The sequence below is a fragment of the Anopheles ziemanni genome, unplaced genomic scaffold, assembly GCF_943734765.1.
Source record: "Anopheles ziemanni unplaced genomic scaffold, idAnoZiCoDA_A2_x.2 scaffold_12_ctg1, whole genome shotgun sequence".
Lineage (NCBI taxonomy): Eukaryota > Metazoa > Arthropoda > Insecta > Diptera > Culicidae > Anopheles > Anopheles ziemanni.
Window position 1 is genome coordinate 867,923 of NW_026690043.1, and position 144,179 is coordinate 1,012,101.

General features: G+C 40.8%; 10 protein-coding genes across 12 annotated transcripts in view; 7 read left to right on the top strand and 3 right to left on the bottom strand.

The window, feature by feature from the left end:
- The first annotated feature begins 12,965 nt into the window (after positions 1 to 12,965).
- On the top strand, positions 12,966 to 18,107 carry LOC131292869 (uncharacterized). Its single transcript, XM_058320962.1, has 3 exons — positions 12,966 to 13,307; positions 15,894 to 15,934; positions 17,405 to 18,107. Exons 1-3 carry the CDS (start codon positions 12,966 to 12,968, stop codon positions 18,105 to 18,107), a joined length of 1,086 nt encoding a protein of 361 aa, XP_058176945.1.
- A 5,323-nt stretch (positions 18,108 to 23,430) lies between these two features.
- Positions 23,431 to 24,653, bottom strand: LOC131292882 (ubiquitin-conjugating enzyme E2-18 kDa). Its single transcript, XM_058320975.1, has 4 exons — positions 24,627 to 24,653; positions 24,285 to 24,380; positions 23,880 to 24,066; positions 23,431 to 23,817 (listed from the first exon to the last, which is right to left on the bottom strand). The coding sequence occupies exons 1-4, from the start codon at positions 24,651 to 24,653 to the stop codon at positions 23,666 to 23,668; spliced, it is 462 nt and encodes a 153-aa protein (XP_058176958.1). The 3' UTR covers positions 23,431 to 23,665.
- Positions 24,654 to 27,533: 2,880 nt separating this feature from the next.
- On the top strand, positions 27,534 to 29,902 carry LOC131292832 (probable ATP-dependent RNA helicase DDX10). Its single transcript, XM_058320918.1, has one exon. The coding sequence runs from the start codon at positions 27,550 to 27,552 to the stop codon at positions 29,860 to 29,862; it is 2,313 nt and encodes a 770-aa protein (XP_058176901.1). The 5' UTR covers positions 27,534 to 27,549; the 3' UTR covers positions 29,863 to 29,902.
- A 6,999-nt stretch (positions 29,903 to 36,901) lies between these two features.
- On the top strand, positions 36,902 to 72,807 carry LOC131292904 (rho GTPase-activating protein 26). The gene is made up of 16 exons (XM_058321001.1): positions 36,902 to 36,960; positions 37,919 to 38,093; positions 59,635 to 59,792; positions 66,499 to 66,672; positions 68,141 to 68,258; positions 68,341 to 68,438; positions 68,498 to 68,621; positions 68,690 to 68,787; positions 68,948 to 69,127; positions 69,211 to 69,324; positions 69,420 to 69,654; positions 69,733 to 69,838; positions 69,911 to 70,123; positions 70,821 to 71,951; positions 72,039 to 72,118; positions 72,180 to 72,807. The coding sequence occupies exons 2-16, from the start codon at positions 37,937 to 37,939 to the stop codon at positions 72,269 to 72,271; spliced, it is 3,078 nt and encodes a 1,025-aa protein (XP_058176984.1). The 5' UTR covers positions 36,902 to 36,960; positions 37,919 to 37,936; the 3' UTR covers positions 72,272 to 72,807.
- A 6,900-nt stretch (positions 72,808 to 79,707) lies between these two features.
- On the top strand, positions 79,708 to 82,673 carry LOC131292870 (uncharacterized). The gene is made up of 2 exons (XM_058320963.1): positions 79,708 to 81,340; positions 82,082 to 82,673. The coding sequence occupies exons 1-2, from the start codon at positions 79,708 to 79,710 to the stop codon at positions 82,660 to 82,662; spliced, it is 2,214 nt and encodes a 737-aa protein (XP_058176946.1). The 3' UTR covers positions 82,663 to 82,673.
- Positions 82,674 to 83,278: 605 nt separating this feature from the next.
- On the bottom strand, positions 83,279 to 86,160 carry LOC131292828 (U4/U6 small nuclear ribonucleoprotein Prp3). 2 transcript variants are annotated; one of them, XM_058320913.1, is made up of 3 exons: positions 85,859 to 86,160; positions 85,078 to 85,735; positions 83,279 to 84,059 (listed from the first exon to the last, which is right to left on the bottom strand). In XM_058320913.1, the coding sequence occupies exons 1-3, from the start codon at positions 86,066 to 86,068 to the stop codon at positions 83,308 to 83,310; spliced, it is 1,620 nt and encodes a 539-aa protein (XP_058176896.1). In that variant the 5' UTR covers positions 86,069 to 86,160; the 3' UTR covers positions 83,279 to 83,307. The 2 variants fall into 2 exon arrangements, with proteins under 2 accessions (XP_058176896.1, XP_058176895.1); XM_058320912.1 differs by having other exon boundaries at positions 85,078 to 86,160.
- A 4,782-nt stretch (positions 86,161 to 90,942) lies between these two features.
- LOC131292905 (eukaryotic peptide chain release factor subunit 1) lies at positions 90,943 to 105,002 on the top strand. 2 transcript variants are annotated; one of them, XM_058321003.1, is made up of 8 exons: positions 90,943 to 91,084; positions 91,814 to 92,049; positions 100,593 to 100,992; positions 101,065 to 101,310; positions 101,446 to 101,601; positions 101,668 to 101,865; positions 101,937 to 102,084; positions 104,811 to 105,002. In XM_058321003.1, exons 2-8 carry the CDS (start codon positions 91,964 to 91,966, stop codon positions 104,891 to 104,893), a joined length of 1,317 nt encoding a protein of 438 aa, XP_058176986.1. In that variant the 5' UTR covers positions 90,943 to 91,084; positions 91,814 to 91,963; the 3' UTR covers positions 104,894 to 105,002. The 2 variants fall into 2 exon arrangements, with proteins under 2 accessions (XP_058176986.1, XP_058176987.1); XM_058321004.1 differs by lacking the exon at positions 104,811 to 105,002 and adding an exon at positions 102,239 to 102,481.
- A 777-nt stretch (positions 105,003 to 105,779) lies between these two features.
- LOC131292893 (partner of xrn-2 protein 1-like) lies at positions 105,780 to 106,123 on the bottom strand. Its single transcript, XM_058320987.1, has one exon. The coding sequence runs from the start codon at positions 106,113 to 106,115 to the stop codon at positions 105,813 to 105,815; it is 303 nt and encodes a 100-aa protein (XP_058176970.1). The 5' UTR covers positions 106,116 to 106,123; the 3' UTR covers positions 105,780 to 105,812.
- Positions 106,124 to 142,510: 36,387 nt separating this feature from the next.
- On the top strand, positions 142,511 to 143,629 carry LOC131292871 (uncharacterized). The gene has a single exon (XM_058320964.1). It carries the CDS (start codon positions 142,511 to 142,513, stop codon positions 143,627 to 143,629), a length of 1,119 nt encoding a protein of 372 aa, XP_058176947.1.
- An 82-nt stretch (positions 143,630 to 143,711) lies between these two features.
- The window catches only part of LOC131292872 (uncharacterized), a gene marked incomplete at its 3' end in the record, with an annotated part of 2,261 nt that continues 1,793 nt past the window's right edge, over positions 143,712 to 144,179 (top strand). The window contains exon 1 of the mRNA XM_058320965.1: positions 143,712 to 144,179. This exon is cut by the window's right edge and continues 1,793 nt beyond it. Within this exon, the coding sequence (XP_058176948.1) occupies positions 143,712 to 144,179 (468 nt within the window).

Below are 144,179 nucleotides of genomic sequence, written 5' to 3' on the forward strand. Positions count from 1 at the left end.
GAGCGAGAGAAACGGGGCAGCCCATCAAAACCACTAACAGTAGGTAAAGATGTTACTAGTGTTGGGTAAAGCACCAAAATTTAGTGTGCTGTGCGCACACGCACTTTAACCAAGGTGTGTGTACTTCTCGCACAGTGCGCACTTCTCGCACAGTGCGCACTTCTCGCACAGTGCGCACTTCGCGCACAGTGCGCACTTCGCGCATAGTACGTACTTCAAGCAGAGTGCGCACGGTGCGCACTTTAGGCGCACTTTAAGCACTGAGCTATTACAGTTTTTTTTGGAATAAGTAAAACAGTAGAGATGGACCATCATGATGTTGTACAGGGTTGTTGTGAGTAAAGTTCTGCAGCGGCGAGCCTGGTGACGCAGAGAGTGATAGTGAGCAATAGAGAGAAAGAGAAATATAGCCAGTAAAATAATTACGCAGTATTTCATACATAACACTATGCAGCGAACAACCCTGCACAACATCATGTTGGTCCATCTTCTCTACTGTTTTACTTATTCTCAAAAAAACTGTAATAGCTCAGCCTGAGCCAAGTGCGCCTGAAGTGCGAGAAGTGCGCACTGTGCGAGAAGTGCGCGCACTTCAAGCACTGTGCTGTGCGGTGCGCACAGTAAGGTGTGTGGTGCGCACTGTGCGCACAATCGCACTTTACCCAACACTAGATGTTACCTTCCCGGACGAACAGAAAAAGGAGAAGTGGGTCAAGGGAATAGTCTGCGAGGTATTCCCTGGGAAAGACAGACAGATTAGATCCGCACGCATTAGAGTTGGAGACCTAGAGGTTACGAAGCCTACAGTAAAATTAGCCATCCTAGACGTTCAAAGGGGTGAAGAAGAAAACAAAACAACGCAAGAAAACAATAATACTAAAGATAGGGAAAACAAGACATTTCCACATTGGGGAAGAAAACTTCGTATAGACATACAAGCCATTAAAGATAGAGCTGCCGAACTTGAAGCTATCGCCCCCAAAAAGAAACCCAGAAAATCAATTCGGGCAGTAAAATGGAAAAATTATTGTTACTTGTCTCCTCCGGATAAATAGAGTAGAAATCAGCCCAACGTATAGCATCAAAGGCGAAGTCTTCAAAACGAATTTCAAATCTCAGGCATACCTGTCTCATACAAAAGCCTGTTGAGGAAGCAATCATAGTAGCCTTAGCTTGCGTTGAAGAGTTTGAGTCTTAAGCTAGCAGCGAGTGGAAGCAGTCGTTACCTTCAGCTAATAAAAGAGATTCTAAACCACACATTCACATATTCAACTGGTTATGGGCCCAGAACGTCCGGAAATGGAGGAATCTCGTGTTCGTGTATATCTTTTCGACGGGACAAATTTTTCAAATTGGAGTTTTCGGAATGAAGCCTACCTGGAGGAATTGGGATTGCTTCATTGCATTGAGAAAACTATGGAAGAAGAAGATTTCTACCCGGTAGTAGCCGAAGATTCAGCGGCTGTTAAAAAGGAAAAGGAGGAAAAACGGGCCAAGCGGAAGAAGGAAGACGCTAAGTGTAAGTCCGTCCTTATCCATAAAATAGCGGACTCGCAGCTTGAGTATATTCGCGGGAAAACATCACCCAAGGCAATTTGGACTACACTGCAGAACACTTTTGAAAGGAAAGGAATTTCAGGGATATTTTATCAACTAAAAAAGCTGGCAGGAATGAAGTACGACGGAGGACAATCGATGGAAGAATACATTTTGAAATTTGAAAAGACCATTCGGGAATCGGTAAACATAAAATTCGACAAACCAGTGGTAGTATTCTTTCTGCTCCAGTCAATGTCTACTGCGTGCGAAAATCTCATCACGGTACTTGAGACGTTACCAGCAGAACAGTGTACTTTGGAATTTGTAAAGTCGCGGTTGCTAAGTGAAGAAACTAAGCGAAAATACGGTGAAGCTAGACCGGAATCGAGTACAGCATTTGCTGGAAATACTGGAAAAACTGGAAAGTTTCAGTACAAGTGTCACGGTTGTGGAAAAATTGGACACAAGCGAGTTAATTGTCCAGAATTTTCGAAAAAGGAAAACAACAGTAAAAATTGGAACAAACCGAGGAAAAATAGTAAGATATACACAGCGGATACAGGCAATGAAATTGCATTTTTATCATGTAATGCTACACCAACTGAAGGAAGAATTCGTTGGATCCTAGACAGTGGAGCATCGGAGCACATGGTAAATGATAAAACATATCTTGAAAATTTACGGAAATTGGAAACACCAATCATGGTCCATGTAGCGAAGTCAGGAGTATCACTTTCAAGCAACCTGGTCGGCGTGAAAGTGAAAGTAGTATGCTCTGAAAATGATAAAAATCAAGTGTACAGAATATACAACGTCTTGTATGTTCCTGAACTTACCGCCAACTTACTATCGGTAAGACAATTAACAGAAAAAGGAAATGAAGTAGTTTTTGGAAAAGAAAATGCGCGAATAACACGTCAAACGGAAGTAATTGGTTTTGCAAAGAAGAAGGGTCGGTTATACGAAATAGAAATGATTGTTCCGTATCTGCATTGTCCGTAGACCAAGGAAGCAACATAACATTATGGCATCGACGGTATGGACACATTGGAAATGCTAAGCTGGAAAAGCTTGTACGAGGCGAAATGGTTGAAGGAATCGATATTAGTGGAATTTTGAAACCGGAAAAAGAAGTTTGTTCTTCCTGTATGATGGGAAAACAATCCAAGCTACCGTTTAAAAAATCAACTGAACATCGAACTTCTCGTCCGTTGCAGTTGGTTCACACTGATGTCTGCGGTCCTTTTACACCAGCTTCATGGGATGGAATGAAGTATTTCATCACTTTTATTGATGACTAGCTGATTAACCCGATTTCATCCGGGTAGAAATAAATTCCACACGGAAGAGTGTTTGCATTCAGTATCAGTTTTCAGTTTAACAATCTTAAATTTTGCTATGTGCTGAAAATTTTAGTATTACCTTTAGTCGACGAAACCATGTAAATATACATTTTGCACACATTACCTAACTATGCTTCCAGCTTAGTGCAAGCATTTAAAATTAATCTATTAAAGCAAGCATGAGAAAAACTGTGCCTAAACCACTGTTGGACCAGGACAACAGATAATCGACGATTATTTAAGAGCACTTCTACCATCAACCCGCGATATTAACAGTGTCAAATAGTGTCTTTGTTTTAAACCCGCCGCATCTGTCGTAAGGTGGATGTCATCATAAATTTTTAGATATTTTATATCGTTCAAGTGATAGAAAGTTGTAGGCAGGAAGGAAGCATAAGAATGTTGGACATTTCAAACTTGAAAAATTGGCTTTCTTATAATTATGTTTGATTGAATTGATTAGACAGATTTTGTGTAATTGAGAATATATGCTACGTAGGAGAGATGAGATTGAGCACACAAACTGTGACCATTCGATTTAGTGACCCCAAATTGTACGAAAATGATACCCATATTGCATTGTAACCATTGTTGAGCCAGGGAGTACGATGGTAGTCCCCCTTACCCCTTCCGCCAAATGGATAAAATATTATCACAATATGGCTACATGTTGAAATAGTATGTGTACCAAATGTTGTAAAAATCCATTCCATAATTGTTGAATTATTATTGTTTTTCATCTTTTTAAGGCATAGGTATTGTGAAGGGGGAAAGGGAAGGAGGGTATTAGAAAAAAAATTAGCTACACTCCAGCCAAGTTTGACACAGATACACTAAGTAGATTTTGCGCTGCATACGTGTGATAAGAATTAACGTTTTTAGTTTTGAGCATTGCTATTTTTTACTGAAGAGGAGAAGGGTAAAGGGAGACTGGGCTAAGATTGAACATTATGAGTGACGCCATTCGATTCAGAAACCATAAATACTGCAAAATTGATACCCACATTGCATTTTAACCCTTTTTTTAGGGTAGGGGGTAGTGTGGCGGACACAGACGAGTCCGACACCTGAAACGGATTCCATAAACTGACCAACATAATGTTAATCATAATGCGTTCATGCATTCACGCGGTCATCCGATCATTCATTCCACCTTAGTTTGTAAGTAGTCTAGAATAAAGACGCTCTTTTTACTACGAACCTTCAGGCGAGTAAGACGTACGAGATCAAATCCGAAACATCATCCGAACAAGCTTCCACAGTAGTATGAAGTATATCAACAAACGAAAATCAGATCATTCAATCCTGGAAAACTAGCTACCTTCCTGCCAAGTTTGGTGTAAATCGGGCCGGTAGATTTTGCGTGATGCGATCACATACATACATATATATATATATATATATATATATATATATATATATATATATATATATATATATATATGCAGACAACGGTAACTTTTATATATTAGATTATATACATCTGACAATGGCATTCATACTAAAGTCAAAAGAAGATGTCGTGGATGTTTTTAGAAAATATGTAGCGATGGTCACAGCACACTTTGGTAGTCGAATCAGCAAATTAACAAGTGATAACGGCGGAGAATACATAAATGCTCGATTTATGCAATTCTGTGAGGAAGCTGGAATTTTGATGGAGTCGACAGTGCCATATACGCCACAGCAGAATGGCGTTGCAGAACGAATTAATAGGACTATCATGGAACGTGCCCGGTCAATGTTAGATGATTCAGATTTCAAACGATCAATGTGGAATGAGGCAGTTTTGACTGCAGTATATTTGATCAATCGCAGTCCAACTTCAGCGCTACAAAACAACAAAACGCCGTAAGAAATGGGGATCGTAGAGAAACCAAATGTATCTCGTCTGAAAATTTTCGGAAGTAAGGCATTTTGTCACATACCAAAGCAAAAGCGAACGAAGCTTGATGCCAAAAGCCAAATTGGTTATATGGTCGGGTATGGAAGCAACGCATATCGAGTATGGGATCCTGTGAAAAAGAAGATCTTTATGGCTCGAGATGTGGTTTTTCAAGAATCGAAAAGCAAAGTTCAAGTGTTCACTGAGGATCACCTAGTGAATGATCATGTGGAATCACGAAAATTGGAAATAGTACCGGAACAATCTAGCGTGGAATCACTTGAAAAGGAGATCTCGGTAACACAGAAAGATTCGATTCAGGACAGAAGGGATTTCTTGGAAACGGAAGATCAAGAAGTGGAACTTCGAGAGACGGAAGTAGAATACAATACATTTTTTTAACAACACAAATAGCGTTCGTATGTCAAAACGTTCTGAGAAAGGATAACCTCAAAAACGTCAAACTTTACAACAAAATTGTTAATTAACAGATTGCATCACCAGTTTTTCCAAATCCCGAAACTTAAAAGGCAACCCTCGTAGTATAATGGTGGATATCACATTGGCGATCCTGCCATGATAACGGATTGGAGGATTGATAACCGGTAGTGGTGAAGAAAAGAGGACGGTTATGTGAGTTTTTGGGAAGAAAATTAAGTCGGGTTCGGCTCATGACCAACAAAGAAGCATTTAATAATATTTTCGCAGACACCACTGAGTCGGGTTCGGCCCATGGCCAGTGAGCGAGAGTGCGACAGTTGAGTCGGGTTCGGCCCATGACCAACAGAGAGGCAATATCGGAGACACCACTGAGTCGGGTTCGGCCCATGGCCAGTGAGAGAGAGTACGAAAGTTGAGTCGGGTTCGGCCCATGACCAACAGAGAGGCAATATCGGAGACACCACTGAGTCGGGTTCGGCCCATGGCCAGTGAGAGAGAGTACGAAAGTTGAGTCGGGTTCGGCCCATGACCAACAGAGAGGCAATACATCGGAGACACCACTGAGTCGGGTTCGGCCCATGGCCAGTGAGAGAGAGTACGAAAGTTGCCCTACCAGCCTTAGCTTCGGGTTGAGGCTGGAAATCAATGGGCAAGAGCGAGATGGTGATATTCTTGTCTCTTTTACACCAACGCAAAAATTCCCCCGTCCCACCACTGCCAGAAATCTCTCCTTACCGCGCCCATTTGTTGCCGCGGCAGCCGATCCGAACTGAAAAATCGAGGTTTGTGCATCAAAGTGCGCATCCCTACCAGCCTTAGCTTCGGGTTGAGGCTGGAAATCAATGGGCAAGAGCGAGATGGTGATATTCTTGTCTCTTTTACACCAACGCAAAAATTCCCCCGTCCCGCCACTGCCAGAAATCTCTCCTTACCGCGCCCATCTGTTGCCGCGGCAGCCGATCCGAACTGAAAAATCGAGGTTTGTGCATCAAAGTGCGCATGCGCAACCCTACCAGCCTTAGCTTCGGGTTGAGGCTGGAAATCAATGGGCAAGAGCGAGATGGTGATATTCTTGTCTCTTTTACACCAACGCAAAAATTCCCCCGTCCCGCCACTGCCAGAAATCTCTCCTTACCGCGCCCATTTGTTGCCGCGGCAGCCGATCCGAACTGAAAAATCGAGGTTTGTGCATCAAAGTGCGCATGCGCAATGCAATACGGTACGAAGTTTAAATGCCCTGCGCGATCGGGTCTTCGAAGACCCAGCGCGAGCGATCGAAAAACCAGCGCGAGCAATCGTAGACCAGTCGAATACCCAGCGCGGTCGAATACGGACGTACGGGTACCCGTACGGGTATACCCAGCGCGAGCGGTCATTCATTCATACGTACGCAGCGCAAGCGATCGCTAAATGAAGAGCAAAAATCGAAACGCGGTGGCCATATGAATTCGCTCCGCGAAAGGTTTAAATGGCTAGAGCGGGTTGAGCGTATACCGATGCATTCCCATACAGTCCATACAAACGGCTACGCAGTAGATATATATTGGGCCTTTAGCATACCGTTCTCAACAAAGAGCGACGGTCTTGCGGTAGGTGCGTAGAGACCGGAGTGGAAACAACGCGGTTCAAGTCCGCGTAAACAGCTCGAGACATGAGAATGTGTAGAAGGAAGAGAAGAGAAAAAGAGCAAAGGCCCCGAAAGGGGCCTCCATTTTTCGTTTTTGCTGCGGCAACTTCGGTTTTGCTTCGGCAATTTCCAACCAAATCTTTCTGACTATTCGTGTCCCGATTGAGTCACAATTTGGCTGGCTTTACTTCGTGCAGTGTTTCGGGGGTGAGTCGGGTTCGGCCCATAACCAACAGAGCGGTGCGGAGATCGGGAACGTCCCCAAGCGCCACAAGCTTCGGGTTGAGGCTGGAAATCAATGGGCAAGAGCGAGATGGTGATATCCTTGTCTCTTTTACACCAACGCAGAAATTTCCCCGTCCCGCCACCGCCAGAAATCTCTCCTTACCGCACCCATCTGTTGCCGCGGCAGCCGATCCGAACTGAAAAATCGATTTTTGTGATTGGCTAGTCGAACCCTCATGTGTGAAGTCATCAAGTGCGCATGCGCATTGCAATACGATACGAAGTTTAAATGCCCTGCGCGATCGGGTCTTCGAAGACCCAGCGCGAGCGATCGAAAACCCAGCGCGAGCAATCGTAGACCAGTCGAATACCCAGCGCGGTCGAATACGGACGTGTGGGTACCCGTACGGGTATACCCAGCGCGAGCGGTCATTCATGCATACGTACGCAGCGCAAGCGATCGCTAAATGAAGAGCAAAAACCGAAACGCGGTGGCCATATGAATTCGCTCCGCGAGAGGTTTAAATGGCTAGAGCGGGTTGAGCGTATACCGATGCATTCCCATACAGTCCATACAAACGGCTACGCAGTAGATATATATTGGGCCTTCAGCACACCGTTCTCAACAAAGAGCGACGGTCTTGCGGTAGGTGCGCAGAGACCGGAGTGGAAACAACGCGGTTCAATTCCGCGTAACAGCTCGAGACATGAGAATGTGTAGAAGGATGAGAAGAGAAAAAGAGCGAGGGCCCCGAAAGGGGCCCTCCATTTTTCGTTTTTGCCGCGGCAACTTCGGTTTTGCTTCGGTTTAGGTGTCGTGATAAATCTGAAAACGAAGTAAAAGTCACCATGCGTACGAAGCGCGTTTTACAAAGCGCGGTGGCGCTCGGGTCACTGAGTCGGGTTCGGCCCATGACCTGTGCAGAAAACCGTTGAGTTTTTGTTTTGTTTTGTTTGTTTGTTTTTTTTTTTTTTTGTTTTAGACTGCTGGTAGGACAAAAGGTAGTCCATAAACACGAATAAAGAAACAGGATGAAACATGAAAATGGGGCCGGGTGCACGGGACAGCGCCCAGCCCGAAAAATTGAGAGAATTTGTATGGGGATTCTCCGTCTCAGATCGGCTGCGATCGTCGGTTCCGGATAGCTCGCTTGTAAGCGGGAAGTCAGCAATTCAGCACCCGAAAGCAAAACGAAAGTTTCATTGTGTGCCCGCGATCGGCAATGGCAACCCGATCGGGTCGCGCAACACCGCGCGGTAAGTATGCAAAAAAAGGGGGAATTGTTTTTTTGCTCATTCGCTGACCGCTGACCGCTGAAGCGGTGTGGCCTTTACGCTCGCGTTCTGGATGTGTGTGAATTTCGTTATCGTGCCAGTCTACTCCTACGCATTACACACATTCTTTACTGTTCTGTCCCCTTGTCTAGACGTTGACGGTGCCGTTTTTTTTGCTACACTTTTTTGGTACACTTCAATTCTTTGCCTTCTGCGGCTATTGAAATTCCACTCCAATCAGTTGGTAGTTGTATGTCATCCATCTACCGTGTTTGGCTGCCGTACCCAAGCCCTGTGGCTGTTTACTTCACCTTCAAGAACAGCTGTTTGCCTGTTGATACAGAAAAGGTATAGAATAATTTTTACTCACATTCTTGGTAGTAGACTTGAACTCGATGCTTTCGGAGTCCCTTCAGTGTAGATACCATGAGACCATTGTCGTTGGTCAAAATTGTGGCGGTACAGATCGACAAAAACATTGATAGGTGTCGATCATTATTTCAGGTTCAAAATGTACACCACCACTTCCACTACATCAACCATCACCTTCACCACCCCCAGACCAACCATTTCGACCGTTAGCGCGACACATTGTCCCACATATGTACCGCTGACGGTTAGGTCCAGTTCGTTATTGGCTCCTCCGCTAACGTATTTTACGGCGCTTCCACCCATCAATACTACCAGTGTCCCGATCACGTTGCCCAATATCCCGATGCCATCTCCTGCAACTACATCTATTCCTTCATCTCCCCCTCCAATTGCACCGCCAACTTTTAGCCAACGTTCATCATCTGGCATTTATCCACCGCCGGTAGCTGTTACGGCAATGCAAGATGACGAACGTTGGTTAAAAGTTGATGTTATGCATAAGCTTATGCTTGATATGAGCACAAAAATGGACATCATGTTTGACATGATGTGCAAAATGTCCAATGAAGGCCGAAGCGAAGCCACTTTCCGCTTCGAAAAAATGACCACGTCCAGCGAATTGGACGAGATGGAAAGCAAGTTAGGTAACATAGATGGAGTGTATTTGCAGGAGGTGGCAAGTTCATTGGACATCTTACTAAAGTATGAACCTGATATTGAGAATAGATTGCATTCGGCATTAGATCTAATTTTTAGTAAAACTTTATTTGCTGAATGCAACTGGACAGGCAGTGGGGACAAAATAGGGCTTGAAAAATTTCCCAATATTTTAAAATTATTTAGAATTGTAGGAGCTACCCCAACTGAAAACCCTACCGAACAGGGTATAGAGTTGTTTTTTAAAAAAAAACTTGCACATGCAAAGGACCGAACAAACCTTCTTGGATTGAGAAAGACATCGTGCCATAAGAGGCGAGTAGATAGCTAAGTTTAGGTATTAAGTTGATTTTTAAAAATCAAGATTATTATTATTAGCTTTTAGTTATTATTTTATTTTTTATGAATTTTCTTGCGCACTTCTAAGCTAAGTTTAGGTTCTAAGTTGACAGCTTTTTACTATGATTGTAAATTTAAGTCATTGTTTTTATGAATTTTATTGTGAACTTCATTTTAGAATTTAATATTTTTGCATATTGGTTGTTTAAAATACATTTATTTTATGCATTTTCCTTCCATCCCAAAGTATGAACTAATGGGGCAAAATAGCAGTTTTCTTCTTGTTGGCGAATTGCTACTGACAATTTGCATTTTACTTCTTCTAATTTTATTACTATATTACCTGGCGAAATGTCCGTAAATTTGGCAACATATGTATTTACAATTGCGGAAGAACATGGGTAGCTAAATGCAGCTGATGGCGCTAAAGTTTGGCCCTCAATTAAAAACGTGTTGTTACAACTACGTGCCGTTTTATACCGCATCAATATATTGCTTTCCGTTAAGAACCATCCGTCTTTATCGTTAGCTCGCAGCGAAAAACTTTGGTCTATATTAAAAAGTAGTCCATTCCTGATCTTTTTTAAGTTTGGATACTGCTGTTTCTTTTTGCCATCATTTTTTGCCAGCCTCCGTCGCTCGGCCAACCTACATATAACTTGGTTGAGGGGTTTTGAACCTCCTCTTACTAATCTTTTAATTGTTTGTAATTTATTTTCAAATGGGTAAGTGGAAAAAGAATGCAGAGGCCCAAATCTTAAGACTTCTTCACTTACGTGCAACAGATTGTGCACATTGCTTGTTACGTGATTCCTGCTATAAACTGTGCTAAACTGCTCCACAAACATTTTTAACAATTGACCGGCATATGGCCAATAATCTTTATAATAAACTGTTGAAAGCATCGTGACGCCACAGTAAAAAAGTTTAAAATGTTGGAAAGCATTATTTTCCAATTTGTGTTGCAATATAGCAAGGCTACCGTAGTGAAGAAAGGTACTAAATTCACTACCTTTCCAATAAGAAAGGTGCTTAAGTGACCGTAGCGGACGATGAATTTCGGAAGGAAATTCAAATCCCAGCAGGTCGACACTAACAAGTGTTTGTTCGCTACTAGACCACTTAGGGTATGGGTCCAAACTGCCATTTACCCACCCTTTTAGTAGTTTGCGCATTATTCCTAAATCTATTAAATGGAGTCTGTCTCCTACTACTATATCCTGAACAATATCCAGGTTCTTAAGATCTAATAAAGGTGAACGATTCTTGCAGTGCTCTTTATATTCACCTCTTCTAAATGCTTCATCCGTTCTTTCTAACGCTGAGCAATCTTCAAAAACTACTTTCCTCGCGCTCTTCACGTGTTTTCCTACACCCTTACATTTTAAACAACTGTGGATGGCGTTGTGGTAAGCGACCCCTTTTATAAACGCCCTTGCTGGCGAATCAATCATGCAACTGCACCAAAATTGGCCACAGCTGCATTGCTCCGCTATTATGGAGCGGCAGGCCGTCCACTGATAAGTTAATTTCCAACTTATCAACAGTGGGTTCTTCGTTGCTGTAATAAAATTAAGATTGTTTCAAGAAATTTATACGATTGTATTATTATTACTAGTGATAAGATTTTCTGACTTACCAAAAATAGTATTCAAGTGTGGTTTGTAGTCCTTGATACCACAATTGACCTCCTGCAACATTCACGATTTCTTTTCCAACATTTGTTGGTGTTTGTAGAAATGTCCTTGAATCTTTTGGGACATAATATTTTGTTGTTTCGCGAATGAGTAATAGAAGGTCATTCAAATGGGCATGGGCGATTTTGTTTGAAATCGCCCAGTCGCGCAAACCTCGTGGGAAAGCCAAGTTATCTTCCATGCCGTGACTTTCATCATCAGATGAATCAACAGCGTCGAGGGAGGCATTATCATCATCTTCGTCATCGTCATCGTCCTCAAGACGGTACATCACATTCTGCTCTTCATCGTCCTCTATCTCCATCTCTTCGGGGCGGTTAGCAGTGTCTTCAGCAGTACCGCAAATTGTAGAAGGGCCACTAACGTCACATTGAGCTTTGCCGGAAATATGAATCATCATAATTTCACAGTTGTTGCTACACAATATTATGAATTGCATACATACCAGGTGGCAAACACTCTTCATTAGTGTTACACGCATTGCGGTCGCGCTTGCATTCTTCTTCGCAAGCACGCTTTTTTGCATCGCGCATTCGGGCAAATGCCCGACTTTCCATCAATCCTTTCAAGGAAAATGGCATCTTGTACACAAAAAAAACCTAAAATCACCAAATTCCCTAAATACGCTTTGAACTCTAAATAAGCTAAATTTAATACAACTAGCACTAAACTAAACTAACCCAACTACCTTAACTAACTAGTTTAACTAACACACTAAACCGAAAAACTAACAAACTACAGTAAATACGTAAACTAGTAAACTAAACTGAGTAAACTAACTAGCTGAATCTAAATAACTGAAAACTTGAACTGAATCGCAATGAGACACCAGACAGAACAGAATACGCGTGTGATGCTATCCAAACGAAGTTTGCACATGGAATATTTGGCCGTTGATAAACGTTCGAACGTGTGGTCTGATATCGAACCAAACGAAAGTACGGGTTAGTCGTAGGTGGCCAAGAAACGACAAAAACTCCGTCTACCGACGCTTTGATAATTGCAACAATGAAACGGCGTAGCAAAAGGAATTGGCAACAAAATTTAAATTTGTTTATTTAAATCCATCACCGCGGTGATCGCGATCAACCACGCGTACGCCTGGAGCGGCGGTGTTGGGACGAGGTGTGGAATCGGTAAACTTTAAAACGACGACAATTCTTCCACCTCGCTGGCCCGACTGCGTTGATAGACGCGGTAATGGAAGGAGGTGGAGAGGAGGATCCTCTATCGGGTCTGGCGAAGTAAAAATGGGTGACTCGGAAGAATTGATGGACGAGGGAAATGGAGCACGGCGAAGAGGGGTAAAAACCGAAGTTTCGTAGGCTGCTTTCTAGTGGACAGAAGCGAGATAGCGCCATACAAAGTGCTCGGGGTAACTCAATCTTGCGGGCTGGGCGGTTTTGGTAGTGGTGAGTAAGGTGAAAATCAAGCTGGTGGTGAGTACCGTGGGTAGTGAGGAAGCACATGCGGAGATGTAGCCATTTCGTGATCGTTCTTTGGCAAGCATAGACGAAAACAGTTCTTACGTGAAGATGAAAAAAAAACATATTAGTAAAGGGAAAATGAGCAAAGGCTGGAAAATCAGTGACGTGATGGAGGAAACAAAAATGCCGGAGATGGTGGTGGAGTGTCTGGTGGATAAAGACGATCGGAAAGTGTCGGATGAGTGGCTTTCGGGGTCTTGGCCGTTGAAACCGTTCGACGAAGCAGTACGCACGAACAAGCGTAAGGCGGAATGGATCAGGTTCCGGAACCAATTTGAGAGGATTGTGGAATGCAAAACGCCAGTGGATCCAAAAACCCGCGTAGCTGGGTTGAAGATATTTGCGGGCAGCTACCTATTGAGCATTATCGAAATGCAGCAGAATAGTTTGGCGATGACTACGGACATCTACAGCGATACGGTAAAGGCGTTGGATTGAATGTTGGTGGGGATTGCATGAATCAACTTAATTCAACTTTTGGTGATGAAGCTCCATCAACCCCACCAACATTTCGCTATGGAAAATGACCGCTGCTTATCTGTGATGTATTCGGCTACTTTTCCTATTAAAGCAGCTCCGTTCATTTCAGATGCAGCACCGGAGTTCATGAAGTAATTAAAGCGTATGAAATAATTAACGAAATAATTCAACAAATTTCAGCTTTGTTTTGAACCTTTGAAAAAAAAAATTTTCAAAAAACATTTCACAACTCTTGTTCCGTTTGTTTCTTTCTTTTCTGTTCTGTTCTGCCTTTCTCGTTCGGCTGCCTCGCTCCCCTCTGCGGTCCTCTTGTAACCTCCTGATGTGTTCTGCTCGCCTGGTTGCAGGTGTTCCGCCGTTGCTTCGGTTTTGGGAGTTGGTATGTTGCCTAAGGGTGAAAGATGTATATATTTGTCTTTGTTATTAAAGTTTTTACTTACCATTTGATTCTGCCAGTCCGAAGCGTGTGGGGTGTTAATCTCGAATTGTTCCAGTAGTCCACCGAGATTCTTGTATACCCTCGGGTTTAACTAGGGTTTTCTTTGATCGCTTTGGCGTTTGCGTGGCAGTACACGCACGCGTCGCTTGGTACACACATGTGTATAACGCACGCGCGTTGACCTTGTAAAAAGAACCGCTAACAAGAACCAGCTGATTCTTGTTTTGCCACACTGGTGTGGCGACAACCGATCGCACCGTATGATTATCTTTGTTATATTTTTGCGCAGCATTTAATATACATATGCGCATGGAATTTCTTTGTGTTTTCATTACAGTTGTTCGTCAGATTTTTAACATGTAATAAAAGGTACTAAAATATGACCGCAAAATGTTTGATTTAAATTTCAATACGCTTGGCGCAGTGTACTGCCGGCGTGATTAACAGTGACCAAGCGGTTAAGTTGCATGCTTTTGTGTAACATGTGCGTTTTACGTTAAGAACGTTAAGAACAGAACGAAAGTGGATGCGGAGCAAAGAACAATACGAATGATCAAAGATGTACTTTTTCCTCCACGAACTTTGATTCATACCTAGCTTGCAATATGTTACAGATAAGAAATTACCCAGCCAGCAATATCTGTCAAAAACATAGGCGTGGGCGAGTAGAAGGAAAATCCCCGCCGCAAGCGGACTGTCGATGTTTGAATGTGTGCATGGGACGGCGATGAATTCAGTGCAAGAGGAGCTTTCGATATGGGCATTACACGCCATATTTGCCCATCTTTGCGTTGTGAATTGTGATCGACTAAACATGTTTCTGAGTAATTTCAATGTTAAATATGTGATTTAGTGTTCTTTTCGTGATCAGTAGTGTTATATATGTGAAACAGATGGAATAATGATATAACAGCCGCGTTTGCTGTTTTTTTTTTTAAGGCAGCTGCCGGCTGCTGTTCTTTTTCGCTGTGCTGTCCCGGATGACTCTCAACCGCTGCAGCCGATAGAGAATGCATCGTCCATATCACATATCCCAGCATTCTGGCGCTGTGCTGAGCAAGAGGCCTTTCAACAGATGCAGCCAAGAAGTCATACCCCGAATCATCCCGGCATTCTGACGCTGAGCTGATCCGGACGCAGAGCGGTACAGTCGATGGAAAAGGTATCTCCCAGATTTTACACGGAGACAGGATGGACATCTTAAGTGTAAACGTATTGTTACCGTAACGAATAGTAATATTGTAATTGTAATTGTTGTTATTTGAAATTCAATGTATATTTATTGAAATAAACGAATATGTGCATTGAAATTATGAATTTATTATTGGTATAAATTGAATAATAATAAAATAAAAAAATGGCTGCCTCTACTGCTTATGTGTGCGTGAAGCAGGTGTTTACATGTGTGCGTGCACCCATCGGCTTGGATTGACGGTCTTTCGTGCTTCCGTTAAGCAAGCCGTAAGCAAGCCGTAAACGTTGCGAACTTGTACGCGCGAACAATTTGACAACCATGCATTTCCTTTGTTCTTTTCGAAGTGACAGTCTGTTTGGTTCAGAAACAAGTTGCTATCGTTTGCGATCCCTACTTTGCTTGTGCGTACAACTGACATATTGGAGTTGTCGTTGGTTAGTTCGTTGCGTTTATACTGTTTCTGTTCCTCCTTTATACTGTTATTCCTCTTTAGTTGTTTGTGTATAGATAATTTGTGAAAAAATGGAATTCAAGCAACTTGTTCCAGCTATATCCGCCGAAGTTGGTAAATTAATGCTCCTCCTGATTCAAGAGGAAGAGGATGAAGCGGGAGAGGATAATACTGCGGGGAATACTGCCCAAGACCACGGAAATGCCCGCCGCTGCTGGATTACGGATTTGTTCATGGATCGGGACAACATTTGGGCGCTTCTTTATGAAGCAATTGATGGAGAAGGCCCAAACGACCGGCTGAACAGTTTTTTAAGGCTCAATCGCCAAGAATTCTTGCATCTTCTTGCATTAATTGGGCCTAAAATTCGAAAGCAAGACACATCAATGAGGAAGGCGATTTCTTCTAAGCATAGGCTTTGTATAGCCCTGCGATTTTTAGCTACAGGAGATTCGTACGAATCCCTCGCGTATCTGTTTAGAGTAAGTTTTTCGCATGGCATGGTATATTATTCATACTTATTATTATGCTTTATTTTATATTAGGTTTCTAGCAGATCAGTGTCTAATATTGTACAAGACGTATGCAATCACATTATCAACGAATTGAAGGAATACGTAAAGGTAGTAGTTCCTCTTGGTCGATATAACTGCTTGTTTTTATGTTTTTGGGATCCGGACACAGTTCGTGGAGAGTGGTTTAAAGTTTTCATAACAACGAAGCTAGCCGTCTTATGGCCTGGGTCGTATGTGTTGCTAAAATCAAAAATTAAATTCATATTTAAATGTAATTCATAATCAGTATTTCGTAATATGTTTTTTATGAATTCAATACATACACAACTTAATATCTACTTATCTAATATCTAACTAAACTAAACTAGACTAACTTACTTAATAAACTACATACTACCTATGTTAATAATATTTACACATTTCATTTTTAATCTAAACTACTAACTAACTACTAATCCTTATTGTAGGCATGGTCGTGCCTTTGAGCCATCCGCTGCGACTCGTAATGTTTTGAAATCTCATCATTCATGGCCGTTGTCACGGCCCTAATGATTTTAGCACAGAGCTCCGGGTTAGTATTTTCATAGGTGCCCACTTGGGCCTCTACAAAATTTCCCAGAGCTCTGGCTTTGGTGTTGGCCTGCGGAGTGGTGGCAGCATTTGCAAGGGTTTTTATTGTACCCAAACACTCTGCAATCTGCTGAGAACGCTCCTCAGCCTTCCTTTTTCGAGGGTTACTGACAACCTTTACCCTTCCCTCAAGCATCGGTGAGTCAGTGGTGGCGGAAGAACGGGATGCCTCGGGAGTGACGGGAGTTTTTTCTAGAGTCTGAAATGGAATCAGATGCAATGTATAAATTTGGCGTTACACAACTCGATATATGATGACTTATATGTAATCTTGTTTATGTTACTGTCTTTTTAGTTGCCTGCAAATTAGAGTTGTGTAAATCGGATTCAGATTCATGAATCTGAATGAATCTCTGCCTTATAAGGGATTCATGAATCTTTCGCCGCGAGATTCATGAATCCCAAAGACACACCAAATGATGTAAAGTCACCAACCAAAAGTCGGTTGAGGGACCACCTTTTTTTTTTTTTTTTTTTTGGTCTCATTGTCCACGCCTATGACAGAATCAGGGAGATTCATGACAGAACCATGAAAGATTCATGAAGATTCATTAAGGTTTCGAAAAATTCATTAAGCTTTGAATATTCGAATCCGCAAAGATTCATGAATCCATCTGAATGAATCTTAGGTAAAAGATTCATATGAATGAATCTCGCCAAAAGATTCATTAAGCACAACACTACTGCAAATGCTTCAGAATGGCTTAAGATTTCACAAGGATTCGCTGAGCAGTGGAATTTTCCACATGTTATTGGTGCGATAGATGGAAAACATGTCTCCATAAAAGCACCTACGAATTCTGGTAGCCAGTTTTTTAACTATAAGAAAACGTTTAGCATTGTGCTGCTTGGAATAGTGGACGCTAATTACAATTTCATTTTTGCTGACGTTGGGTGCCAGGGGCGAATTAGTGACGGCGGGGTTTTTACAAACAGTCCTATTTACGCTAGACTAGAACGCCGGGAGCTAAATATTCCAGCCCCCGAAATTCTTCAACCTCCATACAAGATGGAGGTGCCATATTACTTACTGGGAGACCAAGCCTTTGCAATGAAAGAATATTGTCTTCGGCCATATGGAGGGATGCACGCCGCAGACTCCATAGAACGTAATTTCAATTATAGGCATTCGCGAGCGCGTCGTGTAGTCGAAAATGCATTTGGTATTGCCGTGAAGGTTTGGCGTGTTTTATCGAAGCCAATTGAACTTGAACCCCACGTGGCGGAAAAGGTGGTAATGGCAACGATTCATTTGCATAACTTCCGACGACGGCATCTATTGTATAATTATACATCAGCTATCCATCTGCCCTCGACTAGAAGTACAGAATCTAGTTCTGCTGCTCCAAACGAAAATAGCGATGAGGAACTACCTTCTTCGATGTTGTCGCTGCCGGCTATTCCTCTAAGGCCTACAAGAGCTTTGCAAAATATGCGATCGCACTTAGCGCAACATTTTAAGGCCAATGATCCGTTACCATTTTCCCTTCCGCATCCTCAAAGACAATAAGGTACTAATGAAATATTTTCAATCAATATACTAATGAAATATTTTCAAACATCAACAAAATAGAGTTTAAATTGTTGTTCCAAGTCATGTAACCGCTGAGTTATCTAGGCGTTAAGTTAAAATTGTTGATTATGCGGTTATGTTGGTTATGATACTATTATACAGGCGGTATGTTGATTATGATACTTATTTTCCGACTGTTTATCTCAAAACAAAATCCTACTTCGGTCACCCTTATGAAAGATATCCAGTATTTGGAAAACCTTTCCTCCAAAAGGGGTAAGCAATCATTCTACTATCCTAACCAACAACATCCCCTTAAAGAAGAACAAAATAAAAAGAAGAAGATTACTTACAGTACTTATCGAACGACGCGGCTCGATGGTTTCCGAAAGGAACAGCATATGGGTGTAGCCATACCAATGTTCCTGGTCATCGTTGTTAGCTCCTACGTAAAAAGTTTTGTTATTAGTCGCAATTAAACCTTTTAGTTAAACTTTATAACATTTACTCACCAGAACCAGTTACTTGATCCGCTGCGATTGCTTTTCTTGCTCTTCTGTATTGCCCCATGAGGCTTTTCCATTTACTAAAGCAATCGTCCTTCGACTCTCCCATTTCTTCCGCTATCTTCTCCCACGCTTGAAATCTAATTTCAGCGTTTTTATACTGCGAATCAGTATCTTTCCACAGGCATTTGTAAGCTTTTACCAGCTCGATCAGCTGTAAAACCTTTTCGGTGTCTTGAATCGGCTGCAATAATAAAATTGATATAATTTTCTTCTAACTTGCCGTCACCTCGTTAAGCCAAACTAGCCCGGACATGTGCGGCCCCGCCAATAAAGTGTTAATATTAACAACTTCCACTGATAGGTAACATATGAAACTTACATTTTTTTTAATAATTTTGGAGCTACTTGGGGTATCCATGATATTTTATTAATCGATGTGGTCGTAGCACTTCACAAACACTAAATGTCCGGCACTATAATGAACTCGGTTGCTTAAGCCATGCTGCGTTGATTCCAAGAAAACTGACGGAGTGCCGAAAGCTGCTTATTGTTTAACCACAGCCTTAAAAATTGCATAAATGACCAAACATGATAGGAAAAGTTTCCGAGGGTTACGCAAAAGTGATATAGCAAAAAAACACTACTTTGTTATTCTGTTTTATTTCTGCAAAGAATGATAGAAGGGTATGCATTTATTGTGCAAATATCAGAGATGCAATCAACGACATTTTAAGAATTAATTTCCAACACAAAACTGTACTCTTTAATATTCGATTTTTTTTTACTCGGTTTAAATCATTTTTCTTTCGGTAGCGGTTTTCTTTCGGCTCAATAGTTAAAAAAAAACAAATGTTATAGATTCAAATATGAATTTATTACTTGTCATACCAGTGAACTCTACAGCCCTGTAGTGTAAACTAACATGACTTCGATGTGTCAGCGATGTTCGTGCTTGTATCCCGCATGCATCGGGAAACACGGCGAACATGAAAAAGCAAGTTGTCAAATTGTTCGCGCGTACAAGTTCGCAACCCGAAAGTTAGACCCGATTGCGGACCGTCACCAAAAATTGACAGATGTTGCTGGCTGGGTACTTTGACAAAGATAGGCCATGCCAAAATCTGGTTAAAAATAATTGCACAGCTTACCCACATCCACTACATCCAACACACTGCAAGTTGCAAAGATTTTTTTTCAGATTTCGATGTCGTAACGCATGTTTCATTGCTTAACATTTGATTGTTTCACGAGATTACGTCTTTTGGAAACTAGTAAAGAACTACACACAGATTTATACACCGATTGTAGACAGCATTCGGAAGTAACGGATAAAAATCTAGCTCTTATCAAATGCTACTTTTGTGTGCAAAATACGTTCCAACATCTTCTTCTGCTGGAACCATAATCGTTTCCCAGCATAAGGTGAAATCATGTATTGACAGTTTAAAAGAGAGCAAGTTAATGACACTCCATAGTCAAAATGCATTCGTTTTTTTTTAAAGTTGGTAACCGTAACATAAATACATAAACTCGTGTAGCAACTGCTCAGGCGGATAGAAAATTAATCACTGCCGGACAAAGATTACCGTCACTTTGTAATTAACATTTGAACTGAGAAACACGGCCTTAAAATTGTCATTAAAAAATAGACAAATTTTCGTCGACGATTAGAAAAAAGTCAACCAATTATATTGAATCAAGTAAATTTTATTGTAAGATTACATATTTTTGGTACTTTCAAAATAACTACCGACGCCCAGTTGGCCTTGGCCGAAACTTTTGCCATAGCCAACCAAACCAACCCTTTGGGAATGTTTTCAGTTGTTGTAAATGTTTTTTTTTCGATTTGTTGTAGTTGACAGGCATGAGCAAGGTGAGCACTGTGGGATATTTCAATTATATTTGACCCGTTCAACTCCTCCGATCCTCTTTACGCATGATTTACTATGGCTAGGTATGTCCAAACCACTGAATCGTACTCTTTATCGAGTTTTCTGATAAAGTTGATTTATTCAGGAAGACACTGCACATTATACACTTCTCCATACGCCGGAAGTCTTGACAGGAATAACATCGACTTTGGGCAAATCCTTCTCGCTGGTTTTCAGTCCCGATATGCCGTTCTATGGGAGTTTAGGGACCACAAAACACTTTAAATATACTGTAACAAGCTTCAAAAGTAATATAAAGTACTAGGCTTTTTTACCACTTGTCGCCGTCTGGTTTTAAATAATCGTTGGTCACGTGGTCCGCTATTAAGCTGGATGTTTAACACACAATCAAACGTAGATTGTTGTTTTCAAACTTGTTCTAAATTTAAACGAAATGCTACTCTTTAATTTACTTTTAACAGAAAGTTGCTAACGTGTTCCGTTTTTTCATGAAAAGTCGTTAAAATTTGTCTCATATTTTAAATGCCAACGTTATTGTAATATTAACGAAATTCAAACGTTCGTCACTAATAAAGATTTGATCGGTATAAGGACAGTCTATGTCGATTATTTAAAAAATAAAACCCACCACTTTTGGACATCTTTCACGCCCGAAGGTAAAACTCGAAATTTCAAATATCAAATGGCGAACATGAATCCTTAACATCAAACACCTCGCAATAATTGGCAATAATGAATATAATGGACACACTTTGTGAATAGCCGAACATACGTTAGTTTGATTGATTGATTTGATGTTAGTTAAGGGGTCCGCGACAGCCAAGCGGTAGCGCCGGTTAGAAAATCGGCCCATGAGCGCCGGGGCTCACCACCTCGACGGCGTGGGTTCGAATCCCAACCGAGACCGGACCCTCCCCTGTACGAGAGGACTGACTATCCACGTACATCAGGGAAACAAGTCTCGTAAGCCCTTAACGGGTAGGCATGAGGTCGTTACGCCAAGAAGAAGAAGAAGAAGATGTTAGTTTGATATGCATTCGTTTATTCACAGGTGTAAAACGTACAGCGGTAGCAATGGTAGGAACCCTTCTTAGAACATATCTTGAGCCAGCAACTAGCAAACTTTTAATTTGTTTTTCTAGCGCTGAAATTGCTGATATGCATGTGCAAGTGCATGCGCAAACAGATCATTCCGAGCTAACAGATAAATATCATCAATAAATTGAATAATATTTGTCTATTTTCTCGTTGTCATTATAAGTATGTAAGACTTATACGATTTTGTAATAACGTAAATGAAAACTTTCCCACATTTCTTTATTCTATCAAGTGTTGCCTTGAAGAGACCGCACGAGAATGCTTCGAATGCTTTTGAAATCATACATCTTTGATCATATAAAACACAATCATTTCTGAGGCAATTGAGATGATATAAATATTATTGCATAGGTATTTAGTGCGACTATCTTTTGTCTGTATGATGCACTTGGCTAGGAATAACCATTGAGGAGCTATGTTTGTTTTATTTCTTCTCTTTATTGTGCATCGATAATAGATTTGAAAGCGTCAATATTGTTTACAATGGAAAATGTTCTACCGTTGGTGGCAGCACCGGTGCCATCCAAAGTTCAAAAATAAACTTTCCGTTCAAACTGTAACGGTTTATGCTTTCCATCCCTCGCTTTATTTCATTTTTCATGCAAAGTTTCACTCAAGAGCGGGTTGAAAAATTTCGGTGCTGCAGCACGAATGCGACGGAGCATAAGTCAGTCGCTGCGTCTCGCTCCGATCCACGGAGATAGGCCTGAGTTCATTCAAAATTGGTAGTAGGGTAGTAGGGGGATGCGATTCCACCTGTAGTCACGAAACCTCTCACTCCAACTCTATGCTTTGTCCTGCTCACCTTATGTATTCAAACTGAATCCAGCAGTTTACGGTTACAGATAGTATTTCCAGGCAAATAAAAACAATAAGATTCGTTTTACCACATTGTTTCACGACTTAGAAATCATGAGAATATTTTTATCAACGTATTGAATGCTGCATAACTTCTTTCAAAACGTAATAGTTGTTGGATTAAGAACTATGACCAACAGAGCGGGTAGAAAATTTTTAAGCAAATACATCGTATCAATTATTATAAAAGAAAAAAAAAACGATGAAAAGAGAACGAGTATTTTTGTTTGTTAACGCCTGGTTGTAACGACAGTTGCAGCGCATTATTTTCATCCATGGAGTAAAGTTGTCATGTTTCAACAATATTATGGTACGGAAAAATAATAATAACAGTTTTAAACTCCATCATGATTCTAAAATATTCTTACCTTCCGTTCTTACCAATATGAAAAGTCGAGCACTTCATCGAGCTCTTTCGAGCACACCATCGTCAGCCAACCCAGAAGTGCTGGGTTGCATTTGGTATTGTACTCTGGAGCTCGACCGTACCAAGTTTTTGGTATGGTACGCCTAATTTGGTCACGCGGTTACAGCCAAACGCGTTTGACAAATACATTTCTTCCTCAAAAAAGAATAGAAATCGGCACGGAAATAGAAATTCAACTTTGAAAAGCCTCAGCTACACAAAACTCACAAAAAAATCATTTAGTTTCAAAATGTCAACTTAGACGCTCCATCAACTATGACCGATAGCTTTTCTATATAGATTTTCGAACCAACATTTGGATTCTTACTTTATTTGTACAACTGCGATGAAAATAGTCTACCACTTAGTCGAACTCTTCCATTTGTTATGCTATACTATGCATATAATAGATCTGGAGAAAAGTAACCACGTTAGGATTTAACAATTTCATTCGGTTTGGTTTAGAACTAAAACTGGAACGTTTTGGAACCATAGATCGATTGCATGCATTTGTTTGGAACAAATAAGGCCACAAAAAATGAAATTAGTTAAATAAATATTGATCTATTCGATTTTTATTAGCTGTGACATTCGTTTGTCGCTCTTTTCTTTGTTTTGCAGTTTGACTTACTCCGAATAATTCATTTGCGAACGTATAATTGATTTAAAGAACGGTGAAGTAACTTATTGAAATATGTTGATAGTTATATAACGCACATAAGCATTTTCTTTGATCAACATCAACGTCAATGTACAATTGAGTACATCAGCAGTAAAAAAACAAAATGAAAACTACTCCGGCCGCTTCTCACTATGCTTCCGGGTGTGTTCTTCCGCATTCTTTATAAACTTTTTACGGTCCTTCAAGAACTCTTCGGCAAGATCTGCTCTTAATGGATGCTCGGGCTCCGGATCGTTTACGAGTTCTATTAACGCCTGAATAACTAAAAATGAGAAAACAAACAATTGAAAGTCATAAACACGCAATGCCCCGCTTATTACATACCCTGGTCCGTTTTGGTGGCAGGTTTCCAGTTTTCAGCGCTGATGATTGGTAAACAAACCTGACCCTTCTCATCGATATTTGGATGGTATATTTTCGTTTTGAATGAAATTTTTGGCGGCTTAAATGGATATTCAGCAGGAAAGTTGATTTCGATCCTGAACGCCCCTTTATTGTACGGAACGTTATCCTTAAAAAGAATATTACAAGTGATATCATAAAAAAAACCATAAAACCACAGCCGTTCTCTAAGTTCGAATTCGGCAACAGATGGATAAAACTTTACATCAGCAATATTGTAAATCCACTAGGTAGAGTCTCGCAGTGTGTCTTCTAATACCTTTGCTATACACGGAATTGGAAACGCACTGTTTCGACACATAACTACTTTATCAGGATCATACTCACCGGCACAATCAAGCCAGACCATAGCAGGAGGTTCGCTTCATCCACCACTATGTCGCGAAATGCTTTCAATGATGAGCCACGAATGTCTGCCAACTCCTGCAAGAGATATGCTTTTTATGGCATTGCTTAAATTCTTCGTAATACCGCGTCCGACTATTCATTATTTCATATAATGTATCATTCAAGGGACCTGAGCGCAACAGTCGACAAGATGAATAACACCTCCGAAATCTATTACATCAACAAAACCTACGCGGTGATATGTGTTCTGTTTTATACAAAATAGATAAATTTGATGCCGAGTCAGTAGCGGCGGGAGAGTTAAAAATATTAAAACCCTACCTTTTGCAATCGTCGTGTTGCTGCCATTTTGGATAGTACTTTAAATAAAGGTTTGACAGCCAGTCAGTAGTGTTGCGCGGACTATACTGCACCCAGCGGCTACATGCCAACGAGCCTTTGGCAGCTTATTCAGCTAGGTTCGGCTTTGTGTTTACGGATCGTATGCATCCGTCCCAACCTAGAATAGTAAAAAGAGAGGTCGGATTAAAACTATTTTCCGCACCACCATTGTTGTGATAGTTGGTTGGAAAAGTGTGTACAAACATAGATGCCTATCGCGAACGAAGTAGGTTTCACCAATCGATCGATGCATTTTTATCGGTCGATAAAGTTATCTACTAGAATTTTGCATCGCGTACGCTTTTTCTGTATCGGTCGATATAAATCTATCGGTCGATAAGGCAACCAGTTTTCTGGCTGCTAATTAGCTACTTTTCTATGGATGTAAAAATCGCATGAAAGACAATCGTCATCCAGCTGGATCCAAGTATCCTTTTTTTACTGCTCAAGTGATACATTTGGTAAACAGATGAAATCAGATGAAAAGAAATAATCAATAAAATCAGTGATTTTGCTAGAAATAAGGAATTGTGATGCTCACTGGTGTTAGTTATTGTGGATTCGTGTTGATTTTTTAGTGTATCATCATTAAAAATGATATTTTAACTCGCTATCGACTGGTCCATAGCAGTGGATAGTATATCGATCGATAGGGTTCATCTTTTAGCGTTCGCGATAGCAATATCTATCGATATAGCAACTACTCGACAAATTTGTTCGCGTTTGACAGCCGTTTTATCCACTGCTATATCGATAGATAACTTTCAACGTTCACGATTGCTTAGTGAACCAAGTATCCTGAAAATGAACACTTGTTGGTCGATATACCATATCGATCGATAGAGCAAAACGTATCCGATAGCTCCCATACTTCCGGTATGCTGGAGATCTTTTCTAAAATCTCTTAAACAAAATAGGTAAATGGAAATTCTGGATCACAGTTTCCATGGTCTCGCGGTCATGGATAGAAACTGCTTTTCTGAGCAGCCATGATTGGCGAAATTAAGTGTGATGGTCTTCCTCACTCGCAGCTTCCTCCAGAACATATACCGGAAGCCTCAATTGCTTGCTCTGTGGAAATACCAAATTTGCAGTTTTACTCCACTTTTATAGCTGCTCGTAAGAGGTAAACAAAATCTAATCAACTGTCAAAAATATTCCCACGGTTTTTGGGTCGTTACATGGTATGCTGCGACTCTTTTCCTTTGATGTTAGTTCCAACCAAGGTGGGTTCTAAGAGAGATAAGCTCAAAAGCCTGGTCGTTGCAGTCATATTGAAATTGATTTCTGACAATCGTTCCCTGTTTTGGTCTTATACAAGGTTACTCCCAAGGTTGGTTTATGTGGAACGATTTGACAAGTAAACATAGCGCCATCTGGGAATTAATGATACTCAAAACAAACATTCGTAATGAACGTTTGATTTCAATTCTGTAACAAAACACAGCTAAACCAGGATGTAAAACACATTTATACTGATCGACTGCTACCAACCATACGATTCTTGTATCAGAAAATCTATTTTGTTGGAACTTTAAGACAAACACCTATCTGTGTATCTAAAACACCTGGCAATTCTAACCTCAAAATTGGTTCATTTTAGTCATCAGTACCAACAAGGTAAAGAGACATGAAAAGCTGTGACACGCTTTCTAGACTGCACCGTCGCGCTGCAGTCTGGACGTCGTGTGACGACCTCTAGTTCTAGTAATCTTGGAGTAACGTTGAAGATAGTGTCAAATGGCCATTGACAGCAATATTGCTGTCAGAAAATCGGAACCGGGCACGACCAGTTTCGATTTTCTTTCGACTAGAATTTTTATGTCAAAGTGGCGATTTGTTTACTTTTTGCTCTGTTGTTTGCAACCGATTTTGTTCGTTACTCTAGGTTGAACAATACGCTAAATTCAAGCATGAAAATGATCAATTTGCTGCAAAACCCATTTTGTGGAACTTTGCGTTATTACACGAGCAGACAGCATTTTTATGTCAAAAGCCTATTTTGTCAGTAAAATTCTGAGCAAAGATGACAGAAAAAGCCCTCGTCTAATAAGGGTATACAGCCTCGGCCTCGGTACACGGGAGCTTTGTCATTCACGCTTTCCAGACTGCACCGTCGCGTAACGCGACATCTCCTGACAGGCGCTGAACTCCGTGCAAAAAAAATCTAGCGCGATTCACGCGACATCGCGCAAGGTTTTTTTTTTATATGGAGTTCAGCTCCTGTCAGGCGACGTCGCGCTGTAGTGTGGACCCCGAGTTAGCCGTAGAGGTCCGAACTGCTGCCGTCAATGCGGTAATAGCTGTATCTTTTTACCAAACGTAGCTTTAAAAATGTGACCATGCATGCAATGCGGTAATAGCTGTATCTTTTTACCAAACGTAGCTTTAAAAATGTGACCATGCATTTCCTATGTTAAGAAAAGGAAAGGAAAAAATCCTCTTATATCTTCCTTTCCTTTCCTTAACATAAGGAATGCCTGGTTGTCAAATTGTTCAAACTCACCCTGAGTGAGTTTGGCGCTTCCACATTTGAAATTCACTGAGAAAACAAACTTAAACAGACAGACAACAGAACGAATTTATTTTGCCCCACCGTAGAAGGTATATACATATTTCATCATGAACCCCTACCTCTGTCGCGCTTGGCTTGCGCGATTGTTCTGCCGAAACTGGGCTACTTTTGAAACGGGACGTCGCGCTGTAGTGTGGACCTTGAGTTACTGACAAATACTGGTATCGAATCTGCGTCGAATTCAAATATTCGTCAAAAGATGAAATCTTCAAATCATCCGAATCCTGAGGCTGTCATTAATACGCTTGTCATAAACCCGGTTTGGAACACGCTAGAGTCGTCACGAAAATGAATAAAGGACGATACGTTAATTTCGCGAGAAAAACCAAAAATAGAGGCAGAAGTGTAGCTCAAGCTAGTAAAACGGGGAAAAATAGTGAATATTTTGATAAAAATGCTAACAACCACGATGAAGCAGGTCAAACATCGCGTGGGCAAGTTATGCGATCTACATTGAAGTTCTCGGTAAAGGAAGAAGAAGCTGAAATCAAATCATTGCTCCAACTTTATCAAAACAATGTCAACCCCGAAGAAGTGACAACATTCAAAAGCTTTCCTTTATCGAAGAAAACGCTCACCGGGCTGTCTGAGGCAGGATACATCAAGCCTACAACAATTCAGCGTAACTGCATTCTACCCGGACTGCGTGGTGAGGATATTTTAGCGGCCGCCAAAACTGGAAGTGGGAAAACATTGGCATTCCTCATCCCGATCATAGAACGCTTGTATACTCTGAAATGGACTCGCTTGGATGGATTAGGTGCGCTCATCATAACTCCAACAAGAGAACTGGCTCTGCAAATATTTGAAACGATGGCCCAGATTGGAAGCCATCACGATATTACAACAGGTCTCATTATCGGTGGACAAAATTTGAAACACGAACGAAATCTACTTCATAATCTTAACGTGATGATCAGCACACCAGGACGATTGTTGCAACACATGGATCAGAATCCGCTTTTTGACGCTACAAATTTGAAAGTATTGGTCTTGGACGAAGCCGACAGGTGCTTAGATTTGGGCTTCAAGTCTGCAATGGATGCAATCCTGGAAAATCTGCCACAGATAAGACAAACCTTGCTATTTTCGGCGACTCAAACCAAATCCGTTTGCGATTTAGCACGTGTAAATCTCAAAGATCCTCGCTGTATAGCTCCTCACGAGCATGAAGCCATCGCAACACCTGTGAAGCTGCAGCAGAGCTACGTGACAGTTGAACTGCATGAGAAACTTACTGTGCTATGGTCTTTCTTACGAACTCATCCAAAACAAAAAATCATTGTGTTCTTTGCTACCTGCAAGCAGGTGAAATATTTTTATCAAGTCTTAAAGAAGTTACGTCCAGCAAGTTTGCTTTTACCTCTATACGGAGGGATGAACCAGGAAAAAAGGAATAAAATCTATTCTGAATTTTGTGGGAAGAACAGTAACGTATGTTTGTTGGCAACCGACGTAGCTTCACGTGGTCTGGATTTTCCTAGAGTGAACTGGGTGGTACAGATGGATTGTCCAGAAGATGTCACCCAGTATATACATCGTGCCGGGCGGACTGCTCGACTAAATGCGAGCGGAGAGAACCTACTCGTTCTAATACCTCATGAAGTACCAGTCATGTTAGAGTCGCTTGCAATTGAAAAAATACCGATCAAACAGATAAAAATCGATGATCGTCAGCTATTTTCTCCTTTGGTAAAAATTCAATCACTTTTAGCTCAATCGCCCGAACTGAAAGAATGTGCCAAACGTGCCTTTACAGCATACGTTAAATCGGTCGCATTGATGAAGAATAGGGAAATTTTCCAACTGGAGAAACTTAAGCTAGACGAATATGCCAGGTCACTTGGATTAAACGTTACCCCTCGAGTTCGTTTTCTCAACCGTGCTATGATGAAAAACAAGTTAGCACCTTCTGCAAAACAAAACTCTGTTAGCAAAACTACAAATATTCATATCGACTGCGGCGATAGCGTTGAAGAACAAAGTGATGAAGAAGAATTTCTTAAAATTAAACGCATGGACCACGACTCAAATCAGGCAGACGATAGTATTGATCAACAAAATTGTACCGTTTCAATGTCGGTAGAACCAGCGAGCACAGCTAAAAAGCGGATTTCCAAAGCAAAAATGGTCAAGAAATCATTCGTCGTTAGCAAACATACCTTGTTTAATGCCGATGGCATGCCAGTGTCTGAGGGTGAACCAGAATCTGCGACAGAACGGTATGACATAGAAAAAGCTCGATTACTACTTCAAAATCAAGATGCAGCTGATAAGGAACGCTATAAGTCGTTGAAAAAAGCTAAACGAAACGCACAGAAAGAAAAAGAGCGTAAACGTAAAGCCGACCAAGATCGCGAAGAGGACCTCAATGAAGATTTCAGCAGTGATGAAAACGTCAATCTTGATTGGTTACCGGATCCAGAAAAAATTTATGGAGAGATCGATACACAAAAAGATGAATCTGCCATTGGAGCTTGTTCAGAAAAAGAAAAATCAACTGACTCACATCCAACTAAAAAGAAACGTATATTATTGCAAAAGGCTAAGGATTTAACGTTGAATGAAGCCGAAGAATTGGTAATGAAACTGTTAGTCTAAATTTCCTTTATTAATTAAAATAAAAGCTGTTAAATTGATATTCCTTTTGTTATTATCTTTCCTTGGTCTGAATCCGACTTTTCTGTTTCCGCAAGCCTACAGCATTCCCGGAACCGAATGTTGACCTTCAACGTATACATTTCTTTTCATCAACTCTTCCTCTATGTAAGAAAATTGAAAACGGAATCAAAATCTATTGTTTTACTGAGATACGGACCAAAATGTGGGCGAAGACCCGAAAAGCGAACACGCAAGTAAAATCGGACAGTTAGGTTTCTTTGCCGTTTGGTGCACTTTAAGTGCCCGCATGTCGTACTAGCACCTTATTTATGAGTTGGCCACTATTCTTTTTTGTATTTATTTTAAAGGTACCAACATTATCATCAAAAAACCACACAAAAAATAACAATAAGTTGGTGTGTATGCAAATAAAAAATGTAAAGGGCTCTTTCCACGATGCGAGTATGGTAGTGAGTATGATGAGTGACGGGTGCTCCGACACTCATCATACTCACCAGGCACCCATTTTCATACTCACTACCATACTCACCATTCCCGGCATCGCCGGGAGTATGGCCGATACCCAGGACGACTGTCACCATATCCCATACCATACTCACCTGGCTTCGTCCACACGGAAGCATACTCACCCATATACGCTGCGCGTTTTTGACATCTGTCAAAAACTCACTACTAGAAATCCGACCCATACTCGCTGTGTGGAAACGGCCCTTAACTATTTCACTGGTGAGTATTTGCAATGTTTTTGTTAAAATTTAACTGACAGTGATTTTTTATTATAATTTACTGACACAATTTACTTTATGTAATGCACAGTGTATAAATATAGAAGGTGACTTTATGTCGCTTTGGAAGGGGTGCCATATTTGAGAAGAGTTATGTCAAAAGCCTAATCCTTTTCCGATACCCCCCCTCAAAACCCATATGAATACCGCAGAAGTGTTATGTCAAGTCATGAAATGTCATTTTACACTAGACGACTTCTCCTTCTAATTTATACACCTTGATTACACTTGCATCGCTCGATTCTGACAGTAAAATCGGTTTTTGACACTAGGAGCGTACAGGGCTCCTTCCACGATGCGAGTATGGGCCGGATTTCTAGTAGTGAGTTTTTGACAGATGTCAAAAACGCGCACCGTATATGGGTGAGTATGCTTCCGTGTGGACGAAGCCAGGTGAGTATGGGCGAGAATGGTATGGGTTATGTTGACAGATGGCGCACCAGCTGATGGATCCGACAAAGAATGCTACAGTGTGGGTGATTTGTTAAGCGCATGTTACTAATATCCATTGCTGAATGAATTTACCAATTTGTTCTTTAGCTTCTTAAATAAACTTTATTTCACCAATTACCATTTGTGTTTGATTTATAAGAAAGAAAACGATGAAAAAACTTTCGGTTGTGGACGTTAAATACACATGAAAAGCTCTAGTACAGCTTAGAACCTGAAATTTAGCATGTGCTAAAATACTGGTCAATAGTGTAGATATGGTTAGGAATCACAGAAAGCCTTGTCGGCCTTGAATGCGTCGGTCAGTTAAGTTTTGCAATCGTTAGTGTACCAGTGGCAATGGATTCAAACATCAGACAACAACTGGCACTAGCCATGACTAATTTAGCCCGCCTCCAAGTATTGCGGAGAATGCGTCGAGAACGCAATCGGCTTGAAAATCAGCGCCGCCGTCATCGCATGTGGATGAACGACATATTTTTATGCCGGCAGAATGATGACCTATTCCTTACAACTATTTTGGAAAACAGAGTAGAGGAAACGGTGCTTCAATTCGTGCGCATGTCGAAAGTGGACTTCGACTATATCCTGTCGCTAGTTGCCCCACGGATAGTTCGACAAACTACCAACATGCGCGAACCGATCGAGCCACGGGTGCGGCTTGCCATAACATTGAAATATTTGGCTACGAGGGACTCATACACTAGTTTACAATTTTTTTTCAAGGTGCGTAATGGTGTTTCTTAATTATTGTTAAAGCTGATTACAGCTGGAATTTGGAAGAATTGGATTATTTAATCAGTTGCAATCGCTTTTGCAATTTTTCGGTCGTACTAAATATATCTAGTACTTTGTTTTATAGTTTATTCTAGTTTGAGGATACATATTTTAATAACAATACTTGTAAAATTTATCTCGTAAACCACTACTTTCAGTCGCAACACATAAATTGTTTAATATAGAACGACTTAACATCATTTGTTTAGCAGATTTGAAAAAAAAAGGTTTTTAAACTTCGGTGGCTATTTCTCTGACACATTAGGACGTATGACCGAAAAGACAACATGCCACCCTATGTTGAAGTATTCAACCTCGTTTACACCATGCTTCTGTATGTCATTGCCTCTGCTGCCAGGTTTGTGTCATTTGACAGTCGTCAGCCATATCAGCCATACTCCCGGCGATGCCGGGAATGGTGAGTATGGTAGTGAGTATGAAAATGGGTGCCTGGTGAGTATGAAGAGTGTCGAAGCACCCGTCACTCATCATACTCACTACCATACTCACTACCATACTCGCATCGTGGAAGGAGCCCTTACCAGTTTTTTGGTACGGTACCAAAGTCAATCAACAGACAGGTCGCAGCATACCATGTAAAAAGCCGAAAACCGTGGGAAAATTTTTGACAATTGGTTAACCGTCACCCGTTCAACCGCCTACCCGGGTAGTTTTCAGAGTTTTGTTTTGTTCTAACTTTTGATTGCATTGACGTATCGGCATGAAATTTTTAGAATGCCTAGAAAAACTCATTTTCTAACGTCTTGCTAAAGAAAACAAAATTCCAAGGAATTTAAATAATTTTCATTTGCGTTTTTCGGTTGATACCCCTCAAACGTTCAACCGGACTACTCGGGTAGTCCATACATTTTGTATGGGAGATTCCGTTTTCCTGTATTTAAGACTTAATAACTTTTTATCTAGACGTCGGATCGATTTGAAATTTTCAGTGAAGATACTTGAGGGTGTTTCCAAAAATATTGTATAATTTTTATAATTTTAAAAATTCATTAAGTATGTTAATTTGAGGTTCCAAAAAATTTCACCATTCACATTTATAACCATTTATCTGTGTAGTTCATACCGGGCCGCTACACGAACCGAAAACTCCAACCGAGAACTCGAAAACCGTATAAGTTTACGTCAAAATCTTCTCGGTTCGTGTAGCCGCGTTTTGTGGTACCAATTCTGTGAGCCACGCTACACGAGCCGCAAACTCAAAACTTTGCGGCGCAACGAGGTTTTTGTTTTTGATTTTTCAGTTAACTCAAAAATCTTCCTTCAAAGCAAACAAGATCTTATTTCAATTCACACAAAAAGTAAAAGATGGATAATCTGTTGAAGTGTGGCTAACTACCCTATCGCGGGTCATCGAGTTGAGTACCCAAAACATGCAACAACGCAACAGGCGTATTGTGCGGAGGCAAGAAGATGGCAACCGTTTGCTGGACAATACTGTAGCAGAGCAAGCAAATGAAACTATAATTAACTTTCTTCGCATGAAGAAGGAAGATTTTGATGTTCTCAAGTTACATAAAAAGTGGTAGAATAAAATATTTTAATCTTTATCATTAAACTTTTTGAAACTTTTAGATTTTGGAATCAGTTGGTGGGCCGGACTTTGCGAACCCCTGATCTATAGTGAATTTATAATTGATATTCTAGCTATAAAATAACAAAATATTAACTAACCGTAACTACAAAAGAAACACGTAAATTTATCACCATATGTTCGTTTATTTTGTTTTTGAGATTTGTTACAGTGACCGGCAGGAAAAAGTGCCCACTTCGAATTTTGTTGATTTTCGCTCAATATTTTTTTCTCAATCCAACTAAATATACTGCAAGTATTTTTCGTATATTGATCTACATATTTCATATAAGATCCACTAATGAGTAAGCGAAAACAAACATATTTTGATTTTGAGAAAAAAATAATAAAAAAAAGTATCTAAAAAAACAGTGACAAGAAAAAGTGCCCACTTCAGTTATTCATTATTATACATAAAAATAAGAAATAATAAATGCATTTTGATATTTTATGTGTTCTCTTTTAGCTTTTACAACCTGCTGACGGCGCTTTGGCATGCTTTCTACTAGGATTTTTAGTTTTTGGGGACTTTATTCTTCTCAAGCGCGCATTAGAGCTTCAAAATTGTCGTTTTTATTCGATACATCAGTTTTGTCCACCCTGGCATCGAGAACTGCCCACAAATTCTTAATTTCCGGGCTCTGAGGAGACCATTTCAACAGTTTTGTCCGACAAGACGGGAAGAAAGACTTCGTCTTCTTGGCAGTATGTCGAACTTGGCCCCGCCGGGCTGCGTGGAACTTGCCCCAGCCGGGAGAACGAACTTCTCTTCAAGACCCGTCAGGATCAGTGAAATCTCCAGATTTTGTTGCAGGATGTTTATGTTGTAATCTGCAATCTTAACACCGTTAATGTTCCCAAGGCTCCCCACTCCACTGGACGAAAAACAACCCCAGACCATCATATTGCCTCCTTCATGGCATACTGTGCCCTGGATGTGGCGAACCTGCAGCATTGCCTCCTTCGATCTGCACTGTATACGTTCATGCCATCTTCGATTAAAAAGTTCAAATTTTGATTCGTATGACCACAGAACCGTTATCCAGTAGTCTAGAGGCACAGCAGCATGTTCCTCAGCGAGCTTAAGACGCTTGGCCTTATTGGCCTTGCTGATATAAGGGCGCCTCCTATCAAATCTGCTCTTTAACTCGTATGCAACAAGCCGGCGACGGATAATTCTTTCAAAAACTGATGGCTGAAGTATTTCCAAGATCTCCCTGACAGTTACTTTTGAATTTTTCTTGACCTCACGAATGATCTTAGCGTCCATGCGCGCATCTGTTTCGCGCTTGTCTCCTCTACGAGGGCGATCCTCCACCGATCGGTGCGTTTAAAATGTAACTATGAATTTTCCTACCGCTGCGTTGTGGTTTTCGTGCTTTGAATAAGTTACTTTAATGTAGATAAATGCCATAAAACATATTTTATGCTATTTAATTTCTTGTAACACTCAAATTAATGAGATACCTAAACCTAATATAAACAAATTGTATATTTACAACCAAACATGAGTTAAACACGTGATCATACGTGTATAAATGGCAGAAATAGTGCTAACAAACCTGAAAAATATGAAAACGCAATAAATTGGTTAGCCCTCAATGTAAAACTTTATGCAAAACTCGAAATTTCAAAGTGGGCACTTTTCCTTGTCACTGTTTTTTTAGATACTTTTTTTTATTATTTTTTTCTCAAAATCAAAATATGTTTGTTTTCGCTTACTCATAAGTGGATCTTATATGAAATATGTAAATCAATATACGAAAAATACTTGCAGTATATTTTGTTGGATTGAGAAAAAAATATTGAGCGAAAATCAATAAAATTCGAAGTGGGCACTTTTTCCTGCCGGTCACTGTATGTTTACATTTATTTCTTTTTCGTCTTCTTCTTCTGACGCATTTGAGTTTTCGGTTAGCTGCCAAAAACTTCTCGGGTGCAGTTTTCAGCTCACGGAGCTGAAAAGTTTTTGACGCAAACTTCTCGGTTGTTCCCCTCTTCTCGCCGAGAAGTTTTTGAGTTTTCGGGTCGTGTAGCGGGGCTCATATATTTGACATAGAAGTTGGCTTTTTCTGTATTTTAGTACTGATATATTTGCTCGTAAATACTTAACTACTTGAAATTTTTTGGAAAATTGCATAACATATTGTAAAAATTAATTAACTCTCTGTCGCTTCATGCTACCTTCATGCTCAAACTGGGAACAGAGTTTTGTCCGTTATTTAATTCTTTTATCGTCAGAAATGTTGTTGCTAGTAATTCTTCTATAAGTCTGTTCGGTTTTATCTATTCTAAGGATTGATATTTTCCATAACACGCACTTTTACTTAGCTTTTCTTGTACTTTGAATCACACACATAGTCGACTAGAAGCGGATTAATAAACGTGTTTGTGGCGCACATTTTCTGAACAAATTGATGTGTAGCATACTTGTATTTAATATTAGATTAAGATTTTAATACCTATACGTAAGGCATAAATGTTTGAATTATCGAATTCGTGTTTTCGAATGAAACATTCCTACTTGAACATTGAACATTTCTCAAACACTTTTGGGAAAAAAATTGAATAATTTTCTGAAAATTTCAAGCAATTCAGCTTTAATGATCAAAGATATGTATACTGAAATACAGAAAATGCAAGCTCCTATCTAAAATGTTGAAGCTACACAGGTTTGGGTCATAGATGTGAAGGGTGAATTTTTTTGGAACCTCAAATTAACATATTTAGTGAATTTTTAAAATTATTAAAGTTATACAATATTTTGAGAAACACCATCAAGTATCTTCACTGAAAATTTTAAATCGATCCGACGTCTAGATAAAAAGTTATTAAGTCTTAAGTACAGGAAAACGGAGTCTCCCATACAAAATGTATGGACTACCCGGGTAGTCCGGTTGAACGTCTACGTATGTAGGTTTGGTTGAACGGGTGACGGTTAAAATTTTGTTTACTTCTTACGAACAATGAAGTAAAACTGCATATTTGGTATGTTTCATCAACAGAACAAGAAATTGAGGTGTTCGAAATATGTGCTTAAGGAAGGCTGCGTATAAGGCAGACCAACACACTTAATTTCGGCAATCACAGCGAGCAAAAGGGTCCATATCCCATGATTTCACAAAGAAGAGCAGTTTCTATCCGTAAGACCATGGATACTGTGATCTAGAATTACCAACTACCTATTTCGCGAAGATTTTGGCGGAGCATACTACAAGTATGCTGGAAATTTTGGTAAACACTTTTTTAACCAACTGTCACAACAATGGTGGAGCAAAAAACAGCTTTGACCCGACCTGTCTGTTGATTGTCTTTGTACGGTACGCTTGATGTAGTCACGCTATTAGAATCCGTCAAATGGGATTCGAATCCTTAGAATCCGTCTAGGGATCGAATCTTCGAGTCTTCCGAGTCCCGATTCTGCCAACACTAGCTCCTTGTTTTATATTAAATGGAGTGTGATATTGCTGTGCTGTAGGTGTTTTTCTTAAGAATTTCTGCTTTTGATTCTTTGTAAGAGATATAAGAGAGGGAAACTTGCTAATAGTGTAGAAGGGAGTAGTTTAAATCGTTTGTCTTTCCATATTGTCCCATTTTCCCATGGTACACGTTTACCTGGAATGGTTGCTTTGAAAGGCCATACAAAGATGTGTATTGTGAATTTGTTGTCATATGAGAGTTTTACATTTTACGTGATTGAAAGCATTTTGTTATCTTGTGTGAAATTATATTGGTGTAGTGGATCATGCATTAGGAAATAGATAGCAAACTACTTCTGTGTGGTTTGCATTGATAGCTGACGATGTCATCAAGTGCATGAGTGTTTCTAGAAAAAAGAAGAAAAAACCTCAGCTGGATACATTCACAGGCGTAATGAAAACAACAACACAGCTCTGGTTTTAATGCGGATAAGCATAAAAGAGATCATTATAAGGTTGCAACGTATGTACTGTTTGCATTCATACTCAATATTTTTTTTGCAATTTGTTATTAAGTTCTGCCATAGTGAAGGAACACATAAATTCATAGCTAAAGTGTTTTGTCTCCCAAGATAAACATTTTGTTTTGCCTTTATGAATAACCTAACTATTCGCTTACATTTACATTCGCATTGAATGTATCAATTCTTGTTTTTGTAAGGCATGCGATGACAACTTGTATGTAATTAGTGTTTCGTGATTTTATCTTGCTACTTGTATTTGTGTGCAAAACATTGCGATAAAAAATAAGACAGCTCACCACCGCCCAAGAAGGTTTGATTCTCCAAAAATTTCAGTGAATAAATGATTTACTGGGACTATGTGTTCAATCCATCCACTTCAATCACTTAAATAGCAAAAATCCATGGATATGATTGCATTCTGTTACATACTAACGTGCGCCTTAAAATGCTTATCTGCAATTATTATTTTTCATCCCCATACCGTACTAGGCGTGTTGATACAGAAAAATGGTGAAGTTACAACCGTTGGAATTTATCGACTGTTTGATCGACAGTCCCGATTTTCGTGAAAATTTAAACAAACATGAGAAAGAATTGGAAAAAACCAGCCAACAAATTAAACGCATCATCAAAGAAATTAAGGACCTGCTTGCCGCTGCCAAAAGTAAGTAGACATTGAAATGGAAAAAAACTTATTATTGGCTTCTGATGCACTGAATTTTTGCACTGAAAAAAATTTCAAACGAATTATTTTCACGAAATAAAATAAAAATCGATATTTACTGCGCTTTCACATGGGACACCAATGGCAACATGGCGAAGTCACTGGACTGTCAAACTGGAGAATGACGTGCGAGTAAAATAAGGTCCATTGGTGAAATGAGCTTGCACATTCACCATGCTGTTATTGTGTAGAATATTTATTTCGTGTTTAACATGTTAAGCGCTACGTCGGCCCCGCGGGGCCGACAGTGTTCTTCCCCATAAGCCGGCGTCGGTCTGCTTGGACCGACAGAACCCGTTAGGTAGGCCGGCGTTTCTACGAATTGCTGGCAGAACGGAAAGTAGTGCAATTTGGGCATAGCGCTTAACGTGTTAACCGTCACCCGTTCAACCAAAGTTACCTACGTAGACGTTCAACCGGACTACCCGGGTAGTCCATACATTTTGTATGGGAGACTCCGTTTTCCTGTACTGCAATCTAAATAACTTTTTATCTAGACATCCGATCGATTTGAAAATTTCAGTGAAGATACTTAAGAGTGTTTCCCAAAATATTGTATAACTTTAATAATTTAAAAAATTCATTAAGTATGTTAATTACAGGTTTCAAAAAATTTCACCCTTCACATCTATGACCCAAACCTCTGTTGCTGCAACATTTTAGATAAGAGTTTGAATTTTCTGTATTTCAGTATACATATCATTGATCATTGAAACTGAATTGCTTGAAATTTTCAGAAATTTATTCAATCTTTTTTCCAAAAATGTTTTAGAAATAGGATTGTTTCATTCGGAAACACGAATTCTATAATTTAAACATTTAAGCCTTACGTGTAGGTCTTAAAATCTCAGCCTAATATTAAATACAAGTATGCTTCTTCTTCTTCTTCTTCTTCTTGGCGTAACGACCTCTTGGTCATGCATGCCCGTTAAGGGCTTACGAGACTTGTTTCCCTGTTGTAGTACGTGGATAGTCAGTCCTCTCGTACAGGGGAGGGTCCGGTCTCGGTTGGGATTCGAACCCACGCCGTCGAGGTGGTGAACCCCGGCGCTCATGGGCCGATTTTCTAACCGGCGCTACCGCTCGGCTGTCGTGGACCCCCGCGGACAAGTATGCTATAAGGCTGATTCGCACGTCGGCAAGTGGCAAGTGCAAGTGGCAAGTTGCCGCGTACCTACCCCGTGCGAATCAGGACCTAGCAAGTAGCAAGTGGCAAGTAGCTACTTGCCACTGGAATAGAACAGAGTCTATTTTTCAGGCAAGTAGGTGGATGTATTGGTTGACAACTCGTGTAATTACAAGTTGTCAAACAAAGACTGTTTCATTTTCGTCATTTTTAGAGGATAACTTACGACTTATATTACAGAAATATTATTTTATTGCATCAATGATCGATCTTTTTATTTATTGAAGATCAAATCCTGGTAAATTAAATTTCATAACTTTCTGTTTACTTGTGTTAGTGGTTTAGTTACCGGCAAGTACTTGCTACAGTGCGAACGGCTACTTGCCACTTACCTGCTTACTTGCCACTTGCACTTGCCGACGTGCGAATCAGCCTATACAGTAGATATCCGACATACGCGGTACTCAACATACGCGGATTCGGAAATACGCGGTTTTCAAAATTTGACAGTAGATTGGGTTTATAACATCGATGTAAATTCCTGAGGTGTACAACCACACTAACAAATATGTAAATTACACATTTGCATAACTTACGCTTTTTATTTCGTTTATTGCAATTTATTTTATTCGAATATGCCTGTATTGCATTCATATTAACGGACAAAGTATTTTTTTATATTCTATGATACATGTACACAAGAGCTCGATCTCTTAACTCCTAGTATAAACTATGTGTCAAGCATTATTCGAGATACGCGGATTTCTCTGGTCCCCATTATCCGCGTAAGTCGAATACTGACTGTACATCATTTTGTTCAGAAAATGTGCTCCATAAACACGTTTATTGATCCGCTTCTATTCGACTATGTGTGTGATTCGAGATACAACAAAAGCTAAGTAAAAGTGAGAGTTATGGAAAAACTCAATCCTTAGAATAGATAAAACCGAACAGACACATAAAATAATTACTAGGAACAGCATTTCCGACGGAAAAAGAATAAAATAACGGACAAAACTCTGTTCCCAGCTGAAGCATGATTGAAGCATGAAGATAGCATGAAGCGATTGAGAGTTTATTAATTTTTACAATATTTTATGCAACATTCCAAAAAATTTCAAGTAGGTGTATCTTTATTTCATTTTTTCATTTAGGTATATCTAAGAGTAAAGATATCGGTACTAAAATACAGAAAAAGCCAACTTCTATGTAAAATATATGAACTACACATATAAATGGTTGTAGATGTGACGGATGAAATTTTTTGGAACCTCAAACTAACATACTTAACGAATTTTTAAAATTATGAAAGTTAAACAATAATTTGGGAAATACCCTCAAGTATCTTCACTGAAAATTTCAAATCGATCCGTCATCTCAATAAAAAGATATTTAGTCTTAAGTTCAAGAAAACGGAATCTCCCATACAAAATGTATGGGCTACCCGGGTAGTCCGGTTGAACGTTTGAGGGATATCAACCGAGAAACGCGAATAAAAATTATTGAAATTTATTGGAATTAAGTATGTTAATTACAGGTTTCAAAAAATTTCACCCTTCACATCTATGACCCAAACCTCTGTTGCTGCAACATTTTAGATAAGAGTTTGAACTTTCTGTATTTCAGTATACATATCATTGATCATTGAAACTGAATTGCTTGAAATTTTCAGAAATTTATTCAATCTTTTTTCCAAAAATGTTTTAGAAATAGGATTGTTTCATTCGGAAACACGAATTCTATAATTTAAACATTTAAGCCTTACGTGTAGGTCTTAAAATCTCAGCCTAATATTAAATACAAGTATGCTTCTTCTTCTTCTTCTTCTTGGCGTAACGACCTCTTGGTCATGCATGCCCGTTAAGGGCTTACGAGACTTGTTTCCCTGTTGTAGTACGTGGATAGTCAGTCCTCTCGTACAGGGGAGGGTCCGGTCTCGGTTGGGAACCCACGCCGTCGAGGTGGTGAACCCCGGCGCTCATGGGCCGATTTTCTAACCGGCGCTACCGCTCGGCTGTCGTGGACCCCCGCGGACAAGTATGCTATAAGGCTGATTCGCACGTCGGCAAGTGGCAAGTGCAAGTGGCAAGTTGCCGCGTACCTACCCCGTGCGAATCAGGACCTAGCAAGTAGCAAGTGGCAAGTAGCTACTTGCCACTGGAATAGAACAGAGTCTATTTTTCAGGCAAGTAGGTGGATGTATTGGTTGACAACTCGTGTAAATACAAGTTGTCAAACAAAGACTGTTTCATTTTCGTCATTTTTAGAGGATAACTTACGACTTATATTACAGAAATATTATTTTATTGCATCAATGATCGATCTTTTTATTTATTGAAGATCAAATCCTGGTAAATTAAATTTCATAACTTTCTGTTTACTTGTGTTAGTGGTTTAGTTACCGGCAAGTACTTGCTACAGTGCGAACGGCTACTTGCCACTTACCTTCTTACTTGCCACTTGCACTTGCCGACGTGCGAATCAGCCTATACAGTAGATATCCGACATACGCGGTACTCAACATACGCGGATTCGGAAATACGCGGTTTTCAAAATTTGACAGTAGATTGGGTTTATAACATCGATGTAAATTCCTGAGGTGTACAACCACACTAAACCCCTGGTTACAGCTTTGCGCAACCGCATGCGGTTACGTTTTTTCCCATGGGAGAGATAGGAGCTGTCATGGGCTGTCACCGCAGACGCAAGACCTTGCGGTATCTGTACTAAAAAATCAAACGAGTTTGATTCTTGCCGCAGACTCTTGCGTTTTTATATGTCAACAGTAAATATTGTACCTAGTAGACTTTAATGAGATTGTATGCTCATATAAGTGGTGTATTCAAACATTAAAGTATTATTTTTGCCAAAAAATTGTGCTCGTTTGACAGATCAAAAACGCAACCGCATGCGGTTGCGGAAAGCTGTGACCACAGGTTAACAAATATGTAAATTACACATTTGCATAACTTACGCTTTTTATTTCGTTTATTGCAATTTATTTTATTCGAATATGCCTGTATTGCATTCATATTAACGGACAAAGTATTTTTTTATATTCTATGATACATGTACACAAGAGCTCGATCTCTTAACTCCTAGTATAAACTATGTGTCAAGCATTATTCGAGATACGCGGATTTCTCTGGTCCCCATTATCCGCGTAAGTCGAATACTGACTGTACATCATTTTGTTCAGATAATGTGCTCCATAAACACGTTTATTGATCCGCTTCTATTCGACTATGTGTGTGATTCGAGATACAACAAAAGCTAAGTAAAAGTGAGAGTTATGGAAAAACTCAATCCTTAGAATAGATAAAACCGAACAGACACATAAAATAATTACTAGGAACAGCATTTCCGACGGAAAAAGAATAAAATAACGGACAAAACTCTGTTCCCAGCTGAAGCATGATTGAAGCATGAAGATAGCATGAAGCGATTGAGAGTTTATTAATTTTTACAATATTTTATGCAACATTCCAAAAAATTTCAAGTAGGTGTATCTTTATTTCATTTTTTCATTTAGGTATATCTAAGAGTAAAGATATCGGTACTAAAATACAGAAAAAGCCAACTTCTATGTAAAATATATGAACTACACATATAAATGGTTGTAGATGTGACGGATGAAATTTTTTGGAACCTCAAACTAACATACTTAATGAATTTTTAAAATTATAAAAGTTAAACAATAATTTGGGAAATACCCTCAAGTATCTTCACTGAAAATTTCAAATCGATCCGTCATCTCAATAAAAAGATATTTAGTCTTAAGTTCAAGAAAACGGAATCTCCCATACAAAATGTATGGGCTACCCGGGTAGTCCGGTTGAACGTTTGAGGGATATCAACCGAGAAACGCGAATAAAAATTATTGAAATTTATTGGAAATTTTTTTTCTTCTGCAAAACGATAGAAAATGATTTTTTCTAGGCATTCTAAGAGCCACGCTACACGAGCCGCATACTCAAAAAGTTTTTGGCGCAAAGAGGGGAACAGCCGAAAAGTTTACGTCAAAAACTTTTCAGCTCCGTGAGCTGAAAACTGCACCCGCAAAGTTGTTGGCAGCTAACCGCAAACTCAAATGCGCCAGAAGAAGAAGATGAAGAAGAAATAAATGTAGCGGTGGATGGGGTAATACGCACCCCTTACGGAAAACTATAAAATTTTCTATCAACTTGGCTCTTGATTGTTGATTTTATCACTGAATAGGATTCATAAAGGTTCAAACTAGTTACCAGTTCAGGAATGTTTGTTTTTTTTACAAAGAAAAACGTAATTTTTTCAGTTTTGAAAAAGTTCAATTTTTGATCGATCTGTATCTGGTTGAAGCAAAACGCACCTTTGCTAGGGGTAATACGCACCACAACAAAGGGGCAATACGCACAACAACAAAGGGGCAATACGCACCATAACAAAGAGGCAATACGCACCACAACAAAGAGGCAACATCCAACGTCAAATAAAGATAGATTGTTTACAAACTGGTGCATTTTACCCCGACATACTGGGTGCGTATTGCCCCCATTCATAGATTTTTAGCTTTAGCCGACCGGGGTCGGTGCTATTTTATATTTCCAGATCACAGGATTATCGTACAGTTATCGGTGCGGCGCGGATTTCGCGGGATTACAAGATTATCGTACAGTTAGTCGGTGCGGCGCGGTTCAGCGTGTATTTCGACGTCCGATCACTGGGGATGCTGCAGAAGGAAGAAACTGTACGCTCCTTGCGACAATGGGGTCTGACCGGTGTCCTCGGGAGCGCTCGGGTGGACTCGCTCTTACGCGCTAGAGCGAGTCGGCTAGTTGGTTTGTTTTAGTACAGTTAGTAGCTCAGTTGCCCGAAGCTACTAACTTTACTAAGGTGCTCGCGCACCAAGGTCGCCACAGTACTCCCCTCCTAGAGCGGAGTTACCGGTATCGCGCAGGGATGATGACCTTCCGTTGCGATCTGGTAACAACGGTCGGTGTTTTCTGCTCTGTGGCTGGAGTCGCTGCCGCATTGGATGTGGTCTTCTGTTGTAGCATCGGTAAGGGCGAAGAGTTCTGTTGGAAGTTGGTAGGTTGCGGAGTACTACTCAAATCGTTGGCGATGTACGCTGGTTTCAGGCGATCCACGGAGACCCATGAAGGTCGATCGTTGAGTCGAACCTGAAAAGACTTCGATTTACGATTAATTACCGGGTACGGACCATGGTATGGTGTGGTTAGTGCAGGGCGGACGGTGTCGTTACGTATAAATACATGGCTACACTTGCTTAGGTCGGCATGGATGAAGGTAGGGTTGTCAGCGTGCCACGAGGTATTTGGCGGGCGAATGTGGCTCATCCCTTCCCGGAGCGTCCTGGCAAAGTCCGATTGATCAGCTGCAGCTGACCGGGACTCTTCAACTAGGAACTCGGCGGGAATCCTCAGCGTAGTTCCGTACACCAATTCGGCGGGTGATGCTTGGATGTCGCTCTTGAAGGTAGTCCGTAGGCCTAGCAGGATAAGTGGTAAGTGTTCGCTCCACCTGGTTGTGTCTTTGCAAACAATTGCTGCTTTGAGGGTGCGGTGCCAACGCTCAACCATCCCGTTTGCTTGTGGATGGTATGCCGTTGTCCGGATGTGCCGCGTTCCAAGGGTCCGTGTCAACTCACTGAACAGGCCTGACTCGAATTGTCTTCCTTGATCAGTGGTTATGTAGGAAGGGACGCCAAAACGCGAGATCCAGTGGTACAGGAGGGCTGAGACAACAGTTGCTGCTGTTATGTCTGGTATAGGAACTGCTTCTGGCCAACGCGTGAAACGATCGATTATGGTAAGGCAATACCGTTGACCGTTGCTCACCGGAAAAGGTCCAATGATATCGACGTTTATGTGTGAAAATCGGGCTGTCGTCGCTGGGTATGTTTGCAGAGGGCTCTTGGTGTGACGTATGACTTTGGCTTGTTGGCATGCCACGCAGGTTTTTACGAATTGTTGAGCATCCCGCTTGATGCCTCGCCAAACGAATCGCTCCGTTAACAGTTTTGCGGTGGCTCTGGCTCCTGGGTGACTCAAATCGTGGACGGCATGCATAACTTGCGGCTGAAATGGCTTAGGTACGTATGGTCGGATTATTCCAGTAGGGCAATCGGCGTAAAGAGACTTAGTGCTTCCGGGGATCTGTGTTTTCCGTAGGCAAAGGTCGGAAACTATCTTGCCACTGATTATGTCTGCCAGTTCAGTGTCGCGGTCTTGTTCCTCTGCCATCTTTTCAAAATCAATAGTAGGGCTTACTTGTATCACCTCGATGCGTGATAAAAGGTCGGCCGTGGTGTTCTGTTCTCCTGCTACGTGACGAATATCCGTGGTAAATTGCCCGAGGTAATCCAAATGCCGTGCTCTGCGTGGAGAGGTGTCCTGCTGCTTATGCTGGAAGGCATATGTTAGCGGTTTATGATCCGTACGAATGTGGAAAGCACGACCTTCTAACAGGTAATGAAAATGCCGAACGGCAAGATAAGCAGCGGTGAGTTCACGATCGTAAGTAGAATATTTCCTCTGAGCCTTATCGAATTTTTTGGTGAAAAACCCAAGCGGTTGTAATTGGCCGTCGACTACTTGGTGTAGGACGGCTCCGGCAGCGAAGTCGGAGGCATCGGTCCACAGGGAGAGCTCTGCATTCGGTACCGGGTGTGCCAGTAAGGTGGCTTGCTCCAGCTGTTGTATGCAGCGATCGAAAGCTGTGGTTGCTTCTGGCGTCCAGACTAAAGGCGTCTTATCTTTCTTTTTATTTCCGGGAGTCATTTCAAGCAGTAGTGCTTGTGCGTCTAGGGCCCGTGGTATGAAACGGCGATAAAAATTGACCATGGCTAGGAATCTCTTCAGTTCCCAGATCGTGGTCGGTTTTTTTATATCGCGAATCGCCTCTACCCTCTCTGGAAGTGGGAGTATCCCATGTGGGGTCACCAGGTGTCCCAGGAAGGCGATCTCCGTGCGTTCGAATGCACATTTTGCGGGGTTAATGGCCAACTGATGGTCTGCTAATCGTTGGAAAAGAACACGTAGATGTTCGCGATGTTCTTCCGGTGATGTTGATGCTACGATTATATCGTCGATGTAAGGAAATACAAAATCGAGTCCTTGCAGCACGTTGTGTATCAAGCGTTGGAAGGTCTGCGCTGCATTCCTGAGACCGAATGGCATACTGGTGAATTCATACAACCCGAAGGGGGTTGTAATCGCGGTCTTCGGAATGTCTTCCGGGTGAATAGGAATTTGATGATATGCCTTATGCAGGTCGACCTTAGAGAAAATGGTCTTCCCCTGCAAGGTCATTGTAAAGTCTTGCAAATATGGCAAAGGGTAGCGATCAGGAATCGTCCTAGCATTCAACGCGCGATAATCGCCACAGGGGCGCCATGTTCCGTCTGCTTTCCGAACCATATGGAGCGGGCTAGACCAGCTGCTGTTAGACGGTCTACATATTCCGAGTCTCATAAGGGACTCGAACTCTGCGCGGGCTGCGGCGTACTTATCCGGGGCTAGTCGTCTTGGTCGTGCGAAAGTTGGTTGCCCTTGTGTTTCGATCCGGTGCATCACTTGGGAGTTTAAAGCGGTTCCAGGTGTGATTGGAGCGGTTAGCTTTGGAAACTCTTGTAACAATGAAGCAATCGGAGAAGATGCATCGCATAATTTAATTGTAGGTTGGTTTCGGTTGCGGATCCGTGTTCCCGGTGTTTGTAGATTTGTGAGCGCATCTATCAGACACCTATTGCGAAGATCCACTAGCAGGTGGTAATGTTCAAGGAAATCTGCTCCAAGGATCGCAGTTCCTACGTCAGCTATGATAAAGTTCCATAAAAAAGAGCGACGTAGGCCCAGGTCCAGCGTGTGGAGCGCTTGCCCGTATACATTTATTGGTGTACCATTTGCTGCAAATAGCTGCATTGTGGTAGGTTTAATAGCTGCAGTATTATGGCTACGAGGGATTACGGAGACGTCGGCGCCGGTATCGATGAGGAACTGTTGGTTGGTCTTCCGGTCTCTGATGGTAAGACGATGGTTCATCGACGTGATGGCGGATACCGATCGTTGAGCGTCTCCGTGACTATTTCATAAAGTTTGAGGGGAACGTGTATTTTCCTCCTGAGGCATGCTATTGTACGCACAAGGGAATTGGCACTTATTTGCGTTTTGCCCAAAACGCTGATGGTAATAGCATAGACCACTTGCAGGCCGGGAAACTGAGGGATTGGCGGGGCGCGTGCGTGAGTTAGGTCGGTTTCGGGAGCGTCCGCGACTATTAGCATTTAGAATAAAGTCATCGAGACGCTGACTCAACTCGGCAACTTGACGGGAGAGGCGATTTATTTCGTCCGACTTGACTTCTGCTACCCTAGGGTATGCACTGTGGTGGTTGTAAAGCACGAAGGAGTCCATCACGGCATCAGCCACGCTCATCTTTTCCGCCGGCGTTGGAGGGGCAGCAATTACGGCGGACTGAACGTAAGGTGGGAGCCGACCAACCCATAGATCGATTAACATGGAGTCCGTCATTGCTCCATTTGCTGTTCGTCGCATATCGGCAAGTAATTGTGATGGTTTACGATCGCCGAGCGTCATTTCCGAGAGTAGACGATGAAGACGGCTTCGCTGCGATTCCTCGTAATGGTTGGTGATGGCTTTTTTAGCAGCTTCGTAACGTCCAGTGGCGGGTAAATTATCGAGAAGGTGCCGCAACTCGGAAAGCGTTCGGATAGGTATTTGTGTCTTTAAAATATTGACCCTTTTTGTGTCGCTATTCGGGGTTATATTCCATACATTGAACCAATTTTCCAATGCATAAAAAAATGTGTGTATATCCGCGGGGTCCAATTCCGGAGGTATCAAACGCATCGCGCTCAAGGTTTCCACCTGAAGACCGGTTTCTGGCTCACTCTGCTTTTCGAAGGGAGTATCTCCTATTTGGTTCCTTGCTTCCGGTAGCGGAGCGGTCGACGCGGATGGGGCCGAATGTACGTCTGGGCTGCGCAGCATCTTTCCGTTAGTTTAGAAAAGGAAGGTATTCGCTTACCTTACTAGAAGGGTCCCACTTCTATAAATAATTACGCAGCGAGGCACTATGCGTTGGCGTCACCACGTGGGTACAGCGATGGCGTCGGCGATGAGGTTGGCGATGGCGTCGGCGGTGAGATGAGCGATGGCGTCGGCGGTGCGATGGGCGATGGCGTCGGGGCTGGCGTTTGTGATGATGTCGGGATTGGCGTTGGCAACGGGGCTGGCGTTGGCGGTGGTGTCGGAGCTGGGTTGGCACTTTGAAAGTTCTGCGATAACGGCGTTGGCACTTCGAAAGTTCTGCGATAACGGCGTTGGCACTTCGAAAGTTCTGCGATAACGGCGTATCGGCCAGAAACGAGTTGAACTACACAATCCTGAGATCACGTCGGGGTCACCAGTTTTAGCTTTAGCCGACCGGGGTCGGTGCTATTTTATATTTCCAGATCACAGGATTATCGTACAGTTATCGGTGCGGCGCGGATTTCGCGGGATTACAAGATTATCGTACAGTTAGTCGGTGCGGCGCGGTTCAGCGTGTATTTCGACGTCCGATCACTGGGGATGCTGCAGAAGGAAGAAACTGTACGCTCCTTGCGACAATGGGGTCTGACCGGTGTCCTCGGGAGCGCTCGGGTGGACTCGCTCTTACGCGCTAGAGCGAGTCGGCTAGTTGGTTTGTTTTAGTACAGTTAGTAGCTCAGTTGCCCGAAGCTACTAACTTTACTAAGGTGCTCGCGCACCAAGGTCGCCACAGATTCAACACATTTTCAACTAAAATATGAGTAAATCTGCATACTTTCCGAAATTTTCATGAACAGTCTCAAGCACTGATTCTTAATTCACTAAATTTCGTATTCCTCGTGGGTAAATATCGGTTTTTGCACTTAATATTCCTTAGCGGAGTGGTACGTCACATTATAACAAAAACTGTCTGAACTGAGAATGATTTTGTTTTGCGTTTATTTCACGTTTCTGTTGATGTAGAGCTATCAAACTCACAGGGTGACCATATTTTAGTTTGATCTTACAGGGTGACTACTTTTTACGCGTAAAAACTCGTTTTTCAAGGGAAATGGGAAAGGGCGCGTATTGCCTCAGGGGTGCGTATTACCGCAGCCACCCCTAAACATAACAAATCTCAAAAACAAAATAAACGAACATATGATGATAAATCTACGTGCTTATTTTGCAGCTACAGTAATATTTTGTCATTTTATAGTTAGAATATCAATTATAAATTCACTATTGATCAGGGGTCGGCAAAGTCCGGCCCACCAACTGATTTTATCCGGCCTGTAAGTAATTTGTAGTGCTTCATACAATGAACAATTCTACATTTTTATCGAATTTGTTCACCATATTAAGTTTGTTTTTTTCCTAAAACTCAAAATTAATATTATTCAACTAAGTTCAGACCGCGTCCACACGGCATCGTAGCGTAGCGATTTTGACACTCCGTCGTAGTCTCAACTATTTTTTATGGCCTTGGCTATGGCTAAAGCTTCTCGACCAACATTTACACTACGACGGAGTGTCAAAATCGCTACGCTACTATGCCGTGTGGACGCGGGGTTATATGCTGAAAAAAACATCAAAATACAACTAAAATAATAATGAAAATGTTTCAAAAAGTTTAATGATAAAGTTTTCAATATTTTATCTTACCACTTTTTATGTAACTTGAAAACATCAAAATCTTCGATATTTCGAGCTGCCTAGCGGGCAAAGGCGTTTGACTGACACATTCCTTCCTCAAAATCGGAAAAGAGTATGCCCCCGCAAATGCCCTTATTAGTCGAGGATTTTATCTGTCATTTTTGCCCAGACTTTAACTATCAAAGTAGGCTCTGGCAGGGCGTTTAACATAAAAATGATGTCCGCTCGAGTAATAACGCAAAGTTCCAAAAAATGGGTTTTGCAGTTATTTGATCAATTTCATGTTTGAATTTAGCGTATTGTTCATCCTAGAGTAATGAACAAAGTCTGTTGCAAACAACAGAGCAAACAGTAAACAAATCGCCACTTTGACATATAAATTCCATTATCCATGATTTTATCCTTCAGCAAAGATGAATTTTTTAGCTTTCATGTAGGGAAAATAATGAAATTCATTTAATCTTCTTACAATTTGAAAAATTACAGAAACATTGGCGGACTTGATGTCCGACAAAATATCGTACGATAAAGAAATGACACCAGTCTAAAAACGTCCTACGCGCGAAAAACGTCCTACTTTTTTGAATGGGAGTGAAACAAATGTAGGACGTTTTCGAGCAGTCGTCCTGGAAGTCGTCCTGGTCGTGGAAAGTTAAAATGTATTCGAGATGATATCGTATTAATCGGATGCATTATTTTAATGGATGTTGAATTTCTAAATTATTTGAAATATAAAATGTTCCTTTGCAATCAACCTGTTTTGTCCTGACACCACATTTAGTGGGTAAATAAAATCGGGAATATTTGTCGTTACATTAATCAGTTATTGCTGCGTGACGGGTATTGTCCCTGATATTTTTCTTTGACTAGAATTCTCCTTATGATAGTTAGAAAATTATTATATCTAGGCAATATAAAGCATATTCCTCAGGTAAAGCCCTTAGTGGCCAACAGTTCCTCTTTTTGGCCTGAGAAATGTTTCAATTGCACTCAGTCATGAGTATGTGATAAATCAGCCAGTGAGCCAGCATCATATCAGAATAACCAGGATTTCGAATAGCCATCTTATTGTTTGATAAAGCGACTAAATCTTCTAACCGGGCTAAGGCTTTTAATATAAAATAAATTGTGGTGTTATTCTTAACTGAGTGTACTATATCCGTCAAAATCTGTTGCTCAATCAAATCTTACCGTTCGTGTTTAACTGTTCCTGAAAAATAATCTGTGCATTTGTGCAAAAGTTCGCCATCCGTGTTTGTGCTTGTTGCGCCCTCCCGCGTCCACAATGGCGTCCGTCTGTTTCGCTTGCTGCTACTGTGAGGAACTTTTCCACGAAACCTGCACTTCCTTGCCCGAAGACATCGTGGCTGTCATAAAGCAGAGAGCCGATTTCCACTGGAGCTATCCCGGCTGCACCAAGGCCCTATCAAATCCACGGGCTAAAGCGCTGAAAGAGGTGGGGGGCAGGCTTGATTCACCACTGCAGTAAGTTCGATCGTTGCATCACTTAAGGAGGCTATAATTGAACCGCTGGCCGCGGAAGTGCGCGCACTGATGGCTTCGTCATGCCGAGAGTGTCCTGCTCAATTGAGGTTAGACCGTGTTTAGTCCGACCCATCTCATCCTCCGGATGCAACACCGCGGCCTCACAGGCCCGTCGCTGAAGGCGTAGACAATGCAGCCATAGCGCTCACCCAGCAGGCTTGGCCCCCGGGCTCATTCGCAGCAGTCGCTGGAAGATTCCGCAATTTTGTTAGCGAAGTGATTGCCGGGTCAAACATTGCTTCCTCACCAAACCTGGTCGCCACTCAGGACAGAAGGTCTCCGCGTTTCTGGTTGCATATAATGAGCATTGCACCGATTGTCACAGTGTCTCAATTGATTGCATCAGTGCAAGGACGGCTCGAGAACGATGACGTGATCGCTTTATCGCTCCTGGGAAAGGGAATTGATCCGTCGTCTCGCCGGTCTATCTCCTTCAAGGTGCGGATCCCCACGTCCTGTCGGGAGAAAGCTTTCTCTCCCGAAACATGGCCAGTCGGGGCCCCGCTGACAGAAGTCCATATAAAAAAACGGCTTTAACTCGGCTTTTACTTGGCTTTTATACAGTCAAAGTATAAGCCAGAAGAGAATGCACGCTGTGACGTCATCGCTCTCTGTGCTTCCTCGCTCACGCTTCGCTTGCTCTCTGCTGTTTCTTCTCCCACCCCATTTCTTTCTTGTCAAATAAAAGCATGTGTTTTTGGTATCTTATAAAATCGCGAGGATGACAATTTATAAAAACAATCAAATACAATTCAATATTAATACAATATTTTACTGCTGATATTGTTTAAATACTTATCCGTTAGTTTTACCACGATCGCCATTCCATCCCTGATGGTGCAGAAAGGCCTTCATTCTGCTTCGAAGCCATCTTCGAGCATCTTCGCCGTGGTCCAATTCATACATTAGCTGCTGTCTGTACCAGCTGACAATCACTTCTTTCACACTTCACTACTTGAATACACTTTTAACAATACAAAACTCTACTTGTGAAGATGTGGAATAACGTAATTTGTTGAAGAACAACATCGGATAACATTTCCTGTGTTGTTTACAATCCTACGCTGGCTGCTGTGACAGATTCCCTCAAAGTTGACTTGCAACCGAGAGTGCACTTGGTGTACTAGTGCAGAACTGATCGCGTCCAAAAACTAACACCCAGAAAAGGGAGAAAGAAAATTTTTTTTCGAATGTTGGAAAGGGATGACGTGATGAAATCGAGAGAGCGTAAGAGACTCTGTCAACGGGGGGTGCGAGTTAGAGAGTTTGTACAACTCATGCGCCCTGAGAGCCGTAAGGATCGACCATCACTGCTCGACTCACCGCTGGCACTTTCACTTACATCTCACCGCGCGAACGATCACCTCCATCACTCCGCACCTCACTATACAAACCGGACACTTATTCACTTCGATACGCCTACAGCATCAACGCCAGGAGCTACAATGTGCCCCTCCGTTCCTGCGCACCCGCCGCAGAATCCACGTGCAACCGTGGCCCCTCCTCGTAAAACGAGGCGAGGACCGGCTGGTGGGGAATCCAGCCCAAATCAGACGAAAGTAGACGATTTATTTCGACCAAAATAAGGCTCCACGGTCAAATTCCCGAGATGACCATTGCGCTGCACCTAAACTTTCGAAATTATTTGTTACTTACCAAAACCTTCGGGGCCTTAGGGCCAAATTAGTAGATTTTCGTCTCGCTTTATCGGCAGCCGACTTTGACGTGGGAGTCTTCTCCGAAACTTGGTTAGATAATACTATTCCTAATAACATGTTTCTGGATGAAAGCTTCGAATGCTTTCGCTGCGACCGATCGATCAATACTAGCACTCACACTCGAGGCGGGGGTGTGATGATTATATGTTCGTCTAAATATGCGTCTAGTTTAATCTCTACCAGTGCGAATAGCTTAGAAGCTGTGTGGGTAAGGCCGCCTTTCCCGAGTTCTTTTTTGTATATTGGTGCTGTCTACATGCCGCCGGGTCCAGCACCGATATGCGAAATATAAACATTTTACGTGACAGTGTGAGCGAAGTAACAAGCAAACTACGATCGAATAACTCTTTACTTCTGCTTGGTGCCTTTAATCAGCCTAGTATTTCGTGGCACTCACATGTTTCACACTATCCAATATATGAACCGCTTACATCCTCAGCGGCGGGCTCTTGCTTTGTTGACTGCTTGAATAACAACAACCTTGTTCAATTATGCGGGGTTTTAAATTGCTCGAACGTTTTAGATTTAGTCCTGACTAATGCTGACCATGCACTATTGTGCTCATTAATTTCTAAGTGCGACTCTATTGTAACAAACGCCATATCACCCGCCACTTAGTTTTAGTTTTCTTGTTCCGCAATCTTGTAACTTAGCTAGACAGGGCCCTCCTCCCAGCAATTATTGTAACTTTAGTAGGACTGACTACAGCAGATTGTGTGAAATGCTGGAACGGTTGGACTGGACCTTCTTGGCCGATAGTTCCTCAGTGGACCTTATTGCTGAGCGTCTTGTCGGCCAGATCGTGTCAGCCGTCCATTCATGTACCCCCTCCTATGCCCCTCCTCCTAAACCGCTGTGGTCAGATAGACGACTCAAAGTACTTGAAAGGGATAAGAACCGCTATCTTCGCTCCCTTCGTCGTCGACCATCTGAGTATAGTAAAAGTTTATATAAAATAAGTTTATAAATATGCTGCCTGGGCATATGGCATCCCAGCCGCTATATTAATAAAATGTCGCCATATTCTGGCCCCTTTACTTTCTAGAATTTTTAATCTATCAATCTCGCAGGGCATTTTTCCTGCAATTTGGAAAACTTTTTTTCTGCAATTTGGAGCTGGTTGATGCCACGATTTAAAAAAGGGGCGCGTACACTTGTGTCCAACTACACAGGCATCTCGTTGCAAAGTGCTTGTGCTAAAACTTTTGAAGCCGTAATCTTCCCAGCACTTATGCATGACTGCAAAGTGTACATTAGCCATGAGCAACATGGATTCATGCCAGGCCGCTCTACTGTCACTAACCTACTATCGTTTGTTTCAGGTGTATTGGCGAAACTTGATCGAGGTGGTCAAGTGGATGCCGTATATATGGATTTTAAGGCTGCGTTTGATCGTGTTTGTCATTCGCTATTGCTGGCTAAGCTGGCTAAACTGGGATTTACGGCCAGTCTATGCACATGGTTTAGTTCTTACCTGTCCCAGCGTACGGGTGTTGTTAAGATCGACGGTGCATGTTACGCTGCTTTCGGATGCCCTTCAGGCGTCCCTCAGAGTAGTGTTCTGAGCCCTCTTCTCTTCTCTCTCTTCATCAATGACGTCTGTAAAATTCTTCCCTCTAATGGTCATCTTCTTTTTGCGGATGACTTAAAAATCTATCTACCTATTTCTAACCTTACTGACTGTCTTTCTCTGCAAACTTTCCTTGATAACTTCACGGCTTGGTGCACGTCTAATCTTCTTTCTCTATGCACTGATAAATGGTCTATTATCTCTTTCTCTCGCTCCAAACTACCGCACATGGGACAATATACTCTAAACGGACACGGTATCCAAAGGGTGTCCGAAATTCGGGATTTGGGCGTCATATTGGACTCTTGTATAAACAACACGAGCCGGTGATTAGTTCGGCATTAAGAACATTGGGGTTTGTCCGCCGTCTCGCTCAAAAACTGACGGATCCTCAATGATTGAAAAAGTTGTATTGTGGCCTAGTTCGCCCAATACTAGAATATGCAAGCGTAGTATGGAGGATGCCTGGATCGTTAGGATTGAAAGGGTGCAAAAACTTTTTACTCGCATTGCGGCTCGCCGCATTATACCGAACCCTGACACTCCTCTCCCGCCCTACGAGGTAAGGTGTCAAATTCTGGGTCTTCCTTCGTTGGAGACCAGGCGGGTACATAGCCAGGCTTTGCTGATTGCTGGTCTTCTATTGAGTACAACTGATGCGCCCTCCTTACTCCAACAAATTCCTCTCTATGTCCCTTCCCGATCCTTAAGAACTCGTCCCCCTACTTGCTACTCGCTATGGTAGTGACGATCCCCTGCTTGAATGTTTGCGACAGTTCAATGCTTGCTCTGACCATTTCGATTTCCACCACTTCATTTCGGCCTTCCGCTCTTTCCTTGCAGCACATGCACTTCCCTCCTAGAAGTTTTCCTTTCCTTTATCCCTTTACCTCATTCACGCTCTGGCTGACTAAATATATCGATCCTGATCATCTTCCATCTGCCTACGTCAATGTAGTTAATTTTTATTCTACCTGTGTTAATCTTAAGCGGCATTTGCATAGCCCTAGAGGCAAGAAATAAGATAAACAAATAAACAATAAACAGTAAAGGATATTATCCTTTGCATTAAGTTCTCTCCAAAGCATCGACCCGTCTAAACGGGTTAAGATTTTTAAGACCTCTCTGAAACACATTCTTCAACTACAACCCGTTTTTGCCAAAAGTTAAATAAATTATCAGAGAATAATTGAAACTTGTATTGATTCTCAATAACTCAGCCATGCCATCAAGCCATAAGTCATTCATGGGACGAATATCATATCAGAATAAACTGAATAAGAATTAGAAACTTGCAGTATGATACAGCTTAAGTTTTCAAACCGGGTGGGGCTTTGAGTAAAAGTACGAGGGCTTACAATAAAGTAAGGTCTCCAATTTTTTTTTTCATAGAAAATGACATTTATTTACAAAAAGCGATACACCGTTGGAAAGGCCAAGGTCTTGGCTACTTTTCTACATAATCGCCATTTTTTTCCAACACCTTGCGCATCCGCACGATGCCGGAGACGATGTCTATGCCGGCAGAATACTACTCTCCGTCCGCCTCGCGCAGCCAGGTGTTGACCTCTTTCTGACCCATCGGGCAGAAACTTTGTGATACTGCAAGTTGTTCACAAGGATATGACGGATTGTTTCGCTGCTACACACTCCTCCAAGCTTCTCTTCCAAGTCCCTAATTGTCGCACGGTGGTTTTTGAGCATTTCTGCCTCCACTGCTTGAACAATCGCATCCGAGACCGACGGTCGGCCACTTCTCTCCTCGTCGTGAACATTAGTGCGCCCGGAATTGAACACGCGGCTCCACTTACGCACGTTTTTTATGTCCATACACTTTTCCCCGTAAACTTCAACTAGTTGACGATGGATTTCAATAGGTGTCACCTTTTTCGCACTCAAAAAACGTATTACAGAACGCAATTCGCACTTTGACGCTGACGCGAGGGGTACCTCCATCGTTGACGGCTGCTCAGCCAAGACTGAGCGGTCGGGGAAGCCTCACCCAGCAGCAAAGTGGTAGTGGGGGAACCAAGGAACACGGCGGTGTTGCCAGATTTCACCTAGCGCGTGATCCGGCGAAGTTGCAGCGTTGGAGACCTTACTTTATTGTCAGCCCTCGTATTTGCTATAAGTCACTTGACTAACCTTAGATTTAGCGTCATATGCGATCAATTTGTGCATATCCTCAGACAAATCAAACACAAAAAAAAAGTCTACAGTGGCCTGGAACTTCACAAAAAAGGCAAAACAAGATGCAACACAAACAGAAATGAAGCGACTTTCTTGTATATTCCTGAATATCGGGATATACGATTCTTCAAGTATTTCGTATCACGTGCAAAACACAAATTCGTATTAGACCCAGTCATACACAAAACAAAACTATCGCTAAGATGCACAAATAACCAGAGCAACCAGAGCTCAACTTCGTTGAACAACATGCGAAAACCGCAGGAGATATTTGATAAAAAATTTTTTGGCAACAAATAGTTTCAAAGCTTCCTGAAATTGATATGAAGTCTGACAGTATCGATTTGAATGGATCGAAAAGTGACCCAACTGAACTTACAGTAAAATGTAGAATGAATGTTATATTTGACTAAAATTTAATATAGCTCCTTCCTGTCTATGGTGTAGTCGGCCGCCTTGAAGTCGATGAAGAGGTAGTGCGTCGAGATCTGATGCTCTCGGCACTTCTGGAGGATCTGCCGTAGAGTCTGGTCGGTAGTGCTAATTAATTAGCGGAATTCCGCTCCGTTCAGTTACCCGTTGAAGTAGCACTTCTACTTTTCGATCACCTCCAACTCGTCTCGACACATTGCGACGTTTGGCGTGAAGCCGCCTCGTGTCCTCTGCAACATCCTGTAGAACTGGAGAGTTTTCCTCGACTGAGATAGCTGCTCCATCAGTTGTTGGGGTTGCTGTGTCCTCAATCGTTTATAGTTTCATGATGGGTTTCACACAGTATTCGGCGCTCTGCGTTCTTCTGTGAATTTAAATCTCTGTAGCGACTAGCGACTGTTTTACTCACTCATTCACTCTTTTGGAATTCGAATCCCTGTTAAGGGTTCAAATCTCAAATCAAAACTTACAACTCATTTTTCACGTTTTGAATCACAAAGAGTGACTTAAAGATTCGAGCCATCGGGATGATTGTTAGGTCTGACTCAAAAGGGCACGGTAAAAGAAGCGTAATCGCTTGTCTATCGTGTATCGTCGATATTCGGGAAAAGCGTCATCTGTGCTTTGTTTATGTTTTCCAATTTGGTAAAAGTTACAACATTTGCTTGATAGCTATTTATTTTGTTGTGTATTGTTGAAAATACAAAAAATACGCTAAATAATCGGAGAATCTCGATAAATATTGATTCGTTTGTTTACGTTCTGACAAGATTACGCATGCGATTATAGGGTAGGTAAGCCAAAATTCTTTTTGACAGATTGAGCAGCGGAATGACACGATTACGCAAGCGATCAAGCTTCATTTCCGGTACCCTATATATCTAAAAATAGTTGTTATATTTATAACTAGCAAAAACATCTCTTTTACTCTTTCTCTCTAGTTTATTTCTTTTTTTATTACTTTTACAGGATTCCAGTCTTTTTTTTAATCCCTGTTTAAAATTCAAAGAGAAGTCCAGAATTTTTAATCCCTGTTTAAAATTCAAATTCCTGATTGAGATTTGAATTCTAGACAGGGACTCGATTCCTTGTACGCATTCAAATCTCTATAGCGACTAGTAACTGTTTTACCCACTCTCGGGATTCGAATCACTACTTCGGGTTCGAATCCTTCGTTGGGATTCAAATTGCTACTTGCACTTGAATAGAACCGAGACTACTTTTGTAGGCAAGTAGGTATTTTTGCAGGCCTACTAGGCGATTTCGAGCAAATCGTCCTAAAAAACGTCCTACGTGAAACAAACATTGAGCAAATTTGTACACGTATGGTAAGTAGAACGAAGTAGGACGACTGCACGAAAACGTCCAACATTTGTTTCACCCCCATATAAAAAAGAAGGTTGTTTGTTCGCGCGTAGGACGTTTTTAGGACGATATTTCTAGCTGCCTAACGGGGGCGCTGTAACAGGCGCTGAACTCCATGCAAAAAAAAATCCTGGGCGATTTCTGTCACCTTTTTTTGTATGGAGTTCAGCGCATGTCAGGCGACGTCGCAGTCTGCAGTCTAGAAACCGTGTAAACTGTTTCGATTTCGTGATTTATTAACCACGACTTATGTTACAAAAATATTATTTGGTTGCGTCAATGATAGATTTTTTGTTTATTTAAAATCAAATTATGGTAAACTAGCTTAACGCCCCGGCGTTGCTCGGCGACAAAGGGATTGTGAAAAGAATTATGGTTTTATCCAACACTTGAAAGATATGTTTGAATTTAATAGTTACAAGAACGACATATTTAAAATGTTTGATATTACATCAATTTCCCCGTAATGTATAAAGCTTAAAGGCTGATTCGCACGTCGGCAAGTGCAAGTGGCAAGTAAGCAGGCAGGTGTCAAATAGCCGTTCGCACTTGTTAGTGGTTAAGTTACCGGCAAGTACTTGCTACAGTACGAACGGCTATTTGCCACTTGCCTGCTTACTTTCCACTTGTATTTGCCGACGTGCGAATCAGCCTAATGGGACAGCGTCGAGAAAGCTGTCAGGTACCGTCGTTTTCGTCTCAGCAATCATGATGACCTCAATAATTTTCTATTACCCAGAAAGGTACATCTGATGGTTTCTTTAAGAGTTAATGAGAAATAACGCCCTGATATTGTTGTTATACTGCTTTTATTTTAATGTATCATATTCTCTGATTTTCTTGACAGGTCTGTCGCGAGCGCAACGTACACTATCAAAAAGTTTGAAAGAATTCAATTTTGAATGTATAGGGTCTACTCAAACTGATGATGAACAGGTGATAGCAGATAGTTTAAAACAATTCAGTAAACTTATTTCCGCCATTGAAGAAGAGCGAGACAATATGGTAAGTAGTAGCTATAATAAATAACTAATACATTATTTTGCCATGCACATAAGAGTGTAATGGGGTATGATTTGTTCTAACTAATGAGCTCTTTAAACTGCCATAGTATTTTTCATGCGATAAACTTGGGCAATCTCGACCTGAAACTGGTGTATTGAGCAAGCTCATTGCACCAACGGACGGCCCCCTAGTTTGACAGTACAGTGGCTTTTCCAATGCCACCAATGGTGACCAGTGTGATACAGGGTTTGACAGGCCAACAAACATGAACCCATAACTAGACACGGAGAGTAACCGATCAGTGTCAAAAAGGATCTGGTCAATGAAATGAGCGTTCTTGACACGGCAGAAAATCCCGAGCTTCGGACGTTTCAAATAATACGTTAAAACATTTCAAAACCCTGACCCTGATTGTTGTAATTGGTTTTCGAGCGAAATATTACTCTTTTGAATTTACCAGTACGAAGTCCTAACCTCAATTGCATAAAGAACCTTTACATATTGGGTGTACAACTTAATAACCGGAATTTGACGCTCCGTAGTAACAAATATGGTGAAAGCTCGAACTTTATATATATATTTATAGTCATTTTGTAGGTACATTTGACAGCTATCAAAATCAGTCAACAAAACAATTTTTTCTTGTGTGCATCATTATTGTTTTTCACGATGAATAACTTCGAAATTTGGAGAAAAATACAGCATTTGCGGGAGGTTCTGTTGGGTCATTTTTTTGCAAACAAAACTGCTACGGAAAGTTGAAGAAGTTTATGAGGGCGATGCTTTAGCGAAAACACAGTGTTTTGAATGGTTTCATGGTGTTTCGCTTCAAAAGTGGCGATTTTGACATCAAAGACAAAGAACGCCCAGGACAACCAAAAACGTATTTAAAGACGAAGAATTAAAGACGCTTCTCGATGAGGATTCGTGTCAAACACAAGACGAATTTGGTAAATCGCTGGGAGTGATTCAGCAAGCCATTTCGAAACGTTTGAAAGCCACCGGATACATTCAGAAGCAAGGTAATTGGGTCCCCTATGAGTTAAAGCCGAGAGACGTTGAACGGCGCTTCTGTATGTCTGAAATGCTGCTTGAGCGCCATAAGAAGAAATCATTTTTGCATCGGATCGTGACTGGAGATGAGAAATGGATCCATTATGACAATCCCAAGCGCAAAAAGTCATACGTGAAGCCCGTCCAACCAGCCAAATCAACGGCGAAGCCAAATATCCATGGCGCCAAGGTTATGCTATGTATTTGGTGGGATCAGAAGGGACCGTTACATTATGAGTTGTTGAAATCGGGTCAGACGATCACAGGTGACCTGTACCGAACCCAATTAATACGTTTGAAGCTTGCCATCATCGAAAAACGCCCGGAATATGCGACCAGACACGAGACTATAATTTTTCATCAGGACAACGCTCGGCCGCATGTTGCAAGACCCGTGAAAAACTATTTGGAAAATAGTGGATGGGAAGTTTTGACCCACCCGCCTTATAGTCCGGACCTTGCTCCGTCTGACTTTCATTTATTTCGCTCGATGCAAAACGCCCTCACCGGAACACGCTTCACTTCAGAGCAAGGCATACGAAATTGAATAGATTCATTTTTTTGGGATGGAATTCATAAATTGCCTGAAAGATGGGAAAATGTTATAGCTTCTGAGGGGCAATACTTTGAATAAAATATATTGTAAGATTTTTCCACAATAAAGCATAAAATTTCGCTAAAAAATTCCGGTTTTTAAGTTGTACACACAATATTTCACATAATTTCATATTTTATACGTATTCCAGGTTTTGAAATGTTGATAACGTACTATTTGAACGCGGGATATTCTGCCGTGTCAAGAACGCTCATGTCATTGACAACCCAGCGAACGGCAGTACCACGGTTAATGAATACGGTTATCGAATAGGGGATTTCATGTCCACCATATTGATTATACTCAAGTGTCAAATATTGTTTATAAACAAAGGGAAAACGACGAGCACTGACGACAATTTTCCCTTTTCTGGAGGACCCAGCCTTACTCATTCGGTACCTTGATGAGAACGCCTTTCTCGGACAACTGCGTATCGGCAGCAACTTTCTGCACTTTTCGACGGCAATCAGATAGCACAATCCTGCTTCAGATAGACATGTGCTTCATTCACCTGCTTCACTAGCTTGATCAAAAAGCAAGACAGCGTTTTGTCGTCCACATTGCCTACTGTTCCGTCGACCGTTTCGCACTTTGGAAGACCCTGCAACGTGTTCGCAAACACCTGACCAATAGCAATATGCAACGCGGGATCTTTGGTCATCTTCAGTAGCCTAAGAAACCAAGACAGCATCTTCCGGACGTAGTACTCCCGATCGCCGACGGCCAGATAACCGTGGTAGTGAGCAGCATCCTTGCAAATCTGCCTTCGTGTGCGCTCAAATTACGCAAAATTTTACTTAAAACCGACACAATTACCACAACCGCAACAGCACTCCACACAACACACGGCCGTTCAAAAAGTAAACAAATGTAACTGGACTGCCAAAAATTTCTTTTATTTTTCTATTGTCAAAATGCTCTAGACAATCAGACCAGAGTATTACATTAGACCATGGGCAGTACACTGAAAATCGAGCAGTTTTTTGCCTTTTTCTTTCGGACCCCCCGATTTCCGCTTAACGGGGGGTCGGATTACACGCACACCACTTTGAGTCAGAGGTGGCACGCACACCAAGGGCGCCAGGCAAAAAGAAAGCAAAAACATAGTTGCTCTCGTATTCCGCTCTCTACTATGCCCAGTCCCACTCTTTCTCCCACCTTGTCTTTGATTCTCACCAATGCGTCTTTTTCTACTATTTTGTCGTCATGTTGTCTCGATAGGATAAGTCAGTGCAATAATCACTCTGGGCTATTTGTCAGTCGTCGATGCCCGAGGTTTAACATCCAATATTAACCTAGGAGGAATGGACATCGTTTTCCATGACGTTCCATTCTCTCTCCCATCACGGCGCACGACTTTGCTCCACTCAGGTGTAAGCACCGATGGTTTCGCTCACAGCTGTTCGTAGTCAAAGATATGAATGGTGTATGTGTTCGATGCATGCAAGGGGATTGTTTTGATCGCGGAATGAAATTGCGTCTAGCTAATGGAATGAAATTGCATGCATGAAACTAAGTAATTTCCTTATTTGTCGTTTTACTTCTTCTTCTACTTTGTTTTTCGTACGTTTTACTATGGAATTGAATGAATGAAAGAACATTATTAAAATAACGATTGAAAATTAGTGAATCGCAATGGATTGAAATATGATAGCAATGCGTCATCACATTAACGAAACCACCGCAATAATGCCGTTAATCGCTCTATGCACGTGTCAGCATGAGTAAAGGTCCATCGGATTTCGGTTCATGGAAATGTGCCAGAGCCTTTGCGTTAATTTTCGCCATTCACATTATTGAAACAAACAGAACCGTACACCAATTGCTACTGATTACAAACTTGATATTTGAAATCGAATTTAAATCTGGAGACCTCTACATTGCTCAGCAATCAGCTCTGCCAATAACATAGAACAAAATCATAGCACATACAAACAAACACAGGTCCAATAAGAGTGAAAAAGATAGCACATTTGAGGCATGCTCTTTTTGCACACAGCAGAAAGCATTGAAAGAGAATCCGCAACACGCATACAATGCATATGCCTTCCACTTCACGCACACCATCAACCGGTTTTTATTCCGCGTTAACAGCAAATACATGACCCAATGAGCAAGAAAGAGTCAGGGCATAGCATCAATAGCAGCTATCTCGATCTTGTCCACAGTAGAGGGTCGTGGAGATGGGATTCTCCCTACCCCTCGCCTGTAAAATGAACTGATTCGAGCAAATGGGTTATGGGTTCATGTTTACACATAACGCCGTTGACTTTTTTTTTTATGTGGCACGACATCCCCAAGTGGGACAAGGCCTCTCTCCGAAGAGAGTTTGTGTGACCGAAAGACGGTATATTATAGATCGGTGGTCAGCCGTTCGTAATACCGGAGGATGCCAGACTCGAGATTCGATCCCACACCTGTGGTGTGGTGTTTCTTCGCGCTACCGCTGCGCCATGGGCACCCCCAGCTGACGTTACAACTTCAATTTTGCTGCTGACGTGAAAGAAAGTGTTATTTACAAGGAATGTTGCTGGATCATGTAGTTGATATGTCAAACCCTGTAAGGCTATAATATGTCAGTCGAGCACTTTCCAGCCCACAATACCTTAAGTTGTTAATAGACGGATGCAATATTTCAAAGCAACCCGCTAGGCGATTTCGAGTAAATCGTCCTTAAAACGTCCTACGTGATAAACATCAAGCAGTTTTGTATGGTGAGTAGGCCAAAGTAGAATGACTGCTCGAAAAACGTCCTACATTTATTTCATCCCCATACTAAAAAGTAGGATGTTTGTTCGCGCGTAGGACGTTTTTAAGACAATATTTCGAGCTGCCTGGTGGGAATGAAATGAAATATGGCATTTCAGCCGAAAGTGACAGTCATTACGATATTTCTGTGCGTATTTCATTGCATCATTGCAATGATCCAACGGGGTGGTTGAGCATCCAAATATTTGAGGGTATTTTACACCCGTTTCCACTTAGGGTGGAAGCGCGCCCGCCTTCTGTGTAATGGCGCGCTATAACGGTGGAAACGCGAGTATCATCGGTCGTACGCCGCGCCATACTACTGAATCTCGTTTGCCTACTGTTGAAACGCGGACGCGGTCTGTTGGAGGGACGCAAATTTTGACGGCCGCACAAGATCTGTGAAGTGAGAGGTCTGCTCATACCATGATATAGCAAAACCTGTCAAACTACCGCATAATCAACAAACTGACCTGCTTTAAATGATGATACTGTACGGATGCAAAGCAGTATTTGTTACAACATTTAAAAATATCTTATTTTCCACCCGCTAGCTTTATTGAGAGCAATTCCTGACGCAATATTCAAAACATACGCGACCTCTCAGTTTTACAGATCTTGTGCAGAAATATACCGGCCGTCAGAATTGTACAAGGTCTATAAAAGTGAGAGGTCGCGTATGTTTTGAATACTGCGTCGGGAATTGCTCTCAATAAAGCTAGCGGGTGGAAAATTTGATGTTTTTGAATAGTGTAACAAATACTGCTTTGCATCCGTACAGTATCATCATTTAAAGAAGGTCAGTTTGTTGATTATGCGGTAGTTTGACAGGTTTTGCTATACCATGGTATGAGCAGACCTCTCACTTCACAGATCTTGTGCGGCCGTCAAAATTTGCGTCCCTCCAACAGACCGCGTCCGCGTTTCAACAGTAGGCAAGCGAGATTCAGTCATCATGCTCCGCGTACCACCGTTGATACTCGCGTTTCCACCGTTATAGCGCGCCATTGCACAGAAGGCGGGCGCGCTTCCACCCTAAGTGGAAACGGGTGTAATTGGGAGAACGAAAACGACAGAAACTGTCAGAAGCTGCTAGAAGACGAATGCAATATTTCAATGGAATGAAATAAAATTTGACACACACAGCCATTTTTCGCTTTTTTCAAAGTGTTGTTTACCTTTTGTATGGGACCACATCGAGAAATCTGATAGTTTCTGTCGTTTCCGTCCTCCCAAATAAAATACCCTCAATTGCAATGATTGTCATTTTTGGTAGAAGTGTCAAATTTTATTTCATTCCATTGAAATATTGCATCCGTCTTCTAGCAGCTTATTAAATAAAATATTACACTTGGATCACTGCAGATCAAGTTTGGCTTGACACTCGACTGCAGTGTGTTCTGGCTGAAATTTTTCGTTTTTGCCACCCGGAATATGTATTCACTAAGCTAAGTTTATGCAAACATTAATTCTGTCAGCAAAAAAGCCAAATTGGCTACTCGAGGACGAAATTAAAATCACATCGCCGAACAAGGCAATTTCGTGTGCCATTCACTTGTTGACACGGGCAAAGACGAAGCTAATGAAGGTGAAATGACTGTGTAAACGGTGTAAAAATCCACCCTTTTAGGGCATTGTGGATGTTGTGCCTCTTATAAAAAAAATCGTTCCAAAACAGTTATTCATTTCTAGAAATTTAATGCAACTTCATTCATCGAAACAGAACCTCATTTAATCACAAACAATATTTTTTCTTTACATTATTTTAATGCTATGCCACTAAATTTGCATAGTAAACAAACTGCATTTTACTTTCTTAATGCTCAATTCAAATTTAAAAATATTTCGGTATATTTTACCACACAGATGATTGTTTTCAATTGTTCTCCTGCCAATAAATCTCAATAGAGAATCTGCGTAAGGGTATGGTTAAATATTCCAGATCGTTTACCGTAGCGAGAACCCTTGAATATAATCATAGTCGAATTATGAATTAAATTAAGTTTAAAAGTACAAGTTATCTCATCTTTTGATTGTAAGTGAAAATGTATCTTTCCATTGTGCCCTAATCCAAACCGAATCCTAATTAATATAAAGCTTGTCCTAATAGTTCGGAAGTTTTTAAGTACTTTTTTTTGAATATCTCAAGAGTTTTTCTCTAGTTTGAATAAATTACCCGTGTTATAAAATATCAATATTTTCATTAAATAATTTTATGCTGATTATAGATTATGGTCTATGTATTTCATCTCATTGAGTTGAGAAACTGTGTCTCATTCCTACTTTTAAATTAAACCATTTTCGTTACAGCTTGACCGTGCCCATGATCAAATAGTGTTGCCGTTAGAAGAGTTTAGAAAAGTACATATTGGTGGTGTTAAGGAAAACAAAAAAAAATATGATAAGAAAACGGCGAAGTTTTGTCAAGCCCAGGAACGTTTTCTTAATATGTCTTCGAAAAAAGCGTCACCAGCGGTCGTTGAGGTAAGCATCTTGTTCTAGTAGATTCTGTTGATTCTAAATATGTTTGTGGTTCGTTGAAAGAAATTGAAATTTTCATCGTGGTCATATTCTATTGTTTACGTTTCGGTACCGTAAAACGTTAGTAAAAATATCAATTCAAACAGAGTTTTTTAACTGAACTACATTTGTGAAAAGTCAATATAAGTAATAAACAAAAAATCTGAAGTTTGGTAGTGAATAATGCTCGTTTTGTTAGCATTTGTGTTTCGCTTTCTTAACGTTTTGTCCAGCCGTTGGTTTGTTAACGTTTCGAATATGTCATTTGACAAGAGCTAAAGCAACGCCGCGTTTGGCGACAGTTTCACTGTATCTAGTCACGTTATGCGACGGGTCGCTGTGGGAGGGGAGGGGAGGGGAGGGGAGGGGGTGGGGGGGGGGGTCCTCGACAGCTGAGCGATAGCGCTGGTTAGAGAAACGGTCCGTGAGCTCTGGAGCTCACCACCTCGACGGCGTGGGTTCGAAACCCTACCGACACCGAACCATCCCCTGAACGAGAGCACTGACTATCTACGTACAAAAGGGAAAAACTCTAGTAAGACACTACCGCACGTCTACACGGACGTGCTACATTCCTGGACCTGGTTTTCCGCGAAAATTTTTACTCGCCGGAAATGGCACAGTAATGAAAAAGTACCCCAAGTCGGCCATCTTTTATATACAAAATATCACGGAAGCACGAGACACCACCGGTTTTGGACGGTTTGACCAACAGATTTTCCAACGCCGCGAGCCGGTGATGCCTTACGCTTTCGGGACATTTTTGACGTACAAGATGGCCGACTTGGACGATTTTTTCATTACTGTGACGTTTCCAGTGAGCAAACAATGTCGAAGCAATATCGCACGGTCGTGGAGACGTGCTGTTATGCAAATTACTTTTCCATGTTTTTGCTGATAATTGTTGTTTGGGTTGTGTAATAGTATATTTAATTGGTTTTTTTCAAATATTTTTTTCACTACTATCGTTTAAAAAACATTGTGCCACCTACTTTCAAACCTCCTTGATAGCAACCCGAGAAAATGACAATACAAAAGCAACATTTGCCATTTCGCGATGCGCCTGCGCAGCTTATATTTAGCAAAAAATGTGTGCATTTTTGAAACATCTTTCACCCCATGTATTATTGCACGAAAGTGTCAACGTTGTTGACAAAATAATATTCAATAATCAAGTAACATTGCTGAATGAGGTTTTATTCTACGGTAAAATTGATTTTGCTCAACTAAGTGGTACAATTGTTTGCACGTTCAAAAAAAGAAAACAGTAAACATGGTAAAACAATACCATTGGTCCGGTTCAGCAGTGTTCTGTTTATAAGTTGCATTTTATTTCATTTTTTCCAGCCTAACAAAAGAGTGAAAATCAGTTCTTGGATTAGAGTGAATATTTAGGCTAACGTTTAAATTCATATTCTGTACGTCATTTTAGGCTGATGCATCCTTGGGAATGCTCGAAAGAGAGTATCTTAGAGAATCGTTGAGTTACGTTTTGGGCATACAAGAAGTACAGGAACGGATAAAGTTTGAGTTTGTGGAAATCATTTTAAGTAAGTCATCAACATCAAGAATTAACACTGCAAGAACATAGTAGGTCAGTTTTGTATCTTTTTTATATTTCCGTCTTTACAGGATTTTTATCCGATTGGCTAGTATTTTATCATCTTGGCCATGAAGTAGCGGAAGACGCTAAAGAATATTTATCGGACCTTCAGCTGAAAGTTCAAAAAGTAATAATATTTAGATATTTCAAGGGCCAAATTCTATTTTATCCATTCACTTTTTGCAGACTCGAGAAAATTTCGATGAAACTCGACAAAAGGCACAGGAGCTGAAAAATAAATACATGGACAGCAAAATGAAACCGGACAGTGAATATACCAAGCAAGGCTATCTATATTTGATGGAAAAAAGTATGTTTTACGCTAGTTGATATAAAAAGGTAGCACCATTTTTAATAATAAATCACGCATCTTCGCAGAGTTCGCTGTTGTAACATGGTCAAAGTATTACTGCACATATAAAAAACAAAGCAGAGAGTTTTCTATGGTGCAATATAACCAAATGTCCGGACGTTCGGTAAGTAAAAGCTATGATCGTGGTGTACCGCTACAAACCTGTCGTGGAAGTAATGTAAAGTAGTTAAAATGATTTTAGGCACACAACAGTGGCTCTCGCTTCATTGGTCGATGTTGTATAGTTTTTATTTTAAATCGCGTAATTTTTCCTTTTTTTGTAGCAACAAACCACGCCTGAAGTTTTTACACTTGTTTCATGCACGAGAAGACTATCTGAGTTTGAAAAACGGTACTGCTTTGATCTCATGTTTAACGAAAGGACCACAATGATATACACATTCCAAGCCCTCAGTGAGGAAGACATCAAAGCTTGGCTTGATGCAATGGATGGGAAAGAACCGGTATGTTTAAGTTATTTATTACTTCATTTATTCTGCTTATATTCATTCAAGGATGGTGTTGATTTATTGTTATAATCCACCAGGCACATTTAACGCTGTCAACTAAGTACAACGAAGATAGCACATTGGACGAAGTTGGATTTTCGTTTGTAAGAAAATGTATAGAAGTTTTGGAAAAACGTGGTCTGGAAGAAGAGGTACGTATCCTACATTACATCCTACTAACGCAATTTCAGTTGATATAATAATTGATGTAGAAACTAATACCAGTGAAAACCCATTTCCTTTCCAGGGTTTATACCGCATTGGAGGTGTTAGCACGAAAATCGCAAAATTGTTACAGATGGGATTGGATCGTAAAAAGACTGAAAAGGAACGTCTTAGTTTCTTCAATGACGATCAAACGGGTCCCAATACGGAAATTCTCGAAAGTAAAACGATTGCCAGCGCGCTTAAGCAATATCTGCGTCATTTGAACGAACCATTAATGACATTCCGTTTGCATCATGCATTTATAGCGGCTGCTAGTAAGTACAAAAACAAATGATAGCTTGTTCATTAATTTACCCTACTTTTATTGAATATTTGATGTCCATATAATTTAGAACAAGAAACACGAGCAAATAGAATCAACGAAGTTCATCAATTGGTATATAAGCTACCGAGAAACCGTTTTGAGATGCTGGACATTGTCATTTGCCATTTAAAATCGTAAGAAGTTTTTATTGTTATCACCATTGTTGATTGCACACATTCTTAAACGAAACTCTTAATATTTTACAGGGTTTCACTGAAATCTGATCGTAATAAGATGTCTGTCTTCAACCTTGGAGTCGTTTTTGGCCCGACAATTTTACGAGCTGCTGAAGAAACGGTTGCTGCTATATTGGACATAAAGTTTAATAATGTCGTAATCGAAATATTGATTGAAAATTATGATAAAATTTTCAAAAGCATTCCGCCAACAGTACAGCTCGGTGGTACCGTTGATTATGTGTAAGTATGACAACCAAACCGTGTTGCTACCAACGAAATTGGACATACTCTACGGTAATACTTGATGCTTATTCATTCAAATCGTCAGCAAACCTATATTTGAATGGTTATAATTTAAAAAATTCTAAAGTATATTGTTTAGCAGAACAACATATATTCACCGATGTAGAGTAATTATAATGTGTGTTCTGAGTAAACATGTGTCAGTGATTAGAATCTTACTATTGAAATGATTGTTTTAATCCTCATGGATAAATGTATCTCGATGGTTTTTGTAACTTTTTGATTTTATCCTTAACAAGGATTCCTTGAGACTGAATTAGTCATTAAAACCGTTACTCAGCTAGGTCAGGCTTTGTGTTTACGTTCAGCTTGCCATTTGTGCAGTGTTGCGTCTTTTGTTCATATAAGTTTTACTGTTTTAAGTTAGCTCAGTAGTTTTCTTGCGTAGGAAGTCGAGGATAGTCGTCAGTGGCAGCACGGGAGGTATTCTTGTACGAAGTATTGCAACCCGTGTCAAAGCTATCGGGTTGTATAATCCTATTATAATCACATTGACCAGTATAACATAGCTTTTCTACACATTTTCCCAACTGTTGCAACCACCATACGATATACTGATTGTAATATGAGTATAATGAAGCAGCAGTTATTATACAACTCCAATGTAATCTTATTGTTATTGTTTATTTTACAGAACACATTCCATTACCAATGCTTCATTCCAAGGACCGCGTAGCGATGGGAGTGGTGTTCCTGGTTCATTAACCGTAGGACACACCTCCACAATGGCCAGTGGCGGTTATTCCAAAGAAAGTACATCATCTTCGGCACATCCTATTTACGCACAAGCACAACCAGTTGTTCGTGTAGTCGCAAAGTCAAATTATACGGAATCAGTCATGTCATCAAGTTTGCAAAACATATCCAATGGATTAACTCAGCTGTATAGCAAGGGCACGAACCACTATCCCACATATGAAGCCAAACCAACTATAATTTCTTCATCAAATATCAACCCGGGATCATCTGCAGCTATGGTTCGAGATCAAGCAGTACTAAGTCAATTAAAGTCTAATACTAGCTCGCCGCCTAAACATCATCATGGACTACATCATCAACAACCTTTAATGATCAATTCTTCGGCGTATCATAACACAACAAAGGGGAGTAGCCCTAGTAACGTTCTTAACTACAAACATCACCAACAGCCGGCTTCTTCCATATCAGTTGGTTCGTCTGTATCCGGCAGTAACCAAATGTCTCCAAACTACGATCGTGCAATGCATCATCATTACAAGGTGCGTAGTAATGGTGGAAGTGGTACGGCTGGTATTGATGGTATAGGCAGTAGCGTGTACGGAAGAGCATCGGTATTAGCCAGCAGTGATTCTAATTTGACTGGTTCACGTAAGGAACTTTCAATTTATGAACGCATCAACTCGACGAGCAGTTCCAACGAGTCTGTATGTTCTTCGTCTGGAGGAGGTGCTACAGGAATTTCGACAGGAGTCTTTCAACCCAATCATGGAAGCTGGGCAGGAAACGATTTCAATAGTATTATTATAAGCAACAATAATCCATCAACATTCACTCCTATGAATGCTCCTGGGAACAGCGGCAGCTCTGTGGGATTGATTACTTCACTAGGTGGTGCCGTATCCGATGATTCTGCCAGTCCAAGCTGCTATAAGCCGAAGAAGTCTCAACGGATTAAAGAAACTGGTCGTGGTTATCAAACACAGCACGCACAACATCATTTGATGCCTTCGCAACCGTTTGTGCAACAGAAGGTAGATAAGCAAACATTTCCAGCAAGAGAAAACTTGTAAGTATGCATGTATTTCTTTTAGTTTTTTTGCAGAGCATATTGTTATTGTGTTTTTTTATGTTGTATTTCATTTATCTATATTAGAAGGGTGCGAACACTTTACGCATGTTTGGCTGAAAATGATGGTGAATTGTCATTCGAGCCCAATCAAATCATAACAAATGGTAATTTCTTAGAAAATGTTTCCTACTGCTTTGAATAATTTGAAATTGTTTTTTTTTTCAGTACGACGTTCAAATGAACCAGGATGGCTAGAAGGAACGCTGAATGGTAAATCTGGTTTGATACCCGAAAACTATGTTGAAATACTAAAGTAAAAAATAACGTATCCCACATAACGTATCCTGCAGTCACTAGCATGTAATAGAATGTGATGGATGATTGTTACACGCTGTTTGTGTATGTTAACGTATTGATGTGAGCCAAATACTTGAAAATAATAGTGAAAATACATTTAATGTAACATACAATGTGCATACATTCCACAACAATTTGCTGCTGTCATTAAGCTAGCATGCAAACTAGCATTTTCTTATGTGAATTAGATAAGTCTTTATGAAAGTTTTCCATTTTTTATAACTTTTATTTTCGTTATGAGAGTAAACTCGGTTAAACTATATACAACAAAAACTTTATGTTACAATACCTTTATGCCATTAAATATTTATTACAAACATCTTTTGTAATAATTGTTCTACTAATTGTATTATTTTATCGAAAGGTTGTAGGGCTTCGTTTTGTATAAAGTATTTGATCAACAATTTTTAATATAAGGTAGGAATAACAATGTGAGATGCGTTGTAGAACACCAAAATAACTGTAAAATTGGAAAAATATTTTATAAACAATGTATATTAAATACCCACCTTATCAACATGCTTATAACTTGCGTATTTTTTTAAATATTTCAAGTGCAATAAAGTATATTTGAATATGCTTGTAACAATGGCAAATCAAAGAAATCTGAACTGAACCGTCTCGTCCCCCCGAGCAAAATTTATTTGTTTGCAAGCAGCTTCTTCCTGTTCGTCGCATCGCTCTTCGTCGGTCATTCTTATCCCATTATATTACTAGGCTCTTCCCTCTACATTCGTGGATAATCTATACTATTGTACAAGCCTGCCACTTCTAAACAGTGAAACTGCTCGGGTGTTGTAAAGCGGTGTATTTGCAGTTAATTGTTATGAGAAATCAATCGGCAGTAGTTAAATGAAAACGTACGTTCACCTTCCCTACGTACCATACCCCACCCGACATCATGGGCTTGAAAGCATGACTACACACTATTGAAAAGCGTTCCAGATTTGGTGAAAAAAACCATAGAACCCTGCCTGCAGCGCATCACTCAAAAAGCAACCCAGCACCTTTCGGTTGGCTTCCAGCGTGCAAATTCGTCATGCTATCTCGTTTTGCTGTTAACAATTGTGAATTAAACAAAATGAGTAAACATGATGATTTAAAAAAAAATAAAAAAATAACTTTACTCCACAGAAGGAAAGAATACACCCCAACTTTCTGTACCTGGTTGGTACAGGTGTACACGCAATATTCAAAAATATTTGGTAGAGTCGCATACGGATTCGTTTAACACGTTGACTGCCATGTCACCCAAAAGTGGGTGACACCAAAAATCAGTTCTAAAAAGTTTTTGACCCGTAAATAAATGAAAATGCAACATTAAAATTATAGTAATATTTTATATCAATTCTTTGGGAAGCTAAGTTTTTGCCTAGCCTGCAAAAATCGTTGGTTTAATATATGTTATAAACAAATTTTAATTAAAAAAGATTGTACTAAAATGTGTGCTAAAAACGCTTGGCAGTCAACGTGTTAACACGTAGCGTACCAAGCGTTTTAGTACAATTTTTCAAATTACAATTTGCTTATAATATTTGTTAAACCGATTGTTTTCGAATGCCAAGCAAAATGTTGGCTTCCCAATAATTTATATAAAATATTACAATAATTTTTATGTTGCATTTTCATTTATTTATGGGTCAAAAACTTTTTAGAACTAGAACTGCTGTCACCCATATTTGGGTGACGCGGTACGGAACGTGTTAATTTTAACGACGGTTTAAAATAAACGATCGCCCACTTTCTTAGACTTACCCCAGTAACGTACGGTAATTATATATGATTGACTGACATCTGACTGACTCAACGCAAGGCACGAACAAAACAACGTGTCAGCAGTCGGACCATGCGTCAGCTAAACTCCGAAGGGTTCGGCTAGCCAATCACAAGCCTCGAGTTTTCAGTTCAGATCGGCTGTCGCGGCAGCAGATGGGCTCGGTGGGGAGAGATTTCTGGCGGTGGCGGGACTGGGGAATTTCTGCGTTGGTGTAAAAGAGTCAAGGCTATCACCATTTCGCTCTCACCCAAAAATCCAGCCTCAGCATGAAGCTTGTGGCGCTTGGGTAATCTGACTATACCGATGAGAATCAAGTTATTACCAAGCCGCGTTTTACAAGGTGCGGTGGCGCTTGGGTGGTTTCTGTTGCGGACGTGTGCTGCATCCCGTGGAATGCCACTCTAACCCTAGTGGCAAAATCAGCATGCTTTCTCATTCTGTCCAATTGACAATTGATACAACCAGAACGAGAAAGCATGATGATTTTGCCACCAGGGAAGGTGCTCGCACTGAGCGACACTCGCAGATGCCCGAGCGCCACCGCGCTTTGTAAAACGCGTTCCGTACGCATGGTGACTTTTATTCCGTTTTCAGATTTGTCGGGCACCTAAACCGAAGCAAAACCGAAGTTGCCACGACAAAATCGAAAAATGGAGGCCCCTTTTGGGGGCCCTCCCACTTTATCTCTTCTCTTTCTTCTACACATTCTCATGTCTCGAGCTGTTACGTGGACTTGAACCGCGTTGTTTCCACTCCGGTCTCTGCGCACCTACCGCAAGACCGTCGCTCTTTGTTGAGAACGGTGTGCTAAAGGCCCAATATATATCTACTGCGTAGCCGTTTGTATGGACTGTATGGGAATGCATCGTTAGCGCTCGCTAACACCTCAACCAAGAGCGTGTTACGTAACACAAAAAGTTGGGGTGTATTGCTTCGAGCAAGCAACTCTGCGTTCCACGCGCTAGCGCGTCCGTTGACGTTTCAATATAAATGTTCCGTTATTGTTAATTCGTTGAGTGGATGTTGTATGAAAACACTCATTACACCTGCCACGCTAAGAAAGAATGAGTTTTTCTTCCTAAATACCTAAAATAAAGATTCTTTAACCTGTTCAACCAAACATACCTACGTAGACGTTCAACCGGACTACCCGTAGTCCATACATTTTGTATGGGAGATTCCGTTTTCCTGTACTTCAGACCAAATATCTTTTTATTGAGATGTCGGATCGATTTGAAATTTTCAGTGAACGGTTAACTACCCCGAGTCGGTCGATCCAAGCGCTGCTATCGAACACTGGCCACCGATACTATGTTAAACCCGGTAACAACCGATGATCGCCGCGAAGTCCAACCGCCACGGACCAACTATTTACACTGCGTTGCAGTTTCTGTACCTGTCGATAAGGGTCATCGTCCCTTCCTGTTTTCTTTCCTGCCCTTTTGCTTCCATGTTTCATGTATTGTTTAAACATTGTTTAATAAACTTCACTCCGACATCCAAACCCGCGAAAGCGTTATTCGTAAATCGCTGCTAGTTGGCCAGACTTGCACAGTCAACAGTAAACAGTAAACAAACAAAGGTTTGACAGCCAGTACCTCTTTCCACTGCGGTGCCACTCAAAAAAAAAAAATTATTGGTAGGTTATGAGGGGTACATGCCTACCAAAAATACACTTGTGAAGGTTCTTTTTGGTAGGCATGTATACCTTTGGTAGGAAAGTGCAGCAAGGTTCTCCTTGGGTTATTCTCATGTTTTCTAAGTCGTGAAACAATGTGATAAAACGAATCTTATTGTTTTTATTTGCCTGTAATTACTATCTGTAACCGTAAACTGCTGGATGCAGTTTGAATACATAAGGTGAGCAGGACAAAGCATAGGGTTGGAGTGAGAGGTTTTTTTGACTACACTTTCATCGCTCGATTCTGACAGAAAAATCGGTAAACGTAAACTCTTCGGCTGTTCCCCTCTTTGCGCCGCAAAGGTTTTGAGTTTGCGGCTCGTGTAGCGTGGCTCTAATAAGGGTATAACACGTTGCGTACCAAGCGTTTTAGCACAATTTTTAGTACATTTTTTTAAATTACAATTTGTTTATAATATTTGTTAAACTGATTGTTTTCGAAGGCCAAGCAAAAACTTAGCTTCCCAAAAAATGTATATAAAATATAACAATAATTTTTATGTTGCATTTTCATGTATTTATGGGTCAAAACCTGTTTAGAACTAGAACTGCTGTCACCCATATTTGGGTGACGCGGTACGGAACGCCCTGCCCCGGGCATGCCCCGGTGACAAAATCATCATGCCCCCGGTGGCAAAATCAGCATGCTTTCTCGTCCATGCCCCGGTGACAAAATCAGCATGCTTTCTCGTTCTGTCGGTATCAATTGTCAATTGGACGAGAAGCATGATCATTTTGCCACCGGGGTGGACATAAAAATCCCCGGTGACAAAATCAGCATGCTTTCTCATTCTGTCCAATTGACAATTGACACAACCAGAACGAGAAAGCATGATGATTTTTGGGGTGTTAAAGGGCAGGCATGGCCAAGAAGGCCAAGAAGAAGAAGAAAAAGAAGAAGATACGCTTGAAGACACGGTGCGTGGGAACGCAACCCCCGGTGTACAAAAACTTGCATGCAATCACTGAACGCCATACATTAGAATTACTGAACGCCATATACCCCGGTGGCAAAATCAGCATGCTTTCTCATTCTGTCCAATTGACAATTGATACCACCAGAACGAGAAAGCATGATGATTTTGCCACTAGGGCCCAAAGGATTGATCCTTTTCCGATACCCCCCCCTCAAAACCCATATGAATACCCCAGAAGTGTTATGTCAAGTCATGAAATGTCATTTTACACTGGACGACTTCACCTTCTAATTTATACACCTTGGTTTGGCAGCAGGAATGCCGTCGGCTACTATGGAAAAATACGATGGTCAAAAATAAATCCAATTGATGAGCAAAAAACGTGTGTGAGAAGAAATAAATAAAAATAAAAGATAAAAAAATATTTTTAATTGGATACTATTTATTTTTAAGTGCGTTCGATTGTATATATTAATCAATCGCACTAAAAATCGGCAGTAACATTGTCAATAAACATCCGGAATAAAACTTTGACCAGATGTAAATCAAACCTTACTACTGTGGCAAATGTAGTTAGGTTTCGAAGGGAGTGAGAGATATTTGAACCATGGATGCCATAGGGGGTGAAGCAGGAAGGCGGTGGGTGACTAGTAGCTAGCAGTTGTGTGCAAGCAGCAGTTTGTAGGGTAGGGTGGGTAAAACAGTCAGTGAAACGGGTGGAAATTGCGTGCAAGCACACATTTTGTACCGCGGGGACATGTGTGTGGCGCGCGGTGCAAATTCTACGCGTTGGAAACGCACACGCTCTCAGCTCACCGTCTACCGCATACACTCTCACCGAGTGTTGTCAACCCTCGTACGAGTGGAAGCAAGAGCAAATGTGAGATTAAAGCGAGAGATTCGAACACTGGCCGACAATTTTAACTGGAAAAAAACAAAACACTTTTCTATATGTTTTTTCAAACGATTAGCTTCGAACAATTTGCCAAACGACGTAAACCGAGGTCGACAAAAAAAATGCGTGATGTTTCCATCTTTGGTACAAACCTAATAAAAATGGACTACAGTCAGTATCCGACTTACGCGGATAATGGGGACCAGAGAAATCCGCGTATCCCGGGGTCCACACTACAGCGCGACGTCGCCTGACAGGTGCTGAACTCCATATAAAAAAACCTATCGCGATGTCGCACAAATCGCGCTAGGTTTTTTTTTGTATGGAGTTCAGCGCCTGTCAGGCGACTTCGCGCTGTAGTGTGGATCCCGAGTATCTCGAATAATGCTTGACACATAGTTTATACTAGGAGTTAAGAGATCGAGCTCTTGTGTACATGTATCATAGAATATAAAAAAATACTTTGTCCGTTAATATGAATGCAATACAGACGTATTCGAATAAAATAAATTGTAATAAACGAAATAAAAAGCGTAAGTTATGCAAATGTGTAATTTACATATTTGTTAGTGTGGTTGAACATCTCAGGAATTTACATCGATGTTATAAACCCAATCTACTGTCAAATTTTGAAAACCGCGTATCTCCGAACAAGGTGTATAAATATAGAAGGTGACTTTATGTCGCTTTAGAAGGGGTGCCATATTTGAGAAGAGTTATGTCAAAAGCCCAATCCTTTTCCGATACCCCCCTCAAAATCCATATGAATACCCGAGAAGTGTTATGTCAAGTCATTAAATGTCATTTTACACTGGACGACTTCACCTTCTAATTTATACACCTTGTCTCCGAATCCGCGTATGTCGCATATCACTCTACCTTGAGTGTTATGCAGACCAAGGTGGGTCCTAAGGGAGGTGAGCTCAAAGGCCTGGTCGTGGCAGCCATTTTGAAATTAATTTTTGACAATCGTTCCTGGTTTTGTTTACCAACAAAAGGATTGCGACGCGTTAGCAAGCTGCTGGTTCCAGTTGATACGGTTACCGGAAGACTCTGCCCTCATTAGCCACAACTTTACTGAGGCAGGCGTCCAAAGGCACATATGTTAACACTTTGTTGCTACAATGCTACACGAAACGTGTTTGTTAACACGACAATATCTTCGTTATATCGCATTTTTTCCCATTCCATGAAATATTTTTGCAAAAAACAGCTGAACAGGATAAATACGGCAATCTTACGCTAACTTCTTCTTTAGCTATGCGAGTCGGGGTATATCTTCCTACGCTAAGTCGAACGTTTGTTCCCTTATTCGTAATCAGAGGCGTACCGGCTCTGTCCGAACTATTATAAAGGGGCTCGTCCTTTAGGGCCGGCTATAAAAGCCATATGTCCACCCGCCGTCCACGGGAGTGATAATTCCTTCCGTTGTTAGGACACAAAAACTCGTGGTCCGCTTGATTGACTCAAACAGCACGAGATGTGCGGCAGCTAGGATTTGTCTGACCTGAGCTCCAGCTCGGCGTGACCACGCGGTCGTGCCGCAAGCTAACCTTACTTTTCCGCTAACCCTTTCAGGAAACTTGTGCACTGCTAACATCCGCTCTGATTCACTACCGAACTGGAACTAATCTTACGCTATCGGAAAGAAGAAAAAAAACAACTAGCAAATTGTAAACATAAACAAAACCCGGAACGATTGTCAAGTTTTTCCTTTATTATTCTAAAAAAAGTCAAGGTGATTTGTTCGGCATGAACCCACCTGTATAGTAATCACTTTGATGCAGACCTTGTTTCAATACATGACAGCAAATAATCGAAAATGATTTAACCCTGTGAATAATTGCACTTTTGGCAATATCCAAGATTTTTGACGTACTGAACGACTCGGAAGATATTTGGAAGAAAAATACGATTCGTTTCCCATTTCAGCGTACTAAAACAGAAAATATTTCATCGTTATTCCTTAAGCATAAAACATAGTGTTTACTAACAAATGATTTGATTGCAAGTCGAAGCGTACGAAGCATCATAAAATTTCAGCTCTAAAACATAAACAATTCGTATCGTGTGCATGTGTGTTTTACACTCTGTGTTCAGTGTAGCATTCTTGTCCTGTTTTCAGAATGGAACCTCTGTTCACAGAAAAGTGCAGATCTGAGACTGAATTATCTGAGTCCAATGAGGAGAATAACCAGTTAGCCGTCTCGGAGGTTAGCCATTCTTGTCGCAAACGGAAGCTGTCAACTTCCCTCGATACAATCGAACGCAGCGAAAAGCTCCAGGCGATCGAAACAAAAAGCAAGGATGTTGAAGATCAAATTTCGTCCGTGTCTCGCAACATTTGTGTCAATCTATTGGACCTGAGTGATGAAATACTATTACTTATATTGATCCAACTTGATGCCAACAGTTTGTTGGCGCTCTCAAAAACATGCACAAGAATGCAAATTCTTGTTGCAGACAAAACGCTATGGAAAGAGGCAGATTACACTACAGTACAGATGGGAACTGAAGAAGTAAAGCAGAATCTTAACCATCTGAAATCTGAATCCAAAACGTTAAAGCTTCGTGGAATGACTAGTGTTTACCCAGGAAATCGATGGAAAGAACCAACTCTGACACCAGCGATTCTGGAATCGATCAGTACGAAATGCCCACAAATGAGACGGTTGGAGCTGACCGAGGCATATTTAAATACCCCCGAAATAGGCATCGTCTCGTTTCCCAATACTTTACGTTCGCTTGTACTGAGAAAATGCTCGCTGTCATCACATAATGCTCATGAAAACAGTCACTATTTATTGCCACAAGTACAGATGACATCATTTCTTTCCAAAATCTACAAGCATCTGGTACACCTAGAGGAGCTGTCGATTGAGTATTGCACCTGGTTTGATACGCACGATTTTATGGTGCTTTCCAAATTACCTAACTTACGGTACCTTAGCCTGAAGGGATGCGCTAACTTAAAAGACAGTGTTCCGTACGCAAGTCTTGCAACACGATATGGGTTCAGAAAGTTAGAAGTGTTAGATTTACGTGACACTCCCATTTCCGATTCTGATGTGAGTTGCTTCAATATAGTTCAAACTCTGAAAGAGTTGCTCCTCGAATGTCCGGAGCATTTGCGCACAGATAGAGGTCTAGAAGAATACAATCAAGCCGAACGACAAAGGGTAGAGGAGTTGCATCGTCTAGCAGTGCCAGCCAGGAATAGACCACTACGGGGTGCAGAAAATGCAGCAATTCCCCAGGTTCGCCCACCGAGGCAGGGGATGTTTGAAGTACGGTTAGTCAATGGAGTACAGCCTGTCCAAGGAGAAAATCCTGAAAATGTCCTTCAAATGTTACGCGACGATGATTTCCTAGTAGACAACTTACCACAAAGAGGGGGCAACAATAACCGTCATCCAAATGAACCCCCTTCACCACCATTGAGAGCCGCACAGGCAGTTGGAGGACCTCGACCACCTCCACGGGGAAATGAGCAACAAAATAACAATAACGGCGATCGGCAGCATATTGTAAGAATTATCAATAGAGACATGCTGTTACAACGTCGGGAACAAATGGATATAGAAAACCCGCGACGTTTGCTAGGACGCCCTCAGCGTGGTCGACTTCCCGCTGCTCACCAACATGTTTTTGAAGCCGAGGTAAATATAGGTAATCGACCACAAGCACCACAACCAGTTGAACAGGACAGAGCACCAATGCCTGCGATTGAACGTCCAATAGAACATGGTGGTATAAATGGTAAGCATAGTATCGTATCTGTTATTCAATATTATCATTTGCTTCTTCAAATCGACAGGGTGTCCGTTACAATTAAACTGTAAATTTACAAATCCGGGATTAGTCCCTTCGCAGTTTTGCCCGAGCCGGACTCGGCCAAGTGGATGGAATTTGTATTGCTTTGTAGTTTTTTTGCCGCACGTTCTGTACCTACTTCGAAAACAAGTTCTTATATGATTGTAAATTTTTATTAATTTATTTCAAACTAATCGATGCAGCTGAACCAAATTATTGCTTTTTATTGAAAAAATATTGCTGATCACAATAAAAAAAAACATATGGCAGAACAAAAATACTTGCATAGTTGCTTGCCAGGAGACCATCTTTTAATAAAATAATTCCTTGAACTTTAAGGAAAATATTGTTTTGCTTCGAACTTAGACCAAAAACTATGCAAAAATGTAAAAAAAACAGTGTGACATTGTGTTGAACCATTTTCTCGCCTTGGCAGGACTGTGAAGGGGTTTATGTTACCATTTTACTTTTTGTTTAGTTTACTAGTACTGAAAACGTATGAAAAAAATACTTGTTTGACTTGGTTTAACACGTTGATGCTATCAAAAATGATAGCCATGGCAGTCAACGTGTTAATGTTATGTTCTGCTTACTATGTCTGAAGTATATAACTTCTATTTTATTGTATAAGAAACAATTCTAAGCAAGAATTTAAGAACAAAAAATCTAATTATGTATATTCCACAGTTCAACTACGGTTCCGTGGACTTCCCAATCGATCTGCAAATAATAATCCACGTCAGAACAATGACCAACAACAGCAAAGGCCGATACAACAGCAACGCCAAGAACCACCACAGCAGAATAATCCTGTCCCTAATCGCGTTCTTCCACATGTGATCATAATGCCAGGGATAGAAAACTTCCAAGAGTTTCTCCAGCGTCATGCTAACGGGAACCATCAACAACTATTCGTCAACTTGGGGATAGGGCACCAACATGCACCAAATAACGTGTCTTTAGTGAGCGATCGCGGTATTTGTGCATACGGCGTATCCAGATACGAAATACGCGTGATGGATGGGGAGCTGCAGAATTTTACAAAACTGGAACGTTTGTCAGTTCGCAACTACAAGTTGGTCACCGATACGTCACTTGATCATTTGGAATCGGCCGCTCCACACTTGAAGATGTTAGATGTGACTGGAACTTCTGTGACGGCTGATGGTGTGCGCAGCTTTAGATTATCCCGATCCAACTGTGTTATCATTTCCGATTTTGACAAAGACGCAGACACCGATGATCTCTCGGGATCCGAAAATCAATAAATTCTCACATCAGTATCGTGCTCACGAATAGCACATGAATCATTTCGTAAACGAAGACCGGCTTAGGAATATATAAGATTATTTAGATCAAACACATTTGGAATTGATGCTATGTTCCTTTCACATTTTATATCGATCATCAGATGTACTTAAAGCGGCCGACTTTCCATGGTCATAATCGAACATCTGTTAAGTGAAAATAAAGAATACCGTACGGTTTTAATTTCCGTAAACTAAGTGTTTATTTACGTTGTTCAGATGACTATTATACTAATTTCGGCTTTAAAAAATCGTGCCTACTTTGAAATAAAATATGGTGCAATTTCTATGCAAATTGGTGGAAATTATATTTTATGCCCTTTTTCGAGGTAACGCATTCATTTTATGGCGCACGCGGCCTTTTTTTCGCTCTATTGTATTTAAGATGGCGCTAAGACAATCGTGCAAAAACGTTCAATTGAAAACCTATTTGAATGAAATACTGACTAAACTCTCCTTTAATGAGCGAATAAGCACAACTGGCATGTGGAAATAAAGAACAAATAAAGGAATTAATATAGTATTCAGCGTTTAGCCCCCGTGAAAAAAACACTCAAAACTTAGTACAATTTTATTGTTTTGCCATCCGAAATGGTATCCTTTATTTTAGGAGTCTTCAGAAGCTTCCAGCACAGCTCCAGAATAAGCTAAATCCCAATAATGTTCAACATGATGCTTCTGAAAGAAATCTCTGGCGCTTTTCTCCAGTGGAAATGATTTATACTTAAATTCACCAAAGTTCCGACGTTGATTTGTTCCTTCCCAAACTAATACACACGCATTGGGTATCTCGTTTCCATCTGCATTTTTCACTAAATCCTCCTCCCATTTGATGCGATGCAACATAAGGCGGCGATATTTCTTTTGCTGTTTTGGTCCACCTTCTACGACAACGACACAGCAGTCGCGAAACAAAACGCAAACACCAGTTAGAAACAGTTGCTTCGCGTTCGTTTCAACCTTAAACTTTTTACTCTGCTGATCTTGCAGCTCGCGAATCCGATAAACTGCTACATGCACACCTAGGGTGGTGTCTTCCTTTAATTTGCGCATTTTCTTGTCACGACGCTGGTCATCAGTAAGTTTCCGGGCGGCATTAGCTTCTTCGTGAAGTTTCTGTCGTTTGGCCATCTGTTCTCGTACATGAGCTTCGATTTTTGTTGGATCTTGCACTGCCTCCGTTCCTAGCACTCGCATAAGATTTGATATGCGAAGCTTTGGCTCAGGCGGAGGTTCCAAACCGAGGCGAATTTTTTCTTGTTCCTCTTTCCAAGCTTCCCGTCTATTTTGCCGACGAAGTTTTTTCCGTTCCTTCTTGGTAAGAAACACTGGCAGATAAACGGAACGTGATGATTCGTCTGTAAACGAATTTGAGAATGTTGCGTTAGTGTTTTTCATTGTTTGTTCTCCATTGATTGCGATATTGAAATGAATGATTTTATTTTATGCAGTAGTGAATCGACTATACCAATCCGCTTTGTTGAGTGTTGGATAAAAAAAAAACAGTACTTTACAACGAATAATTGAGAGTCAGACTATAATCCGACACACACTTTCGATTAGTTGAAATAAGGTGCCGTGCACATTTATGAATCGTCGTGTTTCCAAAAGGCAGGTTTTAAAAAGGCCTGCAATCAGGACTACTTTATAGTCAGATTTGGTCTCTTTGTCTAGTTTTCACTCAATATGCGTCAATGTAGCAAGAAATGGATAAACCAGGGAAAATAACGATCATGATGAAAAAGCAGTTGAATCTTATTGTGATAGATCAAACATGTTTGTATCTACATGTAACAATCGTAAATCGTGTTCAGTGGTAGGACCAGAACCTAAACAAGTAAAATACAATCATATAGTGATTTATTTACAAAAAGTTCATACTTTTGACATGCTACTGAAATGTAAATTGATTAGAATAAAAATATAAAATCATGAAATAAAATTTAAAAATTTATGTACATTTACTTATGCGAATGATACCGTTCCACCAAGCCTAGTAAGCATTTGAGGAGAGTAGTAGTTGGTTTAAATCAGGGTTCTCCAAACTTTTTTTAACGCGGGCCGCATTGGGTGGACTAACCGTAGCGTTAGGCCACATTTTCCCAAGGAGGAGAGGGTCTCGTAGGGCCGTAGTTTGGAGACCCCTGTTTTAAACTAATGTAAAAAGAACGGCCTTGAGTCTAGGTCCTAGACATAGCCACCAGTAAAGCCAGACATTGGACCCCCCGTGGCAAAATCATCATGCTTTCTCGTTCTGTTGGTATCAATTGTCGATTGGAGATAGAGCGGGATTGGATTATAGAGCGGCAGTAAACGGTTTAGGAAATATTGAATTTCTACAACTTTAAGAATGCTTCAATTCTGTTGCATACTTACTTGGTGGACGCATTTGGGTGGGATGCTCGATGAGATTAGTGATCGATGAATCTCTAATAGAAATATTTCCCTGGTCATCAAAAGTATTTAAATCATCGGCCAGTATTACCGAATCCCACCACTCCATAAGCGGCACATCATTCGAATGCGATTCCGCCTTTGGGGCGATCAGCGCCAATTTAGTTGCCGAACTTATTCCTGTTTTGCGTGCGATCTGAGAAATTTCATTCTGCAACTTTTCTAACTGCGCCTTCATTCGCATACGTTCGGCTAGTTGCTGAAACTTTCCTGGCTCGTGGAAGCGTAAAGAACGTTTACTCCTGATAGCAGGTTTAAGTGCAATGCGATCGTCGTGAAAGTGTGTGTCGTTGGCTTCATCGTTCTGTACGCGTTCAGCAGCTTGTTGGGTTTTGGTTGATTCTCGCTTTTTGGCACGAATGTTGGCCTTCAGCGTAGGTGTCAACTGCGGTACAACTACAGTTCGACCACTTCCATCAACAGTGCGCCCTTCGGCGTCTAGAATCAATGGTTTTGGTTTGTCTTGAACCATTTGTGGTGGTGGTAACACATTCGCCAATGTCCCGGACAACTTCAATCGAATCTGCTCTTGCAGTTGCGCTATTTTCTTTGACCTCTCAGCGTCCGAAATTGCTGGTGCGTTGACATCTGGCAGGAGGTTGCTGCTGTCGATGGTTTTAGACCGGGCTGGATTGGTGGTAGAGGCTGGTCCCGCTTCCGTTGCACCGACAGCTGCGGCTGCTGCCGCTGCAGCAGCAGAGATTTTAGCAGTCACTGCATCCGCTGCAGCTATTGCAGAAGCCGGTATGTTGGCTATTTTATTATTTTTTATGCTTTGTAGATTTTTTTTGCGTTCTTCTATTTGACGTTGGGCATTTTCCATCATCATTTGTATATGGGCCATGGAAAATTTGGTAGCAGCTTCCGTGTTTTGACCATTGTTCTTTCCTTCTCCTCCATTTTTAGGTAACATTTCTTCTTTGTTGTCCTCGTTCCGTTTTGCTCTTTTCCAATCGACTGGTTGGTTTGGGATTGCCACAGTTGGCTCAGCGGAACGCTTATTAGATGATGCTGATTCGATGGTTGTTTTTCCTGCAGCTGCTGTGCGGATGGGTTGCCCATGGCTTCTAAAATTATCAACAAAATCTTCCACCTTATCACCTATTCTCAGTGCTTTACTGTCTCCGATGACGCACGAAAGATCCTTTACAAGTTTACACCGATCAAAGCCATTGTACAAATTCGATTCTATTGCCGACAACACGTTTGTGTCTGCCGAACCAAGTACCTTGGAAACTTGTTTTTCTAAGCTGGATCGAACAGCATCCAACTCACGATGCGATAGGCATGCCATTTCAAACACACTTAGCTGAATATGTCACGGAATAAATCCACCAATTCAAGATATTTACTTTGAGATGAGCATAGATAGCGCTCCGTTTTCACCAGAATTAGCTAGGCTTCGTTTCTTTTCTATTTGACAGAATAACTTCTGTCATAAAAGCCGTCATTTTAACCGTTTAAACCGGTTAAAGTGACTCGTCGGAGACCCGATGCGTTGTACACACTGTGTACTACACACTATCAGATCAAGTAACAATGTGTGTAACGAAACGGATCATTATGCTTTGTCGCTCTGTCTAATTGGCAATTGTTACTACCAGAACGAGAAAGCATGATGTTTTTTCCCGCTGGGAATCAAGTACAATATGAAACCTCCCAAGCAGCCCATGGACCATATAAACCGGTGCAGGGTACTCGCTGTACACTCGCTCGGATATTCATAAAATATGTAGCGCACCTCGAAGTTAAACCGATTATGATTTTCTCTCTCTCTCTCTCTCTCTCTCTCTCTCTCTCTCTCTCTCTCTCTCTCTATCTCTCTCTCTGTCTCTCTCTCTCTCTTTTTCTCTCTCTTTCTCTCTCTCTCTCTCTCTCTCTCTACTGAACCACTACTAACTTAGTAGTACTAGCCCTGGTTTGTGGTTGCTAGCCACTAACCTGATTGAAACCCATAAATTGCCAAACAAAAGGCGGAAGTGTATCTCGGGGTCCACACTACAGCGCGACGTCCCGTCACAAAACGCGACGTCGCCTGACAGGCGGCCGAACTCCATACAAAAAAATGTCGCACAAATCAAGGTGTATAAATTAGAAGGTGAAGTCGTCCAGTGTAAAATGACATTTCATGACTTGACATAACACTTCTGGGGTATTCATATGGATTTTGAGGGGGGGTATCGGAAAAGGATTGGGCTTTTGACATAACTCTTCTCAAATATGGCACCCCTTCCCAAGGTGTATAAATATAGAAGGTGACTTTATGTCGCTTTGGAAGGGGTGCCATATTTGAGAAGTGTTATTTCAATCAACTAATTATTCGCCACGACATCAATATGTCTTACTTTAAGATGTCCATCCAGTCTTCCTGTACAATCCGGGAAATGCATTTCAAAGATCCGAGAGATGCCTGCTCCATCGATTCCAGCGGTTAAGGCGTCCGGTTCAGATCAGTGCTAAAATGCCGAGATAGATGATTCGGTGGATGCCTTCTCCATCGGTTGCAGCGGGTGAGCACAGTGAGCACAGTCCCAGATTGCCGGGATTGGTGATTCGGACGAAGCATTCTTCATCGGTTGCGGCGGTTCCAGGAGATGTCTTCTCGATCACCAACAGCAAACAAGGGTGTTATTCTATATAACATCAAGAACACCATTGTTTCACATAAATCATTGCTCCACACTAAAAAGTTTCCCATTACCGGCCTGCTACACGAGCCGCAAACTCCAACCGCAAACTCAAAAACCGTATAAGTTTACGTCAAAATCTTTGCGGTTCGTGTAGCCGCGTTTTGCGGTACCAATTCTGTGAGCCACGCTACACGAGCCGCAAACTCAAAAACTTTGCGGCGCAAAGAGGTACAGTCGACTCTCGATAATTCAAACGTTCGATAATTCGAAACTCTCGATAATTCGAAGTATATCAGTAGTCCCTTGGAAAACTCTCACTATTTCGAATAAAAACAATACGATTTGGTACACTCGATAATTCGAAGCAAAATTCAAAGCTAGTTTGCTCTCTTCACGCGGTAATTCGAAGCTGTACCCACTCAACTCGCAACAATTCGAAGTTCTGAGCAAGTTGAAACGTGGTAGAACGCGTCACATTGTGGGTGCCCTGTAACACTCTGTTGAATGTATACGAAAATGTTCGTCCGAATTAGACTACATGGTGTAGACGGGTGGACGGACATATTTGGGGCACAACTGCTTTGTAGGAAGGTGCACAAAGAAAAGTGAAGAAAAAACAGTTAGCGAAAACCGTAGCTGCTTATTTCCTACCACTCTTGATAATTCGAACTCTCGATAAATCGAACTTTTTTCTGGGTCCCTCCATCTTCGAATTATCGAGAGTCGACTGTATTTGTTTTTGATTTTTCAGTTAACTCAAAAATCTTCCTTCAAAGCAAACAAGATCTTATTTCAATGCACACAAAAAGTAAAAGATGGATGCCTATCGCGAACGAAGTAGGTTTCATCAATCGATCGATGCATTTTTATCGGTCGATAAAGTTATCTACTCGAATTTTGCATCGCGTACGCTTTTTCTGAATCTCTCGATATAAATTTATCGGTCGATAAGGCAACCAGTTTTCTGGCTGCTAATTAGCTACTTTTCTATGGATGTAAAAAACGCATGGAAGACAATCGTCATCCAGCTGGATCCAAGTATCCTTTTTTTACTGGTCAAGTGATACATTTGGTAAACAGATGAAATCAGATGAAAAGAAATAATCAATAAAATCAGTGATTTTGGTAGAAATAACGAATTGTGATGCTCAGTGGTGTTAGTTATTGTGGATTCGTGTTGATTTTTTAGTGTACCATCATTAAAAATGAGCTTTTAACTCGCTATCGACTGGTCCATGGCAGTGGAAAATATATCGATCGATAGGGTTCATCTTCTAGCGTTCGCGATAGCAATATCTATCGATATAGCAACTGCTCGACAAATTTGTTCGCGTTTGGCAGCCGTTTTATCCACTGATATATCGATACATAACTTTCAACGTTCGCGATTGCTAAGTGAACCAAGTATCCCGAAAATGAACACTTGTTGGTCGATATACCATATCGATCGATAGAGCAAAACGTATCCGATAGCTCCCATGGATAATCTGTTGATGAATGAAGTGTGGGTAACTACCCTATCGCGGGTCATCGAGTTGAGTACCCAAAACTTGCAACAACGCAACAGGCGTATTGTGCGTAGGCAAGAAGATGGCAACCGTTTGCTGGACAATACTGTAGCAGAGCAAGCAAATGAAACTATAATTAACTTTCTTCGCATGAAGAAGGAAGATTTTGATGTTCTCAAGTTACATAAAAAGTGGTAGTATAAAATATTTTAATCTTTATCATTAAACTTTTTGAAACTTTTGGATAAAGTCAGTTGGTGGGCCGGACTTTGCCGACCCCTGATCTATAGTGAATTTATAATTGATATTCTAGCTATAAAATGACAAAATATTACCGTAACTACAAAAGAAACACGTAAATTTATCACCATATGTTCGTTTATTTTGTTTTTGAGATTTGTTATATTTACATTTATTTCTTTTTCGTCTTCTTCTTCTGACGCATTTGAGTTTGCGGTTAGCTGCCAAAAACATTGCGGGTGCAGTTTTCAGCTAAAAGGAGCTGAAAAGTTTCTGACGCAAACTTTTCGGTTGTTCCCCTCTTCGCGCCGAAAACTTTTTGAGTTTGCGGCTCGTGTAGCGGGGCTCATAGTTAGACCGTGGCTCAGGCCGCATCGAAAAATTTTGCCAACAATCCACTCTAGCAGGAGGACATTTCGGGAAATGGACTGAAAGATTTGCATCATGAAAATGTAACAATTGTGTTTTTGTATTACTGGATTGAAAATAAATAAAATATCTGGCTGTTAGAAGGCTGTTGGAAGGTATTGGAATTTGCCTCATTTCGTCATTATCATTTTTATGCGAAGAATCATGTCAGAAGATCAAGTATTATTAAACACCGTTCTTACGGTTTACAACGATACATTTATTGTTTTGTAGTCGTACGAGCGTTTGGAATATGTATTTAAAAATACATACTCAGTATAAAAAACTTGTTATAAAATGTTCTACATATTGAATTGCATGCACTTGCTCCATTTATATATGATAACTGACTGAACAGAATTGTCCAATCGAATGGTCTAGTGGTTAGGGGAGCTGAACACGAAATATGCAGTCGATGGTTTGATACACATGCAGGTATGTAATAAAAATTTACTAATACATATACGAAAATCTACATGCTTTCAGAAAAGGAAACTCTACAACAACACGTAGCAGTCAGAGCAATGACGACAGTCAGAAACGTGGGTGTCCGAAAAAATGGGGGACATTTTTTTATTTCGAATTTTCGAAATACCCACTTTTTGACAAATGCGGTCTTTTAACGGTGTTATTTAGACGTCTTTTAATGGTCTTTTAAACGATTAAAAGACCACTAAAAGACGTCTTTTAAAGTGACGTTTGCAGCTTGGGACACGAGTTCAGATAGATTTGGATCAAGTGATACACGCTTTCCAGACTGCACCGTCGCGTAACGCGACGTCGCCTGACAGGCGCTGAACTCCATGCAAAAAAAATCTAGCGCGATTCGCGCGACATCGCGCAAGGTTTTTTTTATATCATACCGAGATACACAAATCAAAAACCCTAACGAATCAAATCTGATTCGCATCAATCAAATGGGATCCAATCCGATCGAACCTGTCAAGGGATCGAGTCTTCGGATCTTCCGAATTGTGCCAACACTATTTGAGACACCAGACCACATGCTGTAAAGTTATCGAGCGGTGCAGAAGCAAGGCAAATTTCTAATGTGTTGGCGAAAATCGTATAAAGTTCGCAGAAAAGGATTTTGAAAAGTTGGAGCTGGTTCAACTAGTGGAGTTCATCTGTAATTTATAATATGTAAGATTATGTTATGTAAGATTTCCGTGAACGTGATACTGATCATTTTGCTACGTGGTTTTCTACAATGGGAGGAGCATCGCTGTTGTGGAAAGAAAAAAAATGGACGAATTGGCAAGATAGAACATCGAACGTGGCGGCCATTCAGAGTGAACTTCGGATGCACTTTGTCATCTTGCAATTGCTGTTCGAAAGTGAAAAACGTACATTGCAATGTTTTGTGAAGTTCCCTGAACCGTGGTTTATTGTTAATGAATGCTTGCATTCAATTCAATCTTTACATTTTTAAACAGAATTGTGCATCGGTGAAAATTTACTTGGGTTGATTTTTATTTATTACACAAAAAATAAGAAAGTTGTTCGATGAAGAAGTAAGGTTATATGGGTCTACTGAAGTCTTCAGTATGTGAAATCTGCGTTAAGTCCCTACTCTGACGTGGACACAGTATGATTGCGAAGCCTGATAGCATATTGTGCTCACTTGAATGCTTGTTCGAGGATAAAATGTGAAAAGGATAATTTTTGACAGTCTTATGAACAAGTCAGAGCACGATTTATCAGCAATCGCAATTCGCTAGCAATTGATTTGGAGTGGCTTTGAATCGCGTAATTCGCGAAGAATTCGGTTATTCGATCAGAAACTTATATAAAAGTATCAGTGCTGATTACTTGGCTTACTTGTTTGTAACATACGGTACTAATGGTTTTTTTGCTTTTTATTATATACAGAAAAAATATCGTCACTGGAAGGAGGTCAATCTATAACATCATCTAAGAGTCACATCGAAAGACGGATTATCAATCATTTTGTTCGATTGGGACACGCGAGAGAACCGTCGCTGCTACTTTTAAAACTCTGTGCAAGTGAACCAATTCGAAATGTCGTTTGACGAAACTTCCGCTGATCGTAATGTGGAGATATGGAAGATTAAAAAGCTTATAAAGAGCTTGGAAATGGCTAGAGGGTGAGTAGTATTTTTGTTGCCATAATGATTAGACTTTACGATAGAGATTCGAATTTAGTTTAGCGACTGACGACGTGAATTAGTGTGCAATCTAGGGTTACCGTTATATAAACTTTTTAAGAAAACATTAAAAATTGAAATATGGCTTTGAAATTAAAATTTTAATCACATCGAACAAATCTCAGGTTTTATCTGTTTTGTTCGTTAACAAACAATCTTTAACAAATATCTATATACCTGCAAGACAGTCTAGTCTAGTTGTAGTCTGGTAATCAAGATTCCAAACAAAATCATGACCTAACCGTCACCCGTTCAACCAAAGTTACCTATGTGAACGTTCAACCGGACTACCCGCTTAGTCCATACATTTATTTTGTATGGGAGATTAAATTTTCCTGTACTTCGGACTAAATATCTTTTTATTGAGATGTCTTATCGATTTGAAATTCTCAGTGAAGACACTTGAGAGTGTTTTCCAAAATATTGTATAACTTTTATAGTTTCTAAAATGTATTAAGTATATTAATTTGCCTGCCCTGAGGGGGGTGCCCATGGCGCAGCGGTAGCGCGAGGAAACACCACACCACAGGTGTGGGATCGAATCTCGAGTCTAGCGCCCTCCGGTATTACGAACGGCTGACCACCGATCTATAATATACCGTCTTTCGGTCACACAAACTCTCTTCGGAGAGAGGCCTTGTCCCACTAGGGGATGTCGTGCCACATTAAAAAAAATATTAATTTGCGGTTCCCAAAATAATTCACCCTTCTCACCTATAGCCCAAACCTGTGTAGTACCGTAGATGTACCATATTTGGCGCGGTTAAGGAAATTCTGCATAAAAAGTTGAATAACAAAAAAATGTTCGGTCAAATCATACCATTTTTTGCACAGTGCTAGCCTAACTACCATAGAATATAAGAAAAATAAGTGAGAAACTCTTAAATTGTTATTTCTTCAAGTTTCAGAAACTCTTTGTGTGGCACTTTATGTTCCTAACTTGGCGCATGGTTTTTGCAATGTTCCTTACTTGGCGCGATGTGTTCCTAATTTGGCGCACTTAAAACAAAATGGATGTAGTTCATTGAATTAAAAAGTCAACTTAAAACAATAGAAACACTTTTCAACAGCAATTTAACCTTCAGGTCTACGACCAAAAATACCTACGTTAACATACGACCGCCTACCCGGGTAGGCCATACGTTTTGTATGGGGGTTTGCATTTTGCTTTGCTTCAAAGCTAATATCTTTTGTTCTAGATGCCGTAGAGAGTTGAAATTTTCAGTAATGATACTTATTAATGTTTTCTAACAAATCTCATTCAAATAATAATATTAAAAATTCGATAAGTAAGTAATTTTATCATTCAAATATATTTTATCCCATAGATCTACAATCGCCAACTCTGTAAACCATACATTTTCAATAAGTTATTGTGTTTGTTTATACTTCCTAAGTTTCTGGTGAAGTAACTTCTTGGTGCCTTCAACATTTTTGCTTATAAATTGAAGCTTCAAAGATGTAGCAATATTTTTCTATTAAATTTTACGTTTTGGAAATGTTCATGTTCCTCAGTAAATTCAGTGGCATATCTGGAGGAAATTCTTTATTATACATTGTTACATCTGATATTTAAGCCTAAACATTTTAAAACTTAGCTCATATACATAAATTCGATCGTTTTGTTTCAAACGATAACAGTTTCTTTTGTATTTAATTCATCCCGTTGCATCATAATTTTCTTGCAATTAAAAATTATTATTTTGTGTAGCAAATGATGAAAGTTCACCTAGAATGCTTTCGATGCCGCTGTGTGGTTCAAAATGTAGCATAATTTGCATATTTATAGAACGTCTTTGAGTTTATCTCATTACTAATTGTTCGAGGAGTTCGAGGAGTAAAACAGTCTTTCATAGTGTGTCTTAGATAAATTTGGATTGTTTTCAATATAAATATAAAAAGAAAAACCCGAGGGGCACCTCCTTTCACCTACTGGTGGTTTGTCTTGGTACAGAAAAATATAAACTCTCGTACAAAACGTATGACTTACCCGGGTAGGCGGTTGTAGATTTAAGGGGTATAAATTGAAAAATGGTGTAAAAAAATACTTAGAATAAAAATAAACAGTCGGTTTTCGGCAGAATGATAGAGAACATGTTGCTTGAGGCATTCCAGGAATTTCGAGTCGATATAACTGTTCAATTCGAAGTAATTGCAAAATAAAAGGGGAAAACTTACCCAGGTAGGCGGTTGTAGATCTGAAGGTTAAAAAACAATTGAGCTTTTTTTGCAGCTCAATTTTTTTAATCTCATTTAAAGTATACAATATCTATACACAGGCTTTGCCTGTCACCTTTGCCTCGAAAGCGGGTGATTTTGCCTCTAACGCACGTTATTTTGAAATAGCTCATCAACTGTTGTCTCTAAAGCAACTGGTGTTGAAATAGCTCATTGACAGTTGTCTCTAACACGCTTTCCAGACTGCACCGTCGCGTAATGCGACGTCGCCTGACAGTAGCTGAAATCCATGCAAAAAAAATCTAGCGCGATTCCCGCGAATCGCGCAAGGTTTTTTTAATATGGAGTTCAGCTCCTGTCTGGCGACGTCGCGCTGTAGTGTGGACCCCGAGTTACTCGGTGTCCACACTACAGCGCGACGTCCCGTCACAAAACGCGACGTCGCCTGACAGGCGGCCGAATTCCATACAAAAAAAATGTCTCACAAATCGCGCTAGTGTAGAAACAGCGAAAAACGCGACGTCGCGCTAGCCCTCGTCAAATGTCAATTCGAAACGAAAACAAGCCGACAGCTGGACAAATCGTAAACAAACCGAAACACAAACGCGAACAAAACGAGCAATATTCTCCACTAAACATAGTATTTTTCGTTGTACTACTTATTTCTAGCCTTCACAAATGTAATTCAGTTATGAAACTCAGTTTTAATTGATATTTTTACCAAAGTGTTTTCGGGTGCCGAAACGTAAACAAACTGCTCTTCAACAAGTAGGAGATGATGTGGAAATATATACCTCCTACGGTGGGGCAACATATCGTCGATGGTTGTTTTAGGTGGTTTTCTCAGTGAATTTCAAATGTAGAAGCGCCAAACTCACTCAGGGTGCATAAAATACATAGCTAAACAAATATCGTGCATTACTACCTCAAAATTCAACAAAAAATTTAAGCCGAGTTTGCGCCCCAATTTGATACATATTTCCACATACTCCCCTACCTCTGTCGCGCTTGGCTTGCGCGATTGTTCTGCCGAAACTGGGCTACTTTTGAAACGGAACGTTTCGCTGCAGTGTGGACTCCGAGTAACACATCTGACTATGTCTCTAACTGTTCATCTCCACATAGCGAACTCATAGGAAACTCTGGTGGAACTCCTGTCAAACTTGTATGGAGTTTCGAGTTTCCCGAGTTCGCTAGTAAGTGGACACGCATTTGTTTCGGTTTTCTTCGCTTCTTCTTAATCCGTCAGCTATTAAACGTCAGAACGAGGGGCTTTGCTAGTGCTGTCAAGAGTTTCCTACCAGTTTCCTACGAGTTTCCCAGTTGTTGCGGGAACTGAGTTCGACAGTTCGACGGAGGAAAGTTCGCTATGTGGAGATGAACAGTAACTTGCCTCAAGCCGAAAACTAAGGAAAAACCAAAGTAATTGTGGTTTTCGTGTTATTCGCGTTCGAACATTATTATTTTGGTATACTTTAAAGCTGTTTTGATGTATTTTTGAACAATTTTACGTATAATTTTTATACGTGCCTGCATACGTATGTCAACTAAGAAGCCTGCATTGTGGTGTTCAACTCGGCGGTATAAACGTACTTGCTTGGATTAATATATGTCACTTGACAGTAAAGATAGTGTGTTTATGCCACCGGGTTAAACACCACAATGCAGGCTTCTTAGTTGACATACGTATGCAGGCACGTATAAAAATTATACGCAAAATTGTTCAAAAATACATAAAAACAGCTTTAAAGTATACCAAAATAATAATGTTCGAACGCGAATAACACGAAAACCACAATTACTTTGGTTTTTCCTTATTTTTCGGCTTGAGGCAAGTTAGAGACATAGTCAGATGTGTTACAGACAAAATAAGATGAGTATCAAAACATGTGCGTTTTTAACACGTTTATTAATCCGCTTCTATTCGACAATGTGTGTGATTCGAGGTACAACAAAAGCTAAGTAAAAGTGAGAGTTATGGCAAAGTTCAATCCTTAGAATAGATTAAACCAAACAGACCGACAGAAGTATTACTAGGAACAGTATTTCCGACGAAAAGAATAAAATAACCGAGGAGTCACACGTGAAGCTTTTTACACCGAACGAACGTTTTTTCGAGCGGCTGGAGCTTCCCGTGTGTCAGCACTGTCTCTCGCTCAAATGATATTTTTCTCTTTCCTTCCTTCGGTTCCCGTTCGGTGCTCAGAATTCGAGCGAACGTTCGGTAGCGCACAGAAAAAGTCGAGCGAATTTTTTGGGCATTCTTCCCCTTCCATGTACGGGTAAAAAAACAGACCAACTGTTATAAATATGGTATACACCGACTGCCGCAAATAGCTCGGGCCAAAAAATTCGGTATACGCGGTTCGTTCGCTTACGTGTGGCTCCTCGGTAACGGACAAAACTATGTTCCCAGTTGAAGCATGAAGATAGCATGAATCGACTGAAAGCTTATTACAGCCGCTACCGGCCAGCTCTGTCGTACGCTACGCGAACTTTCGGCCCTATTCCGGGGAACGGTCGTTCCCGGGAAGGGTCGTTCCCGACGATTTTGACAGTATAACAGAAGGCGTTATAGTAGGCGGTATTTTTACAGCCGAAATCAATCGTGTCGTTTGTTTACTATAGTTTGTTTACGTTTGTAATGTGATTTGTGTAGTTACAATTGCTCAAAACAAGAATTTTATTCATTTTCCCATCATAAATGATGCTGAAACACGAGAAAATGAAATATGTACCACAAAAAGCTTTGGTTAACCTTCACGTGTTACCTACGTAAACGTTCAACCGGTCTTCCCAGAGATTCCGTGTTCCTGTACCTCAGACAAAAGACCTTTTTATTGAGATGTCGGAGCGATTTGAAACTTTAAGTGAAGATACTTGGACATTTTTTTTTTCAAAATATAGTGCATGAGCCATGAATTTAAAAATTTATTACGTATATTTATTTGCGGTTCCAAAAACTTTCACCCTTCACATTTAAAACCAAGTTAGGTGCCCAAGAATACGCTCATCACACCCCGTTCCGTCGTGACACGTTAAGCGCTTCGTCGGTCCCGTGGGGCCAACAGGGTCCTTTCCCGTAAGCCGGCGTCGGTATGCTCGGTTCTACGAATGGCTGGCAGAACGGAAATGCAATTTGCGCATAGCGCTTAACGTGTTAATTATGATGCGTCTGTTTACCAGTCTTACAACCGCATCCGCTACGGGTTGCAAGCTCGTTTAACGACTAACCCCCGGACGATCTAGAGCCACGTATACTTCCGCTGAGATAACCCTCTAATCCCCCCTTCTTTATCCTCTGGGTCAGTAACTGCCTCTTCCCCTTCTAGCATGCACAGCTATGAGCTTTATTATATGGCTAGACTGTATGGCTAGGCTGTATGGATAGGCTGTAGCCTGCTACCACCTCTACCTGCTATCGTGGTTTCAATCCTTCCGCTCAGGTCGCTCCTTTAGGGTGAGAGTGCCGAATCATTTCTCTTTACGTCCTTCAGGGGAGCGTCCTGAGTCCTCTCCTATTTTCCATCTTCTTCAACGACTGCGAGGGTGTCCTTCCAGGCCTTGGCTGCCATGCTCTCCAAAGATCCCTCAATGACTTTTCAGCTTGGTGCACCGTAAACGGCCTAGTGCTCTGTCCACAAAAATGTATCGTTCGGACGCATTCATGACCCGATCTGTTTCGATTACTTTGTGGGAATCCTTTATGGGAATCCACTTACGAGGGTATCTGCGGTGAAGGCTCTTAGGGTGTGGCTGGATGAGCGACATCAGGACACTTGGCCTTATAACGCGCATCTAAGCAAAATTACGGGATCCTTTTTATTTGAGGGCGCTGTACTGCTGTTGAGTCCGCCGAATATTCGAATACTCTTGTGTTTTGTGGTTCCCTGCGGGGGTTACAGCAATGAACAGGCCGGAAACTGTGCAGCGCAAGTTTACTCGCCTTGCTACCAACCCGTCGCGTCGCATTTGCTCGGACTTCAAACTATTCAGCAAAAACATGCGGCCACTCAATCCTTGTTAATCGCGAACCTCCTCCTCCATGACCTTGATGCTCCTCTCCTTCTATCTTCCTTACCCTTTTACATCCCTTCGCGTCATCTTCGTGACAGACCACCTTTCCTTCTTCCCACTAGCCGGACAAGTTCTGACCAGAACGATCCCTTGCATCGGTTGCTATCGACCTTCAATGCAGTGAGCGGTCTATTTGACTTCAATATCACCATCACTCGTCCGTCCCTGTATTCTCTCCTAGAGTCCTTTCCCCTATTTAAGCTAGTTCTAAATTTGTATTGTATAGCCCCTAAGGCAAACAATTGTACCAAATAAATGTAAATGTAAATGGTGAGAGTAATGAAAAAACTCAATACAAAGAATGGATTACACCAAACAGGCACGAAGACCAATGACTAGCACCAACATTGCGGACGAAAAAAGAGTAAAGTATCGGACAAAGCGCTGTTCCCAGAGAGATTGCAACAAAAAACGATGATAACATGAAATGACTGAAAGTTTATTCGTTTTAAAATGTTTTATGTAGCTTTCCCGAAAATTTTAAATAATTCTGTATCTAGGACCGAACTAAACTGCATAAAAAGCAACCTTCCATTTATAATATATGGGCTAAACTGGTAGTATGTTGTAGATATGAAGGGTGAATTTTTGGGAACCACAAATAGATATACGAGATAAATTTTTAAATTAATGACTCATATACAATATTTTTGAAAATACCCTCAAGTATCATTACTGAAAATTTCAAATCGATCCGACATCGCAATAAAAAGATATGAGGTCTAAAGTACAGGCAAACGGAATCTCCCATACAAATGTATAGACAACACGGGTTGACCTGTTGTACGAGTAAGGGGTGTCAACCGAATAATGCAAAAAAAATGTTTAAATTCCTTTAAAAAAATTGTTGGTTCAGCAAAACGATAGAAAATTATTTGTTCTAGTCATTCTGAAAGTTTCATGCCGATACGACAATCCAATCAAAAGTTATTTGAAAATAAAACTCCAAAACTACCCGGGTAGACGATTGAACGGATGCTCAAAGAGCAGCAAAAATTTTCCCCATACAATGCGGGAACGACCGTTCCCGCGTATAACAGTTTAACTCTGGCGTAGAACAGAAAACGAACATTTTTAAAAAATGTTGACAGTTAAACGTAAACAAACTACGGGAACGACCCTTCCCGGGAACGACCGTTCCCCGGAATAGGGCCGTTTGTCTTGTACGCCCGATCGTTGGCTGGCGAGCCAATACGTTCGGCTTCTGCTCCGCTTGCCATGTCTTGTTCGTTGCTGAACAAGGTGACTAAACCAAGCTAAACAACTGGCGAAGGTTTATAGAGAATCGAAGTCAAGGTGTATAGCTTTGGTGTCAAACAAATAAAAAACAAATGGCCGTCGTAATGTAAAATAAATCTTAACAAAATGCACAATCGAATCAAAAGTTATTTGAAAATAAAACTACAAAAATACCCGGGTAGCCGGTTGAACGGGTGAAGGTTAATAAAATTATATTCCTTTGTGGTTAAGCACAGAAAGTAGAAATTTTTCCATGCCATCCGTTTGCTTTAGAGGCCTTCTCAATTGGTTCTATAACTGCCGACCGATCTTACCCTGAAGATGTTTGATTCAAAATTGTTCACAATCGCTTCCCGAATAGATCAAATTCGTTTTCCGCTGCTGTTTCTTCGACCATGGGGCTAGTTCGACACCATTCACGTTGATGATTGATTTTGTCATTCGTGAGACTGCTTCCGATTGGATCGATCTCTTAGTTTCTTTTTTGTATTTTGCTAATCAGTCTGCCTGAAAATTGAAGGATGTAGGAGGTTGTACACCTTAAAACCCCCCAAAAAACGGGGCAAAATTATTTTTGGTGTACAAAATAGAATTGGTTTTTCTATCATAGTGCAATCGTTTGAATGTATGTAAAACATTTTTATGTGAAAATAATAAGCTAAAAACAGTCTGTGTTTGGTATCCCAAAATTGAGCGTACAGATTCGTCTTTGTAAAGCGTAATGTGACTTCGGGAACTTTCCTATGTGTTCAACAATGTTTTTGTTGGTAGTCGGACCATCTGGACAACGTACGAAATAAGCCTTTTGATCAGTTTTATTTGCCAAAATGAGAGTCAATCGACCAATTAGCAGCGTCTGCAAGTAACTGTGTTTATGATCATTTAATTTTTAATTAATGCGTTTTAATTCACCACTCAACAATAAATATGCATACGAGTTTCTGAATAAAATTCAAACAATATACATCTTCTATCGTTTCAATTCACAGTAACGGGACAAGCATGATTTCGCTGATCATACCACCAAAAGATCAAATTAGTCGGGTGAGCAAGATGTTAGCTGATGAATTTGGCACTGCATCGAATATAAAATCTCGTGTAAACCGCTTGTCTGTACTCGGTGCCATTACGTCTGTCCAACACAGACTGAAGCTCTACACCAAAGTGCCTCCGAACGGTTTAGTGATCTACTGCGGTACAATAGTAACAGAAGAAGGAAAAGAAAAAAAAGTGAACATCGACTTCGAACCGTTCAAACCAATTAATACCTCTCTCTATCTGTGCGATAACAAATTTCACACGGAAGCCCTAACTGCACTACTTGCCGATGACAATAAGTTTGGTTTCATTGTGATGGATGGTAACGGTGCCCTTTTTGGAACACTTCAGGTTAGTAGTCCCCAGTTCAAAATTTAGAATCAGCAGTTCGTATCAATCAGAATAAACTTTATTTCATTTTAGGGAAATACTAGAGAAGTATTACACAAATTCACTGTAGACCTTCCAAAAAAGCACGGACGTGGTGGTCAATCTGCGTTGCGTTTCGCTCGATTGCGCATGGAAAAACGGCACAACTATGTACGCAAGGTTGCTGAGGTGGCCACGCAACTATTCATCACAAACGATAAACCTAACATTGCAGGATTGATTCTGGCAGGTAGTGCTGATTTCAAAACTGAACTTAGTCAGTCGGACATGTTTGACCCGGTAGGTGCAAGTTTCCGAATTCCGTTATTATTTGATTGGCCATATATGCAAAACGATGTATAAAATCGATGTATAATAATGCTATATTAATAACCAACTTTTAATGAAATTGACACAAATTTGTTTCTTTTTCAGAGATTGCAATCAAAAGTAATTAAGCTTGTGGACGTTTCTTATGGAGGAGAAAATGGGTTCAATCAAGCTATAGAACTGGCGGCGGAATCTTTGCAAAACGTGAAATTTATTCAAGAGAAAAAATTAATCGGACGTTATTTTGATGAAATTTCGCAGGTGTGTTTGCGTTCTTATATGTGTATTTTTTATTGTTAAAATATTATTTATGATTGTTTTTGCAAGGACACCGGAAAGTACTGTTTCGGAGTTGAGGATACTCTTAAGGCTCTTGAGTTGGGTTCGGTGGAGACCCTTATATGTTGGGAAAATTTGGACATTCAACGTTATGTACTGAAAAACCATGCAAGCGCCACTTCGACCACAGTATTACATCTTACGCCTGAGCAAGAAAAAGATAAATCACACTTCACGGATAAAGAGGTATGGATAGCTTATCGTATTTTTTTGCATAGGACATAACGCGATGTTGTGTTTTAAAAAAATGTTTTTAGAGTGGCGTAGAGATGGAGTTGGTTGAATCACAACCGCTTCTCGAATGGTTGGCAAACAATTACAAATGTTTTGGCGCAACGTTGGAAATTATTACCGACAAGTCCCAAGAAGGAAGCCAATTTGTTCGCGGATTCGGAGGAATTGGAGGTATGAATTTGCATTATTGTAGCAGCCGATTAATTATTGCTAATTTATTGCTAAATATCTTTTCTTCCTTCAATGCTTTCATGTGGTTGAATGGGCTAAACATCGTATGAATCGGTCACTTAATACTCACTCCAATTTTATCGTCCACAATCAGGAATTCTGCGTTATAAAGTAGATTTTCAATCCTTGCAAGCGGATGAACCATTGGACGATGTTGATTTAGATGATTACTAAACGACGGCATTCGTGATCATTCGCGTTCAATATTCTTGCAATTTAACGAAAATATATATTCGGTTTTATCATGTTCAATGATCGTTGTTGCGATCGAATGTGTAAATGAGCCCTGCTTAGCATTCAATCGTGGAATTGCAATGGTGAAAATCGAAAAATTTAAATTTAATTTTTAGTTGTTTGTTCAACGATTGTTTAACATGATATAGACGAGTATAGCTTTGCGCATGATATCCATAGTAAATATAACTAACTTTAAAATTACTAATGATTTGAATAAGTCGTGTCTGACCATCCATCTTCAATTGTTCATTCGCTTTCATTAATTTCGTCATTCTACATGAAACCATAACGTCGATGAGCGGAAAATATGTCTCAAATTTTCAATTTCTCAACTAGCAGCCGATAAGACTCTGGAAAAGGCTTAGGTATTGAGAACACCCTTTCCAGAATATAAAACAAAAAAAGCAACATATTACATTATCTAATAAATCATACTTTCAGTAATATTTCGATTGCGTACTGGCAATATCTGCTGTTAAAGGTAAACTAGAATTAACGTCAATTATACCGTATTTGGATTATTTTTTTTTTCATTTAGGGTTTGTTTAAATTTGTTCTATGATGAATCAAATTGGCTCTCTATACTTCAGAGTTTCTAAAGCTTTTGTTTTTCATTAAAAACATAAATAATCCTAATGATACATCTTTTATACTTTCTGGTAAATTCGGTTACCAGATGCATAGCCTATTTATTTGTTTACTTAAGCATAATGCTTTCTATCACATTACATCATTTTTTTTCATCTTGAACTTTATCTGCTCTTCTGTTGAATATCCATATATATGCAAACACAGATAATCATGTTAAATATCAAATATACAAGTAAAAATATGAAACTTTTATGATGTATTCAAAACAGAGTTCTGGAAGTGGGAAGCAATTGTGGATGTAAACAGAGAGTCAAAATGGATTTTTTAAGCGCTAGTTTCAAAGAAAATTGATAAGTTTAAGTCGACTAAATGTCGATTGGAGTATTTTTGTAAAGAAACTCAAAGTCAACGTACATAATCACAGTTATTGGGGAAAAGCATACCGATCAAGTGTGTTGTGTACTGTTCGGAAGTCATTTTCAGTTACGTTACAACATGGCTGGAGGGAACTAATGAAAATGTCTACTGAAAAATTCCTTCTATATGAGTATAAATTAAATACTCTTTCATTATTTGAATAATTTTGTGCCACAAGTACGGCAATCTCTTGAATTACCCTGGATAAAGGTAAAGATTTGTTATGTTACTTCGTTAACTGGGTAGAGAAAATGTGAAATAAACTACCAGCTTAGTTCGGAAAAGAAATCTTCGCAAACCATCATCTATACTATTTTTTAACTTAAATGTGATCATTTGAAGGAAATGCATTTCATATTTAGGTGCATGCTTCTTCTATCATAAAACAATCTCGGGTACAACCATGAAAAAATCAGAAAAATTAACATCGTTTGATTACGCTCAATGGTTGGTTGTCATCGTTAGTTTTCATCTTTTGACGATGTTATCAGTTTAAATTAAATTTTGAAGCGGAGGGCTTTAAATAGATAACAGATAAAACGAAAGACATTCAGCATTTTTAATGACATATTATGATTTTGCAGATTGATGATTCAAAATTTAATGATCGTTTGAATAATATGGGAATGTATCTGGGTGTGAGTTTAGTTGCGTGTTTTGCTCCCAACTTTTTTCTACTAGCATCAATAATAGCAGTGATTTGAATACCAATGGAAAGATAGACACCTTAGTAAACTTTTTCTCTGAAACAATTATATGAGTTTTACTAACGTAAAATTATGTTTATGTATGTGTTATGTAAAATTATGTTTTGACCCAAACAATTGTGTCCGGTTGGATCACCTTCAAAAACCTTCATAGATTGAAAAATTTGCTTTATTTTAATGAAAAATCTACACTTTCAAGAACAGTGTCCAAATCTGGAAAAGAGGACTATTATTGGTAGAACGAAATTCTATCGTTTTATTGCGAAAAATACACTTTAATGAATAATAAAAGTGCCCCCAACCAGGAACATTGAGTTGCCCGCTACTGGAATTATTTGGGTCCGCCGTATGTGTTTCTTTAGGTTCAAAAGTTTTTAAAGCTCACAACAACATTAACCCACAACTGGCGACACTTTCTTACATTTTTTTTATCTACGCCGGGTTTCTGTTTTCCTTCTTATTATAGTGTGTAACTGTATGTTCAAATTATTGTTTGAGTAATTTAGAAAGCCTTATTATAACTCTAGCTAATATTTGCATTCATGTTGCAATAATTCGTTGTGGAATTATGTGTCAGCGTTGGTAGATGGATTTCTGTAGTTTTATAATTCCTGATCAGCGGATCAAGAATGGTTGTACAAATGAATACATAATTATTATATAATTTAAAATGATTTTATTTGTTCATTGAATTTGTTTGTACCTTTTTTGCAGGAATCCTTCGCTACAAGGTAGACTTCCAAAGTATGCAGCTGGATGAATTAGATAACGAAGGTTTCGATTTGGAAGATTATTAACATCATTGCTTTGTCAATTTAATTCAGTTAAATTCACTATTTTATCGAATGAGTTATGTTCTTGCTGAAACAGATTTGATTGAATAAAGATATGCAGATGCATAAGCAAGAGCAAAGGGATTAAATCAAGAGCATGGGAAAACGGAATATCGATTTTTAACGTGAAACGTATATAAAGAAAATATACACTTTTGAAAAGTTGAATAAGGAATAAAAATTAGTAAAGTTTTTGTCGTTTTTACCATATAATAATATGACAAAAAAGATAAACAGAGTGAAAAGGTAAGGCAAAATAATCTAAAAAATTATTCAAATTTAAAATAACTTTCGTTATCATTTGTATAAACAAAAACACCAAAACAACATTGAATTGAATTATTAGTTGCACGAAAATTGTTTTTAATGTCAACTCAAATTGGCAAATTACACTCAGAACTCGACAAGAATGTATGAAAAAATGGATGTATAAAAGCAAATTGAAGTATTTATTGCAATATCATTAATGTTAATTCCAACAATGGCTTATAATTTTACAAAAGGAAAGTTTAAATTTTCTAAAGCGTAAAGCTTTTATTAATTTTGGCCAAAATACCCGCATTTTGCAAGCGTTAACCGTCCAGCCTATTTTGTGACACTTTCCGTTCACGCCACTCAGTCTGCAATTCACGATAAGCACCGGTGAAAAGAAACGAAGAAAGTGCATGAACATGGAGCACACTGCCGGATCGACTTTGGCGGACTGACACTGGTGGTCCGACATCGGTGGACTGACACTGGTGGACCGACGCTAACGGACTGACACCGATTGACCGACGAGAGTCATGGAATTGACGTGACGTGAAGGGAAACTTTACCGTCAGTCCCCAGGGACTGACATGGTGTGTTAAATTTCTTTTTATTCAGAATTGTTCGAGCTGTTTTACTTTTTCGGTGCGTAACGGGAGGCAGCAGCGTTCGAAGCAGCTACAAATGTTCGTTTCAGTTTATCAGCTCTCGAGTCTCGATAGTTTGCAGCAAGGTCTTTAGATAATTCTGCAACCAGCTGCATTGTTTCCGTTGGGTATTTACATCCGAGAAGTTCAATGTTAGTAAAAACTTGGGCGAGGCAGACTAGCTCATCTTCAGCAAAGCGTTCCATATGAGTTTCCATAAACATTTTCTTTAGCTCCCAATGCTCCTCACACTCGTAGAATGTTTTATATTTCTCTACATCAAATGTCATGATCGACAACTGAAATAAAGAATAAATTAGGGTTAGCAGAATTCAGTGCAGCTTTTAAGTTAAATGAAGAGAAGACTCAATGTGTACAGTGATAAAGACGCTTACATAAATCTTATAATCTTATGTTAAAGTCACACAAAGGTTCACTTTAATATTTGAGAAGCAGTCAACGAAGCTACAGCTTTCTTCTATGGCTATGTTGCTATTGAGATGAATTCAGCTTTTAGGGCCTGCACTGTACTATTTCAAAGGAGTGGGGTCATTTTAACAGTTAAATCTGCAACTATAGGCAACATGTCTCATTTATTAGGATATTCTATAAAACTAGACTCCTTTTTTTGTGAAGCTGGTTGTTTATGCAGAACTTTTTTTTAGGCCCAAGTGCAAATTGGCTAGCTGTCAAAACGAACAGGCCACCAAAATAGTGTTGGCAGAATCGGGATTCGGAAGATTCGAAGATTCGATCCCTAGACGGATTCTAAAGATTCGAATCCCATTTGACAGATTCTAAAGATTCGAATCGTATCTGACGGATTCTATGTATTTGATTCGATTAGGATTCGAATCAGATTTGATTGGTTTGGGACTCGATTTGATTCGATTCTGACTTGATCCTAAACTGTTTGAATCGACTCACAATGATTTGAGTCGAATTAGTCACATAACTAGGCGATCTAGAGACAATGTAATTGATTTAAGTTTACTCAAATCGAACGCTGGGTAGAATGTCCAATGGACATCAATGGATCCATCACTCAATGGATTGAGTTTTTTGCGCAATTTGCAAGTTAGGCTCTAGAAAAATTCCTGGAACATATGTTTTACAAACAAATACAGTAGAATGTCCATTATCCGAGTTGTTCTACCCAACCAAACCCATTTCATCAGGACCAGACCATTTTTACCGGATTCTGAATCGGATTCTGTGGATTTAGATTAGGATACACAATTTCCAGACCGACCGAGTCTGGTGGTGAAACCCACCAGTACTACCACCTAGTAAGGGACCTGATCTCGTTCCTTCCATACAACGGCCCCGAGCAATCACCTCGAAAGGTAAATCGCCGAGTCCCCCAAGGTTAACGAGGCACCACTTTCCAGAGTGTGAGAGGATATTTGTTGTTTGCTCTGTTTGTAGTTCCCCCCGCCAATTACCATTGGTTGATAATGTGGTGCCACTATCAAGAACAGAAAGGGACCTAACTACAGCGAGATGTGTAGATACTATTAGTTCTTTCCGTACAGCCATGACCACCAATTGTCCTCGTTTACGCGCGCGTGTCTCAAAATTATGTAGACTCATTACCCAAGGAGAACCTTGCTGCACGTTCCTACCAAAGGTATACATGCCTACCTAAAAGAACCTTGCCAAGTGTATTTTTGGTAGGCATGGACTCCTCATAACCTACCAATATTTTTTTTTGGAGGTACCGCAGTGGAAAGAGGTACTGGCTGTCAAACCTTTGTTTACTGTTTACTGTTTACTGTGCAAGTCTGGCCAACTAGCAAGCGTTCCTCGGGGTCCACACTACAGCGCGACGTCGCCTGACAGGCGCTGAACTCCATGCAAAAAAAAACCTAGCGCGATTCGCGCGACATCGCACAAGGTTTTTTTATATGGAGTTCAGCTCCTGTCAGGCGACGTCGCGCTGTAGTGTGGACCCCGAGTTCGACCGTTATAGCCGTATTATTGTGTGTGAAATGGACCGTCTTGTAAGAATGAAAAGCAGTGGCACGTTTTACCGTCAATTAAATAGTATTCGTAGAGCATGGAAAGTAGAGTCCGCTAATGAAGGTGGGTTAGTTATGAATTTGTAAACAATACCATTATTTTGCCAAACTACAACGTGAATTACCTTCCTTGAAACAGATTTGATCAGCCAGCCATCGGAAAATGTTCCAGATGGATCTGCAATTACCCGCTCGCCAAGTCCATTCCGTCCACCAAGCCCAATCGTACATCGAAGGAGCCTGCTACGATCCGTGGTCGCTGTTTGCCGGCACGAACCAGAGGAGGCGTCGGACGATTTCTGAACATTTCCCCTGATTGATATGTATATAATATTATCGATGTATCAAAATAATAAAACAATCAAAAATATTTTCCTGCATGAAAATAATTATTTTGGGAAAGAAAAGGGGGTAAGAACAAAGTATGATGTCCCCCCCCCTCTCACGAGTGCGGCGCTGAGTGACTTCGAGCAGAATTCGAGCTGGAAGCGAACGACATTACTAAATAGCCGCATTGTATGCAAAACTGTGTCTTTGATGAATCGGTTATTGCTAAATTAGCCGCGCATTCACTGCGCACGCCACTAGATGGCAGTGACAGAATTTCAAATTGACCGTGCTGGTTATGACGTATTCTAACTTAGCTTGGGTAATATATTTTATCTGTTTTAAGTTGGGTAAATGTGGCATAAGGTTAAGTAAAATGAATTTGGATGTTCTTTTTTTAACTCTCAGTCCATTCCATTAATACCTTAGAATGGTTACATATGTGTATTATTAATGTGTAAATTAAAAATGAATACGACCAATCCATGAATGTTTCAATTTTCGTCATAAATTATTGACGAGATTGTATTCCATAAATGTTTTTGTTTTATTAATATTACTTAAAGCCAACATGAACATATTTAAATTCTTTATATTATACAATGAAACTCATTACATAAACTCAAAAGTATTTATAATCTGATTTACAAGGACTCGTTGGTATAGCTGCTATCAGCTCAGCATTTCCTTTCAGCCAGCAAATATCAATCTGACTACGAAAATTTCACACAGTTTAATACATTAACTGCCATATTAAGGACTGACAGTAAATTTTCCGTTCAAGTCGCGCCATTCCCTAGGAATTGAGATCGACGAATGTATGAGTCGTGCTTGTGCGCCGCGCGGGCGTATGACTTTCATCTATCAAGTATTACTTGAACGGAAAATGTCGCAAAACAACTTATTGTCATTAAAGATCTAAAATATTTTACGTTGATATTATACTGTTCACATTATTTTCAATAAGTTAGTTATGGCTTAGGTCTTGACTGATATGAATACTTTTAGAAACTGGTAAACAAGAAGCTTCCATACAATATGCATTTAAAAGAATATTATATTCATTGTGTTTAAGTAAACACGTTGTTGATGGTAAAGTTAAAATCGTAGCTTAATTATCGGTATTTTACTTTAAGAAATAGTTTGTTGAACAGTCCCGTTCTATAAGGGATTCAAATTTCTGCCTAAATTGTTTTGTGGCTGGCCGTGTCGATATTTTCTCGAGGATCAAAACGACACCACTAAGACTCTGCGCGAAAACAAAACGACGAGGCTAGCCATTTTTTCCCTATTTTCAAAGTGTTGTTTTCCTGGAATAATCATGCTGATCTCAACTATCTGGAAAATGTCTGGAGGATCAAAATCTGCATATTGTGAACATTGTTAAAACTTGTGCAGGACCAATGTATTAAATCGAAAAAACAAACAAAAACGTAAAAATATTTCAATTGTTATCCCAGTTATTGCTCAGGTTCCTTGTACATGAACTATTTGCAGACATGAATTGGTCATTGGCCATTTTACACAAGTAGAGCATTGTGTTTTCGTCAAATGTTTTCGGCAATGGTATCAATAATTCATCATTCGGATCATTCCAAACGTTTTGACGAACATAGATCAGAAAAGTGTGGCATGGTGTTTGCATAACTCCTAATTTCGGCGCTCACTAAGCCAGCCTTACGGTCCTTGGTTGAAATTTTAGCGATTTAGGAGATTTTTCAGCTGTTGTGTGGCATTCACGATCAAATGCTTCTCCGTTTGGACTTTAGAATGTTGGAATAGGTCCTACCTTAGGGTGCTGTTCATGGGTTTTCGATTGGTTTTAGTTGAGATGCATGCGGAGGGTTAGAAATGTGGGGTATTTAAATTATGTTTGACCCGTTTAATTCCTCCGATGCTATTTGAGCATGATTTACTGTGGCCGGGTATGTCCAAACCACTGAATCATACTCTTTATGATTGTTTTCTGATAAAGTTGCTTAATTACGAAATGAACTGCACGCTATACACTTCTCCAGACGCCGCAAGTCTTGCCAGGAAAAACAACGACTTTGTGCTCGCTGGTTTTCAGCCACGATATGGCGTTCTATGGAACCTCACGGGCCCCAAAACATTTAAAATTTACTGGAAAAAGCTTCAAAAGGAACATAAAGTACCAGGGGTTTTTTCCCACTTGTCGTCGACTGGCTTTAAATAATATTTGGTCAAACATATAATCAAATGTAGTTGGTTTACTGTTTTGTCCACGGCGGATTCAACTTAAATCATGCAACTGTCATACTTGTTTTGAATTTAAAAGAAATGCTACTCTTTATTTAGCTTTCAACAGAAAGTTGCTAGCGTATTCCGGTTTTGCATGAAAAGTCGTTAAAATTTGTCTATTTTGTTTAATTCTAACGTTATTCCTCGGAACAAGCTATTAATTGAACGAAAACGTCATTAGAAAATTTTAAGCTGTATTCCAATGAAAATATGATTTTTTTTTATAAAAAATATGTTTACCGCATGTTGATGAAACCGTGTCATAAGTACAAAATTAAGCAACGTATTTTTGAAACATAGAATGACATATGATTGAATATGTTCAGTAGCAAGAATTGAAATGAGTTGAATCGAATTATTGAGGGTATTATGATCCAGTTCCGCGTTATTGCTCGAAAGTTTCCGCATATTTGCTCGAATAGCAACCTGGGTATTTATACAAGCACAAGCTGACCCGACGAACTTCGCCTCGTCAAATAATTATGCAGTTTCTAATATTCTAAAATTTGCCTGTGATGTTAAATTTGGTTTTGAAAAACTGTATAGAGAAGAAATTTGAATTCATTATATTGGAAATCATTTTATTGTGATTTTATTATTGCTTTTATTGTAACGCAGCTTGTTAGACTGCATTTTTAGTCTTTTGTTCGGGTGCGTAAATGTACAATGATGCCGGTTTTCCTATGCGTGAACATGCAACATATAGCTGGCCATGAGAAAACCAAAGCATTTCTAGATTTAAGCCAAACACTTCCAGCGACTGCCCTTGTGACTTGTTGATTGTCATCGCAAATGCAAGATTCACTGGAAATTGAATTCGGTTGAACTGAAATAGTATATCGATCGATTTCAAGGAAATTCTAGGAATATACATACATCCTAAGATCGAGCGATTTTGATGAATTTGAGGGTAAATCATGAATTTTTCCATTCATTTGGCTGGCTGGGTATCGTTCGATTTCAAGGAAATTCTAGGAATTAAACATTCGGTCCGCTAATAAGCCCCTTTTAATATTCTTGCCTCTATGCTATTGTTCATAAGCTGTATTGATTTGTATGATCGCAAATCTCCCGGAACTTGGTTTAGAATTGTCCAGTTGAGGTCATTAACATCTATATTTTTCGCAGCTAATATTGCACGTGAACTCAATCAATCGTTAGCTTAATTTTGGGTGATATTTGGATACACATTAGTTATGAGATCCTCTTTAGTTGAAGTGAATTGGCAAATGGTAGTCGGAATTGATATTAATCCACTGGATATATTAACCGGAATCTATCCGTTTCCAATTCTTAGAAGCTCTTTGGAGAAAACTCTTGCGCTTTTATCCTGTTGCAAGTGCACTCGCATATTTATAGTCAATCGTATGGTTTTTACGTATTGCCAAAAATACGATGATTTGAGACATGCATTTACTTCATCTGCCGGTGTTGATTTTGGAATAACGGGAAGTGTTTGTCTAAAATCGCCTGCTAACAATACAGTTGCTCCACCAAAACGACCGTTATTGTTCCGCAGACCGTTTGTGAGCCATTGTGCACATCCCACACAATTAGTTTACAATTTTTCAATACTTGGGCCATAGCTGATTGCTATGAAATGTTGCAAACAGGAGTTTCACTGACTTGCATGTTTAACGGTAATTTTAGTGCGGAGTGTGCCGTTCTTCCACCATCATCGATAACCTTCATCAATCGATCATACGCACTCTTTTGCTAAGTGTTCAAAAGTGGGACATTTCTTTGAACTTGTTGTTCCAACGCCTTTATGTCGTCATCTTGGATTTGGCGATTTGGCGCTGGCATATGAATTTCTGTCAATAATTTGCCACTCATACGCAAACACAAATCTTCATTCAACGCCAATGCTTCATTGTAGATCTTATCGTTCATTTGTAACTCGAAATCACCTGTTGTTACTCGAATGCGATGTAAAATGTCTTCGGCGATGTCATTTTTGTACGTTTCCCATAGTTGGTGAGGATTTGAAGGCTGACATGTCGAAATGATCATCTCGAAAAGTGCAAGAACTTCAGTGGCATGTGAAGCAGCTATGGCATCGTCCATTGTTTGATTCCACTGATTATCATGTTCCAATAGATCTAACTGCTGGCATGCTTCTCGAAAAGTTGAACACACGATACGATTCACGGTACGTAATGACTCAAACGATGTTGGACCGCGTACATTAACCAACAACCACCGAAGATAGAAGCAATCATCGTTTTTTGGGTGGATTGTGTATATTCGTCCTAACGCATTAGTTGAAAACACAACTGGATGTCCGTCTACTGGTTGGCCTCGCTTTCTATGTAACCATTTCTTTCACGATGCATTCCATGTGTAATATCGAGGCATTTCCGAAAAACCAATGTTTTTGCGAAAGGATCGCTGGCGCAGGTTAAAAAAAACTCGTCAAAGTTGTTGCTGGTTGTTTTTCGGCTCGTTGTACTGCGTTTTCTAGGTTGAAATACACTCTTTGATTTCCAAATGAACTGCGAGATGCACAACAGTAGGAAATCGCTCATGAATTGCAAAAGAAAATATTCTCCATAGCGCTTCATTGCAGTTAACGTATCGTCCCATTTGATACTTGATGATCTCATCTCGCTCAAGATGTAGGTAATTTATGTAAGATAAGATTCATATTTCAAAATTATTAATTCGAATACTACTTTTATGAAAAAAAAGCCTTTTTTCGAGTTTTCTAATTTTTTTCCTTGATCTTTTAAATTTTCAAACTTGTCATTTTTCTAAAACCTTAAAATGACCAAGAGGAAGAAATCGGCAAAAGATTTCCTTAGAAAAAGTTCAGCCGTTTTGTATTTTCGTTAAAGACTGAAGTTTTTTTTTTTTTTTATATGGAAAAAGCCGTTTTTGCCGAATTTTCCCATTTTCCAGCTTTTCCTTAGGAATTTTCAAATTCTCTTTTTTCCTAAACCTTCCTTGGGTAAAAAGGCACAAATTATACGAAGACGTCATCAAGATTGGTCCAGCCGATTTTGAGTTTTAGCATCACGAACATACAAACATCCATTTTTATAGATATAGAGATTTCAAGGTATATAAATATATAGTTTTTAACAAGTTTTGAGCACTTTGATTTTTAATCAATTTTCAAAACGATCGAGTTATTGGTGTGTTTTATACTATGGCTAAATGGCTAAATAAATCAAAGTGACTTGTCCAAACACAACGTTGATATGAAAAGTGCATCCTGAATTATCATGTTCTTGGTAAATACCAAGATCCATAGAACCCACATATGCTTCGGACACATACGGTCTATAGAGATCCATCGACCAGGAGGTGCTTGAAACTGCTCGACGATAACGACGCGCGTCGTTTCGTATCCGCGCATCGTCTCGACACGCAGGTGGCGTCGTTTTGGATCGTCGAGACGCCCAGCCATTTTTTCGCTTTTTTCAAAGTGTTGTTTACCTTTTGTATGGGCCAGCGTCGAGAAGTTTATCGTTTCCGCGCTCCCAATCATAATACCCTCATATATTAGTTTCTCTTCAGCATAATATCATTTTGCTTTTAAAATCAAATTTAATACGACATTTAGAAATCTCATGATGGAATGCAATTCTAAAATCAAAAGAAAATGTTTCAAATGCTTACTTAAGCGTTGATCATAATATCATGATCCCTGTCGGTGGTAGCAAAACGTAAACATATGGCATGTGTGACGTCATTTTGCAGCCGCCTTAGCAAAACGCAGCCGCTGCTCGAGAAAGGTAAGCGGCCAAATTAACACCGCGATGTATGCAACAATCCTAAGTTAACTCCGCAAAGTATGCAATCAGACGAACCTTCTAGCCTAGCCTGTGCGCCAGAGCAGGACAAAAAATTGTGTACAACACAAGCAGTTTTTATGAAAGTTAAAGCATGGCGGCCAGTTTTCACCTTCCGCAAGAAAACTGCTTCAACCGGTCAGAACGGTTCAGTTTAAAAAAACTAATTGGTTTGAACATAACGGTCTTACTAAACCATGCGCCTCCTACTTTGTGTTGATAAAACGTTGATGATGTTTTGAATGGGAAACTAATGAAACATATGCAAAAGCAGAATAGATTAAATAAGAAAATAATTCCGTACAAGTCTTTGTATTTACAAATAGTTCGGCATGTAAAAGTGCGGCACGTTTTGCGAATTTTCTGCTAGCAAGTGCTTTCTTACTGCTATGCCAAATAAGGTTCGGACTATGAGTCCATCATTGTTATTGAAAAATTAGCTATGGATTCAGGTATATTTTAATGTTGTTAGAAACACTTTTCGTTCCTAACTCCTCCTGCCAATTCGGTTCAGAAAATACCGATCGACATGATCAATAATGTAATCACCAAAAAAGGGATCTTCAGTGATTACCTGGCTGGTTACTGGGATCGTAAAGATCAATTGTTTCTTAGGTCGTCCATCGACACCGGACTGAATTTATAAATAGTGCGCTTAAGGTTCAAATCACGCAGTTTGGAAATAAATCAATAAAAGACTAAAATTTTGGTTCGCGTTTGGCAGACGCTTCTAGCTATTTTCTCTTGAGCACATTTTGCGCGCTTTTACGACGAGTTGTAAAAATTGTTATGATCTAGTCGTCGACCAAACTCTAAAATGGGGTAAACTACTTTAGTCATTTTTTATCAATTGTTTTACAAAACTCAAAATGAAGAAGAATGCAATTTTAGGTGAGTATGCATGAAATATGGTTCCTGTGGACCTGGTATGATTCCTTTATATTCCGTTATTCATATGTGGATGCGGGGCTTCTCTCGTTGCTAACCTGGCGCATCTCTTATCTCGCAGTCTTTGCGAAGAAGATGTGGAAATCGGCCAGGGTTGTTACAATCGAAACGAAGGGATACTTTTCATTCTCCATTGATTATAGAGACAGCTCCCTGCGTTGTGCCATCTCCAAATCCATTCTCCACTCCTCCACCCTTCTGTACGTTTGCTCGTACATTTCTACGAACCAACATGGCTTTATATAAAGCCGGGGATGACTCACCCAAAGGCGGATCATAGGGTACGCAAACTAAGCAGCTGTTTCCGAATGAGTTTGTGAGTTTACTTTTGGATAAAATTAAATGAAAAATATGAAAATGCGTGAATGATTCAAATTATCTTAATTGTGCTTTGATGTATAAAAGGAACAGTGGTTTTTGGATGAAAATATATGATTGACGCCTTAACGTAAATTAAAAGATCATTGTAAAGATATGTTTGTTTGTTGTTTGTTAAACAAGAGGAAAACTTTCAGAACAGTTTGAGGATGTTGGAAATGAATTAGCAAAAGAAATGTCCAGCACTTTTTAAAAAATAATAAGTTTTCTTGACATTACTTTCACTTTTTTATTTTTCAAACATTTCACGATTGTCAATTCCAATGGACTAAAAAATATTTATTAAAAAAGTAAAATATTAAATTACTTGTCAATTTGGTTAATAGAATGTTATTTTCGTGGAAAATGATTCGGTTGGAAAGTTATTGGTTTGTCATGGTTTGTCATGGAATAAAGCTGAACACTGAAAATGAAAACTTTTCAATGCAATGGAACATTAAGAAAAATTACAGTTCAATTAAAATTTGATTCCTAATTGAAAATGTTTGGTTTATTCTAAATTGAAATTTTATAAATTTCATGGTAAATGTGTTGCATGTTTTTGTGACCTTTGTTCAAGTAACATTTTTTGGTGTGCTGTACTGTGGTACCACACAGTTTATTGTGATGTGCATTTGTGGTAGTGAGTAAAGTAAAGTGTCATACAACATCTTTATTTATTCAGCAACACCTTTTCAATTAAATAGTGTGTGCCAAGGGTTCGATTCAACAAGGGTGTGATTTTCATCACATCCATGTTACTCTGCGCGCAAAAAAAATGTACGCGCATCACAAAAATCTGCAAAAGTATCCAAGAATTGAGCTGCAGACACTTACCATGATAAGAGTGTACAATTTGGGTTACCAGAAGAAACAAAAGAATAACACAGTGTAAACACAGTTTTAGTTTAAATTGCGTATGTGACTTTTGAACCGTTCCTTTCGAACTTCAATCAGTGCATTTTATTCCTTGCTTTTCGTATGGTGGCATTTTTTTATACTAATGATAAAGAGAAATTATCGTTTTGAAGTTAGAAATTCATTGAAAAAGGTGACGCCTCATTGGGCTTTTAATTTGAGCAAAGAAATCAAACATGTATGTGAGTTAGGGCGAAAGCAATCGAGTAGACATTGAAAGAGGAAACAGTAGGATATAAAAGGAGCAAGGAGCAGTAGTAGAGTAGAGTTTTAGTCAGAGTGTGAAAGGAAACGGATAGTAAAGAATATAGAAGCTACCTTTTAAACCTTACATGTGCGGGTAGGTTAATGGTTAATGTTATGGTATAGGAAAAGTATAGGTCTTCCGGGGCGGAAGATATGTCAGGAAAGGCCGTGTGAGTTAGGGCGAAAGCAATCGAGTAGACATTGAAAGAGGAAACAGTAGGATATAAAAGGAGCAGTAGTAGAGTAGAGTTTTAGTCAGAGTGTGAAAGGAAACGGATAGTAAAGAATATAGAAGCTACCTTTTAAACCTTATATGTATTTCTTTTTTTCAATTGTTAGATCAAATAATTTAATCACCAGTTTTAGATCAAGTATGAACAAAGACAGTTAGCTTAAAATCGAGATTAAAATAGAGATACATGTAGCAATATCGAAGAATGTTAATCATAAATGTATACCTAGTAAACGGTAGCTAGTGGGCAAGGTTGGGCGAGGCAGATTGATTTAATAATTTATAGAGGTTTTGAGCCGGGAGGCTTCTTTCACCTCTAGGTTGGGCGAGGCAGCATATCCGCTCACCAGACATGACGGTACTTACATATATTAGTGATGTGTAAATTCGACAAAAAACCGGAATCGCTTCCGTATGACTCCACTAATTTTGGAAGCGGCTCCGTAAGGTAGGTGCAACACTCCGCATTCGGAACCGTCCGGAGCCGTCCGGAGCCGTCCGGAGCCGTCCGGAGCCGTCCGGAGCCGTCCGGAGCCGCTAGTCGGCAGCCGGAACCGTCCGGAGTCGTCGGAACCGTCGGAACCGTCGGAACCGTCCGGAGCCGTCCGGAGTCGTTCGGAGCCGTCTGGAGCCGTCCGGAGCCGCTAGTCGGCAGCCGGAACCGTCCGGAGTCGTCGGAATCGTCGGAACCGTCGGAGCCGTCCGGAGCCGTCCGGAGCCGTCCGGAGCCGTCCGGAGCCGTCCGGAGCGGTCGAAGCCGGCTGACCGTCGGAATCGTTGGTGCAAAAATGAAAATGAAATCCCCTAAAGGTTCAAATCGTCCATGAGTTGATTAACTAAAAAAGTGCTTGTTCATTTGCTTCATAGAAAGTTTTCAATAAAAGGAGAAAATAATTTGTGAATTTGAAAACTAGAAAAAAACACTTCTTTGCGAAAACGTTGTCCATGTCTAGGTACAGTTCTTAAAATAAATACTTTATTAAATGCTGGTTACTATACTTAATCAAGTATGCTTCAATCAACATGTATTGCATATTTTTTATACTAACTTACATTTTAATACCTTTGAAGTGTTACTTTATATCAAGTGTAAAAAATAAAGAAAAAAAGTGAAAATGTAATGTTAGAAATAAATAAAAATTCCTCACATTTTTTCCTTATTATAAAATCAATTTTTATTTCAAATATTAATAATACATTCAATTTAAAAATTAAAAACTTCGGTCATATTGTAACATGTGTTAGTTAAGTGTGATTGTGTTGCACGAATAAAATTTCTTTCCATTTCTTAAACGTAATGTTGAAAATGCATAAAAATCATTTCATTTTTTCTTTATTATAAATTCAATTTTTATTTCAAACACCTATACTACATACAATTAAAAAAAACTTCGGTCATATTGTAACATGTGTTACAGTGTTAAGTGTGATTGTATTGCACGAATAAAATTTCTTTCAATTTTTTAGACGCAATGTTGAAAATGTATAAAAAATCATTACATTTTTTTCTTATTATAAATTCAATTTTTATTTCAAACACTTATACTACATACAATTAAAAAAAAACTTCTGTCATATTGTAACATGTGTTACTGTGTTAAGTGTGATTGTGTTGCACGAATAAAATTTCGTTCAATTTTTTAGACGTAAGCCTGTTTCGTTTTTCAGTCATTATGTTACCGGATTTTGAAAAAATGCGTTCGCATGGAACCGATGTTGCTGGAATACTTATATACTGTTTGGCGAAAGTGTACAAAATGGGATACGTTGATTTTCGTTCATTCCACCAATGAAGGGCATCGTCTTTTAATTTTAAATTATTTTCTGCTATGTATCGATCTAATTCATTAGCTGCAAGAATCCTAGGACTACAGCTTGGGGTTCCTGTTTTTCCTTTTCGTATTAAAGGTTCCCAAATATCATCATCGCTATCTGATAAATCGATTTCTTCTACAATTGTGTTTTCTGACTGAGGCTGAAGTGGAATCATCTTCTCTATTAATCTGTCATAGGTACTTTTGATTTCCTCAATGTTTCCCAAAAAACCATCCTTTTTGAACCTGGGATCTAATAAAATTGCGTATGATATTACTTCTGAGTAATTAGTGACTTCAAATCTTTGTTCGAGTCCAAGAATGAGCCAATCTACTAATTTAGTAACCTTGTCCACTAAGTTTTGTTTGTTCTTTTTTTCTTTTAGTTTTTCCAAAAGAGACCTGGTTAAGTACCCCATTTTTGAGAGGGTCACAGTTTTCTCTCCCATTATTTCTATTGTAACTGTATTCAACAATTTTAAAATTTTTGTAGATTGCTCTATGATAATCCAATCCTGTTCTTCTAATTTTTCATGTATCTTCATGGATGCTAAGCATGAAACTAGTGGAACTCTATTTTTATTTAAACGGTCTAGCATGTCAAACGTAGAATTCCAGCGCGTGGGACAATCTTGTTTTAATTTCAAAATAGGACAATTTAAATTAGTTTGTATTTCAAGCAGCATCTGAGCTGCTTTAGAACTTTTTTTGAAAAGCATTACCACATTTTTAGCATTATCTACAGTACTTTTAATAGATTTTTCGAGTGCCTGTTGTACGACTAAATTCAATGTATGTGCCCCACAAGATAGATGCACAATTTTCAACTCTGACGCTGCTGCCTTCATATTAGAAGCATTATCAGTAACCAATGCAAATATTTTATCAGTAATATTAAACTTATTAGTGATTATGTTTACACAATCTGCAATATTCTTTCCTGTGTGGCTAACGGAAAACTCCGAACATTCTAGTAAGTGTGAGCATAATTCGTTGTTATAATTCATAAAGTGAGCAGTAACTGCACAAAAACTAAGTTGGTTAATATTTGTCCAGCAATCTGCAGTTAGAGAAACTGTTGATGAATTCTTTAAATTAGATTTCACAAATTCGAATGTTTCAATATACAGTGCTGGCAATGATGCGTTTGATAAAGTTTTCCTAGTGGGTAGTACGTATTTAGGGTTTAATGACTTTACAAAGCGCGCAAAGTATTCATCTTCTACTATTGAGAACGGACGATATTCCTTACATATCATTAAAAGTAATAACGAATCGATTTGTTTTTTTGCTTCTGATGATAAGGGCTTATTTGAAGAAAAATAGTGTCCTATTTTACCTTGACTGTTGGCTGCTTGGTCACTATCTGCAACAATTGGCGTATCTGGATTTGGTTGAGTACCGATTGTAGATGGCATATTTCTATACAGCGGTACTGTAGGGTGCTTCCGTTCCAGATGTCTCTTCATGTTTGAAGTGGATCCTCTGTTGTGCGACAGGATTTGGTGGCAGTAACGGCACTTTACTCCACCTTCGGTTTTTGTAAAATGTTGCCATATGTCGCTTGTTGTTTGTGACATTGTGAGGTTGGGTACGCTGATCTACAGAAAAAGCATAAGCAAAAGTAATATTTATGCACCGTTTCACGTTTATTTATTTTTTCAAAGCAAATTAACATTCACTAAATCGATAAATATTGACAAATTTCTCTTACCTTTTATTTTAATTTTTGTTGCGGGTTCACAACTTAAGTCTCTCCGAAAAGTGTTGTCTTGGTATTGAAGCTGCTACTAATCTTCCACTGCACTTGAAAGTTTTTTGCTTCTTTTATATAAACAATCCTCTATAAACACAATTTTTTAATCCTATTTCCTCATTTTCTTCTATTTTCATAAGATCTTTTAGCTTTCACGCACTAATTATCCACTGCACTTGAAAGTTTCTTAAGTTCACGTTTCATTTCTATTCAGAGGAATAGAACATCCACTCTCGGACTTTGGTAGTATACTCAACACCCGCTCGCTCAGGGGCCGCCTTTATATACCAAATGTCTTTCACTAATCATCCACTGCACTTGAAAGTTTTTTGCTTCTTTTATATAAACAATCCTCTATAAACACAATTTCTAATCTTATTTCCTCATTTTCTTCTATTTCCACAAGATCTTTTAGTTTTCACGCACTAATTATCCACTGCACTTGAACGTTTCATAAGTTCACAATTAATCGTAGTATTGCGCGAGTTTTGGTCTCCCAAGGGTATTAGGAAGCTGATAGAGAAAATGAACATCCACGCTCGGACTTTGGTAGTATACTTTTTTTTTTTTTTTAATTTTAGAGATTTATACTAAACACCAGCTCGCTCAGAAGCCCCCTTTATATACCAAGTTTCTTCAATTGTTCGTTTGTCCCCCAAAAATTTTGATTTTCCGGAAAAATTTGCCACAGACTACAAGTTATTTGTCAAACATTTTCTCCGTAACTGTTTGTCTGGTGGGCAACACCGTCCGACTTCGAGCACCTGGTCTGTACTTATTGCTGTGAACCTGTCTCGCACCTGGTGGTGCTAAGCATGAATTTCTCAAAAAGCTGGCCCACTAGCCACTGTAGGCACCGACCATTTCCTCAAAACTATCAGCCTGGCTCTATCGGTTTGCGCAGCTTTGAGGTGAGGTGTTCTCATACAGCTGTACTATTTTCATGCGAAAAATATTTTTCACACTCGGGGCTCCCAACAGCAGGGCTTACCTGTGCTTTGAAACCAAAAGTGAAGTTTTAAGCGGGGGTCCATTTATCGACTTACGGTGCTGTTTTCACGCGAAAATTCGAATCGAAATTGTCACAATCGGGGCCCCTAGAAAATTTTGTGTCTATATATACTACCTCTATGTAGTATAGGTGTTTGAAATAAAAATTGAATTTATAATAAAGAAAAAATGAAATGATTTTTCGTGATTACGTTTAAGAAATTGAAAGAAATTTTATTCGTGCAACACAATCACACTTAACTAACACATGTTACAATATGACCGAAGTTTTTAATTTTTAAATTGAATGTATTATTAATATTTGAAATAAAAATTGATTTTATAATAAGGAAAAAATGTGATGAATTTTTATTTCTAACATTATATTTTCACTATTTTTCTTTATTTTTTACACTTGATATAAAGTAACACTTCAAAGGTATTAAAATGTAAGTTAGTATAAAAAATATGCAATACATGTTGATTAAAGTATACTTGATAAAGTACACTGCGTCCCAAAATGATAGCCTCACCCAGTTTTTTCGCTCATATGCTATTTGAAATGATCGCAAGGTAAAATAAACGACAGAAACATATTCCTTAATCTAGAAGAAATGTGCTTCACTTCTAATTTATCAGAAAAAAAATTTAATTATAACATTTTGGTCAAAAATTTAAAAAATGGAGTGTCCCATAACGATAGCCTCACTTCAAAAATCATTCAAATTAACAAAGCAACCCAGTTCCTAGCCACGTTATCCGTTGCCAAAAGTAATTTTTAAGTTCTCTTACTTTAATTTGTAATTTAATTTGAACATTGGAAGCAGAAAACAACTCTAGGAACGGGAAAAAAAGTCAAATTGATGCTTATCGCTTTAATGGCAAGTCAAATCATGAGATTGGTGTGCTAATAAATAGATTCACAAACGTCATTAACGATTATGTAAAAGATTCCAGTTAATATGGGCTTCAGAAGTCTCCTGGTCGTCTTCAAAATCTTTCCTCGCGTGATAATCGGAGGATTTTTTAAGTTGCTTTCAATGCAACCAAAGGTTGCCGTAGGACAAAAAACGATTTCTGGGTGAATGTGCACAAAAATGCTGTGTTGCGAGCTTTGAATTCATGTTCTGATATTGTAAGAGAGTCCATGAAGAAAGTTTCTGCCCTCAAACTTCACCAAAAAGTCGCTAGATTGGAGTTTGCTACAGAACATATGACATGGAAGAATGAGTGGAGAAACGTAAGTTGTCACTTTGTAGTTTTGTTCAAATTTTAAATTATTAATTCATGTTAGGTGGATTATATTGATGAAAAAAAGTTAAATATTGATGGATCGGATGGTTACATCCATTACCGGCGAGATTTAAGACGATAGCACGATTTTTCTACCGTCGCAATTTTGAAGGTGAATCAGTCATAATTTGGGCTGCGTTCAGCGGTCTTAGTAGAAGTAAATTGGCCATTATACCAACACGTATGAACAGCGATATGTTTATCGACATCCTGGACAATCATTTAAAGCCTTATCTGGAAAATCACAACACTCAACAGCTCATTTTTTAGCAAGAAAATGCTGCCGTGCACGCAAGCAAGACAACAAGAACTCACCATGCACGATCTAGTATCGAAACAATGTCTTAGCCAGCCGTTTCCCCAGACCTTAATCCAATAGAGAAGGTTTGTGGAAGGCTAGTTCAAGAGATTTATGAAGATGGGAGACATTACGAGACCCTAAAGGACCTTAAACTTGCTATCCGAAATGCTTGGCGTTCCTTATCAGTAAATATGTTAGAAAAATTTTCGGAGAGCATACCATCAAGCATTTTCCAAGCATAAATCGTAATGGAGAACCAACTGATAACTAAATCATGACTTTTTAATCCGTTTATGCTATTTTTGTTGATAATTCGATCAAAATCCTAAGTGAGGCTATCATTTTGGGACACCACTGATTTTAGTTTTTTGGACCGAAAGGGATTGTTCATTCGTTTTTTTCAACAATATTTATGCAAAGTAGTCGTTTTATACTTACAAATATTTGTGAATTTTTTGGAAAAATTTATATGCTCGGTATTCGCCCTGCACAGAAAAAACTAGGTGAGGCTATCATTTTGGGACGCAGTGTATAGTAACCAGCATTTAATAAAGTATTTATTTTAAGAACTGTACCTAGACATGGACAACGTTTTCGCAAAGAAGTGTTTTTTTCTAGTTTTCAAATTCACAAATTATTTTCTCCTTTTATTGAAAACTTTCTATGAAGCAAATGAACCGTTAGGGGATTTCAATTCATTTTTGCCCCAACAATTTCGACGGTCAGCCGGTTTCGACGGTTCCGGACGGTTCCGACGGCTCCGGACGGCTCCGGACGGTGCAATACTCCGAGCTCGGAACCGTCCGGAGCCGTCCGGAACCGTCCGGAGCCGTCCGGAACCGTCCGTAACCGTTCGGAGCCGTCCGGAGCCGTCCGGAACCGTCAGGAGCCGCTAGTCGGCAGCCGGAACCGTCCGGAGCCGTCGGAACCGTCGGAACCGTCGGAGTCGTCCGGAGCCGTCCGGAGTCATTCGGAGCCGTCCGGAGCCGTCCGGAGCCGCTAGTCGGCAGCCGGATCCGTCCGGAGCCGTCGGAATCGTCGGAACCGTCGGAGCCGTCCGGAGCCGTCCGGACGGAACCGTGACTCCGGACGGAACCGTGTGTTTTACTAAGCCGGAATCGGAGCCGGTTTATAGATGCTCGGAAGCGGTTCCGAGTGGTGGGTGCGGTTCCGAGAACCCATCACTAGTGTATATCTACCGTTGCTATCGTGAGGATACCAAGAGATGATCGATCGGTAGATTTTCGGTCTGCATAGGTTGACCCGACTGACTTTATTACTACTTTAAAATATAGAGAAAGAGAAAATGATACAAGTGAATTCTTCCTCAATTCTGCGCGGAGAAAGTTTTTCAGCCTCAGCATGGACTTCAACCGAATTAATCCGAGCTATCAATTTTAATTCATCTCACGTCAATGGAATCGAATTGTAACACGTGATTCGTTGAAACGGCGGCCTACCAAACCGGCTCTGTCGGTCCGAGCGAACCGACACTGACATGCGGGAAAGAACGCTGTCGGTCCCACGGGATTTTTCGCATGCAATGTTTTCCAATATATGCAATAAAAGACATATTGCAGTAGAATAGCGACAAACTTAGGCAGTGCAGTGAAATTAAAATTAAATTATTGACGAATTGAAGTTCATACTGCCTGCTTATTCAAATCAGCTTAACATAGCAGATGAAAACATTTATTTCAATGTCGATTGTACTTGTATCTACTTTATTATCTCCGGTTATTTGGAGTAAAAAACTAAAATTCTCTTCATTGGCAATCAGTCATAATTGGTCGTGAGAACAAAATGGCAGTGGTATGAAGCGATAAGCCAATTACAGCGCTAGAAACATGACAAAAAGGAAGTGCGATAAGCCTAATTTTAAAATTAAACTTTCAACGTTAAAAGCACGGTTAATGAATACGGTTATCGAATAGGGGATTTCATGTCCACCATATTGAATATACTCAACTGTCAAATATTGTTTGTAAACAAAGTGAAAACGACGAGCATTGACGATAATTATTCTGGTAGATCAAGCCTTACTCAATCGGAACCTTGCTAAGAACGCCTTTCTCGGCCAACTTCCTATCGGCACCGACTTTCTGCACTTGTCGGCGGCAACCAGATTGCACAGGCCTGGTCCATATGGAACTCTCCGTGTAGGGATGTAACAGTTCGTGTTTTGCAAGCCCACCCACATCAGGCCTAAAGCAAACTCCGATCACTTATTCATGAAACTACCTGCGTTCGGACGGTGTTTTTCCAGTTCCTGATGCTTGCGCTGCCTGTTGGACGTGCCCTGTCCAACGTGCATCCCCGCGCGGCTTCAATCAACGAACACACGGGACAATCGAGCCCGACAGGGAGGACGGCATTAATTTCTTTACAGTTAATGGATCGCAAAATGCGAGCAAGCGCACGGGATTGCATTGAGGTTGTTGAGGACCTGGGTGATGGTGGTGACAATTTGCCTCCCTTTCATGTCCGCTTCGCCGGTGGAAGCTTGCGGACTTTAGAGGCGTGGAACCTTGCTGAGAACGCCTTTCTAGGCCAATCGGCAGCAACTTTCTGCACTTGTCGGCGGCAACCAGATTGCACAAGCCTGGTCCATATGGACCATTGCATTACTTTCGTTCACCTGCTTCACTAGCTCGACCATGGCCAGGTTTCCAGCGGTAACAGTAGATCACGGTTCTTCTACACCAGTTCAAGCGGGATTGCATTCATCAGGTCGTATAATCATATCAGCTCGATGATAGTTACACTTACGATTGGGAAGTTTCGACCACTTGCACACATCTCATGCATGACGATCTATATACCATATGTAGATATAAATTGTAATATTCATAGGAATGGTTTTCTTTCTTGATGACGAAATATTTTTTTTTTTTTTTTTGATAATATTTAACTAAAACAAATATGAATTAAAATAAAATATGAGTTCCCTCTGTTCTTTTGGATGGTCAGGGCCTCCCGAAATTATTCTTTATTTCAAAATTTATTAATAATGATGGACTAAAGTATTGCTACATTAATGCTTCATGTAGCATTGGTCTTTTAGAAGAATGAATAAATGTCTTCTATATCTACTTGTACAGATAAGGAACGTTCCAACAAAAACCCGATATAAAAATTCAGACAAAAGTACACATGCTCATTCTTCTCGATCACAACGTTTGCGTCGTTGCGAACGGACGAGGTGTGGAATTTCGACTAATAATTTTATTATTTAGAATAGTGAAAAGTAAGAGCAGCCAAGCTAAAGCCAACACGTCTTCCAATATGCCTTGCCTCAAATTAAGCCGTTGCGCATATCGTTGCAATGTACATATGGCTGGCAGCGGGTATTTCAAATCGGTCGCTAAATACTTATACGATCTAATGCCAAAATACCTTAGCGTAAAAGCCGCCTTCAATTCGGTCTTAGTCCACCGAACTCGACTTTTTTTCTTTAAAATCAGGTCTATCTGATTCCCCGAAAGCGTTCCTTTAAGGGACTGTTTAATTTTATCCGTGAGTTCATCTGCAGAAAAGCTAGATCTTTTAATTTTTTCTGTGTCACGTTTCAATGCCAGTATTTCTTTTTCTAGCTGCATTGATTTTTTCGTTATGTCTTGCAACTTGTTGATCAATGCTTGATTGACATTAATGATCTGTTGCTTTTGACTACATATTTCATTATACTTAAACTCTAACATTGCACACTTCTTAACTAATAACTCACACTTTGTACATACTAAGTTTATACTTACCTGTTCAGATGCGATCTCTAATAAAGTGAAAATGGAAATTGAATCACATAAGACAATGAGCTTACCACTCATCTAATCATATCTTACCGCTTATCGGACTATTATTGTTCACGTCAATAGGGGCTGGTTCGTCGATTTCAACCGCAGGAATAGCTTAATCGGAAAAGAAGGCTTCATTGAAATATTTGGAATAATAATGAAGGACAATTAGGAATGTCTTACAACATGATAAGGTGTTGTTCCCTGCGTCAATGTTATCATGTCCGGGTGTTCGAATCGTAGGAATCGCTAAAAATAATGTTTGATTAAAGTATTTCCAATAATGAAACTATGTAATGTATGACTTACCATTAGCTTGAAGCTTTTTTAATGAATTCAAAACTTTTCGATTCGCATCATTGATCAAATGCTTCATTTGATAGCAATCTGGGGCAAAATGTTGCGAACAAATGCGACTATTATCAGTTGGTGACCAATTACTTCGGTCACAAAATTTAGCCCATTTAGTTCGATATGCAGGATCCGGAGGAAAGCTATGGAATACGATGCCGTGGTTTTGAACTTTCGCCTTCTTTCGCGAAATCCGGCACCCCGAAGCAGCACACATATTTCTTTCCATGATTCTAAATCAGTTTCAAGAGCACAGGGTTCTAACGTTATGTTACATACAATGCTGTCTAGCACTGATACGAAGCAAGGAATTATATTCACTCACCTCTTTTGCTGTAAAATTACTCAAAACTTAACATACAATCGATGCAATTACCACCCGCAATAGCACTCCACACAACACACGGCCGTTCAAAAAGTAAACAAAAGTAACTGGACTGTCAAAAATTTCTTTTATTTTTCTTTCGACGATTTGTCAAAATGCTCTAGACGATCAGACCAGAGTATTACATTAGACCATGGTTAAAAGTCCAACCGGTTGGTATCAGCGTCATCTATTGGTAGCCTTTTGTGTGTCGGCTAGATGATAAGTTGGCCGCTTGATGTGTCGAAGCGCTCACGCACGCGCCCCTTTAAATTTTCCCGCCAATACGCGATTGGTACCCATCCACGTGTGTGAGGGAGAAATGAAGAGCATCTCTGTTGGCATAGCCGCCGCACTCGCGGCTAAAAATCTTTGTTTACTTTTGTACGGCGGCTAGATGCGCTACATGTTTATGCACAATTTCCATTTCGTTTTTAATTATTTACGCATGACTTGCCGAATAAAGACAATTAAAATTCATCAACGTTTAGCGTACGACAGGCAGGTCAGCATTTGTTACCTCCTTTCTTTTCAAAAATCGGGAGTTCTGAGCAAATATGTTCTGGAATGTTCTGCTAAAGAAAACTAGAAGCTGCACTGCAAAATGAAATGAAATATAGAAGATTGTACGGTTGCGATTAATCAATCTCGATCCGATGTCGTCGCTTCACACTGAATTTACGTACGGCAAAAAATATGCTGCTTTGGTATTTGTAACAACAACTATTGTGAGAAATCGTTCCTTGATGAATGAAAATTGTAGATTTAGTATTCAGCACTGCTTTCATGTATTATGACAAATGAAGATCATATAAAAAAACATGTTTTATGTGGGCTCTGGATCTTAGGTACTCCAATATGGGGTTGGAACCGAATTTGTTGCACAAAACTGTTCGTTTTGCATTTTTTTTTGTCTCAGTATTACTATTTAGATTGAAGCAAACTTTACCGCAAACTATGATCCTTGCTAGTAAGTGGGTGAAAAGAATCCAATGCGCAATGCTCATCCGAACACAGTATGGCATGGCATAAATGTTGTTTCAAGTTTGGATCGCCTACATTTGAAACCCGACTGGAAGAACTTATCATAATTTTGAAGCTATCAAACATTCTGCTTCTAATCGCATTCTCCTAAGCTACCGACAATGTAGATACATAAACATAAATTATTATACATTTATGTATGTTCGATTTTTAAACAAAATAAGTTTACTTGCAAAAGATCTTCACACTGTTCACACTTCCTTTAAGAACTTTTTAGCAAACCTAAACTAAGCATATTTAGTCTGCTTCCATGTTTTATAATTGATCCAAATCAAATCAGAATTTGAACACTACATCAACGTGATGTTTTGTCGAATAAATGTCACAATAAGTCTGCACATCTTTTAATATTCAATTCGTATTCGTTAATAGATTCACTTATTATTGGAAAAGCGATTGGAAACGCTCAGTATGGAAATATGTTTGCTCAGCTATCGACAATTTTTATTAGATCTAACCAAATCTCGAGTCTGGCACCCTCCGGTATAACGAACGGATGACCAGCAATCTATAATATACCTTCTTTTGATCACAGTAACTCTCTTCACCCCCCTAAAGTAGGAGTCTGCATAGTACGGTCAAATCCGGACAACCAACTGATCTGGCAAGTAAGAAAATTTTCGGAGAAAAAAAAACATGTAAAAAAACATGTAAAAGCACAATTCGATCGAGTTGGCGTTGAAACTGTTGTATGAGGTGTTCAATACCAGGCGACATATTCATAGATTGTTATTAGACTTTGTCGATCACATTTTACTCTTGGTCGTTTTAAAAATTCACAGCTACGTGAAACTCGTAAACAATCCGGCGGCAAAAGAATATGTTTACTTTGCATCCACAATAAGGACCTTCAAATTATACAATTCATATTTTCCTAAGATCCGTTTTTTGTACGACTTTGTGTTTACTCGGTTGTCTTTATTTGTAGCTGATGATTATTGTATATGATAGTTTACTTTTAAGGATATCAGTCAGCTTAACAATACGGCAACGTCCGTAATATCATGATAAATATAAAATAAATCAGTCAGCCTCAAGTGCCGGTGCCGCGATTAGAAAGGTATAAGTGTCGAAACAGTTAGAAACTCAATTTGGAAGTATAGGTTAATCGTTGAATCTGAACGTAGACCACACCCTGTGAACCCTAAACGTGACTAAAATATTGTGATAGTTATCGCACGTAAAAAAGAGGTTAAAGTACAAACCGTGGACAGGTGACAAAAAGGGCGTTTCCGTACCATATGGAACAACAAAGCTGGTAACCTCCAGGAGTACAATCGATCACGCAAAGGCATAATGGCACAAAATAGTCAAATTTGATAATAAGACCCTTCCGGGTGATCTGTACTACACGATTTGTTCTTGACAAATTGTTTAAGTTACCAATACATAATTTTTTTTTATTCTGAGTCAGTCTGACAACTGTCTATTGAATCGGAAGCCTAATTCAGCAGCTATAATTGATCGCGTAATTTTGACCGAAAACACAGTAGAAAAAGAAATTGTTTGATAAGCAATTTGCGACTGTGGTATACTTTGATATCCGTTTGTGAAAACCGTTACAATCTTTAGATAAGGGAATGCTTGCAACGACATCTTCTTCCTATAATTAGAAAGCAAGATCATCGAGTACTGTTCTTCGAATTTGGCATCATAACATTAAGCGAATCAAACAATAGCGTGTTACCAAGCTGAAGGACTGAAATTCAAACCCAAAGAGCTGAATCCGCTAAACAATTCCAGCACATGTCAAAGCAGCACATTCCATGAATAAATATCAAAGGTTGGAGAAAAGTATCCAAAAACCTCGGAATTAAATGGAAATAAAATCACCTCAAAATGTAGAAGAAGATATAGGAGGATCGAACAATTAAAAGGAAACTAGGTTTGCTCTCAAAACAGGGAGACGCCTTGTTTAACTACATATTAATAATACTTGGTTTAATTTTTTTGAAATTACTTACTTACTAAATACTGCTTATTGCATTTAGTTAAACAAAACCGTTAAACAAATGAACCAAGCTCGAACAAATTTAGCCGATCGTGCTGACTATTTCAAACAACCAATTATTTTCTATTTGAAAACTATTATACTATCATAAAGAAAATTCGTGACGAAATTTGTACACTTCACTATGATTTGATACACTACAAGTGCTCATTTTGCAATTCACAAAAGTAATGAATAAATTAATTTCAATTAGCTGTAACTGCGAAACTATTTCAGCTACATACAATAATTGATATTGACCGATTAACATTCATAGAACGATAATATTATTCAATACCAAATGCGCTGGCTAAACTTATGTATCATATTTATGATGTGTTAATGTCAAACAAATTGGATATTTACTGTCTGCTGGCTGATTATGATGATCAAATAAATTCGGCAAACTGTTCGGGCCTCCAAATCCTTTAATTCATTACAGCTTGAAAAAGAATTGAAACAAAATAACTAGCTTGAGAACCAAACATTCACACATTTTGATTGTAAAAAATATATCAGTAAAAAGTTAGTACATATTCATTCAACAAGGTAATCATTCCACAAGGCAATATATCAAGCAATCGTTTCAAATTTTATAAGCGAATTGTAGGATTTATCAGTGTCACTTAACATGCTGTACATCAATAATCTTGTAATCCCAAACAATTATGACACACAATCATCACTCCAAATTTCTTGTGCATCAGAGATTTGGAGTTAATTGTGCTGTATTTAAACAATAACAAAAGAAAATGAAAGTAAAACAGTAGCTACAAACAATAAATAAACATTGCCCCGCCCAACGAATAAGGCTTTTCCGTAAGCTTCTTCGTCACGCGCTTGCGCAAAGTGCCATCTGTTGGGCCAACCGATTGATACTGGCGGCTTAAAATATATAACCGATTCGTGTTGCGCGCAATATGACGGCTATTTTAGCCCCGAGAGCCTTTGCGTACAACATCGAGCAGAATCGAGCAGAATTGATCACCCCGGTGTACAAAAACTTGCGTGCAATCACTGAACGCCATACATTAGAATTACTGAACGCCATATACTTGAATCACTGAACGCCAAGCAATAGGAGTCTTTTTGATATATGGCGTTCAGTAATTCTAAAAATGAGGGGAAGGCACTCTCTCCCCTTCTGTTATGGGTTACCCCTCCTCGTTCCTCCCTTCTCACATTTTTCCCCATACCCTCCGGGTCTCCCAATGCCCACGAGGGAAATGTCATCCGAAAATGTAAACAAAGACTATTTAGAAATTTACCATTTGTACATGTTGCTCTTTTATTCATGTACTCTTTTTACACTTCACTAGCACACCTCCCAGATCTACTCCTGGTGAAACCTGCAAAAGAAGAAAGACTAAAACACTTGCTTGCACAATTATGCACAACATAATCAAGGAATACTTATCTTATCTTCTTTCCTTCGATGAATTGGAGATGGACGGACGCCAGCATCAACGAGCGGAAGAAGCGGAGAAGCACGATTTTCATCTGCTTTACTTGGTTATATGATAACAAACACTTTATTAATCAATCTTATCCATGCAATAATCTTGATAAGATTGAAAACACAACTATTTTATGCACTTATATTTTTACTGCGCTCGACGCACGCCAAGTGCTGCAGGCAGCTATCAACACTGAACTAGAGTTGGAACATCGGAGCTGGATCGTATGAGTTCATTTGCTCCCTATAAGAAATTTTTCATTCCGACCGTAAATTTAGTTTTATTGGCTCCTCATATTGCATTATGATGAATCATTGTGCATAAAGATTGACCCACTCGTTGGTAAGTGGCAAGTGACTGACATTCAGACAATTTGACGAAAGCTGTTTGCTCCGGAGGAATCATTTACCGGTAACAAATTGTTTGAAAGCTTGTAATTACATAAGCTGTGAAATCATATAGCCACATAATTAACCAGCTCCTTGCTCACACGGGATAGGTTGACTAGTAGTAATCAATTGCCAATTTCAGGCTTTACTGCGTACTTGCCTGAGCAATCAAGTTATCTTTTCGACGCACGAGTCAACTATTCAAAGCAGTATTTGATCGAGCAGCGAATATAATTCTAATATTCGTTTTGTCCGTAACTTAATCAGCAGCATAAAATAATGAATAAATGAATAAAGATTATGGTGTTATAATACCATATTTTTTTTATCTACGAAAGGACTCGCTCCTTTGCTGGATCGGATGCGAAGATGTCATTCTTTTCTGGAGCTATCCCATCACTACACTGGTTTGTCTTTAGACAGCAGGAATGCTGACGGCTACTATGGAAAAATACGATGGTCAAAAATAAATCTAATTGGTGAGCAAAAAACGTGTTTGCGATGAAATAAACCATAAACAAAGATTTTTGATTGGATACTATTTATTTATAAGTGCTTCCGGTTGTATATATTAATCAATCGCACTAAAAATCGCCAGTAACATTGTCAAAATATATACGGAATAAAACTTTGACCAGATGTAAATCAAACCTTCCTACTGTGGCAAATGTAGTTAGGATTCGAGGGGAGTGAGAGATATTTGAACCATGGATACCATAGGGGGTGAAACAGGAAGGCGGTGGGTGAAGAGTAGCTAGCAGTTGTGTGCAAGGAGCAGTTTGTAGGGTAGGGTGGGTAAAACAGTCAGTGAAACGGGTGGAAGTTGTGTGCAAGCACTCATTTTGTACCGCCGGGCAGTGCTCGACTTTCGTGAGAGGGGGGGACATCATACTTTGTTTTTACCTCATTTTGCATCGTCTCATTCTCTTTAAAGTCACTTTAACACGTTGACTGCCATGGCTATCATTTTTGATAGCCAGTGATGTTTCCTGGGGGGCCATGGCTATCATTTTTGATAGCCACCTACCATGATTTTTGAAGTACTATATCTTTGAAATGACAACTCTTACCTACAAATCCTTTGGTAGTTACATAGTTTCATCTCCTGTCTAGCTTAATTTGTGGTTGGTTTTACAATAACTGTGGTATGAAAAAAGTTACAAGCTGTTTTAGTGGAAGGTTTTTGTTTATTGAATCACATGTGAATCACTTTGTCTCTTTCGCTAAATGTCGTTGCGTGTCTATTGGGTGAACGAGACGGATGCAGTCACGCTGCTAATACGTAAGCCGTTTATTGGAGAAATCTTGAGGCGCTATATATTTAATAATTACGCCAATAGAAATAAACAATAAGGTGTTAAAGCAAAACACCAGAAAAATATCAATTGCCGAGCTGTGTGTGTGCGCTTCGAGCACCTATGCACTTCCCAGCAGACCATGGCTATCAAAAATGATAGCCAGCGATATTGTATGAAGAAAAAGTTGGCCTGCAGGTAAACACGACCAAAATAAGCTTGGCAGTCAACGTGTTAAGCACCTTCTAAACACCATTTTGCATCGTCTCATTCTCTTTAAAGTCACTTTAAGCACCTTCTAAACCTCATTTTGCATCGTCTCATTCTCTTTAAAGTCACTTTAAGCACCTTCTAAACCTCATTTTGCATCGTCTCATTCTCTTTAAAGTCACTTTAAGCACCTTCTAAACCTCATTTTGCATCGTCTCATTCTCTTTAAAGTCACTTTAAGCACCTTCTAAACCTCATTTTGCATCGTCTCATTCTCTTTAAAGTCACTTTAAGCACCTTCTTAACCTCATTTTGCATCGTCTCATTCTCTTTAAAGTCACTTTAAGCACCTTCTAAACCTCATTTTGCATCGTCTCATTCTCTTTAAAGTCACTTTAAGCACATTGTAAACCTCATTTTGCATCGTCTCATTCTCTTTAAAGTCACTTTAAGCACCTTCTAAACCTCATTTTGCATCGTCTCATTCTTTTTAAAGTCACTTTAAGCACCTTCTAAACCTCATTTTGCATCGTCTCATTCTCTTTAAAGTCACCTTAAGCACATTGTAAACCTCATTTTGCATCGTCTCATTCTCTCTAAAGTCACTTTAAGCACATTGTAAACCTCATTTATCATCGTCTCATTCTCTTTAAAGTCACTTTAAGCACATTGTAAACCTCATTTTGCATCGTCTCATTCTCTTTAAAGTCACTTTAAGCACCTTCTAAACACCATTTTGCATCGTCTCATTCTCTTTAAAGTCACTTTAAGCACCTTCTAAACCTCATTTTGCATCGTCTCATTCTCTTTAAAGTCACTTTAAGCACCTTCTAAACACCATTTTGCATCGTCTCATTCTCTTTAAAGTCACTTTAAGCACCTTCTAAACCTCATTTTGCATCGTCTCATTCTCTTTAAAGTCACTTTAAGCACCTTCTAAACCTCATTTTGCATCGTCTCATTCTCTTTAAAGTCACTTTAAGCACCTTCTAAACCTCATTTTGCATCGTCTCATTCTCTTTAAAGTCACTTTAAGCACCTTCTAAACACCATTTTGCATCGTCTCATTCTCTTTAAAGTCACTTTAAGCACCTTCTAAACCTCATTTTGCATCGTCTCATTCTCTTTAAAGTCACTTTAAGCATCTTCTAAACACCATTTTGCATCGTCTCATTCTCTTTAAAGTCACTTTAAGCACATTGTAAACCTCATTTTGCATCGTCTCATTCTCTTTAAAGTCACTTTAAGCACCTTCTAAACCTCATTTTGCATCGTCTCATTCTCTTTAAAGTCACTTTAAGCACCTTCTAAACCTCATTTTGCATCGTCTCATTCTCTTTAAAGTCACTTTAAGCACCTTCTAAACACCATTTTGCATCGTCTCATTCTCTTTAAAGTCACTTTAAGCACCTTCTAAACCTCATTTTGCATCGTCTCATTCTCTTTAAAGTCACTTTAAGCACCTTCTAAACACCATTTTGCATCGTCTCATTCTCTTTAAAGTCACTTTAAGCACATTGTAAACCTCATTTTGCATCGTCTCATTCTCTTTAAAGTCACTTTAAGCACCTTCTAAACCTCATTTTGCATCGTCTCATTCTCTTTAAAGTCACTTTAAGCACATTGTAAACCTCATTTTGCATCGTCTCATTCTCTTTAAAGTCACTTTAAGCACCTTCTAAACCTCATTTTGCATCGTCTCATTCTCTTTAAAGTCACTTTAAGCACCTTCTAAACCTCATTTTGCATCGTCTCATTCTCTTTAAAGTCACTTTAAGCACCTTCTAAACACCATTTTGCATCGTCTCATTCTCTTTAAAGTCACTTTAAGCACCTTCTAAACCTCATTTTGCATCGTCTCATTCTCTTTAAAGTCACTTTAAGCACCTTCTAAACACCATTTTGCATCGTCTCATTCTCTTTAAAGTCACTTTAAGCACCTTCTAAACCTCATTTTGCATCGTCTCATTCTCTTTAAAGTCACTTTAAGCACCTTCTAAACCTCATTTTGCATCGTCTCATTCTCTTTAAAGTCACTTTAAGCACCTTCTAAACCTCATTTTGCATCGTCTCATTCTCTTTAAAGTCACTTTAAGCACCTTCTAAACCTCATTTTGCATCGTCTCATTCTCTTTAAAGTCACTTTAAGCACATTGTAAACCTCATTTTGCATCGTCTCATTCTCTTTAAAGTCACTTTAAGCACCTTCTAAACCTCATTTTGCATCGTCTCATTCTCTTTAAAGTCACTTTAAGCACATTGTAAACCTCATTTTGCATCGTCTCATTCTCTTTAAAGTCACTTTAAGCACATTGTAAACCTCATTTATCATCGTCTCATTCTCTTTAAAGTCACTTTAAGCACCTTCTAAACCTCATTTTGCATCGTCTCATTCTCTTTAAAGTCACTTTAAGCACCTTCTAAACCTCATTTTGCATCGTCTCATTCTCTTTAAAGTCACTTTAAGCACCTTCTAAACCTCATTTTGCATCGTCTCATTCTATTTAAAGTCACTTTAAGCACCTTCTAAACCTCATTTTGCATCGTCTCATTCTCTTTAAAGTCACTTTAAGCACCTTCTAAACCTCATTTTGCATCGTCTCATTCTCTTTAAAGTCACTTTAAGCACCTTCTAAACACCATTTTGCATCGTCTCATTCTCTTTAAAGTCACTTTAAGCACCTCCTTAACCTCATTTTGCATCGTCTCATTCTCTTTAAAGTCACTTTAAGCACCTTCTAAACCTCATTTTGCATCGTCTCATTCTCTTTAAAGTCACTTTAAGCACCTTCTAAACCTCATTTTGCATCGTCTCATTCTCTTTAAAGTCACTTTAAGCACCTTCTAAACACCATTTTGCATCGTCTCATTCTCTTTAAAGTCACTTTAAGCACCTTCTAAACCTCATTTTGCATCGTCTCATTCTCTTTAAAGTCACTTTAAGCACCTTCTAAACCTCATTTTGCATCGTCTCATTCTCTTTAAAGTCACTTTAAGCACCTTCTAAACCTCATTTTGCATCGTCTCATTCTCTTTAAAGTCACTTTAAGCACCTTCTAAACACCATTTTGCATCGTCTCATGCTCTTTAAAGTCACTTTAAGCACCTTCTAAACCTCATTTTGCATCGTCTCATTCTCTTTAAAGTCACTTTAAGCACCTTCTAAACCTCATTTTGCATCGTCTCATTCTCTTTAAAGTCACTTTAAGCACCTTCTAAACACCATTTTGCATCGTCTCATTCTCTTTAAAGTCACTTTAAGCACCTTCTAAACCTCATTTTGCATCGTCTCATTCTCTTTAAAGTCACTTTAAGCACCTTCTTAACCTCATTTTGCATCGTCTCATTCTCTTTAAAGTCACTTTAAGCACCTTCTAAACCTCATTTTGCATCGTCTCATTCTCTTTAAAGTCACTTTAAGCACCTTCTAAACCTGATTTTGCATCATCTCATTCTCTTTAAAGTCACTTTAAGCACCTTCTAAACACCATTTTGCATCGTCTCATTCTCTTTAAAGTCACTTTAAGCACCTTCTAAACACCATTTTGCATCGTCTCATTCTCTTTAAAGTCACTGTTCTCGCACGTAGCGATGGGCGAGTGTTTTGCACGTAGCGAAAGCGAATGTTTTGCACGAAGCTAAAGCGAATGTTTTGCACGAAGCTAGAGCGAATGTTTTGCACGAAGCTGCGGGCGAACGTTTTGCACGAAGAATTCACGCGTTGTAATTACTAGGTTAAAAAGGAACTTTATTTGCACTTTTTAATTAGATTGGCGCGTAGCAGCTTGTTACTCGTAGGTATACGTAAGAAAAGCGAGAGAGGCCGTCGATCCGTTGATCGACGGTTTTATAGGTGTCATCGCTCCCCTCCACTTCCCTATGCGTGGGAGAGTTGCCCGTAGCGAAAGCTCTCCCACGCGCTCTCTCCTGTGACGTACCAGCACGCGGTGATAAGCTGACATTCCAGCACGCGGTCTGGCACGTCACACGATCTTCCGGGTCATGGAGGGGATTTGCCATAATTGATATGCGCTTATCGCATGATCGCGCGGATGACGTGATTGATCATGCGCTTATCGCATGATCGCGCGGATGACATAATTGTTTCGATTATAACGCGATTATTTCCCACAACCATTCCTCCCCCCTTTGGGACGCAGGCGACCGTCCCAAATTCCGCACGTAGGTGGTGGGTCGTCCTCATGCTCAGGGGTCGTCGGCGGCACGTAGCCAGGAGTCGAGTCAGGAGGACACTGCGCTGCTGATCCCTCAAGTTGTTCGTTTGGCGCTGCGTCGGATACGGAAGAGTCAGGTGCGCCCGAATGCTCCTTGGATACTTCCGTTTCAGCGGCCTCAACTGGGAGGGGTGCCAACAGCCTCACGTTGCGCTTGTAGATGCCGCTGCTTGTTCGTATGTCAGCGACACGTACGATGCCGTCGGGTCCCACGTAGGTTTTGACGACCAGGCCCATGGGCCATCGTCCAACGGGTAGGTTGTCATCACCGACTAGCACGATCTGGCCCGTCTGCAAGTTTGTAGTGCGTTTCGTCCACTTCGCACTGCAACGCAACTGAGCAAGGTACTCAGTTCGCCAACGGGACCAGAACGAAAACATCGTGGCCGAGGCCTTGCGGCTACTTACCGCCCTAGAGGGCAGCGTAAAGGAGGTGGCCGCAAGCCTCGATGCGAAGATGAAACCGGAGGTGGCCGCCGTGAAGGTGGACATCTTGGCGTCCCTGTGGCGGGACGGGAACGCCGCGCTGATGCGCGTCGAAAGTGTCACCGGCCCCCATCCGCGCAGGGGCCCCTTCACGGAGGCTTATGCGGCAGCCATGGCGGCTGCAACCAAGCGCCGTGAGGGAGCCGCCTCCAAACCGTCCATTTTGGACACCACGATGGCGGGGCAGCCATCGCGAGCAGACCACCTGCCTCGCATAGAACTGCCCAAGTTCGAGGGCTCGCCCTCCGAATGGCCCGCGTTCTCGAGTCGATTCGAGAAGCGCGTGGCCGGACTTACGGAGGACTCCGATAAATTCGCCTTTTTGATAAAATGCCTCGAGCGGTGCGACATCGCGAGGCACAGTTGTGAGGCATTCGAAAACGCCGGAATGCCGTTCGCCCAAGCTTGGGCCAAGCTGGAGGAGAGATTTTATAAGAAGCGGGTGGCATTTATGGGCCACATCCGCAAAATCCTCGAACTGCCCAGGATGAGCTCTCCCTCGGCGAACGCGTTGATGCGCGTCATCGACGTAGTGGAGACGGCCGTGGCCTCAGCCCGCCAGATCGCCGAGGCTGGCGATTCCACCTCCGTGGTGGAAGACGGGCTGATTGTCGCGCTCGTAATGGACAAGCTAGACGCTGAAACCATTGCGAGCGTGACACGGCGTGCGGACCAGCAGCTCATCCCTACGTGGGTTGAGCTGCGTCGCGAGCTGGATGGGCTGGCTAATAAAATTTATTATCAGCCCAAGCGGAAGGAAGATGCGGATCGAGCGCGTGGAGCGAACCAGCGAGCAGCACGGACGGTGCTAGCTGCAACCGTCACCCCGAAGCCTGCTGCCATCGCCTCCAGGCCTGCGCGGAGGGCGCCGGCGACCCAGCCAGCCGCTGCCGCCATCGTTCCCGCCAGCACCAGTACGAAGGTAAGAACGGGGGGTCAGGGGGCTGGGACGCGACGGTGTTACGCGTGTGACAGGACGGGCCACGTGACGACGGTGTGCCCGGAGCTGCGCGCGCGGTCCGTAATTCAGTGCATTAATTACATTATGGACCGCCGCAAGTGCATGAACTGCTTCTCGAAGGACCATCCGGCCAATGCATGCCCGAGTGAGCGGAGGTGCCAGGTGTGTGGCAAGAAGCACCACACAATGCTCCACGTGCACTCCGACCCGACGCCGGAGTGACTTGCCCACTCCGTGCCCTCACTCCGCGCCCGCTCCGTGCATCCGAACCCCAGTGCCGTGTCCCGCCGTTCCCGCTTCGTGCGTCCTCGCGTGTGCTCCGTGCGTCCTCGCGTGTGCTCCGTGCCTCGCCCCCCGTGCTTCGTGCCCCGTGTGTGCTCCGTGCTTCCTCGTGCTACCGCGCCGCCCAGTGCCTGCTGCTTGCCGCCTGGTGCCCGCGCCGTGCCGAGTGAATCCAGCTTCGTGCCCCGCCGCTCCAGCTCCGTGCCTCGCCGCTCCCGCTCCGTGCTTCCTCGTGCTACCGCGCCGCCCAGTGCCTGCTGCTTGCCGCCTGGTGCCCGCGCCGTGCCGAGTGAATCCAGCTTCGTGCCCCACCGCTCCAGCTCCGTGCCTCGCCGCTCCCGCTCCGTGCTTCCTCGTGCTACCGCGCCGCCCAGTGCCTGCTGCTTGCCGCCTGGTGCCCGCGCCGTGCCGAGTGAATCCAGCTTCGTGCCCCGCCGCTCCAGCTCCGTGCCTCGCCGCTCCCGCTCCGTGCCTCCTCGTGCTACCGCGCCGCCCAGTGCCCCTACCAGCCATAGCTTCGGGTGGAGATAGGGAATTCAATGGGCCAGAGCGAGATGGTGATATTCTTGTCTCTTTTACACCAACGCAGAAATTCCCCCGTCCCGCCACTGCCAGAAATCTCTCCTTACCGCGCCCATCTGTTGCCGCGGCAGCCGATCCGAACTGAAAAATCGAGGTTTGTGCATCAAAGTGCGCATGCGCAATGCAATACGGTACGAAGTTTAAATGCCCTGCGCGATCGGGTCTTCGAAGACCCAGCGCGAGCGATCGAAAACCCAGCGCGAGCCATCGTTGACCAGTCGAATGCCCAGCGCGGTCGAATACGGACGTACGGGTACCCGTACGGGTATACCCAGCGCGAGCGGTCATTCATTCATACGTACGCAGCGCAAGCGATCGCTAAATGAAGAGCAAAGCAAACGCGGTGGCCATATGAATTCGCTCCGCGAGAGGTATAAATGGCTAGAGCGGGTTGAGCGTATACCGATGCATTCCCATACAGTTCATACAAACGACTACACACTAGATATATATTGGGCCTTTAGCGCACCGTTCTCAACAAAGAGCGACGGTCTTGCGGTAGGTGCGCAGAGACCGGAGTGGAAACAACGCGGTTCAATTCCGCGTAACAGCTCGAGACATGAAAATGTGTAGAAGGAAGAGAAGAAAAAAAGAGGGAGGGCCCCGAAAGGGGCCTCCATTTTTCGTTTTTGTCGTGGCAACTTCGGTTTTGCCTCGGCAATTTCCAACCAAATCTTTCAGACTATTCGTGTCCCGATTGAGCGAGAATTTGGCTGGGTTTACTTCGTGCAGTGTTTCGGGGGGCCTGCTGCTTGCCGCCTGGTGCCCGCGCCGTGCCGAGTGAATCCAGCTTCGTGCCCCGCCGCTCCAGCTCCGTGCCTCGCCGCTCCAGCTTCGTGCTTCCTCGTGCTACCGCGCCGCCCAGTGCCTGCTGCTTGCCGCCTGGTGCCCGCGCCGTGCCGAGTGAATCCAGCTTCGTGCCCCACCGCTCCAGCTCCGTGCCTCGCCGCTCCCGCTCCGTGCTTCCTCGTGCTACCGCGCCGCCCAGTGCCTGCTGCTTGCCGCCTGGTGCCCGCGCCGTGCCGAGTGAATCCAGCTTCGTGCCCCGCCGCTCCAGCTCCGTGCCTCGCCGCTCCCGCTCCGTGCCTCCTCGTGCTACCGCGCCGCCCAGTGCCTGCTGCTTGCCGCCTGGTGCCCGCGCCGTGCCGAGTGAATCCAGTGTCGTGCCCCGCCGCTCCCGCTCCGTGCCTCCTCGTGCTACCGCGCCGCCCAGTGCCTGCTGCTTGCCGCCTGGTGCCCGCGCCGTGCCGAGTGAATCCAGCTTCGTGCCCCGCCGCTCCAGCTCCGTGCCTCGCCGCTCCAGCTTCGTGCTTCCTCGTGCTACCGCGCCGCCCAGTGCCTGCTGCTTGCCGCCTGGTGCCCGCGCCGTGCCGAGTGAATCCAGCTTCGTGCCTCGCCGTTCCCGCTCCGTGCCTCCTCGTGCCACCGCGCCGCCCAGTGCCTGCTGCTTGCCGCCTGGTGCCCGCGCCGTGCCGAGTGACTCCAGTTTCGTGCCCCGCCGTTCCCGCTCCGTGCTTCCTCGTGCTGCCGAAACGCCCAGGGACTGTAGTCTGCCGCCCGGTGTCCAAGCTTTGCTGAGTCACGCAAGCTGCGTACAGGTATGTGCCCGTTCTGTTCCTTTAAATGTCACCGTGCCGCCCGGTTCCTGCTCCGTGCCTCTTCGTGTTGCCGCGCCGCCCAGTGCCTGCCTCTTGCCGCCTGCTGCTCGCGCCGCTTCTAGTTCCTGCTCCGTGCCTCTTCGTGTTGCCGCGCCGCCCAGTGCCTGCCACTTGCCGCCTGGTGCTCGCGCCGCTTCTAGTTCCTGCTCCGTGCCTCTTCGTGTTGCCGCGCCGCCCAGTGCCTGCCTCTTGCCGTCTGGTGCTCGCGCCGCTTCTCGTTCCTGCTCCGTGCCTCTTCGTGTTGCCGCGCCGCCCAGTGCCTGCCTCTTGTCGCCTGGTGCTCGCGCCGCTTCTAGTTCCTAAATTCGGATGGCTCGTGGGAGGAATGCTACGTGACACGACTTCAGCCGATCTATACGAACACAGTTGTCTAGCTACGTGCGTCGATGACCTAAAGGAGATCCTCGAACGATTCTGGAGAATCGAAGAACTCCCAAATGATGCCGCCGACTCCACGGTTTGGAAGTCTCACGAACTAGAGACGCACTTTAAGGAGCATACCACCATCGCTGACGATGGACGATACATCGTACAAATTCCCTTACGGGGGGAGCTAAACCAGCTGGGAGATTCAATGGGGCAAGCAAGACGCCGCTTGCTAGCCCTAGAAAGACGTCTCGCCAGCCATGAGCCCACCTACGCAGAATATCGAAAGTTCATGCGAGAGTACCAAGAGCTGGGCCACATGTGCCCAGTATCAACGGAGGAGCTCCCCAAAGTACGCTACGTGATTCCCCACTCTTGCGTGGTCAAGCCAGACTCGACTACCACAAAACTACGCGTTGTGTTCGACGCCAGCGCGAAATCAACGACGGGAATCTCGCTGAACGACCTCCAAGCCGTAGGACCCGTGATCCAGCCTGACTTGTTCCGAATCTGGCTAGATTTCCGTACTCAAACCGTGGTGGCGACTGCCGACATCGTAAAGATGTACCGTCAAGTGTGGGTATCCGAGCCCGACACTTGGATGCAGTGCATTCTGTGGCGCGACAAGCCAAAGGACACGATGCAACTATTCAGACTCCTCACTGTTACGTACGGTGAGGCTGCTTCGTCTTATTTGGCCTGCAGGGCGTTGTTCGAAGCCGGGGAAGAAGTGCGGACTTCCGATCCCCAGACAGCTGACGCCATCCAATCATCGTTCTACGTGGACAACCTTTCGTTGGGCGCATCGACTCCCGAGCAGCTACGTGAGCTTATGACCAGCGTCGAGCGAGCACTCAACATACGCGGGATGCCATTGCGAAAGTGGGCATCTAACTCACCAGAGATCACCAGTAAAATCCCGGTGGAACACCGCGATACAACTGTACAGATTGGTGAGAAGCAGGCCATCAAGTTGCTCGGCCTGGCTTGGTGCCCTACAGAGGATACGTTCCAGCTCGTAGTCCAGGATGAGTTCTACGAGCCTTTGGGTTCATTGGAGAAACGACGTTTGGGATGAAGCCGCATCACCTCGCATGATCGAAAGCTGGAACGGATTCGCCAGCCACCTGCCGCTTCTCAGACAGCTCCCAATCCCAAGGATGGCGCTGCCCAGCGAACCTCAGGGCGCGATCATGTACGGCTTCAGCGACGCATCTACGAAGGCCTTTGGATGCGCCATTTACCTTCGCTTTCTGGACGGTGAAGGAAACCCGCAATCTCGGTTGCTGTGCTCCAGGTCGCGATTGGCACCCATCGAAGAGGTGACTTTGCCGCGACTCGAACTGCAAGGAGCTCTGCTCCTAGCTCGCCTTTATGCCAAAATAAAGGACGCCTTTGGCACCCGGATAAGCCAAACTCGTTGGTGGACTGACTCTCAGGTGGTACTGGCTTGGATACGTTCCGACAACACCAAGTGGGGAGTCTACGTTAAGAACCGGGTGGAGAAAATTCACGCTGCCACGAATCGTCTGGATTGGAGCTACGTGCCGACGAAACTCAACCCAGCAGACCTCGTGTCCAGAGGACTTCCTGCCAACAAGCTTATAAACAGCGAGACTGCGAGTTTT

Excerpts from the sequence above, each read along its gene's own strand:
- LOC131292870 (XM_058320963.1), top strand. The coding sequence starts at position 79,708 with ATGGAACCTCTGTTCACAGAAAAGTGCAGATCTGAGACTGAATTATCT. Across the intron at positions 81,341-82,081 it reads AGAACATGGTGGTATAAATG|TTCAACTACGGTTCCGTGGA; the intron begins GTAAGCATAGTA and ends TATATTCCACAG.
- LOC131292893 (XM_058320987.1), bottom strand. The coding sequence starts at position 106,115 with ATGACATTTGATGTAGAGAAATATAAAACATTCTACGAGTGTGAGGAG.
- LOC131292882 (XM_058320975.1), bottom strand. The coding sequence starts at position 24,653 with ATGGCAGCAACACGACGATTGCAAAAG. Across the intron at positions 24,381-24,626 it reads CAACACGACGATTGCAAAAG|GAGTTGGCAGACATTCGTGG; the intron begins GTAGGGTTTTAA and ends TATCTCTTGCAG. Across the intron at positions 23,818-23,879 it reads TGCCACCAAAACGGACCAGG|TTATTCAGGCGTTAATAGAA; the intron begins GTATGTAATAAG and ends TCTCATTTTTAG.
- LOC131292904 (XM_058321001.1), top strand. The coding sequence starts at position 37,937 with ATGGTGAAGTTACAACCGTTGGAATTTATCGACTGTTTGATCGACAGT. Across the intron at positions 68,439-68,497 it reads TTCAGCTGAAAGTTCAAAAA|ACTCGAGAAAATTTCGATGA; the intron begins GTAATAATATTT and ends CACTTTTTGCAG. Across the intron at positions 69,325-69,419 it reads AACGTGGTCTGGAAGAAGAG|GGTTTATACCGCATTGGAGG; the intron begins GTACGTATCCTA and ends TTTCCTTTCCAG.
- LOC131292832 (XM_058320918.1), top strand. The coding sequence starts at position 27,550 with ATGAATAAAGGACGATACGTTAATTTCGCGAGAAAAACCAAAAATAGA.
- LOC131292871 (XM_058320964.1), top strand. The coding sequence starts at position 142,511 with ATGCTACGTGACACGACTTCAGCCGATCTATACGAACACAGTTGTCTA.
- LOC131292828 (XM_058320912.1), bottom strand. The coding sequence starts at position 86,068 with ATGTTACCTAAAAATGGAGGAGAAGGAAAGAACAATGGTCAAAACACG. Across the intron at positions 84,060-85,077 it reads CACCCAAATGCGTCCACCAA|ACGAATCATCACGTTCCGTT; the intron begins GTAAGTATGCAA and ends ATTCGTTTACAG.
- LOC131292905 (XM_058321003.1), top strand. The coding sequence starts at position 91,964 with ATGTCGTTTGACGAAACTTCCGCTGATCGTAATGTGGAGATATGGAAG. Across the intron at positions 101,311-101,445 it reads AGTCGGACATGTTTGACCCG|AGATTGCAATCAAAAGTAAT; the intron begins GTAGGTGCAAGT and ends TTTCTTTTTCAG. Across the intron at positions 102,085-104,810 it reads CGGATTCGGAGGAATTGGAG|GAATCCTTCGCTACAAGGTA; the intron begins GTATGAATTTGC and ends CCTTTTTTGCAG.
- LOC131292869 (XM_058320962.1), top strand. The coding sequence starts at position 12,966 with ATGAGCAAAGGCTGGAAAATCAGTGACGTGATGGAGGAAACAAAAATG. Across the intron at positions 13,308-15,893 it reads CGGACATCTACAGCGATACG|CTACAGGAGATTCGTACGAA; the intron begins GTAAAGGCGTTG and ends TGCGATTTTTAG. Across the intron at positions 15,935-17,404 it reads CCCTCGCGTATCTGTTTAGA|CCAGTTTTTTAACTATAAGA; the intron begins GTAAGTTTTTCG and ends GAATTCTGGTAG.